The 144,179-nt window shown below is 47.5% G+C and overlaps 2 protein-coding genes and 1 pseudogene across 3 annotated transcripts; all 3 read right to left on the reverse strand.

The window, feature by feature from the left end:
* Positions 1–22,678: 22,678 nt before the first annotated feature.
* On the reverse strand, positions 22,679–28,280 carry LOC142074664 (alpha-ketoglutarate dehydrogenase component 4-like). The gene is made up of 4 exons (XM_075135436.1): positions 28,180–28,280; positions 27,311–27,374; positions 24,053–24,255; positions 22,679–22,772 (listed from the first exon to the last, which is right to left on the reverse strand). The coding sequence occupies exons 1-4, from the start codon at positions 28,216–28,218 to the stop codon at positions 22,755–22,757; spliced, it is 324 nt and encodes a 107-aa protein (XP_074991537.1). The 5' UTR covers positions 28,219–28,280; the 3' UTR covers positions 22,679–22,754.
* Positions 28,281–31,481: 3,201 nt separating this feature from the next.
* On the reverse strand, positions 31,482–64,390 carry LOC142074777 (centromere protein H-like). Of its 2 annotated transcripts, none has more exons than XM_075135643.1 (8): positions 64,141–64,390; positions 63,908–63,963; positions 63,147–63,195; positions 62,624–62,698; positions 59,286–59,349; positions 58,942–58,993; positions 57,692–57,762; positions 31,482–31,647 (listed from the first exon to the last, which is right to left on the reverse strand). In XM_075135643.1, exons 1-8 carry the CDS (start codon positions 64,329–64,331, stop codon positions 31,555–31,557), a joined length of 651 nt encoding a protein of 216 aa, XP_074991744.1. In that variant the 5' UTR covers positions 64,332–64,390; the 3' UTR covers positions 31,482–31,554. The 2 variants fall into 2 exon arrangements, with proteins under 2 accessions (XP_074991744.1, XP_074991746.1); XM_075135645.1 differs by having other exon boundaries at positions 31,559–31,647; positions 57,599–57,762.
* Positions 64,391–65,625: 1,235 nt separating this feature from the next.
* On the reverse strand, positions 65,626–69,597 carry LOC142075043 (G2/mitotic-specific cyclin-B1-like; annotated as a pseudogene).
* Positions 69,598–144,179: the final 74,582 nt, after the last annotated feature.

Consider the following 144,179-nt stretch of genomic DNA (forward strand, 5'->3'; position numbering starts at 1 on the left):
ATTCCCCTCGGGTCTGTGAAATACTCACATTAAATGCCTTGGCATTTCTCAACGGGCGAAGGGTTGAGCCCCGAGGAGTGTCTCGGCCGAGGAGTGTTTCAGCCCAGGTTCCGACGGTCCTCCGAATATCACAAACTTGAGAGTTTGTGAACTCTGAGAGGCGTCCCAATCAGAAGGAGACTCTAGGCGCAGCCCGCTGCAGTCCAGGAGAACTCAAAGGGTCTCCCTTGGGACCGCTGTTTATAGGTTTGCAAGATGATTGGCTTTAGTCATCAGTAAATTTCCATCTTGGCCACTATCTGAGATGGTCCGGGGTAGTAATTATGGTATTGTTCCACGGTAACCATGGTATCGTTCCACTTGAGCTATGATCCAGGTAGGGAATGCTTCAGGGCTGTCAGAGATGATGAATTATCCCCTGCTCTTGTTCCCTACCTTGATCAGGTAGCTGGTGTTCCTGGTACGATCAGTGTCGCTCCCCGCCTTAGCCATGCAAGAGTGCCTGGTACGGTCAAGGGACGCTCAACCGCCCAACTCGTTACACAATGGCTAAGGCCTAACAGGAGTTCCTGAGATTGTAGAGTGGCTCAGGGGAAGGGGGGAAATGCACCACCACAATGACTAATTGCATATGACTGCATATTAAGTTATATTCACCAGGAATCCCAAATATTCCTTCCAGAGTTGTGAACTAAGCCATAAAAGTTAAGTCAAACTATCCAAAAGCCTGATATTTAGAAAAAATATTGCTGATCCTTTTTCTAATCTTATCTTACTCTGTGGTGTACATACACTTTATCTATGCATACCACCACCATTAAGAGCAAGGCAATTTTAGTCCCTGACACAGAAGGCTTCATTCATGAACTCAGCTGAAACCAAGACTTACTCAGTGAGCCATTGTATACATTCACAGTATAGAACAGGCCCCAACCTTACATACAGTGCACAGTATGCCAAATGAACTGCAATGTGGGAGCTGGAAGGGAATGGCTCCTGAACTTCTGTTATATAGGAGCATTGCTTTTTTTGAGTGTCTGCTGTAGTAAACACATGACTGGAAGCATACATACTGGAAGCCTTGGTCACAAAATGCCCGATGTCCTCTCTCTTCAACCCCACTCTTACAGAGCACAACTGTACATACATTCAAACACTGACTGCCCATCTAACTCCGTACCTACTCTACAACTTTTGCCAATAGGAGCTTAGAGGATTGCTACTTGTTCTACTGGAAAAGATTTCCTTCAGTGAAGGGTATTGTCTAGGCACATGCAGTGTTTGACAAGAAGGGAATGGTGTTACTCTCAAAGCAGAGCTGGCAGAATACCTAAAATTGTCACTGCCATACAAACTCTATTTGTTGCATCCAAGAATGAGGATACTTACTGAAAAATGCAGTGCCTGTTTTAGGGGCTGAAGGTTTCCAGGCTTTGAAGTCCAGTCAGAATGCTGCCCTAGATAAGTTGAATGCAAAAAAAAAGTTTACAAGACTCCTAACCCTCTCTTCCCTATTCAGATTAACATTTTTGTACATATGCCTGTGAGAATTAGGACTGCAGTTCTCTTAATCCTCCAGCCTGCATTCAGGATGATGATGTTTGATTAGACAGACAGTAAAAACTGCTGTAACTAATGTTATTTGATAAACATTTTCTCTACACTGTCAATTAGATGTCAGTAGGAAATGTAAGTTTAATTTTCAATTGCCAACAACCAATACAGAACACAGTAGGGTATTGGGAGACTAGTAACTGTTCTCCCTTACAAGGCCAGCATATTTCACATTGACTCAAGGTAGGAATAAAATGAAGTATCACAGGAGCAAGAAGATGGTTACTCTTCCTCTACAAGCCTCAAAGTCTTCTGCTAATACACTTGCCACATACATCAGAAAACAGAATGCTGAAAGTGGTTCACAGGTGGGAAAACGACAATGGCTCACCAGGTATCCCTGAGATCTACTGCATAACAGGGGTGGGCATGCGGTCAAGCTGCATCAACAGCACCTACTGGCTTGTTCCTCTCCATTGTAGAAGTTTGGTTACCCAGCAGCCACTTTGCAACACAGCCATGCTGGAAATCAGGCAACAGAGCTGAGCCCAGTATGTGCACTATGAATTGTTCAACAGCCACAGGTTGACAGGAGGGCTGGTATAGCTTTTCCAGCTGGATCTCCCTCCATCTCTTATTGCAATCTTGAGGCTGTGAAGGAAACAGTATTTATATGCTCTCAGATAATTTCTCCTGGAAGACTGGAGTCTGCAAAAAAACCCCAACGCTTCACATTGAATCTATGCATCATATTGCTTTCAATATAGTGGATGTGTCCTTAGAAAGTCTTAAGGCATGTCTACTGAGAGAGCACATACAAACTCATTTGTTATTACATTGGCATATTAACTGGAACAAAAAAAGCATCCTGCCCTTCCCTTATAATGATACAGTTTTTCCAACATTTATTATAGGGCTGGCAGACAATCATATGAACATCTAAGCTCCAGGTGAGAAGGCTGTACAGGATAGCACGTGATTCAGCATAAAGGTTCTGCAAAATTAGCCTGTGTAAATCTGTAGCCAGCAAGCAGTTTTGACAGTTACTACCTCAAAGCACGAGTCAAAGTAATGAGACAGCAAACCACAGAAAGGAATCTTCTTGTTTTGTTTAAAAACACTTTTATTCAAAAAAGAAGTAGGGTTAATGAAACCTCAGTTTCAGTAATGAAATATTAAATTCACATTTTACATATGAAAAATATTAAAAAATAACCATCCAGTGACTATTACAGAATTTTTCAATGGTTGGGACTTGGGCCATTGGATCACTCATTTTCATCCACCATCCACAGCAATCAAAAAATCAATTTTTTTGGTAATCCTGAAAAGTGTAAATCACATTGTTACCAAAGTAAAGGGGTTCAGTCCGTCAAGGTTTTAGTACTTGTTTAATACTATTATTTAGATCCATCTACTCTGAGCTGGTTAATGCTGTTTGCTGCAGCAGCAGTACATGATGACCGTTTCCAATGAATCTATGAAAGAGTGCTAGAATCAAAGTCCACTTGCATCAGTATGTGTACTCCAAATGAGTCCCAAATTCTATAATTAAGTGTTAATTGCATTTGGGATACATATAAGTATTTCTCTTTGTTGGTATAAAAAGCTAGCCAGTTAATTCTACTTTTAAACCTAAGAAAGGCAAGCTATTCTAAGGCTTAACCCTGCCCCACCACACATACACTCTTAATGATCTTTGTTATGTGCTGTCACTACCCAGCAATAAGCTGGGTAGTGCAGGAAGTAATAGCCCTTTTAGTCTCTGCCTCATTCTTTAACCATGTTTTTGTTAGTATCAGCTGTAGAGATGATGAGGGCACCAGTACTTTTCTGATTCTATTCCAGCTCCTGTACTCTCATGTGCTACTTATTTATAATGTAGGTAGAATAAACCATAGCTGCCTTCTGGGATAGATATGAAGCTTACTATGAAAGGATCCAACTGTTATTGCCTGCCCTATCAGCAGAGGTCTCCTCTAAAATACACTGACATTGAATCATACCCAAGAACTTTAAACGAATGCCCAAATAATACAAGTTCTTAACCTCAGATATGAATAGATTTTTTTTTCCAAACCAATGTAGAATAGTTCTGAGATTAGATAGATCGCCTATACTGCGTTAACTCAGGAAAGAGTTAAGCGCTGTATCTTTTATATTCTCTGTTTTGCAAACTTACGGCTCCATAGAAACGCAGATTAATAGGACCAGAAATTGGTGTCCTAGGGAAGGAGTGCTGCTTTTGATTAAGTGTTTTCCAGACTGGAGAAGATGGACAATGATGTCATTGTAGCATCAGTGTCTCCACATACCTCACTGATCAGAAATAAGTGGTAGCAATAGCTAGAAATGATGTATGCTTAATACATTTCACAGGCAGTCATCCATCTAGTGATAGTTTTCCCCAGACAATAAAGGGGCGATTTTTTTGAGAAATACAGCTGCTACACATTTAAGTATTGGTGAACAAGCCCCACAGGCTACAGGGTTTTGCTCTTGTGGAAAAGCAGCACTTATGGGGATGGCATAAATTCTCCCTCCTGGCAGCTAGACCCTGGTGACAACATTTTCTAAGAGGGCACCCACCAGTAACCACTTCAGTCCATTCTGCTAAGTTCTAGAGTGCTACCTCAAAAGGGCAGAGGGAAAGAAAATGTACTGTGCAAGATTGTCCTGGTTTCAGCTGGGATAGAGTTAATTTTCTTCCTAGTAGCTGGTATAGTGCTGTGTTTTGGATTTAGTGTGAGAATAGTGTGATAACACACTGATGTTTTAGTTGTTGCTAAGCAGTGTTTATACTAAGTCAAGGACTTTTCAGCTTCCCATGCTCTGCCAGGTGCACAAGAAGCTGGGAGGGAGCATAGCCAGGACAGCTAACCCAAACTGGCCAAAGGGGTATTCCATACTATATGATGTCATGCTCAGTATATAAACTAGGAGGCGTGGTCCAGGAAGCAGCAACCGCTGCTCGGGGACTGGCTGGACATCGGTTGGTTGGTGGTGAGCAATTGCATTGTGCATCACTCATTTTGTATATTCTATCATCATCATTATTATTATTATTATTTTCCCTTCCTTTTCTGTTCTATTAAACTGTCTTTATCTCAATCCAAGATTTTTACTTTTTTTTTGATTCTCTCCCCCATCCCATGGGGGTGGGGAGTGAGCGAGCGGCTGTGTGGTACTTAGTTGCTGGCTGGGGTTGAACCACTAGTCCTTTTTGGTGCCCAACGTGAGGCTCAAAGGGTTGAGACAACAACACATCTGACCTGAGCAGGTTAAAACAAATAGTTATAAGCATTCATTATATCAGTTTAGTAGTCGCTGGTCACAATGTTGGTTTATTTGCTCTCAGAGTTGTTGGATCTGTTCTTGGAGTTGTGTTATGTAGCACCTTACTGGCTGTATATACTGTTTATCAGTATTTATGTGCTGTTTATCACATCTGTGAGATGGATTAAGGTTATCGTTTTGCTACAATCTGTAACACTGGCTTATGGTATGATAAACTTGTTGGTCACGAGATCCAGGAAGTAGAGATCGCTACTTGGTTATCAGTCAGCGCGGGTGGTGAGCAATTGCATTGTGCATCACTCATTTTGTATATTCTATCATTATTTATTATTATTATTTTCCCTTTTCTGTTCTATTAAACTGTCATTATCTCAACCCATGAGTTTTTCTCACTCTTACCCTTCCGATTCTCTCCCCGTCCCACTGTGGGGGTGGGGGAGTGAGCGAGCGGCTGCATGGGGTTTGGCTGCCTGCCAGGTTAAACCATGACAGTCCTTTTTGGTGCCCAATGTGGGGCTCGAAGGGTTAAGATAACGACAGATCTAACCAAAGAGTGTTAAGGCAAAATTGTTATAAGCATCCATTATATTGATTGGTCACAATGTTGATTTATTGGCTCTCAAAGTTGTGGGGCTGGATCTCAATGCTGGGTCATGTAATACCTTGCCTGTTGTGCTGTTTATCATTAATCGGAAGTGGGTCAAGGTTATCATTTTGCTGCTGTTTTATGAGGTGATAAAATCATTGGTTATAAGTCTAATCTGGTATCTATACTCAGCACTGCCGTCATCTTGTACCTTGGGAACCACCTCTTAGAAACTACTAGGAATTACACTTTTTTCTCCTCGGAGAATGAATTTAAGGGGGAGACAGGATGGGACACTTTCTCCCACTTGTTCATCTTCCCTTCCATATAACCAGAAAGTCCTTTTTCTTCTATCCGCTTCATGAAGACATCCACAATATTCCCTGAGAATTCTGAATATCCTTGGGATGTTCAAACAAGCATGTTCATATTGCTATGTCTCCTGAATGTGGTTCAGGTCTTGTTTAGGGTTAAACAACTATTCAGGAATACTATCCAGAGATCAATCTGGGCAACAGACACAATGGCTACTCAAAACGCCACGACAGGCACTGTGGCTTCTTCAAACCCCACGACAACCACTGTGGCTACTTAAACCCCCGCAACAGGCACTGTAGCTAATCCAACCCCTGCGACAGGCACTGTGGCTACTCAAAGCCCGGCGACAGACACCGCAGGTACTCCAAACCCCGTCACAGGCACTGCAGCCACTCAAACCCTGGCAACAGTCACTACAGTTACTCCAACCCCCACGACAGGCACTGCAGCTACCCAAACCCCAGCAACAGGTACTACAGCTGGACCAGAGGACCAGCCCTTGCTGGTATCCGTTGCCCCTGTACAGAAGAGGAAATCTTGGAAGCGAAAGTCAGGTCGTTTAGAAAGGGATGATGGAAAAGCAGGGCCATCATGAGGAGGGGAGGAGGAAGAGGAAGAACTCATAAACGAGACGGAAACCACCTGATTCCTATCCCTGAGTGCGTTGCAAGAAATGCAGAAAGAATTCAGCCGTCGTCCAGGCAAGCATATAGTTACCTGGCTGCTCCGATACTGGGATAATGGGGCCAGTAGCCTGGAATTAGAGGGGAAGGAGGCCAAACAGCTGGGATCCCTTGCTAGGGAAGGGGGCGTTGACAAAGCAATTGGAAAAGGGACACAGGTCCTCAGCCTCTGGAGGCGACTGCTGTCAGGCATGAAGGAAAGGTATCCCTTCAAGGAAGATGTTATATATCGCCCAGGCAAATGGACCACTATGGAGAGAGGTATCCAGTACCTGATAGAATTAGGCGTGCTGGAGGTGGTTTATAGTGACCTGGACAACGACCAAACGCCCAAAGATCCAGATGAAGTCCAGTGCACGCGACCCATGTGGCAGAAGTTGGTACGGAGCGCACGAGCGTCGTGTGCAATTCATTAGCAGTACTGTGCTGGAAAGAGGAAGAAGCACCAACGGTGGATGACGTGGTTGGCAGACTCCGGGATTTCGAAGAAACTCTCTCCGCCTCCATTGTCTCGACTGTGGAGAAACTGTCCCGGGAGGTCCAGCAACTCAAAGAGGAGAGGTCCTACTTTCCAACTGTATGGACCAGTATCTCAGCCATTAGGAGTCAGCGTTCTTCTGCTCAAGAGAGAGGATATAGAAGGTACACACCACAGGGCACACTGTGGTTTTACCCGCGTGACCACGGAGAGGACATGAGGCAGTGGGATGGAAAACCTACCTCGACCCTAGAGGCACGTGTATGTGAGTTGCAAGGAAAAACAATCACACAAGGGGGTTCTCCCAGGAAAAATGCTGCTCCAGTTGTCAGGAAAAACCTGTCTCATGACAGTCCAGTTTCCAGTGAACAGTTCCCCAGACAGAGTAGAAGGGCTGATCTTACTTTGGATTGTAATGGAGAAATTCTGGACTCGCCTTTGCAAGAAGTGAGAAACAGATATTATGACCAGAACTAGAGGGGCCCTGCCACCGGCCAGGTGGAGGAAAGGGACAACCGGGTTTACTGGACTGCGTGGATTCGATGGCCTGGCACATCAGACCCACAGGAGTATAAGGCTCTCGTAGACACCGGTGCACAGTGTACCCTGATGCCATCAAGCTATAAAGGGGCAGAACCCATTTGTATTTCTGGAGTGACAGGGGGATCCCAAGAGTTAACTGTATTGGAGGCTGAAGTGACCTTAACTGGGAAAGAGTGGCAAAAGCACCCCATTGTGACTGGCCCAGAGGCTCCGTGCATCCTTGGCATAGACTACCTCAGGAGAGGGTATTTCAAGGACCCAAAAGGGTACCGGTGGGCTTTTGGTATAGCTGCCCTGGAGACGGAGGAAATGAAACAGCTGTCCACCTTGCCTGGTCTCTTGGAGGACCCATCTATTGTGGGGTTGTTGAGGGCTGAAGAACAGCAGGTACCAATCGCTACCACAACGGTGTGCCGGCAGCAATATGGCACCAACCGAGATTCCCTCACGCCAATCCATGAGCTGATTCGTCAACTGGAGAGCCAAGGAGTGATCAGCAAGACTCGCTCACCCTTTAACAGTCCCATATGGCCAGTGCGAAAGTCTAATGGAGAGTGGAGAATAACAGTAGACTACCGTGGCCTGAACGAAGTCACGCCACCACTGAGTGCTGCCGTGTCAGACATGCTAGAATTCCAACACGAAGTGGAATCAAAGGCAGCCAAGTGGTATGCCACAACTGACATAGCCAATGCCTTCTTCTCAATCCCTTTGGCAGGAGAGTGCAGGCCACAGTTTGCTTTCACTTGGAGAGGCGTCCAGTACACCTGGAACCGACTGCCCCAGGGGTGGAAACACAGCCCTACCATTTGCCATGGACTGATCCACACCACACTGGAACAGGGTGAGGCTCCAGAACACCTGCAATACATTGATGACATCATCGTGGGGGCAACACATCAGAAGAGGTTTTCGAGAAAGGAGAGAGAATAGTCCAAATCCTTCTGAAGGCTGGCTTTGCCATAAAACAAAGTAAGGTCAAGGGACCTGCACAGGAGATCCAGTTTTTAGGATTAAAATGGCAAGATGGACGTCGTCAGATCCCAATGGATGTGATCAACAAAATGACAGCCATGTTCCCACCAACTAGCAAAAAGGAAACACAAGCTTTCGTAGGCGTTGTGGGCTTTTGGAGAATGCATATCCCAAATTACAGTCTGATTATAAGCCCCCTCTATCAAGTAACTCGGAAGAAGAACGATTTCAAATGGGGCCCTGAGCAACAACAAGCCTTTGAACAAATTAAACAGGAGATAGTTCAGGCAGTAGCCCTTGGGCCAGTCCGGGCAGGACAAGATGTAAAGAATGTGCTCTACACCACAGCCGGGGAGAATGGCCCCACCTGGAGCCTCTGGCAGAAAGCACCAGGGGAGACTCGAGGTCGACCCTTAGGGATCTGGAGTCGGCGATACAGAGGATCCGAGGCCCGCTACACTCCAACTGAGAAGGAGATATTGGCAGCATATGAAGGGATTCAAGCTTGGAGTCACCATCCCTGGAAGTATTTAAAAGACGTGTAGATGAGGCCCTTAGAGACATGGTTTAGTGGACATGGTGTGTTGGGTAGACGGTTGGACACGATGATCTTAGAGGTCTTTTCCAACCTGTATGATTCTATGATTCTAAGCTGCTTCGGAAGTGGTTGGTACTGGAGCACGGCTCCTCCTGGCACCCCGACTGCCGGTGCTGGGCTGGATGTTCCAAGGGAGGGTCCCCTCTACACATCATGCAACCGATGCTACGTGGAGTAAGTGGGTCGCAATGATCACACAACGGGCCCAAATAGGAAACCACAGTCGCCCAGGAATCTTGGAGGTGATCACGAACTGGCCAGAAGGCAAAGATTTTGGAGTCCTATACGCCAAGTTGCAGAAACTACTGAAGGAGAAGGTGAATCGAGCCAGTTTGCAGAGGTGAAAGCCATCCAGCTGGCCTTGGACATTGCTGAACGAGAAAAATGGCCAGTACTTTATCTCTATACTGACTCATGGATGGTGGCAAATGCCCTGTGGGGGTGGTTGCAGCAGTGGAAGCAGAACAACTGGCAGCGCAGAGGTAAACCCATCTGGGCTGCCGCGCTGTGGCAAGATATTGCTGCCCAGGTAGAGAACCTGGCTGTAAAAGTACGTCACGTAGATGCTCACGTACCCAAGAGTCGGGCCACTGAAGAACATCAAAACAACCAGCAGGTGGACCAGGCTGCTAAGATTGAAGTGGCTCAGGTGGATCTGGACTGGCAACATAAGGGTGAATTATTTATAGCTCGGTGGGCCCATGATGCCTCAGGCCATCAAGGAAGAGATGCAACATACAGATGGGCTCGTGATCGAGGGGTGGACTTAACCATGGACACTATTGCACAGGTTATCCATGAATGTGAAACATGCGCTGCAATCAAACAAGCCAAGCGAGTAAGGCCTCTCTGGTATGGAGGACGATGGTTGAAATACAAATATGGGGAGGCCTGGCAGATTGATTATATCACACTCCCACAAACCTGCCAAGGCAAGCGCTATGTGCTCACCATGGTGGAAGCAACCACCGGATGGTTGGAAACATACCCTGTGCCCCATGCCACTGTCCGGAACGCCATCCTGGGCCTTGAAAAGCAAGTCCTATGGCGACATGGCACCCCAGAAAGAATTGAGTCAGACAACGGGACTCATTTCCGAAACACCCTCATAGACACCTGGGCCAAAGAGCATGGCATTGAGTGGGTCTATCACATCCCCTACCATGCACCAGCCTCCGGGAAAATCGAAAGATACAACGGGCTGCTAAAGACTACGCTGAGGGCAATGGGTGGTGGGACATTCAAGCATTGGGATACACATTTAGCAAAGGCCACCTGGTTAGTCAACACTAGGGGATCTGTTAATCGAGTTGGCCCTGCCCAATCAAGACTTTTACGTACTGTAGATGGGGATAAAGTCCCTGTCGTGCACATAAGAGATATGCTGGGGAAGACAGTCTGGGTTACTCCTGCCTCTGGCAAGGGAAAACCCATCCATGGGATTGCTTTTGCTCAAGGACCTGGGTTCACTTGGTGGGTGATGAGAAAGGATGGGGAAGTTCGGTGTGTACCTCAAGGGGATTTGATTTTTGGTGAAAATAGCCAATGAACTGAATTTTATGATGTCAATTGTTATATGATATTGTATATCATTATTTCTATGGTTGCTATCAATGGTATAGCAGTGAAAATCACCCAGATTAATGAAGAATGAACTAACTCCGACGAAACCGAGCAAAGTGCAACGATGATAGAACTGAACGAGTGCAGCAGTACCGAAATGAGAACTGGCTTCAGGATGCAACAGCCCAACACCACACACCATCTCTTCGGCCCTGAAAGACTGTTATGACAGATGGAGCCCAAAGTCGTGGACTAAATGAACTCAGTGGACATTTTAGAGGGCCGAGTACAAAGGGACAATCACCTCCCTCCTCCTGCTGGCCACACTATTTCTGATACAGGCCAGGATGCTGTTGGCCTTCTTGGCCACCTGGGCACACTGCCAGCTCATGTTCGGCCGGCTGTCAACCAGCACCCCCAGGTCCTTTTCCTCTGGGCAGCTTTCCAGCCACTCTTCCCCAAGCCTGTAGCGTTGCATGGGGCTGTTGTGACCCAAGTGCAGAACCCGGCACTTGGCCTTGTTAAACCTCATACAGTTGGCCTCGGCCCATCGATCCAGCCTGTCCAGGTCCCTCTGCAGAGCCTTCCTACCCTTGAGCAGATCAACACTCCCGCCCAGCTTGGTGTCATCTGCAAACTTACTGAGGGAGCACTCAATCCCCTCATCCAGATCGTTGATAAAGATATTGAACAGGATCAGCCCCAAAACTGAGCCCTGGGGAACACCGCTCGTGACCGGCCGCCAACTGGATTGAACTCCATTCACCACAACTCTCTGGGCTCGGACGTCCAGACAGTTTTTTACCCAGCGAAGAGTACACCTGTCTAAGCCGTGAGCCGCCAGCTTCTCTAGGAGAATGCTGTGGGAGACAGCGTCAAAGGCTTTACTGAAGTCCAGGTAGACCACATCCACAGCCTTTCCCTCATCCACTAGGCAGGTCACCTGGTCATAGAAGGAGATCAGGTTGGTCAAGCAGGACCTGCCTTCCATGAACCCGTGCTGGCCGGGCCTCATCCCCTGGTTGTCCCGCACGTGGCTCGTGAGCGCCCTCAAGACGAACCGCTCCATAATCTTCCCTGGCACCGAGGTCAGGCTGACCGGCCTGTAGTTCCCCGGATCCTCCTTCTGGCCCTTCTTGTAGATGGGCGTCACATTGGCAAGCCTCCAGTCGTCCGGGACCTCCCCTGTTAACCAGGACTGCTGGTAAATGATGGAGAGTGGCTCGGCAAGCTCCTCCACCAGCTCCCTCAGTACCCTCGGGTGGATCCCATCCGGCCCCATAGACTTGTGAGCGTCCAGGTGGCGTAGCAGGTCGTTAACTGCTTCCTCTTGGATTATGGGGGGTTTATCCTGCTCGTCATCCCTGTCTTCCAGCTCAGGGGGCTGAGTACCCTGAGGATAACTGGTCTGACTATTAAAGACTGAGGTAAAGAAGGCATTAAGTACCTCAGCCTTTTCCTCGTCCTCGGTGGCAATGTTCCCCCCCGCATCCAATAAAGGATGGAGATTCTCCTTGGCTCTCTTTTTGTCGTTAATATATTTGTAAAAACATTTTTTGTTATCTCTTATGACAGTGGCCAGATTGAGTTCTAGCTGGGCTTTTGCCTTTCTAATTTTCTCTCTGCATGACCTAACAAGATCCCTGTACTCTTCTTGAGTTGCCTGCCCCTTCTTCCAAAAGTGGTAAACTCTCCTATTTTTCCTGAGTCCCAGCAAAAGCTTCCTTTTCAGCCAGGCCTGTCGTCTTCCCCGCCCATTCTTACGGCCCGTTCTTCTTTTGTTACAGCATAAAGGCTGTCAATTTAGTACATGCTTGCCCTGTGTAGAATCCAGTGCTGATGTAAGTATTCTAATCCTTGAAGTGTCATCAGCATATATGCCTTGATGTGAGACTGTGTCAACACAATATTAGTATCTTTTAGAATAACCTGTAAAGTGTTAGATTGATAGCAAAGCTTACCATGCAAGATTAACTTACTTCAGTTCTTTCAGCTCAAATGTTATTTCATCCTTGTCGTGGTTTAACCCCAGCCAGCAAAAATAAACGCCACGCAGCCGCTCGATCACCCCCCCCCGGTGGGATGGGGGAGAGAATCGGGAGGGCACAAGTAGGAAAGCTCCCGGGTTGAGATAAAAACAGTTTAATAATTGAAATAAAACTAAGTAGAACAGTAATAATAACAATGAGAACAACAACAATAACAGAATACACAAAACAGGCAATGCACAACACAACCGCTCACTGACCACCGAGCGCGTGTCACGAACGGGGGGCGAGCCCCCCCACACACCTGGTTTTTATACTGAGCATGATGTCACATGGTATAGAATACCCCATTGGCCAGCTGGGTCCACCACCCCGGCTGTGCTCCCCCCTCCCGGTGCAAGCATCACCCAGCAACAGCCAAAGCATCAATGGGCCATCAACGCTCCTTTCCCACCAAACCCAAAACACAGCACACCCCCCAAGCTACTGGGAAGAAAGTTAACCCTGTCCCAGCTGGAACCAGGACAATCCTTTAAGACAAAGTTTGAATTGGCTGCCACATATTCTCTACCATTCTCATCCTTTCTCCAGAAAAATGGGTTTGTTCTGGAGATCAGAAATTGAAATGGGGAGTCCAGATAGCCTACATGAACTTTGCATAACCAGCAAATGAGAAAATGGGTGGGAAACACAAGTTTATAATTTTATCTCGGTTCCAGGTTGATACCCAATCTTACAAGACAAAGCTGTACACATAAAAGTGATAAGTGTCAGTAACCTTGAAGAAATTATGTTCCCACTTATTCCTTCTTTCTCCATGCAACCTAAGCATCTAATCTTTGTAAATGCAATGGTTTCCTCTTCTATTTTCAAGACGACCAGGAGGTATAGCCACTTCACTATATTTTAACAAGTCTACTTAATTTTCAACATTCTCTGATTTTTAACATTAAAATTCTATGTAAGCATCCTGTTTGAAAATATTGTCTACACTACTCCCCAAAACTTGCTTGTTAATATTATTTTCCAGTTCAATAATAGCTTTTCCCAAGCTTTAAGTTGCTTGAGATTTACAAAATAGCTGTCTACAGCTACACAAAATTTCATGTATGCAGCACATGCCTAATCACAACAGGCTGCAGTCCCAAATAGTGGCTTGAGTGATACCACAATGCAGTTAAATGCTCTGCATACCATAGCATTATGTAGTACAAGAGTATTTCATTCCTCTCTGTACACTGTATCTTCTTTAGCTCTAAATGTTGCTTAGTTACTAGGTAAACAGAATGAATCCTCTAGAAAGTCTACTCATTCTATTAGGAAAAAACTGATCTAACCTTTTCAGTCTTGCATTCCTCTGGTTTTCAGCAAACTTGTCAATGTTTTCTTTTAATATTTTAAATGCTAGCCCCAGTGCTTAACAACATATGTATAATGAGTTAGCTTAACAACTACATTAGTTTCAGTTCAGAGTAGGGATAATGTATGCATATACAGCTCTGACATGAATTGCTGTCTAGGACAGTCTTCCAAAATGAAGAATCTTGCATCAAAATATCTGATACAAAGACTTCCGCAAAGACAAACTAACTTAAGGTCTTGGAGAATGAAACATCTGTAAGATGCAGATTTGCAAGCACCTAACATTGTTACATTTAAAAGAATGGTTCAGGTGTGTGTGATTTTAGTACCAGCTCATCACTTGGTATACTTTAATATCACGCTTACTTGAACGTTTGATGCTATTATGCTTAGCAATTGCACTCCGAGATGCTGATCTATGACTGAGGTTCTACGCTCTGACTGAAGTCCCAGAAAACTAACATAGTAAACATAATCTGTTTCTTGAAGATCGTGCTGACATCAAGTATTTAAAAGTAAAGGCATTATCAGCTGAGAACTCACAAAAATTATCAAACTATTCAAACTATTTTTAAGGCATGATCAATTTACATAATGAAAGTCACCTTTCTAACATGGGCAAATGTAAACCTATTAAAGTAGTATTTTCAAAAACCATTTAAAGATACTGAAATAACAGACATCTTAAAATCTTACCTCTAGATCTGTTTCCATAAAATCAAACACTAAACTAATATCGAACTTGTGTCCAAATGCATCTAGAAGCTGGAAAACAAAATACATTATGATGAAGCATACTCTCATATTTCCAGTTTTCTAAAATTCTGCACCATTTTAGTCTGCATGTGGATTTTCGGCTTGCAGGGGGGGAGGACAGGCACAGGGCTACCTATTGGAAAGACCTGATAATTAGAGGACAGTATGGGACTCTGACATCTCAGTTCTGTTTTGACTCCGATTTTCTTTTATGTAACCCTTGAGAAATTTTATTGTTTCAGTTTTTCGACTTGCAATACAAAAAATTCTTACTCAGTTGAGCTTCTTAACTCAGTCTCCCCAAAAATCCCCATTAAGTATGGTAATAACATTTTACACAATTGTAAACTCCCTCCTTCCTGGAGTCAGAAATTTTAAGAACAGTGTTAACTTTACCATATTAGCTACAACAGATATTCTAATGCACACCTTGTCCTCTCCCTAAGCTTAGCTGTTCTACAAAACTCCTACCCTCTTCTTGAAACCACACTAAGTTTTCCCATGGATTCAGCTTTGCGTATCTGTTTCCTGCAAGTATGCAGTATTTAGAAATTCTAAGTGTTAGGCTTATCAGCTTCCTTTAAAAAATATTCTTAGGTGTGTATTCATCTTTGTAGCAAGCTTTCCAGGATAAATAAAACTCTTTGTAGAATATCCAAACGGCCCTTTCTTAGGATGAAGCGGTATAACAATAGAATCAGGTTTTAATTTGAGATAACACAAGCCTGATGCCGAGTAAGAACAACAGAACAGCTAGCCTGGTATTCTACCCTCAAGATCAGGAAGGTATGCCCTCCATGGTGTGGCTCATTCCTTACAGTCTCAGTATGATGACCATGTGAATTACCCAATTTTAAGATAGTTGTTTGCATAGTTCATAACAGCAGTAACTGTATTCATGCTCTCCCTCTGCAGAAACCATGGTAACAGGAGATACCATGCACATGAACATACAGGCTTGGCTACTTTTTGTAATTCATGCCCCTTACACTTCCAACATCCACAACTGTTTTATCAGGACTGCTAAGAGGGGTTCATCCTTGTCTATTGCCTTTAGTACCTGCTTATGGACCTGCTGCTGATTAATTTTTTTAATTCCTTTTTCAACTGCTGATGCTACCTGCTTCTACAATGCCCATGGCAACAAATTCAAGAAATTCACTACATGCTGTGTAAAAAGTAGTACAGATTTTTCCCCCCTCCCAAAATATGTTTTAAACACATCTCCTATTTCTAGTACTGTGGGGTTTTGCAAATATCAGTTCTGCATGCACTTCACCTACCACCTCAGTTTTGTAGACCTCCCCATGCCCAGCCTTCTCCTCTCCAGAGTGAGGAATCCCAGACTTTTTCATAAAGAAGATGCTCCATCCCTTTACCATTTTAGTTGTCCTTCTCTGCACATTCTCTAATTTTGATAACTAAAGCAACCATTTTGAAAGTAAGTTCACAATCCAGAAGATAATCATATTTCCACTCTGAAAAGTTAAATAAAATATCTGGAAAATGCATATTTGGTCTAATATTTATGGCAGAGCTTCAAATTATTGGCATTAGCTAATTTTAAAATATCTTTAGCTCCAGCTAGGTATCTGTAGCTGGAAGTCAACTTAAACCCAACTGAAAAGATATAGGTTTTACTTCCGCCAACAGAGGTTTTAGATATCAGCACTAAAACCTAATAAGCCACATGAATTCCACTTTACCATTGCTTACGAAAGCCTGCATTTGGCTGTCACTAATTCCATGTGAAGCAAACAATCAGGTAAATTCAGCACTGCAATCATTTGCAAGTCTATCAGCAAGATGCAAAATCAGGTAATCTAAATTTCCACAATTCTCCCCACCATTAATATCCACATAGCCCCAGGCTAAAAAGTAAGAGGATTTAAAAAGAAATTACTTTGTTATTGAAATAGGTGTTCTGCTGTGACAATTGTTTTACTGCCCATTTTGGGCTGGAAAAAATAGCTCAAACAAAATTAAGTAGCATCTCCATGATCCACCTAATTCTAAATTTCAGTTTGAAACTGTACCAACAGTATTTGAGGACTGATTCTAGAAGTACCATTCATTTTATGTACACCAATAATATTTGGATGGCTTAGCTCCTGTAAAAATTTTGTTTCCCTGAGGACTGTTCTGTTGATTCCTACATTGAAGAAAAAATACAAGATGAGACAGAACAAAATTTAAAACTTTGGATTAAGCTCCAAAGAAACCTCTCATTCTGTTACTCACTAATGATTTACTACTACAAACTACTTCCCCACCACTCAACAATTTCTTAAATAACAAGTACATTGCCATAGATAAGTAGACTGCTGCAGAATAAAAGTGGACATATACTTTTTTCCAAAGCAAATAAATTCTACGCCACATGTATTGGGTTTGCGTAGCAAGGGTTTGGTAGAAGGGGGGCTGCAGGGGTAGCTTCTGTGAGAAGCTGCTAGAAACTTCCCCCATGGCCGATAGAGCCAGGGCCAGACAGCTCCAAGATGGACCCACTGCTGGCCAAGGCTGAGCCAATCAGCAACGGTGGTAGCGCCTCTGTGATAACATATTCAAGAAGGGGGAAAAAAAACTGTGGCAGAACGACAGCCAGAAGAGAGGAGTGAGAATATGTGAGAGAAACAACCCTGCAGACACCAAGGTCAGTGAAGAAGGAGGGGGAGGAGGTGCTCCAGGCGCCAGAGCAGAGATTCCCCTGCAGCCCGTGGTAAAGACCATGGTGAGGCAGGCTGTCCCCCTGCAGCCTGTGGAGGTCAACGGTGGAGCAGATATCCACCTGCAGCCCATGGAGGACCCCACGCCGGAGCAGGTGGATGTGCCCAAAGGAGGATGTGACCCCGTGGAGAGCCTGCGCTGGAGCAGGCTCCTGGCAGGACTTGTGGCCCCATGGAGAGAGGAGCCCACGCTGGAGCAGGTTTGCTGGCAGGACTTGTGACCCCGTGGGGGACCCACGCTGGATCAGTCTGTTCCTGAAGGACTGCACCCTGTGGAAAGGACCCATGCTGGAGCAGTTTGTGAAGAACTGCAGCCCGTGGGAAGGACTCACATTGGAAAAGTTTGTGGAGGACTGTCTCCCGTGGGTGGGACCCCACGCTGGAGCAGGGGAAGAGTGTGAGGAGGAAGGAGCAGCAGAGACAACGTGTGATAAACTGACCACAACCCCCCATTCCCCATTCCCCTGTGCTGCTCAGGGGGACGAGGTAGAGAAAATCGGGAGTGAAGTTGAGCCTGGGAAGAAGGGAGGGGTGGGGGGAAGGTGTTTTAAGATTTGGTTTTATTTCTCATTATCCTTTTGTCGTATTTTTTCCCCCTGTGCAGCTGAGTAGGGGGAGTGATAGAGCCGCTTGGTGGGCACCTGGCGTCCAGCCAGGGTCAACCCACCACACCATAGTAATTAGATGTAGATTATAAAGGAACATGCCCCCCTTTTGGCAAAACGGGGAAGTTCTAGCAAAAGTCTAAAAAAAAATAAAATAATAATTAAAAAAAAATCACCTTTTTCAGGGTATAGTAAGCTTGGGTTTTGTTTTAAAGAAAAGTTACATCTTGCAAATATCAGTTCTTCAACGTGTCTCACTTCCAGAGAGAGGCACACTGACAAACCTCATTAATATCTCTCTCTCATTTTTGAAATAGCATTATTTAATAAGGCAAGGCACACATCCTTTTATACCACAACGTGAGAATAGAAAAGCTACAGTGGCCAAAACCTGCTCACCCTTGCTTGAATCCTTTAATAGCCAGATTTTATAGAGGAAAAACCTGGGGGGGTACACTTTGGCAGTCACACCGACTGCACTGCATCAAACCACGATTCCTGCAGGGTAACAATTCCTCCTTCAAAAATGCTGGTATGTATGGCTTGTACAAAAACTGCCCGGCAAGCAAATGCTCCTGTGGTACGTTGTGCAGCAAGAGTTCCAGCTGTACATGAGGTGAAAAACAGTGTTCTCCCAAAACTTGGGATCTGATTCAATGTGTAAGACTCTAGCAAAGTTTTGGGTAAAGCTACATGGATTACTTTACACTCCTGCTTTGCCTATTTTAATTACTTATTTTAGAATCAAGTTGACAATGTCTGCTTTCAGGTGGGCAAAGCCTTAGATTCAGAAAAAAGTATGCCACATTACCAGACAACACAGGGAAAACAGACATGATCATTATTTTTAATAACTTTTTTGAACTATAGCTAGACATTGTATAAGCCAAAAGTAATGACTGAATGACTGTCCTTGAAGGACATTAGTCCATTGAAGGCCAGGTGGATCATGACTGTGTCAGCCCAACTGGGAGACTCCGAGATGAGTGCTCAGTTTCTCTTTTAAAATTTTTTCCTTAGAATGGAATTGGACAGTTGAGAGCAAAGATTCTTCACCGGAAAGTTGGTAACCTGATGCAGGATCCCTTAAGGATGGCAGCCTACACACATACAAAATTCTACTACACCACACAGGCTGTAAGAGAAGACCACGATTATTGGGTTTTTACTTGCAATATCCATGCCTAAAGGCACATGGCTAGTCAGAGCACATGATCAAAAGACACTGCTCTGTGGACCTGATTTCTCAACATAAAACAAACCCACAAAGAGACAAGAGTTATAAGATCTTGTTTTTATTAACTTTTGTCTCAGCATAAATCACAAAAATAGAACAAAAGAAACAGCTGAAAACCAAGATAAACACTCTCACGTGTCTTACATATTTAAGGCACAGAGATGCATCAATACAAAAAGATATTCTAAACTCAGTGCTGTAAAGATTATTATTCTGTGCTATATTCGTGTTTGTATTCCACTTAAATTGAGAAGCTAGCCAGTTATATACTCATATTTAGACATATACTATGCATGCAGGTATTTCTGCTGCTTTTTTCTGTCCCTGCAGTTTGGGAAGCTGGGTTGTCCACTTCTGTCCCTGCAGTTTGGGCTCTACTAAGCCTTACACTAAAAGAGTTGAGCTAATTTTTCTCAGCCAAGTTATGGTGTGGGAAATTAATGCACGAATTTACAAAAGCAAAGCAAACAAAGCACAGCTTCTGCAGCATGAATTTGTTTTAAAACTCACCATCTTTAGCATATGATCTATGTCCCAGTTTAATCTGAAAAGAAATTTTTCATATTATACAAGGTTAAGCCATCTGCCCCAACAGTAGGGGATACATTCTTTAGTGTTATTCTTCTAAGACAGGATGAGTTTTAGTACCATGAAGTGCTTTACCAGCTAGGTGGTGGTTTGTTTTTTTAAGAAGAAAGAAAAAAAAAAAAAAGAGAGAATTGTCTCCACAGCATTAGCTTTTACGAAAGCTTAAAAATAGTCATGATGGTTGAAAACAGACATAATGCAAACTGGCAGCATAAAATGCTTTGTAGCCACAAAGCTTTATTATATCACTAACGAGCTTCTCCCCAGGGAGAAATGAGGCCAAAGTAATTGACAGTTGTCTTAGAATGATTCTAGTAAAATTAGCATACTCTAAACTTGGGCTGACTTAAAGTCCTTCTATCTCAATCATCTACTGCCCTGAAATTTTCAAGTCCAGAATCCTGTCACTGATATTTCCAGATGATAAAAGTTAAGAAAATATTCTGATACAAACAAGAATGTTTTTCACAACAGCTGCTACTAGTAGCAACCATACAGGAACAGCATTATAATGCTAAAATGGATTAGTGTATCAAACAAAATTACTTACTATTTATATGGTTTAATTCACCTAGTAAAGTAGGCCCTTTAACTAACCAAAGTACTGTAACATACATTTTTCATCCCTCGCAAAGTACCTAAAATCACCTATTTTTAATACAAAAACTTTCTGTAATCTCTTCAGATTGTATGAAGCGAAACACTTTATGAAAACATAGACATTTTTAACATTTATATTCAAACAGTTAAGTTGCAGATCTAAGATCACTTTTGTCAAATTCTGTCAGAATTGGTGGTAATTTTTTGAGGAACTTCATCAGGAGTAACATTCCCGGACTGAAGGAAATAAGGTACGGCAGGAGGAAAGATTCAAAAAGCAAGCCACTAGCAAGGACTAATAAAGCCTGAATTTTGGAAATGTGTGTTTTGTTTTAAGGATACACCTGTTTAACAAATAACCAAAATTTCAAGTTAAAGACCAGGTAACCCTTGCAGAAACTCATAAATGTAGTAAGACTGAAGCTAGTCTGTCTTCTTGGAGGAAAAAAAAAGTATTAAAGATGACTTAACTGGATCATTTAAACAAAACACTCTAGAAACAAAATCTTCCCCCATTACCCATCAAGTCTGTCCAAAAAATCATTAGGCAGGTCAAGAGCAACCAGACACTTGATCACACAATGGGAAAATATTCTGACACTCACCTTTTTAATAGCAACAATTTGGTTGGTGTTCTTATCCCTTGCTTTATAGACAGTAGCAAACTAAGGAGAAAGAGAGAGGCTCGCGTGACTACAGGGGCATGCAAGTTGTATGCCAGCGCAGCCTCGTCGGAGGCTCGGACGTTGCCACAGCAGACACGGCCCCCGAGCCACCGAACCCAGCTCCTCGGGCTGGAGAGGTGCCCGCGCCAGGGCCTTCCCTCAGGAGGAGGCCATGAAATCCTGGTGTCAGCACGGTGGTGGGGGACAACCTGCCTCCCCCGCACGAGGCCGGCCCTCTCACCCTATAACCGCAGTATCACCCTGCCTCGCAGCAGGGTCCCACCGCTGCGTGCGGAAGGCGAGACGGGGCCAGGCCAGCCCACGGGCCGGGCAGAGGCCGCTAGAGCCAGCGCCGCTGCAGGCAGCCCCAGGGCCGCGGGGCTCCCCTCTGCCACGGCCACTCCAGTTACAAGAGGGCCGTCACCAGAGCCGCTTGACCGTCCCTCACAGAGCGGCCGGGCCCGGCCGACCCCTCAGAGGGGACCCCCGCACCTGGCGGGCCGGGGGGAAGCTGAGGAGCTCTGCATACACCAACCTGTCCCTCCTCCAAGAAGTCAAGTTTCTCATAGCGCTTGGCGCGCGCCCACGCATCCATCGCTGCCGGGGCGGGAGGATCGGGGACAGACACAGAGAGAGAGACGCGGGGGGGGGGAGGGGGGAGAGAGGGGGGGAGAGAGAGGGAGGAGTGGTGGGGGAGAGAGAGAGAGGAAGAGGGGGAGACGCACCCACCCCCCCACCCCGCCCCTGGCAACCGCCGCCGGCACTACACCCCTCGCCGCTTCCCGCCAGCGCCGGGCGGTGCCTCGCGAGAGCCGCCTGGCACTGTCCCCAGCTCCCGGTAACTCATAGGAGGCGCGAAGGGGAAGAGGGCTGATGAAGCAATCGGCGCCGTTATCTCCAGTACCGGAGGAGAGGAGGCTGGGGCACAGCCCGGGAGGGGAACGCGCAGCTGCTCTTCAATACCACAGGTTACAGCACTACACGGCCCCTTGGCTGAAAGCAGCGTGACTGACGCTAGGGCCGTTGGCTGTACCAGCCTGAGATGCACAGGCACAGCCTGGCTCACTTCTGTCTGCCACGTGCAAGGCTGTAGTTAAGGACTATGCAAATTAAGCCTAGAGTTCAGGTATATTGTGGACTTCTAACTGTAATTGGTCCCAAAGGGCTCTCTTCTGAAACAGTTAATAATTTAAATAATCCCAGAGCAACCTATTTTTATTTTTTCCCAACCTCACATCTGATATTCAGTTGTATAACTACTAAGAACAACCACGCAGTCTTAATAATCTTTGAGAATACTTCAGTGTCCCTTTCCTGCCCATAAAATCATTCCTGATGAGACATCTGAATCTTTTTAAATAGAAAAAGAAAACAACTCAGTTCTATTGGCAAGTTTGCAAATGGCTAATTAGAAAAATATTTTAATGGCGTGGACATCAAATGCTAGTTAGATTTTCTGTTGATGGCTTTCTCAATCACAAATTAATATATAGTGTGTTGTGTCAACCTTCTCACCCTTCATATGGGTTTTTATTAAAGCTATTAGTATACAATCATAATATTAAGGAAATGCCTTTATTGTGAATACAATACTTCATTCTTCAACAGTGGCAAACAAACTGTCTTCCATACTTATTCTGGACCTCCACGCTGTAAAATAAAAGCAGACAGTTAAATACATTCCACTAAAAGAACGGGAAATGGAGATCAAATCTTTTTTGCCTTTCTAGATTAACAGAGTTCTAGTTTTAATTTCCGATTTAGACATTGATTTTTAATCTATATAAGAACATGCACAGTGTGTCAAAGTATCAGCATCTACCCTTAACAGCTCCATTTTTTTCAGGGGAGAATACAAAAAGATCAACACCTGCAACTTATAATTATAGCTGCTTCCAATTCTCCCACTCTGAAGAAACCTGACTCTTATTCACTTTAGAAAGGTCTGATAAACACAGCAGTAGTAAACAGAAGTTTTAGAATTATTTTCAGTGCCCAAATTCCAAAGTGCAAAGTAAAAACAAAGCCAAGGTCAGCCATTACAATCTTTATGAGAAATCAGAAAGGTACTCAATTCATTATTTTGCCAACAAAATTATTTTACAACTTACCTCACCATTAGAAAATTTATGCTAGAGGTCAAGAAGTGTATTACTATGGAAAATAAATAATTTTATTTCTAATTATAATACCCTGATATACATGCAGGAAAACTGATTTCCTCTACTAACATGATCACACTGTAGGTGTCCTTATCATTTAACAAAGCTATGTAAGTGTCTTTTCATTTCAAACTCACACTCATCTCTCCAGTTCTTCAAATTTTGTGCATTCTCCCTTTTTAAGCATCAGTGTTTACAACTGAAAATTGTTACAGAACAAAAGCAGGTTTTTCTGGCCTTTCATGTACAATGTCATATTTGCAAATATTGCAGAAAATATTTATATCAAGTTTAATAAAATGTTTCCGCTACTAGAAATACAAGAGTTAACTTACTAATAAATAAGTTATAAAAACTAGTTTGAGAAATATTTTGGACTTCAGTCACCTGGTAATAGCCTTTGCTGGTCTAAGAACAGACTCTTGTGCTCCTGTCCAGCATATTCAAATTACACATTAAAGAGCTATTACAAAACAGGTAGTGACTGTGATTAATGTAGGCTACGACTATCGCTAGCTATCTGCATGTCTGTTTTAAGTCTGTATCTCTCTAATCAGTGATACCACAAGCTACTAATTAGTGAGAGTTGGGTACCTTGTGTATTAAGATTTTGTAGTTTGGGTATTGTGTATCAAAGCTGTGAAAACTCTGAGTATACACTTACCAAGAATTACAATGTAATACCATATTTTAAACTTTGAAGAAGGTGTAGAAATAAGATAAATGCTAAGTAAATACAGACAATACACACCAATAAATGAAACTTACTTGAATATATTCAATCTCTTCATCTGACATAAGTTTCCTTCTGTATTTCTGAGGTAAGTTTCTTGCTAATTCAGAAGTGTCTGGTATACCTTGTATTCTAATAACAGGTGAAATATTTTGAAATGCCGGTGATCTGCCTCCTACAGACTCCTGTGCTTTTGAAGCATTGAGAGATGGCACACTTGCTTGTAGAGATTCCTGTACTGAAACCCAGATTGCAAAACCATTTACAGAAATATAACAAGACTGTAAAATTAATTAATGAGCAGCCAATAAAAGTTATCAGTTATTGACAATTTTCTTCATTATAACAAATACTTAAAAGAATTAAAAGATACTCTACTTCTCACAAGCTGTTTTTATTGTTGTTAAATATACCAAGAACACAGTGAAGAAATTCTGAAAGTAAAAGAAAGCATATTTGAGTGGAAGAAATACTGATGTGGAAACAGAAGATAAATCAGCATATATCCTAACAAAGGCTTTTTCACTGGGAAGCTGTACTTGCAGAAAAAGCATAAAGTATCAAATGTGTGTGTGGAGGAGGTTATGTAGAAAGATAACCAAGATAAATAACTAACATCCACTAAGATGATGCTTTTTGTTTACTGCAACTGTAAAGACAGACAAGTGAAAAAGAGGTAGAGGCTTACAGAAAGATAAAGATCACAATTATGACATACCACAACATGCAATACAATGCTGTACCCATTTTTAATATTACAAAATGGCATCATATCAAATTATGTTAATGATGTGGAGAATTAACCTCACATATTGGGCATCAGCAATCAAACTTAATGAAATACAGAGACCAAGGAGTATGTGAAGTACTTTACAGGTGAGGGCCAGGAACTAGGCTTAAGAAATTCACATCAAAGAAGTTGCCTTGAGTTTAAGGATAGGAGAACCGATGACAAAAGGGCAGTGTTATCAAAGTCAGCACTGAAAGAATTTTGAACCTTAGGTCTGTCCCACCATGGCTGATCTTGCAGTGGAAACACACAATTACCCCACCAGGCAGGACTGAGTCTTATAGCAATATGTTTACTTCAGAAGCACTTAGGCCTCTGTATATAAGATTAAAACACCTGAAAAAGCAGAATGCTTCCACAGGAAGTCCCTCCCAGTGCTCCTGGAAAAATGATCAAGACAAATGCAACATCTAAACAGCTGGGAAAGAGGGACTACATAATTATAAAATAAGCAGCATCAAGACTGAGCAGACCTGGATGAGTCAAAGAATGCAAGGAGTTAAAATGCCACAGTGTTGCCTGCCTCTCTCCCCCCTGCCTCCAACATGATCAATGAGGACAAAGGAGAGGATCCAGTTTTAGCCATAGTGAGTCTGAGCCAATTGCAGGACAGGGACGTCAAACACCTGCAGCAATGTCTTTTTTGGTGGGGGAAAAAAAAAACACAAACCAAAACCAAAACAAACAAACAAACAAAAAAACCCCCACAACACAAACCAAACCACCATTGAGAGGCATATTCAGAGGTTCTCAGTCAGAAGACTGTATCTGAAAGTTGCAAGTTGATCAGGTGGTTCAGGAACAAAGGAAGGTCCCAAACAGAGCGAGGAGGAAGAAAACCCATCAGAAGGAACACAATCTGAACAGGGGGCATGCCATTAAGCTGAAATTTTAAAATTTAAGAGCAGGAGGCAAAGAGAACAGAAGATGAAAACAGAAGAAAACAACACACAGCACACAGATGATAACAGTTTTGGCTAGTAATGACTACAAAGTATTTTTGTTTCAAGAAGTAACACACCTTATATATGAAAAAAGAGAAAAAGTTTCTCCAAATTTGTTTTATATACCACATAAATGTTTAGAGATTTGCCTAAGATTTTCCTGTATTGTATGTTTTAAAGTCTGAAGTGTAGTTGGAATAGAAGCATTAGCCAATTAAAAACCTGAAGTCAAGACTCAAAAATACCCAACCTAATACTGCTGTTGCTTAAGCTCAGATACAGTCCCTACTACAGTTTTCCCTTCCCTGTTTGAGACCATCATGTTGCAGTAGTAATATGATAATAGAATTTGGCTGGCCTTTCAAGCACTCACACCCCTAAAAGTATAGTCTTGATCTGCAGAGCTCTGTTTAGCTATGTAGAAGCAACAGTCTGGTACAGTGAAACACAGTTATTGCTACAGCGTTCAAGCAAAGTGAGGTAGATTGCAATTTACTAGTGAGGCGACAGAAATCGATTAAGGTAGAAAAGTCTAACATACTTAAAATATATAGTCACAAAAATCTTCTGATGCAAAGATAAACATGAGCTAAGTAACATGTTTTTAAGCCTTTGAGAAAGCAATTCACTGGCATGAGAGGTGGTGCGATTGGCTAAACTGGGCACAAGATACGAAATTCTGACTGAAAGCTATTGCAGAAAATAGTTCCTGAAGAATTCACAGGTAAGTCAGAAGTGGCACTGATGTGCACTGTAGATATTTTGCAATGTTAATGGATAAACTAAACTTAAAGCTAAATCCCAAATGTGATAATGCTGTGGCAAATACGTGGTACGGTATCATTTCTAAACAAGTGAGAATAACAACAGAGCTTCTTAAAACATCTACTACTTTAGTTTCAAATGCTTTATTGACTCAAAAGGAATATTAAAACAACATACAGCTCATTAACTTTGATGTAACAGTATTGGGGTTCCTATAAATATAAACATAGCTATAGGTATAAAAATTAATTTCAAAGATTGCAATGAAGTTAATTTTTTCTCAGCATTAATTAATAGCACAAGGAAACACTTCTTAAAATGTACAGTGGGATGGCGCTCTCAGCTATAATCAGGGTTTTAAATACCACAGACATCGCACGCTCCAATTAGGAAAAGAAAGGATGAGGAAAATGCAATATCATTTCTGCAAAGATCACCAAATACCTAAGGCTGCTTCAAATTGACTTGGGCACTATCACTTCAGGCAAATATTAGTATTTGCAAAAATGGGACTTTGTATATAAGTAGGAAAACAACACTGGAAATCTTTGTGAATCTGCCTTGACCAAGAAATAGAGACATGCGTGCATTATGTATACTCCCACAGTTATATAGAATCTGAAAAGGAAGAGTCAAAGAGTTGCCTTCAAACTAAAACAACTATGGTTCAGAAGCCCTGCTCAAAATCAGTTGAGTCGCATAGTCGAAGCAGAAAAATTGTGTGCTGGTTCTTATATAAAACAGTTAACGCAAAGAAATGTGGCACAAGTTGTATCTATAGATGAAATACTTACTTTTAGGTCTGGGACTACTTTTTCTGTCCGGAAACTTAATTAATGGAGTATGTGGCTTGACTACCTAGAACAAGACAAGGTAGTAGGAGAAACAGGGAGAATAAAATATATTTCTAGATGAACATTAACTTTACAATAATAAAATGGAACGTACAACATATTAAACAACCACTTCTATACTGCTGCTTTGTGCACCGCCACTCTGATAAACTTAGAAAAGTTCTATTTTTACTCAAGGAGAAATTTCACCTTTAAAGGCATTCCTCCACCCTAGTGTCCAGAACAGGAATAAGCATTCTCTTCCTTTTCTCACAGCAATCAGTGTGTATGCAGAAATAGCTACCACAGTAGCATAAATGGAATGATAAAGTTTTAGCACATGGAATTGCTAGCTGTGCTCTGCCTGTACATAATTGTTCAGCGGTCTGGATGGAATTGACCAGTTCCATTAAGAAAAAAACTATAAATTATAAAGCCTGGTATTCAAAGTCACTCTGCTTATTTTTGAAACATGTCTTTTCAAGAAGACTCCATGTTTCACCTTCACATTGAAGGGAAGAGGGATGGCTTAGAAAGGAGATGCTGGCTAGCGCCCTCCCCTCTCGAACAGCGCACAAAAGGGGCAGGGCTGCCCGGTAGCATCCTTTAGTACCAGAAGGAGACCAGGCACCGGAATCAAATGACCAGCGCCACCGGGACGGCCCCGCCGCATGCTTCTTCCCCCGCGCCAAGGACACCGGCCTCTCCGGCAGCGACTCGGCCACCTCAGGCCCCAGTGGCCGCGCGCGAGGCGAGGCCCGCCACCGGCGCCGGGCTACCGGCCCCAGTCACCGCAGCCGCCCCCCAGGCCGCAAGCTGAGCGCCGTTACCTGAACGACCCTAATGGCGGCCGCCATCTTACTGCCCATGGTGACGCCACAGCGCCGCGCCCCACCGCCTGCGCCTGAGAGGCACCAGGCCACGCCCACTATGGGCGGGGCCCGGTGGAAGGGCTGTTGGAGGCAGTGCCAAAATACAAACACAACAAAATACAGAGGCAACGCATTAAAAGTAAAAAACCGCTTCAAGTAGCTCTGCGTTTTATTTTAATTCGATCAAGACACGGCCGATCCACCTTTTAAAAGCTGACATTCACTTATAAAGACAGCCAATGTTTTTATTTAACATATTACTGTGGTGGGTTGACCTTGGCTAGACACCAGGTGCCCACCAAGCTGCTCTATCACTCCCACTCCTCAGCTGCACAGGGGGGAGAAAATATAATGAAAGGCTCGTGGGTCGAGATAAGGACAGGGAGATCACTCAACAATTACCGTCACAGGCAAGACAGACTCAACTCGGGGAAATTAATTTAATTTATTGCCAATCAAATCAGAGTAGGATAATGAGAAATAAAACCGAATCTTAAAACACCTTCCCCCCACCCCTCCCTTCTTCCAGGGCTCAACTTCACTCCTGAATTCTCTACCTCCTCCCCCCCGAGCGGTGCAGGGGGACGGGGAATGGGGGTTGCGGTCCGTTCATCACACGTTGTCTCTGCCGCTCCTTCTTCCTCATGCTCTTCCCCTGCTCCAGCGTGGGGTCCCACCCACGGGAGAGAGTCCTCCGCGAACTTCTCCAACATGGGTCCTTCCCACAGTGTCCTGGTTTCAGCTGGGATAGAGTTAATTTTCTTCCTAGTAGCTGGTATAGCCCTGTGTTTTGGATTTAGGATGAAAATAATGTTGATAACAAACTGATGTTTTAGTTGTTGCTAAGCAGTGTTTATACTAAGTCAAGGACTTTTCAGCTTCCCATGCTCTGCCAGGTGCACAAGAAGCTGGGAGGGAGCATAGCCAGGACAGCTAACCCAACTGGCCAACGGGGTGTGGTGGTGCATTCCCCCCCACCCTTCCTGGGCCGCTCCACGATCTCAGAAAATCCCATTAAACCTTGGCCTTGGTGTAATGAGTCAGGCGGTGAAGCGTCCCTTTACCGTATCAGGAACTCTTGCGTAGCTGAGGTTGGGGAACGTACCGATTGTACCAGAAAATTCCGCTGCCTGGCCCAAGTGGAGGACGAGAGCGGGGATAATTGTCATCCCCTGATACCCTTATCCGAGTCTCAGCTCAAGTGGAACGATACCATTGTTACTGAAACCTTGAGAGTTTTGATGGATGACTAAAAAGTCAATCATCTTGTGACCCTATAAACAGTGGTCCCAAGTGAGACCCTTTAAGCTCTCCTGGACTGCAGCGAGCTGCACCCAGAATCTCCCTCTGAGCGGAACGCTTCTCAGAGTTCGCAAACTCTCGAGTTTGTGATATTCAGAGGACCGTCGCCGACTAGCACGGGACCTGGGCTGCAGCACTCCTCGGCCGAAACACTCCTCGAGGCTCAATCCTTCACCCATTGAGAAATGCCAAGACATTTGACGTGAGTATTTCACTGAAATAGAGGGGAATTTTTAACACGGGGTATTCCATACCATATGACGTCATGCTCAGTATATAAACTGGGGGGTTGGCCGGGGAGGGGGAATCACTGCTCAGGGACTAGCTGGGCATCGGTCGGCAGGTGGTGAGCAATTGCATTGTGCATCACTTATTTTGTATATTCTATCATCATCATCATTATTATCATCATTATTATTTTCCCTTCCTTTTCTGTCCTATTAAACTGTCTTTATCTCAATCTACAAATTTTACTTTTTTTTTTCCCCAACTCTCTTCCCCATCCCACTGGTGGGGGTGGGGAGCGAGCAAGCGGTTGTGTGGTGTTTGGCTGCCTGCTGGGTTAAACCACAACACGCAGGCTGCAGTTCTTCATGAACTGCTCCAGCATGGGTCCTTTCCACGGGATGCAGTCCTTCAGGAACAGACTGCTCCAGCGTGGGTCCCCCACAGAGTCACAAGTCCTGCCAGAAGACCTGCTCTCCAGCGTGGGCTCCTCTCCACGGAGTCACAGCTTCCTTCGGGTGCATCTACCTGCTCCGGCGTGGGGTCCTCCATGGGCTGCAGGGGGATATCTGCTCCACTGTGGACCTCCATGGGCTGCAGGGGGACAGCCTGCCTCACCATGGTCTTCACCACGGGCTGCAGGGGAATCTCTGCTCTGGCGCCTGGAGCACCTCCTCCCCCTCCTTCTTCACTGACCTTGGTGTCTGCAGGGTTGTTTCTCTCACACATTCTCACTCCTCTCTTCTGGCTGTTGTTCCGCCACAGTTTTTTTTTCCCCTTCTTGAATATGTTATCACAGAGGCGCTACCACCATCGCTGATTGGCTCAGCTTTGGCCAGCAGTGGGTCCATCTTGGAGCTGGCTGGAATTGGCTCTATCGGACATGGTGGAAGCTTCTGGCATCTTCTCACAGACGCCACCCCTGTAGCCCCCCTTCTACCAAAACCGTGCCGCACAAACCCAATACAATTACACGCTATGATTTAGTCAATTTTCTTCAAACATGAAGGCAAAATGCAACTGTTAATGTAAAAATACATTTAAAATACTGCTTAGCTGCACAGTTAACAGGATGAAGTCACCTCTTCCATTTTACCTACATTTTCTCTAGGGTTGTCATTTTGCCATGTGGGACAGCATCTAGAGGTTGCATCTACTCCTGGATGCTTTGCTTAACTAATCACAATATAGCACAGGCACAAGTGATAGTTACAATTAAGAGTATAAACTTTTTGGTGTTTAAAATTATACATAATGCTTTAATAAAAAAAAAAAAAGACAAAAACCAAACACTGACTTAACTAAGTTTTCCAGTTTGAGCTTTCTACAGGGGCAAAGCAGGGTCATGGATCCTGTCTGAGCTCTGCAGCCTTCTCCCCAGGGCTTGCTGGTGCCCAGAGGAAGAGCTGTACTGGCATACTTCTCCCTCCCAGAAGGGAGGACAGAAATTGTAGAGCCTTGGTTTAAGCCCACTTTTTACATAAAAGCTTGAAATATATAGATTATTATTCTTTCTTGTGTTATTGCTGCCTTTCAGAGGAAAATGAGCTCTTGGGACAGGACAGCTATGAAATGTCTCTTCAGTTAGTTTTATCAGCTACGCTACCTGTTTGAACATTTGTTGTGTACCAGGAATTAAATTTCACTTCAAAGAGTTGCATGGCCACATTCTGAGTCTCTAGAGAGAACAACTTCCAGAAAGGTTAAATTTTCAAATTCTTTAATATGCATCATGAAAGCACACTTTATCAAGTTTAGTATATTGATTACATACACTGTATAAAATGAAACACCATTTCTCCTGACTCACAAAAAAGAGACCTTTTTTTCAAGCTGCAGAACAATTGCCTTTAAAGATGGATCTTGTGCCCAGTTAACTCTGCTTCCGATTATGATATTCTATGAGAAAGAAAGTTTATTGGTTAAAAAAAGCCTTTAAAAAGGATTATTCCTATTAAAAATCTATCAAAACCTGTGTGTTTTAATTTTTAATTTGGAAGCCCTTTAAATTCACAGCAGTGTTTGAAATGGGTGGGATGGGGGAGAGAGGAGAAAGGGAAGTATTGGTTTAGATCCTATTGTCAATACAGAGGCAAAAAAAAAAAAGTGGTGCTTTGAATTTTCTAGAAGTGCTGACACACCATCCCTATTTTAAACATAGAATTTAGAGGATTTTTTTTTTTTTTTAAAACACATAAAATAAAGTTTGCCTCAAACACAAGATTACACAGTTTCTAACATTCTCACCTTGCCGTTCTGGGTTGAAAACGGGAATTATTAAATTTAACCAAAGAAGATTTGTTCTACTTACAGCTCAGAAGATTTCAGGAATACAAAACAGAAGATAATTCCAGGAATCTAATCCAAAACCCACTAAAATGTTTAATTTCTCATTCTCAATTTGAGATGTAACATTATTATGTTACATCTATGTCAATGACCAGCTGGAGTACATGGAGCTCTGCCTGGGGATGGATGAGGAGCAGACAGAGAGCTTATGGGTCAGGATTAAAGGGAGGGCAGGGACAGGTGACATTACGGTGGGGGTCTGCTACAGGCCACCTGACCCAGAAGACCGAGCAGATGAGGCCCTCTGTAGACAGATAGGAGCAGCCTCACATTCACAAGCCCTGGTCCTCATGGGGGACTTCAACCACCCCGATATCTGTTGGAGGGACAACACGGCAGGGCATAAGCAATCCGGGAGGTTCCTGGAATGCGTCGATGATAACTTCCTTCTCCAAGTGGTAGAGGAGACAACGAGGAGAGGTGCTATGCTGGACCTTGTTCTCACCAACAAGGAGGGGCTGGTGGGGAATGGGAAGCTCAAGGGCAGCCTTGGCTGCAGTGACCATGAAATGGTAGAGTTCAAGATCCTTAGGGCACCGAGGAGGGCGCGCAGCAAGCTCACTACCCTGGACTTCAGGAGAGCGGACTTTGGCCTCTTCAGGGATCTGCTTGGTAGAGTGCCATGGGACAAAGCCCTGGAGGGAAGAGGGGCCCCAAGAAAGCTGGTTAATATTCAAGGATCACCTCCTCCGAGCTCAGGAGCAATGCATCCCAACAAAGAGGAAATCGGGCATAAACGCCAGGAGGCCTGCATGGATGAACAAGGAGCTCCTGGACACACTCAAACACAAAAAGGAAGCCTACAGAGGGTGGAAGCAAGGACAGGTAGCCTGGGAGGAATACAGAGAAATTGTCCGAGCAGCCAGGGATCAGGTTAGGAAAGCTAAAGCCCTGATAGAATGAAATCTGGCCAGGGACGTCAAGGGCAACAAGAAAAGCTTCTATAGGTACGTCGGGGATAAAAGGAAGACTAGGGAAAATGTGGGCCCTCTCTGGAACGAAACAGGAGACCTGGTTACCCGGGATATGGAGAAGGCTGAGGTACTCAACGACTTTTTTGCCTCGGTCTTCACCGGCAAATGCTCAAGCCACACCGCCCAAGCCGCAGAAGGCAAAGGGAGGGACTGGGAGAATGAAGAACCGCCCACTGTAGGAGAAGATCAGGTTCAAGACCATCTAAGGAACCTGAAGGTGCACAGGTCCATGGGACCCGATGAGATCCATCCGCGGGTCCTGAGGGAACTGGCGGACGCAGTTGCTAAGCCACTATCCATCGTATTTGAGAAGTCGTGGCAGTCCAGTGAAGTTCCTGCTGACTGGAAAAGGGGAAACATTACCCCCATTTTCAAAAAGGGAAAAAAGGAAGACCCGGGGAACTACAGGCCAGCCAGTCTCACCTCTGTGCCTGGGAAGATCATGGAGCAGATCCTCCTCGAAACTATGCTAAGGCACATGGAAAATAAGGAGGTGATTGGTGACAGCCAGCATGGCTTCACTAAGGGCAAATCGTGCCTGACAAATTTGGTGGCCTTCTACGATGGGGTTACAGCATTGGTGGATAAGGGAAGAGCAACTAACGTCATCGACCTGGACTTGTGCAAAGCATTTGACACCGTCCCGCACAACATCCTTGTCTCTAAATTGGAGAGACATGGATTTGACGGATGGACCACTCGGTGGATAAGGAATTGGCTGGATGATCACACTCAAAGAGTTGCGGTCAACAGCTCGATGTCCAAGTGGAGACCAGTGACAAGTGGCATTCCTCAGGGGTCGGTATTGGGACCAGTATTATTTAACATCTTTGTCGGGGACATGGACAGTGGGATTGAGCGCACCCTCAGCAAGTTTGCCGACGACACCAAGCTGTGAGGTGCAGTCAACACGCTGGAGGGAAGGGTTGCCATCCAGAGGGACCTGGACAGGCTTGAGAGGTGGGCCCGTGTGAACCTCATGAAGTTCAACAAGGCCAAGTGCAAGGTCCTGCACCTGGGTCGGGGCAATCCCAAACGTGGATACAGGCTGGGCGGAGAATGGATTGAGAGCAGCCCTGAGGAGAAGGACTTGGGGGTGTTGGTTGATGAGAAGCTCAACATGACCTGGCAACGTGTGCTTGCAGCCCAGAAAGCCAACCGTATCCTGGGCTGCATCAAAAAAAGCGTGACCAACAGGTCACGGGAGGTGATTCTCCCCCTCTACTCCGCTCTCGTGAGACCCCACCTGGAGTACTGCGTTCAGCTCTGGGGCCCCCAACATAAGAAGAGCATAGACCTGTTGGAGTGATTCCAGAGGAGGGCCACGAAGATGATCGGGGGGATTGGAGCACCTCCCCTATGAAGACAGGCTGAGAGAGTTTGGGTTGTTCAGCCTGGAAAAGAGAAGGCTCCGGGGAGACCTTATAGCAGCCTTCCAGTACCTGAAGGGGGCCTACAAGAAAGCTGGAGAGGGACTTTTTACAAGGGCATGTAGTGATAGGACAAGGGGTAATGGCTTTAAACTGAAAGAGGGTAGATTTAGATCAGATATAAGGAAGAAATTCTTCACTATGAGGGTGGTGAGACACTGGAACAGGTTGCCCAGAGAAGTTGTGGATGCCCCATCTCTGGAAGTGTTCAAGGCCAGGTTGGATGGGGCTCTGAGCAACCTGGTCTAGTGGAAGGTGTCCCTGCCCATGGAAGGGGGGTTGGAACTAGATGATCTTTAAGGTCCCTTCCAACCCAAACCATTCTATGGTTCTATGATTATTATCAATGCAAACTAGTAGTAGACATAGTATGCAACACAAAATCACGTGGCTCTTTCTGTCCTTGAAATTCTTCTGATCATCCAAATTCAGAGAATGGTTATATCCTGTCTCCTACCTGAAGCCCTCCAATATGTTCTCTCTTTTCCCCAGTCTAATTTTTTTTTAATAAACTTTGTGTATGCTTAACTGGGATTTCATAAACCCATTCACAAGCACTGCAATTGCAATTCACTGTGCCTCCCATCTTTGTACTTATTGTCCTGGTTTCGGCTGGGATAGGGTTAAATTTCTTCCTAGTGCTGTGTTTTGGATTTAGTATGAGGAGAATGTTGATAACACACTGATGTTTTCAGTTGTTGCTAAGTGCCCTCCTAGTCCAAGGACAGCTCCCGTGCCTACTGACTGAGCTAGGTACACAAGATGGGAGGGAACATAATCAGGACAGCCAGCCCAGCTGGCTAATGGGGTATTCCATACCATGTGATGTCATGCTCAGTATATGAACGGTAGGCGTGATCCAGGAAGTACCGATCGCTACTTGGTTATCGGTCAGCGTGGGTGGTGAGCAATTGCATTGTGCATCACTCATTTTGTATATTCTATCATTATTTATTATTATTATTTTCCCTTTTCTGTTCTATTAAACTGTCTTTATCTCAACCCACGAGTTTTTCTCACTCTTACCCTTCTGATTCTCTCCCCGTCCCACTGGGGGGGTGGGGGGAGTGAATGAGCGGCTGTGTGGTATTTGGCTGCCTGCCATATTAAACCACGACAGTCCTTTTTTGGCGCCCAACGTGGGGCTCGAAGGGTTGAGATAACAATAGATCTGACCAAAGTGTGTTAAGGCAAAATTGTTATAAGCATTCGTTATATTGATTGGTTACAATGTTGATGTATTGGCTGCAAAGTTGTGGGGCTGGCTCTCAATGTTGGGTCATGTAATACCTTGCTTGCAGTATGTGTTCACTTTTGTGCTGTGTATCATTATTCAGAACTGGGCCAAGATTATCATTTTGCTGCTGTTTTATGAGGTGATAAGATCATTGGTCGTAAGTCTAATCTGGTATCTGTACTCACCACTGCCGTCATTTCTGTACCTCGGGAATCACCTCTTAGAAATTATTAGTAATTGCACTTGCTTCTCCTCGGAGAATGAATTTAAGGGGGAGACGGGATGGGACACTTTCTCCCACTTGTTCATCTTCCCTTCCATATTGTCAGAAACTCCTTTTTCTTCTATCCTCTTCACGAAGATGTCCACAATATTCCCTGAGAATTTTGAACATCCTTGGGATGTTCAAACAAGCATGTTCATATTGCTATGTCTCCTGAATGTGGTTCAGGTCTTGTTTAGGGTTAAACAACTATTCAGGAATACTGTCCAGAGATCAACCCTCAGCAACAAGAAAAGAGGGAGGGCAAACGGCGTTGCCTCGTCGGGGCAGGCGGAGCGGCGAGTCTCGGGGGCAGCGGGCAGCGGGAGATCAACCACGGCAACAGACACGGTAGCTACTCAAAACCCCACGACAGGCACTGTGGCTACTTCAAACCCCACGACAACCCCTGTGGCTACTCAAAACCCGGCAACAGTCACCGTAGCTTCTCCAACCCCTGCAACAGGCACTGCAGCCACTCAAGCTCCGGCAACAGGCACTACAGTTACTCCAACCCCCATGACAAGCACTGCAGCTACCCAAACCCCAGCAACAGGTACTACAGTTACTCCAACCCCCATGACAAGCACTGCAGCTACCCAAACCCCAGCAACAGGTACTACAGCTGAACCAGAGGACCAACCCTTGCTGGTATCCGTTGCCCCTGTACAGAAGAGGAAATCTTGGAAGCGGAGATCAGGTCGTTTAGAAAGGGATGATGGAAAAGCAGGACCATCACAAGGAGAGGAGGAGGAAGAGGAAGAACTCATAAACGAGACGGAAACCACCCAATCCCTATCCCTGAGTGAGCTGCGAGATATGCAGAAAGATTTCAGCCGTCGTCCAGGCGAGCATATTGTTACCTGGCTGCTCCGATGCTGGGATAATGGGGCCAGTAGCCTGGAATTAGAGGGGAAGGAAGCCAAACAGCTGGGATCCCTTGCTCGGGAAGAAGGCATTTGTGAAAGACTGAATTATAGAACTTTTGTCTCAAAGACTGCTTATCTGGGCAAGGGTTCCTTTGGCTGCTGAATATGATAAGATCAGCTGCAAGGTGTGAAAGATCTGGGCGAGGGTTCCTTTGGCTGCTGAATATGATAAGATCAGCTGCAAGGCGTGAAAGATCTGGGCGAGGATTCCTTTGGCTGCTGAATATGATAAGAATGGCTGCAAGGCCACAGAGATCTCCGGCTAGTAAGGTGTGAAAGATCTCCGGCTGGCACGTGCTTGGACAGTCAAGACTCAGGAATGCGGAGACATGTCGTTGCCATGGAAACTGCAGCCCTCCAACGAGAATAAAAGGGACTGCCAAGAGGACCCCAGTGCGATTGCCGACCCCGCCGAAACACCGCGGACTCCGGAGCGACCGCCCACCGCCGGACACCGAGAGACTTGGACCCCCGGGACGCCGCGGATCCATGGCGGTGACTATTGTTGCAACTCTATCCCGAATGCCTGCTTGACTTGTCTTTTTACTCTATTCTATCCTATCGCTACTAATTTTCTACTTTTGATATTAAAAGCTGCTGGTTTGGGTATACGGCATTTGACCTCGTTTTGTGTCTTAATCTCGCTCTTGGGATCATATCGAAACCTCCCCCGACATCGGATCGGGACATTCCCGACATCGGATCGGGACATTAAATTGGCGTCACGGACAGGATCCCTTGAGACGAGAGTGCCGTACTATTTCCCAAATACGTGAGACCTCTCAGGAAAGTGAAGGGGTGCGGGTCTGTGTTTGCTGTGTTAGAAATTTACGTGCTGCCTTCCTGAGACGACCGCTTCCCGCTTTGTCTGTGTTTAAAACTTACGTGCTGTTTTGTTTTCTAAATACGTGAGACCTCTCGGGAGAGTGAAGGGGTGCAGGGCTGTGTTTGTAACTTAGGTGCTGCCTTCCTGAGAAGACTGCTTCCCCGCTTTGTTTTGCAAATACGTGAAACCTCTCAGGAGAGTGAAGGGGGGCGGGTTTGTGTTTGAAACTTGCGCGCTGCCTTCCTGAGATGACCGCTTCCCCGCTTTGTATAAAGATGAGTGATACTAAAACTGTCCCTTCGGGGAGAGAAGTTTTGTTTGAGTTTTTGGAGAAACATAATGCACGACCCTCTGTACCCGGAATGGATTGGGCTCAGGGAAATTGGTATAATTTGCAGAGTGTGGTTGATCGGACGAGTGCTTTGCAAAAGGATGCGAGAGTGAGATCTGGAAGAGGAAAAGCGATTGTTTGTGCTGTTCTTGGTGCCAGTTTAGCCGCTGCTGTAGAGGCGAGAGAACGTTGTCACGTTGGGGAATCCCTAATTGTTGAATCCCTCCAAAACCTCGTTCGGTCCCTTCAGGGGCAAGTGGCAGAATTAAAGGAACAGCTTGAAGGAGAGAGAGACCAGGTGAAATATCTGCAGACTGCTCTTAAGGAGCAACTCCTTGCGGGCACTGCCCATGAGGAAATACCCCCAAGATCGGAAACTGGTTATCCTTTTAACGACTTGCAGGTAGCAAGAGAAAAAGTAGAGAAATTGGAACCGCCCTCGCTGCGACCCTTGGTTAAGACCGAGTATATTTATGATGATGAGGAGGATCAGTTCCCCCAGGTTACAACCAAGGAGGTCCCCTATACTGCCACTGAATTGGCGAAGCTAAAAAAGGATTTTGGCCGAACCCCTAGGGAGTCGGAGACGGAGTATGTGTGGAGAGTGTCGTTATCTGGGGGGGATCAGATTTTGTTAAGTGAAAAGGAGGCGGAGGGGTATTGGGGACCGGGAGTATTTTTAACTACCGGGAATTACCGCGCCCCCTGGTCTTTAACCCAGCGGGCAGCCTATTGGGCGGGGGGATTGAACCCCTTGGAGAGGGGGGATCCCCTTGCAATCACGGGGACTGTTGATCAGTTGGTGGAAAGTGTGCATAAGGCAGCTTGCTTGCAGATTATGTATGATCGGAAGTTGGAGCCTAGGCAGGAGTCCCCGATGATGATGCCTGTAGATCCTGAGCAAATGACTCCCCTTATAAGGGGACTTCCCGATTCCTTAAAGCCGATTGGTATACAGTTACAGGGGAAAATACAAGCAATACCTCAGGGCGAAAGAGTTGCAGCTGCTTTAGAAGGACTTACACCCGATCGGCACTGCCGGTCCCCGGATAGGAAGATGTGGACTTGGGGGGAGGTCGCCCAAGAATTGATCAATTATGGGCGCAAGTATGGCCCTGTAAACCTTCCGGCCACTAAAACAGACTCTAGAGGCCTGAGGCGAACTGAAGTAAAAATGGTTCCACGCCCTGAGGGCGATGGAAGAACACCCCTCGCTAAACCACCTGGAGGGAGGGACATCCCAAATAAGCGCAGCAGTCTGTGGGCAAAGGGGTGGCAAAAGGGGATCCCACGTGACTTAATGGATGGATTACCGACTAACAAGTTAGAAAAACTGGTGTCTGAATGGCCCGATAAATCGGCAGATAAAGACACGGGTTCTAAAAATACCACCCCGAGTGCACCCTCTTTAATTGACTTATCAGAAACAAATGTCCCCCGATATTCGGCGGGAAACTAGATGCTTCGTCCTCTGATGGTGAGCGGGGGGCGAAGGCTGGATGTACATCAGACAGCTCACCGAAAACGGCCAGGGTGATTTACTAATCACAGGTGTTGTGGGGCCAAAACAAGTCCCGGTCACATTTTTGGTAGATACTGGGGCTCAAATTTCAGCTATTAAAACAAAAGATGCTACTAGCTGTGGGGTTAAATTTTCTAAACAGAGACTGTTTGTAGCAGATGCATTTGGCAATGTTCAACCACAGGCGTTAGCAATGGTCAGCCTACGATTGCCGGGAGAAGATATTGCTACCACGGTAACAATGGTTGTGGGAGATTTTCCACTCAACCTCCTGGGACTTGATGTCCTGAAAGGGAGGACCTGGATTGATAATAAAGGGAGACAGTGGTCGTTTGGCTCTCCAACAATAGACATTCGACTGCTACAAGCTGCGCCGCCACTTCCCCCTTCGAAGCTTACGAATGTTAAGCCTTACCCGATACCCTCAGGGGCCAGAGAGGGAATAACACCTGTGTTAGAGGACTTAAAGGGACAGGGCATCGTGGTTCCGACCCACTCCCCTTTTAACTCCCCAGTGTGGCCAGTACGAAAACCCAATGGCAAGTGGAGACTAACTGTGGATTATCGTAGACTTAATGCAAACACCGGTCCATTGACAGCCGCAGTACCGAATATTGCTGAGCTTATAGCTACAATCCAGGAACGAGCCCACCCGATCATGGCGACGGTGGATGTTAAGGACATGTTTTTCATGGTCCCCCTAAAATCTGAGGACCAAGACCGTTTTGCTTTTACTTGGGAAGGTCAGCAATTCACTTTCACCCGACTCCCGCAGGGATACAAGCATTCCCCAACATTAGCCCACCATGCATTGGCGCGGGAGCTGGAAAGAATCCAGGTAGAGAAGGAGGTCAGTGTTTACCAATATATTGATGATATTCTTGTGGGAGCGGATGAGGTAGAAAGGGTTCAGACAACCCAAGATAATATAATTTCCCATCTGGAAAGTTTGGGGCTGAAGATTCCGCCTGAGAAAACACAAACACCCGCGAGTGAAGTAAAGTTTTTAGGGATCTGGTGGAAGGGAGGAATGACATGTATCCCACCTGACACCCTCTCCTCGCTAGATCAGATTAAGATGCCAGAGTCAAAAAAGGACTTACAGCATGTGCTGGGACTGCTTGTGTTTTGGAGAAAACACATTCCTGATTTTTCAATTATTGCAAGACCCCTGCATGACTTATTGCGAAAAGGGGCGCAGTGGGAATGGACTGAGCCTCATGAAGAGGCATTGCAGTTGTTGGTGTTTGAAGCAACTGCCCATCAAGCTCTGGGTCCTATTCACCCTACAGACCCAGTCCATATCGAATGGGGATTTGCCAAAACTGGGCTATCGATACATTTGTGGCAAAAGGGCCCCAAAGGACCCACTCGACCTATTGGATTCTATTCTCGCAGTTTTAAAGATGCTGAAAAAAGATATACAGCTTGGGAAAAGGGTTTGTTTGTGGTCAGTTTAGCCTTGAGAGAGGCTGAACGAACTATCAGACAACAACCAATAGTGCTCAGAGGCCCATTTAAAGTAATTAAAACAGTTTTGGCAGGGACTCCACCCCCTGACGGGGTGGCCCAGAGAGCTTCTGTTCGAAAATGGTATGCCCAGATAGAACATTACTGCGACATCTTCACGGTATCCGAGGGAGCCACAAAGATGTTAACCATTCAGGAGGAGATGGGCCCGGATAGGGAAACGAGTGAATTCCCTCCCGTAATACAAGTGGCCCCTCCATTTTCCGGGCAGTTACAGAATGTTTGGTTTACTGATGCTTCTTCCAAGCGGGAAGGAAAAACCTGGAAATATCGAGCCGTGGCACTCCGTGTAGACATTAATGAACAAATAATTACTGAAGGGGAAGGTAGTGCTCAAGTAGGGGAACTAATTGCAGTATGGAGTGTTTTTCAACATCAGGCCCAATCTGCTTCTCCTGCCTATATTTATACTGATTCCTACGCTGTATTTAAAGGCTGTACTGAATGGCTTCCGTTTTGGGAACAGAACGGGTGGGAGGTCAATAGGATATCTGTGTGGCAGAAGGAGAAATGGCAAGACATTCTAACTATTGCTAGGCAAGGAAAATTTGCAGTGGGCTGGGTGGCTTCCCACCAACAAGATGATACTCCTGCAAGCCAGTGGAATGGCAAAGCTGATGAACTAGCCCGATTGGCTCCCCTGCAGAACACCCAAATAACTGAAGATTGGGAACGGTTGCTAGAGTGGCTACATGTAAAAAGGAAACACTCAGGGGCTAAGGACCTCTATTGCGAGGCCCAAGCCCGAGGTTGGCCAGTTACCAGGGAAGAATGTAAGACTTGTGTGTCCGCTTGCGAACAATGTTATACCCGCTTAGAAAGTCATCCCCTGGAGGATGACCCCCTGCACTTGAGGGAGGGGAAAGGCCTGTGGGAAGCCTGGCAGGTGGACTACATCGGCCCTTTCCGGAAATCAGAAGGTAAGCATTATGTGTTGGTTGGAGTAGAGATAGTGTCGGGGCTAGTCCAGACCAAAGCATTTGCTAGAGCAACGGGGGAAAACACGGTAAAAGCTCTGAAGGAGTGGTTTGGTACCTTCCCCAAACCACAATCAATTCAATCGGATAATGGTTCCCACTTTATTGCCAGAGTAGTCCAAGACTGGGCAGCTCAGGAGGGAATTTCATGGGTATATCATACTCCGTATTACCCACAGGCAAATGGGATTGTGGAAAGAACAAATGGCTTGTTGAAGCGCTGCCTTAAACCACACAAGCCAGGCTGGGCCGAACGGCTGTGGGATGCAGTGACTAGTGTCAACAGTCGTTGGGGCATAAATGGGTGCCCGAAAATTACTGCATTTTGTCCGAAGGCCCCAACCATTATACCAGCCCCATACGGCCCTGATCATCTTAAAAATCCATCACATTTTCCCGGCCAACCAGTTTTGGTCGAACTCCCTACTGTGGGAGCCGTACCCCTGGTACTGGAAACCCCAGTAAATAAGCACACCTGGAAGGCAAAAGATGCTCGTGGGAAAGAACACAAGATTAACACGAGGTGGATTGTTCCATCTTTCTAATAACAATCTGTCCAGTTCCTTAAAACGAACCGAGTCTGCTTTCTTTTCTTTTTCAGGTGGAGACTCTGAAGCCAACCAGAAGAAATAACTGAAGCCGAGGATCATCTGAATGGTTTTGTTATATCATTGAAAATAATGTTTTGGTTAATTATTGTTACTGTGTTTGGTGTTTGGGGAGGCTTCTGTGCCCCCCTTTTCGACGTGTGTCCTGGTTCCAGCTGGGACAGGGTTAACTTTCTTCCCAGTAGCTTGGGGGGGTGTGCTGTGTTTTGGGTTCGGTGTGAAAGGAGCGTTGATGGCCCATTGATGCTTTGGCTGTTGCTGGGTGATGATTGCACCGGGAGGGGGGAGCACAGCCGGGGTGGTGGACCCAGCTGGCCAATGGGGTATTCTATACCATGTGACATCATGCTCAGTATAAAAACCAGGTGGGTGGGGGGGCTCGCCCCGTTCGTGACACGCGCTCGGTGGTCAGTGAGCGGTTGTGTTGTGCATTGCGTGTTTTGTGTATTCTGTTATTGTTGTTGTTCTCATTGTTATTATTATTGTTCTACTTAGTTTTATTTCAATTATTAAACTGTTTTTATCTCAACCCGGGAGCTTTCCTACTTGTGCCCTCCCGATTCTCTCCCCCATCCCACCGGGGGGGGGGTGATCGAGCGGCTGCGTGGCGTTTATTTTTGCTGGCTGGGGTTAAACCACGACAACGTGTCATGGCAAAATGAATTTATTGTTTTAGGTCAACAAGTAGCTGATACCTTTAACCTTACCAATTGTTAGGTATGTGGAGGACCCTTGGGTTGAGAAAGTTGGCCCTGGACTTCCATCCCCCTTTCTCCTAAATGGTTAGTGAGTAATTACAGTGAGATCAAAAATGATTCCTATTGGAGCGAGGATACGCGACCTTGGATGATACAATACCCGACCCGAGGTGAATATTGTCTAAATCGAACACAGGAGGGTGGTGTTTTTGTAGGAAATAGCAAATGTAATTGGACCTATACATATGGAAACCATTGCTTCATTGAGGGCTGTAAGACAACGCTTAACTACAATGATGAGCCTTTTGTACCTCGCGAGCTGGGATGGGCCTGGGTGAATGAGACCGGACACCGGAAAATATTTCCTTCCTATTGGTCTCCGATCAATCGCACAAAAAATATTACCGGTGTTGCTGAAAAATGTTCCTGGCGTAAAGATACCGGTGCTTGGTCCTGTTCCATTTACAAGATACCTGGCAACAACGTACCCATACTGTTAAACCATCCACTCGGAGCAGACAATACCACATATTTCCAATTACCACGAACCCCCACAGGTCTGTTTGAAAATGGTGCCTGGGCACTGAAAGGTCATTATTGGATCTGTGGACAACATGCATACAAGCAATTGCCCAAAAATTGGACTGGGGTGTGTTATGTGGGGCTAATTCGCCCCTTGTTCTTTTTGCTCCCAGAGGATGAAGGTGACGGTTTGGGTGTTAAGGTATATGATGATCTCAATCGATATCGGCGGTCCATTGATACCTCTATAACAGGTGGAAGTGGTCAAACCTGGGGTAAAGATGAGTGGACCCCTCAGCGTATAATCCAGCATTATGGACCTGCCACCTGGAACCCCAACGAGTGGATTAGCGGTGCTCGAGAACCTATCTATAATTTAAACCGCATCATCCGGCTACAAGCTGTCCTAGAAATTATTACTAACGAGACGGCCCGTGCCCTGGATCTATTAGCAGACCAGGCTACGCAAATGCGAACAGCAATATTCCAACACCGCATGGTTCTCAATTACCTGCTAGCCGAAGAAGGGGGTGTCTGTGGTAAACTGAATGATTCCAACTGTTGCTTAAAAATTGATGACAGCGGTAAAATTGTTAAACAAATTACCGCAGGAATACGAAAATTGGCCCATGTTCCTGTCCAGACATGGAAAGGCTGGGATGTTGACTTGTTTTCCTGGCTCCCAGGCGGCCCATGGGTTAAGCGAGTCTTATTTTATTTGTTATGTAGTTTTGCCAAGTTATTGTTCTTGCCATGTGTTATTCCATGTTTTATACAGTTAATTCAACGTGTTGTAACCAATATGCAATTTGTAACCACCATTTCACCTGATGGTGTTAAACAAATACGCGCTGTGCGTCGAACCATGCCGTCAGTAGTGCGGATTGAATGAATTGCTCTTTTCTAGCCTTTTCTACATAACTATCTTTCTCAAAACCGCCATGGGTCCTGAAGCAATCTTTGAGCCACGGGGTGGTGTGAAAGACTGAATTATAGAACTTTTGTCTCAAAGACTGCTTATCTGGGCGAGGGTTCCTTTGGCTGCTGAATATGATAAGAATAGCTGCAAGGCCACAGAGATCTCCGGCTAGTAAGGTGTGAAAGATCTCCGGCTGGCACGTGCTTGGACAGTCAAGACTCAGGAATGCGGAGACATGTCGTTGCCATGGAAACTGCAGCCCTCCAACGAGAATAAAAGGGACTGCCAAGAGGACCCCAGTGCGATTGCCGACCCCGCCGAAACACCGCGGACTCCGGAGCGACCGCCCACTGCCGGACACCGAGAGACTTGGACCCCCGGGACGCCGCGGATCCATGGCGGTGACTATTGTTGCAACTCTATCCCGAATGCCTGCTTGACTTCTGTCTTTTTACTCTATTCTATCCTATCGCTACTAATTTTCTACTTTTGATATTAAAAGCTGCTGGTTTGGGTATACGGCATTTGACCTCGTTTTGTGTCTTAATCTCGCACTTGGGATCATACCTAAACCTCCCCCGACATCGGATCGGGACATTCCCGACATCGGATTGGGACAGCATTGACAAAGCAATTGGAAAAGGGACACAGGCCCTCAGCCTCTGGAGGCAACTCCTGTCAGGCGTGAAGGAAAGGTATCCCTTCAAGGAAGATGTTATATATCGCCCAGGCAAATGGACCACTATGGAGAGAGGTATTCAGTACCTGAGAGAACTAGGCGTGCTGGAGGTGGTTTATAGTGACCTGGACAACAACCAAACGCCCAAAGATCCAGATGACGTCCAGTGCACGCAACCCATGTGGCAGAAATTAGTATGGAGCGCACCAGCGTCGTATGCCAGTTCATTGGCAGTACCATCCTGGAAAGAGGAAGAAGCACCAACGGTGGATGATGCGGTTAGCAATCTCCGGGAATACGAAGAAAGTATCTCCTCCTCCCTTGTCTCAGCTGCGGAGAAACTGTCCCGGAAGGTCCAGCAACTCGAAGACGATAGGTCCTATTCTCCACCTGTATGGACCAGTATCTCAGTCATTAGGAGTCAGCGTTCTTCCGCTCAAGAGAGAGGATATAGAAAGCACACACCACGGGGCACCCTGTGGTTTTACCTGCGTGACCACGGAGAGGACATGAGGCAGTGGGATGGAAAACCTACCTTGACCCTAGAGGCACGTGTATGTGAGTTGCAAGGAAAAACAGTCACACAAGGGGGTTCTCCCAGGAAAAATGCTGCTCCAGTTGTCAGGAAAAACCTGTCTCACGACGGTCCAGTTTCCAGTGAACAGTTCCCCAGACAGAGTAGAAGGGCTGATCTTACTTTGGATTGTAATGAAGGAATTCTTAACTCACGTTTGCAAGAAGTGAGAAACGGATACTATGACCAGAACTAGAGGGGCCCTGCCTCCGGCCAGGTGGAGGAAAGGGACAACCGGGTTTACTGGACTGTGTGGATTCAATGGCCTGGCACATCAGACCCACAGGAGTATAAGGCTCTCGTAGACACCGGGGCACAGCGTACCCTGATGCCATCAAGCTATAAAGGGGCAGAACCCATTTGTATTTCTGGAGTGACAGGGGGATCCCAAGAATTAACTGTATTGGAGGCCGAAGTGAGCCTGACCGGGAATGAGTGGCAGAAGCACCCCATTGTGACTGGCCCAGAGGCTCCGTGCATCCTTGGCATAGACTACCTCAGGAGAGGGTATTTCAAGGACCCAAAAGGGTACCGGTGGGCTTTTGGTATAGCTGCCCTGGAGACGGAGGAAATTAAACAGCTGTCCACCTTGCCCGGTCTCTCGGAGGATCCTTCTGCTGTGGGGTTGTTGAAGGTCCAAGAACAGCAGGTACCAATCGCTACCACAACAGTGCACCAGTGACAATACCGCACCAACCGAGACTCCCTGATCCCTGTCCATGAGCTGATTCGTCGACTGGAGAGCCAAGGAGTGATCAGCAAGACTCGCTCACCCTTTAACAGTCCCATATGGCCAGTGCGAAAGTCTAATGGAGAGTGGAGACTAACAGTAGACTACCGTGGCCTGAACAAAGTCACGCCACCACTGAGTGCTGCCGTGCCGGACATGCTAGAACTTCCATACGAACTGGAGTCGAAGGCAGCCAAGTGGTACGCCACAACTGATATCACTAATGCGTTCTTCTCAATCCCTTTGGCGGCAGAGTGCAGGCCACAGTTTGCTTTCACTTGGAGGGGCGTCCAGTACACCTGGAACCGACTGCCCCAGGGGTGGAAACACAGCCCTACCATTTGCCATGGACTGATCCACACCACACTGGAACAGGGTGAGGCTCAGGAACACCTGCAATACATTGATGACATCATTGTATGGGGCAGGACAGCAGAAGAAGTTTTTGAGAAAGGGGAGAGAATAATCCAAACCCTTCTGAAGGCTGGTTTTGCCATAAAACAAAGTAAGGTCAAGGGACCTGCACAGGAGATCCAGTTTTTAGGAATAAAATGGCAAGACGGACGTCGTCAGATCCCAATGGATGTGATCAACAAAATAACAGCCATGTCCCCACCAACTAGCAAAAAGGAAACACAAGCTTTCTTAGGTGTTGTGGGCTTTTGGAGAATGCATATTCCAGATTACAGTCAAATCGTAAGCCCTCTCCATCACGTGACCAGGAAGAAGAACGACTTCAAATGGGGCCCTGAGCAACGACAAGCCTTTGAACAAATTAAACAGGAGATAGTTCAGGCAGTAGCCCTTGGGCCTGTCCGGGCAGGACAAGATGTGAAGAATGTGCTCTACACCACAGCTGGGGAGAATGGTCCTACCTGGAGCCTCTGGCAGAAAGCACCAGGGGAGACTCGAGGTCGACCCTTAGGGTTCTGGAGTCGGGGATACAGAGGATCCGAGGCCCGCTACACTCCAACTGAGAAGGAGATATTGGCAGCATATGAAGGGATTCGAGCTGCTTCGGAAGTGGTTGGTACTGAAGCACAGCTCCTCCTGGCACCCCGACTGCCGGTGCTGGGCTGGATGTTCAAAGGGAGGGTCCCCTCTACACATCATGCAACCGATGCTACGTGGAGTAAGTGGGTCGCACTGATCACACAACGGGCCCAAATAGGAAACCCCAGTCGCCCAGGAATCTTGGAGGTGATCACGAACTGGCCAGAAGGCAAAGATTTTGGAATATCCCCAGAGGAGGAGGTGACACGTGCTGAAGAGGCCCCACTGCATAATAAACTACCAGAAAATGAGACGCAATATGCCCTGTTCACTGATGGGTCCTGTCGCCTTGTGGGAAAGCATCGGAGGTGGAAAGCTGCTGTATGGAGTCCTATATGACAAGTCACAGAAACTGCTGAAGGAGAAGGTGAGTCGAGCCAGTTTGCAGAGGTGAAAGCCATCCAGCTGGCCTTGGACATTGCTGAACGAGAAAAATGGCCAGTACTTTATCTCTATACTGACTCATGGATGGTGGCAAATGCCCTGTGGGGGTGGTTGCAGCAGTGGAAGCAGAACAACTGGCAGCGCAGAGGTAAAATCATCTGGGCCGCCGCATTGTGGCAAGATATTGCTGCCCGGATAGAGAACCTGGTTGTAAAAGTACGTTACGTAGATGCTCACGTACCCAAGAGTCGGGCCACTGAAGAACATCAAAACAACCAGCAGGTGGACCAGGCTGCTAAGATTGAAGTGGCTCAGGTGGATCTGGACTGGCAACATAAGGGTGAATTATTTATAGCTTGGTGTGCCCATGACGCCTCAGGCCATCAAGGAAGAGATGCAACATATAGATGGGCTCGTGATCGAGGGGTGGACTTAACCATGGACGCTATTGCACAGGTTATCCACGAATGTGAAACGTGTGCTGCAATCAAACAAGCCAAGCGAGTAAGGCCTCTCTGGTATGGAGGATGATGGTTGAAATACAAATATGGGGAGGCTTGGCAGATTGATTATATCACACTCCCACAAACCCGACAAGGCAAGCGCTATGTGCTCACCATGGTGGAAGCAACCACCGGATGGCTGGAAACATATCCTGTGCCCCATGCCACTGCCCAGAACACCATCCTGGGCCTTGAAAAGCAAGTCCTATGGCGACATGGCACCCCAGAAATGTGGCGAATAAGGACACGGACTCCGTCTGAGAGGGCACGAAGACGAAGACGAAAATCCCTCTATTATACAGGACAAGCGCCTTTTTATACCTCACATTATGCCACGTATGCACTTCAAAGAATTCCCTAGTACATCCCCTAAGCAAAGGTCATCTCGACACTCTTCCGCTAATTTCCTTATCTTTGTCACGCCCTCAGAACCGTTAACTGCCACCTCTTATCTCCCTTTTTCCCACGGCTTCTTTCACTTTCCATCTTCCCATGGCTTCTTGTTTACCAACGCTATGATACTGCTTGTACTCTCAGGCATTGATTCCTCCACATCTCCCCCTTTTTCTTTTACAACAAACACTAAGCTAACTGACTTTTCTATTATTCATCTCACACATTGCAATAAACATAGTACACACACAAGATTACATACGAATACAATCAAACGTATAATTCCCAGTTCAGTCAAACTCATTACCCATTTTGCCAAGCCCCAATAATTCTATCTCTTGTGGCTCTACGCTCAGGGCGGATGGTACACCAAACATCCGTCCCAATTATCAGTCACATTGCGGCCGCCACTACAAAGTGTTGCATGTGGCTCCGTGAGACCTAGGGTCCAATTGTTCCATGGGAGTCCCACTAAGCAGGTGGAAAAAAGGATCTCCAGGTGACAAGAGCAAAAGGCAAATGGTCTTCTGGCCTGTCTGATTCGCAAGGGTGATCCAGATGTTCTCTTTGGGCTGCGATGGGGCCCATAACGTGCTTACGCCTGCGACAACGGCGAAAAAGATGGCTTGACGGACCGCGCTGGTACCCATCTTGGTCCTCGATCTGTGGAGACACAAGCATACCCTTGACCCCAGGTTATCAATGAAAACGGGCCTTCCCACTCATGAGATTCCAGGTTTCTCACCTTTACCCACGCCTTGTCCCTTATGATTGCCTCATGACCTTCAACAGAATCAAAATGTCTGCAAATCGGGGGTCCACCTTCCTCAGCCCACCAATCGAGAAAATTAAGAACATAAACGGCTTTTGCCAATCTTTCCTGTGGGGTTAAATCCCCTACTCCCCCTTTTTGTTTTGTTAACATGTCTTTGAGCGAACGGTGCGCGCGCTCAACAACGGCTTGCCCTGTGGGACTGTGTGGAATTCCCGTGATATGAGTGATTCCCCACATTTGCAGGAACGTCCGTGTGGCTTGGGCAACGTACCCGGGGCCGTTATCTGTTTTTATTTTGCTCGGTACTCCGAGAATGGAAAAAGCAAGAAGAAAATGTTTTCGGACATCCCGGGACTTTTCCCCAGTGTGGGCTGTGGCTGCAATTGCTCCCGAAAACGTATCCACTGAGACGTGGACACATTTGAGTCGACCAAAGTCGGGAAGATGCGTAACATCAGTCTGCCAAAGTTCGAGTGCCTGCAAGCCACGAGGGTTGACTCCCCCCGGCTGTGGAGGGCCCGCACACTGGCACTCAGGGCATGCAGTGACAATTTGGCGTGCTTGTGTAAGTGGTAAATGAAACATTCTAGCCAAGGCCTTAGCGTTCTGATGATAAAAGTTATGTGAACACCTCGCTTGCTCAAATTTCCCCGGGACAACAACAGCCCCTGCAAGCGAACCAGCCAACCGGTTTCCCTCAACCAGGGGCCCCGGCAATGCAGTATGAGATCTGATATGTAATATAAAAAAAGAGTGGATCCTTCGATGAATGTGTTCTCTGAGGGTTTTAAACAGAGCAAAAAGCTGGGCATTATTTACATCTTTCAAATAAGCAAACTCCATGCGGGACACTACCCCTGCAACATATGCAGAATCAGTCACGATGTTGACGGGGCATTGCCATTTCTCAAACACTCGTACCACTGCCGCCAACTCCACGATTTGTGGTGAACCATCTTGTTTCCGGATATCAGATTGCCATTGATCGTGATCGTCCTTCCAGACAAGGACAGACTTACCCGTACGCCCGGACCCATCCGTGAAGACCGTTAGAGCGTCCAAAGGGGTCACGCTACATTTCGGCAATTGCTGCAGTGGTAGCGGGGACTGCAGCCATTTATGACTGGGTGGGTGAATAGAAATCGCTCCTGTAAAACCTTCCATAGCCATTTGAAAAGGTACAGACATTTGCATCAACCAAGTTTAACATAGGCATCACAACAGGGATGTAAATGGTATGCGGCTCTTTTCCGCACAGCGCTATCAACCGTTGCCTCCCTCTCATGACCAGGGATGCAAACATTTCTGCTCTAGTGGTGATGGTTTTTCCAAATTGATGGGGAAGAAACACCCATTCTATGACCAACAACTGTTCGCCGCTGGGTGTTGGCTTCCATTGAAACAACAAACCATATGGTTGGAAGTCAGTGTTCACTATTGCTAACTGAAAAGGAAGCTCTGGATCACAGCGCTGTGCTTGCCGAGCCGATATCATTGTAGCAATCCGCTGCAACGCTTGCTGAGCCTCGGGGGTTAACATTCGTCGAGACCCCAACACAGGGATCACCTTTTAGCAAATTAAACAGAGGTCTCAACAGCTCGTTGTTGATTCCCAACAGAGGCCTTACCCAATTGATGGTGCCCAATAATTTCTGCAAATCAGTCAGGGTGTGGACCTGACTACTGATCTTGAGCCCTTGCGGTATCACAGTTTGCTCAGTAATGCGCCACCCTAGATATTTCCAGGGAGCGATCTGCTGCACCTTTTCTGGGGCAACTATCAAGCCGTTACGCTGGAGGCTCGTTACGACAACCTCCATGGCCCCTCGTATCATGGCCTCAGAGGGGGTTGCTACAAGGATATCATCCATATAATGATAAATTACGACTTCAGGCAATTGGGCACGGGCTGGACTAAGGGCCCGAGCCACAAACCATTGACATATGGTGGGACTATTTTTCATGCCTTGCGGGAGCACCGTCCAATGGTACCGTTGACTCGGCTGGGCTACATTGGTCGCGGGTACAGTAAAAGCAAACCGCGGCGCGTCATCTGGGTGTAACGGAATGGTAAAAAAACAGTCCTTAAGGTCTATTATAGTGATGTGCCAGTTCATAGGTATCATGGTTGGTGAAGGGAGACCTGGCTGTAGAGCTCCCATGTCCTCTATAGCCTCATTTATACGTCTTAGATCGTGAAGGAGCCTCCACTTTCCTGATTTCTTCTGGATGACAAAAACTGGTGAGTTCCATGGGCTCGTGGATGGGACAATATGCCCAGCGCGCAGCTGCTCAGCAACTAGGTCCTGCAAGTGATGCAGCTTGTCCGTGGGGAGGGGCCACTGATCCACCCATATAGGCTTTTCACAGGACCATTGCAACTTCAGGGTGTGCTGCCGATCAGTAGCCCCTAGGATAAATTTGTTCCCAGCATGATTCCCCATTGTGACAAACAGTCTCGTCCCCACAGCGTGAGAGGGGCCGGAAGAACGAACGGTCGGACATTGGCCCGCCGACCCTCCGGTCCCTCGATTTGAATTAATTGAACACTCTGCAGTGGTGCTGTCTGCCCTCCGATACCTGTAAGGGCAATTGGGACCTGTTTCGTCGGCCATTGAGCTGGCCAGTGTGACTGCGCAATGACTGTCACGTCAGCTCCGGTATCAATAAGGCCGCTGATGCGCACAGACTGCTGAGGGCCACCGCCTGACAGGCAGCAAGTCAGCTGTGGTCGCCCCGCAGCGACAGGCTGCGCCCACCACAGCTGTGGCGTGCCAGTGGAACCAAAACCTCCACTCCCCCGTTCCTGAGGCTCCGCCGCAGGAGGGGCAGCTCGAAAGTAGACGAGCTGTGCTATTCGTGCTCCTGCCGGCACGTAACAGGGCGGAGTAGGCGTCCACAACATGATTTTAACTTCTCCCGTATAGTCTGCATCGATAACCCCAGGGAGAACGAATAAGCCCTGTAACGTGGCAGATGAACGTCCCAGTAAGAGTGCGCTGTAACCGCCGCCTAGCGGCCCCCACACTCCGGTGGGCACCGCTTGAACAGCCGTAGAAGTCAGGTTCACTGGGTGGGAGGGGGCCAAGTCCACGCCGGTACTTCCCCATGTTCGGGCGGATAATTCGGAGGCACGGATGCCGGCGGGGGGCTGGGGGCAGTTTCCATCATCGCATGGGGGGTTGCTTGTGTCATCGCGCGGCCCCTCCCCGCGCTCCTGCATCCGTTTCCCTGGATAGGCTGACCGTCTTTATCATACCGCGACCGGCATTGATTCGCAACGTGCCGGCCCTTCCTACATTTTGGACACGTTCCCAGTTGTGAGTCAGCCAGTTCCCGCCTCCGCCTGCCTGCCTGCGGGCACTGTCTCTTAAAGTGACCGGGACGGCCACAGATGAAGCACGTCTGTTGACTGAACTTAGAGTTTGCAAAAGCAGTAGCCATCGCCACAGCCTGGTGCTCTGTGGTCCCCACACGGTTGCATTCCTCTATCATTTCAACTACCGTAGGGTTTTTTAACGGACGGAGCACCTTCTGGCAATCTGCATTAGCATTTTCAATTGCCAATTTTTGTAATAATATTTTCCGCGCTTCCTCATTCTCTACTTGTTTGTCCAAAGCATCTTTTAATGTCTCGATAAATTTCATATACGGTTCCTGCGGTCCCTGCCTAATATTAGTAAAGGAGCGCTGGGGCTTCCCTACCTCGGGGACCTTCATAAATGCTAGGTAGGCAAGATTCTTTGAATCATTTAGGGCTTCCATTGGGAGTTGTGCCTGGACATGGGCAGTGGCATATCGACCCTCTCCTACCAATGCGTCAACTCCCAAGAATCTCACTGGATCTGCCGCGGGACGCTCCAAATATTCCAGGGCTTTTGCCTCACAGAGTCGCCGCCACTCCCCATTCCAGAGCATAAACTGAGCAGAGGAGAGCAACAATTGCGCCAGCGTTTTGCAATCGAGCGGACATAACGTATAATTCCTCATGACCGACCCTAGCATATTCGCAGAGTAAGGGGCACTGAGGCCAAATTCAATCACTCCCCTTCTCAACTCCTTCACTACTTGGAAATTCAGAGCCTCCCACCGGGGCCTTTGATGAGCTTCATAAATCACCGGGAACGCCCGGACCTCACGGAGCTTAGCCGCGAGGTCAGAGTCCCCTTCTTTCTCTGCCTCCCTTTGAATCCCCTTCCACACATCATGCGGATCCGGGGGATATAAATCCGGCTCTTTCTCTGGGTCGACCGGTCCCGGATCAAACGGATTGGGATCATCACTGCCGCTACCCTGCTCCCCGCAGGCAGCCACCGCTCCAGCCTCAGTGGCTGGGGGCGCAGAAGGCTCTTTGGCCACAGATGCACTCCCTCCTGAGTTTTCACCTCTCAGCTTGTCTTTAGCACTGACGTGCTTTTTTAGGGTCTCATTCAGAGTCCTCCAAGGCGCTAGCGGTCCTGCAGCCACCGAGTCCGAACGAGTGGCAGCATCCCAAAGCTGGGTGCCAGCTTCATCCCAAATTTTTGGATCATAAATGTTAGTAGAATCGACTCCCTTAACGGTGGTTGTCACCCACTTCAGGAGTCGTCTCAAGTCCCCATTATCCATGGTTACTTGATATTTTTTCAGGATCAATTCCATGGTCCTGCAAACAGTTTTTTCCTCCTTTGTCATGTTTAAACCCATGACTACCGCCCCCCGCTGCTCACCTCTGTTCTGCAGAGACGATTCGACATCACTATCCTGTTTCCTTTCAACAGCTCTTCTCCCATTTCCTTTCGACGGCTTTTTTTTTTTTCTGTTTCTCTTCAACAGCTTTTGTTCCTGTTTTTCAACAGCTTTTCTCCCGTTTCCTTTCGACGGCTTTTTTTCCTGTTTCTCTTCAACAGCTTTTGTTCCTGTTTCTTTTCAACAGCTTCTATCCCGTCTTCTTCCAACGACTTTTTTCCTGTTTCTTTTCAACAGCTTTGGCAGTTCAGCGGGGCTCGCCACCGGATCGACAATTGCGGACTTTATGGCCCTTCAGACAGAATGTCCCTGTCCCTGTTCGGGCACCATTTGTGGCGAATAAGGACACGGACTCCGTCTGAGAGGGCACGAAGACGAAGACGAAAATCCCTCTATTATACAGGACAAGCGCCTTTTTATACCTCACATTATGCCACGTATGCACTTCAAAGAATTCCCTAGTACATCCCCTAAGCAAAGGTCATCTCGACACTCTTCCTCTAATTTCCTTATCTTTGTCACGCCCTCAGAACCGTTAACTGCCACCTCTTATCTCCCTTTTTCCCACGGCTTCTTTCACTTTCCATCTTCCCATGGCTTCTTGTTTACCAACGCTATGATACTGCTTGTACTCTCAGGCATTGATTCCTCCACAAGAAAGAATTGAGTCAGACAACGGGACTCATTTCCGAAACACCCTCATAGACACCTGGGCCAAAGAGCATGGCATTGAGTGGGTCTATCACATCCCCTACCATGCACCAGCCTCTGGGAAAATCGAACAATACAACGGGCTGCTAAAGACAACACTGAGGGCAATGGGTGGTGGGACATTCAAGCATTGGGACACACATTTAGCAAAAGCCACCTGGTTAGTCAACACTAGGGGATCTGTTAATCGAGCTGGCCCTGCCCAATCAAGACCCTTATGTACTGTAGATGGAGATAAAGTCCCTGTCGTGCACACAAGAGATATGCTGGGGAAGACAGTCTGGGTTACTCCTGCCTCTGGCAAGGGAAAACCCATCCGTGGGATTGCTTTTGCTCAAGGACCTGGGTGCACTTGGTGGTAATGCGAAAGGATGGGGAAGTCCAATGTGTACCTCAAGGGGATTTGATTTTGGGTGAAAATAGCCAATTAACTGAATTTTATGATGTCAATTGTTATATGATATTGTATATCATTTTTTCTATGGTTGCTATCAATGGTATAGCAGTGAAAATCACCCTGATTAACGAAGAATGAACTAACTCCGATGAAACCGAGCAAAGTGCAACAATGATAGAACTGAACGAGTGCAGCAGTACCGAAATGAGAACTGGCTTCAGGATGCAACAGCCCAACACCACACACCATCTCTCTGGCCCTGAAAGACTGTTATGACAGATGGAGCCCAAAGTTGTAGACTAAATGAACTCAGTGGACATTTTAGAGGGATAATCCATAGACTAAGGGAATGATATCTGTGTGTGCATTTATATATATGTATATATAAAGATAGTGGTGATTAATTGAAATGTATCGAAAAATGTGAGACCTAAGCATAACGTAAATGGCATGGAATAAGGGGTGGATACTGTCCTTGTTTCGGCTGGGATAGGGTTAAATTTCTTCCTAGTGCTGTGTTTTGGATTTAGTATGAGGAGAATGTTGATAACACACCGATGTTTTCAGTTGTTGCTAAGTGCCCTCCTAGTCCAAGGACAGCTCCCATGCCTACTGACTGAGCTAGGTACACAAGATGGGAGGGAACATAATCAGGACAGCCAGCCCAGCTGGCTAATGGGGTATTCCATACCATGTGACGTCATGCTCAGTATATGAATGGTAAGCGTGATCCAGGAAGTACTGATTGCTACTTGGTTATCGGTCAGCACGGGTGGTGAGCAATTGCATTGTGCATCACTCATTTTGTATATTCTATCATTATTTATTATCATTATTTTCCCTTTTTCTGTTCTATTAAACTGTCTTTATCTCAACCCACGAGTTTTTCTCACTCTTACCCTTCTGATTCTCTCCCCATCCCACTGGGGGGGCGGGGGGAGTGAGTGAGCGGCTGTGTGGTATTTGGCTGCCTGCCAGATTAAACCACGACACTTATTAAGTCACTGATCTGTGGGGTCAGGTGAAGGAAGCCAGGACAAGTCACACAGTGAGAGGCAGAGTACCAGAGTGCAGCACAGCGTACGTGACCTTTAGTAGAGTCCCTCTGAGGACAGGATGCTGCAGGAGGCCCTTCCTCCCCGTTCCAAATCATGAGGTTTTCTTCCTCACTTTGTGCGACCCCAAACTCCAGATGACCTGCCAGCCAGCTGCATGGATACAGACTAGTCAACAGCATCTGATAAATGGGTAACCAAGAGGGTGAAGGCTACACTGCTGAACTTTTTTGGAGACTGGCCTTGGCTGCAGGCGAAGGCTTTCACAACGCTGCAGTAGGTGACACAGAGAAGTGCATGTGGTCAGAAGCAGCAGTCTGGCTCACTGGTATTTTAGATTTGAAATCACTCTTCACTACCTACTTATTTTTCCTAACCATGAGATTGGGAAACTGATTTGAGGGATGTAGGGGTGACTCTCAGTGTAAGGAAATATAGCCACTGCTGTGACAGACATTCTCCTAGAAGATGCATTATTTTTGTACCTTTAAGGCAACAAAGAAATAGAGATAGATTGATAGACTGTTTCTAAACTTATTAGTTTAATTATTCCAAAGAAGTCTGTGATGATTTCATACTTTTAGCCTTTAAAACAATAAAGTTTTTTTTTCATACAGCAGTTTTTCCGTTACCGTCATTACTTAAAGTTTTTAGAAAACACAATTTTGTTTGAAGTTACTTTTACTATACAGTATGTTATCTTGACGGTAATGCAAAACCACAAACTCGCTTCTGAAAGCTATGGACACATTACCTGGAATACATTTTGAATTCATGTAGTCATCTCTCTCTCTTTTTGTAATTTATTACATATCTTCTCTAGCATTTCATCCACTTCCATACTCACTAGTTCCTTCTTTTGTTTTTTCATCATGGTATGAATTTGCAGTAGTTTCTGTCGTCCAGCTTGTTTTAGTACTGTTCCATTATCAGGAAAATAAAACATTAAGAATTAGTTTGGTGAGCAGTAGAACCAAAGATATGCTTTTTCCTCACAGACATCTAAGGCACTTCCATTGCAATAACCCTAACTTCTCACTCCATCCCTTTCCTCCGATATACCTCAAGATATTCCTTTCACACAAGAGACAACATGTGCTGTGGCTACCTGGTATCAATGTACATCGACTAGATCCCTGGCTGCTAGCAAAACAGGAAGTACTTTGTATGCTGTCTGCATTTCCAACAGACATGGACAGTAATTTGAACATCTCTCCTACACCCCATCTTTGGTTGTCACAACTATTATAGTCAGAGATGTTTAAGGCCTTTTTCCCTTTTTAAAATTTGATTGAAACCAAGTTCCAAAGTCATAAAAGGGACATATGGACAACGCCAGTGAATATTACTAGTTTTTATAGGAAACCAGGCTAAAAACTAGACAGAATAAAACCATTTAGGGACAGTTCATACATTGAAAGAATGCTGACACAGCATTCCTTCCCTTATTTCTGAAGATATTAGGGTGCTCATTTTTCCTATGAAGACAAATATTTCATTGTGCTTGTTCATTACTCTCAACATATACACCACTTCCTATGCATGAAACAAACAATTAGCAGTTGTTAAAACTGTTGGCAAACCTGACCATATGACAGTAGGAGCATTCAAAAAACATATTTACCTTAAGTTCTGAAGAGTGACTTCAAATCTAAATTTGACCCACTCTAATAAGCATACTGAATACCAACATATATATTATTACACAAGTTCTTTGTAAGTAATTCCCCTCCTCTATTCTACAAACATTTCACAAAGGTGCAATCTGACAAAAAATCCTTTAGGTATTGTAGGACTGACTTAAATTACTAAATGAGGTGCAATTTGCTGGGGAGCTTACACTGAATAATAAAACGTCACCACATTCCTTTTAAGTATCTTCTTGCATCTCTCGTTCTAACGTGTCAGTCTCATGCTCATGTAGACAACACACCAGCTCATTTTTACAGTACTTCATACTCTTTTCAGAAGTTTTATAACTGTATTGAGAGTTTCGTAGTTACTTCAGATGCAAATTAACATTGCTACAAGAAGCACTTTAAAATAGGAACTGTACATTCAAATATAAAACAAAGTCAATATAACTAACACACTTACAGAGTCTTTTCCTTTTAATGTCGTTCAATTTCTGTTCCATCTCACGTGCTTGCTGAAAGAAGAAAAAAAAAAGTATTTCCTAGACTCTTGTCTCCATTAAATATTGATAGATGCTAATTCAATCCACAAAAGCAGTTAAGGGCCACTCTAGAAGCAAACTTTCTTACATACTCACTTTAAGTAATCACTTCAATAATTTTAACACGAGTAGAAAACACACCCTTTGGGCCACATATTTAGCTTCAAATGATTTGCGCATTCCTGTTACTTTCAAACTGCGCCCCTGCCCGTACTGAAGTTGGCAGACCTGCACAACTGCAACAGAAGCTACAACTGACATTTACCTGCTGAGATTCAAGTATTGCAGTGCTGAGCATTATTACGTGTTTCATAGTTTCCAAGATCAGTCTAAGGAAGGAAACACAGTTGCATACCTTAAGACCATTAATAAGTGTCAACAGCATAAATGTTTTAACCAAAGTTATTTGGATTAAACAAAAACAAACAAAAAAACACCACCATTTCCCCTAACACCAAAATAAAGAATACTTTATTTTTTTTATTTTTTTAAAAACTATACCCTTTCTTTTTTACAGTTATCATACTAAGTATTGTTGTAGGGGCCAAATAGTCTCCTTATTTCCCTCTCAGTTTCCCTAATGTTTCAGTTACATTTGTCTAACATTTCAAATCATAGAGCTTGGGAGGCATCAAGGAAGCCAAGACACCTGAGAATGGCTAGCAACTGGAGCTCCTGAATTCTGGCCTGTGGCAGGAACACCATGGAGATGCATTGTTTTCAGCTGTATTTATGTCAGAAATTAAATTTCTCATATTACACTTCAAATGCATGCATCCATTAATATCAGACAGGATGTTTAAAATGAATTTTTAATATGTTTGAAACCTTCAATTCTTTTTCAAAGACATTAAGCTCTTACATGATTAATTAATGAAGGCAGCAAAACAGAGGCAAGGCTCTGTTACAAGCCTGTAATACGTGCTCAGCTATTACAAATGCAGGTAATTCAAGCATTAAAGACAAAAAACTCTTAACTACAAACAGTTCTCACTAGTGAATCAAAAATTATGATCTCTGTAATCAAAGGTTGGTTAGTTCAGAGCCCAAATGTAAATCCACCCTGGGTATAAGTAGTCTGATCATGCTGATTCTAGCCAGAAGGTGGACTCTATATAACGCAGTCAAAACTAGAAGAAGAAAGCTTGCCCTTAAAAAAGGTACAATGAAGTAATATAGAAATGTGTCGCATTAAACTGTGTCAAGTCCTTTCCTTTCTAGCCATCCTTTCCCCAAAAACACCTTACCGTGAGTCATTATCATTTTGATTCACTTTGTTTCTCAGGGCATCCATAAGCTGGATCCAGCATAGGGTGGGGAAAAAAACATATAACCGATAAGAAACTGAGAAGTGAATTTAAATAAATATCGGAAGAGATATTTCCAAGGTTCCATTTATGTTCACTTTCACATTGGAATTATACATTTGAAATCCTCAGTACTTTTCAAATATCACACTTCTTAAATAATAGGGCTTAACTCTGAAGACAAGGAAGGCATTGTACTGGGGTTGCGTGGCAAGGTTTTGGTAGCAGGGGGGCTACAGGGGTGGCTTCTGTGAGAAGATGTCTGATAGAGCCAGTGCCAGCCGGCTCCAAGATGGACCCACTGCTGGCCAAAGCTGAACCAATCAGCGATGGTGGTAGCGCCTCTGTGGTAACATATTCAAGAAGGGGAAAAAAAACCTGTGGCGGAACAACAGCCAGAAGAGAGGAGTGAGAATGTGTGAGAGAAACAACCCCACAGACACCAAGGTCAGTGAAGAAGGAGGGGGAGGAGGTGCTCCAGGCGCCAGAGCAGAGATTCCCCTGCAGCCCGTGGTGAAGACCATGGTGAAGCAGGCTGTCCCCCTGCAGCCCATGGAGGTCAACGGTGGAGCAGATATCCACCTGCAGCCCGTGGAGGACCCCACGCCGGAGCAGGTGGATGCGCCCAAAAGAGGCTGTGACCCCATGGAGAGCCTGCACCAGAGCAGGCTCCTGGCAGGACCTGTGACCCCGTGGAGAGAGGAGCCCACGCTGGAGCAGGTTTCTGGCAGGACTTGTGACCCCGTGGGGGACCCACGCTGGATCAGTCTGTTCCTGAAGGACTGCACCCCGTGGAAAGGAACCACGCTGGAGCAGTTCGTGAAGAACTGCAGCCCGTGGGAAGGACCCATGTTGGAGAAGTTCACAGAGGACTGTCTCCCGTGGGTGGGACCCCACGCTGGAGCAGGGGAAGAGTGTGAGGAAGAAGGAGCGGCAGAGACAACACGTAATGAACTGACCGCAACCCCCATTCCCCATCCCCCTGCACCGCTCGGGGGGGAGGAGGTAGAGAATTCGGGAGTGAAGTTGAGCCCGGGAAGAAGGGAGGGGTGGGGGGAAGGTGTTTTAAGATTCGGTTTTATTTCTCATTATCCTACTTTGAATTGAATGGTAATAAATTAAATTAATTTCCCCAAGTCAAGTCTGTTTTGCCCCTGATCGTAATTGCTGAGTGATCTCCCTGTCCTTATCTCGACCCACGAGCCTTTTGTTATATTTTCTCTCCCCTGTCCAGTTGAGGAGGGGGAGTGATAGAGCGGCTTGGTGGGCACCTGGCAGGCAGCCAAGGTCAACCCACCACAGGCATATCAATGATTTTTTGTAAGAGTGACAATGCATTTTTCTCTTGCCAAACATACTCAGACACCATTAAATCCCAGAGTCTACGGAAGGGAAGGTGGGAATTCAAATGAACAGCCATATAACACAGTAGACATAACACCTACCAACTTCCACCTTTTCACAGGCATTTATAAAATACTGCCAAGAACTATGCTTACCAATTTATATAGTCAGACTTCCACAATTTTGCAGGACCTTTGGGGTTTACACATTTCAACTTGTGATTTTTTTGTTGCTCTCTATGGTATCTCCATCTTCATTCCTACTGGTTCGATGGTACTAAAGTCTCTCATATTTGTAACACACACTATATCATTTTGAAAACCTATTTTAATCAGAATTATGCATACGTACATGCGTGTGTGCACACATACACAAACAGAAAACCTCCAAATAAACAGGAAGAAAAATTTACCTGGCAGGCAGCTAAACACCACACAGCTGTTCGCTCACTCCCCCCCACAGCAGGATGGGGGAGAGAATCGGGGGGGGGGGGGGGGGAAGTAAAATTTGTGGGTTGAGATAAAGACAGTTTAATAGGACAGAAAAGGAAGAGAAAATAGCAATAATAATAATGATACAAGAATATAAAAAATGAGTGATGCACAATGCAATTGCTTACCACCCGCCGACCGATGCCCAGCCAGTTCCCGAGCAGCGGTCGTCACCCCCCGGCCAACTCCCCCCAGTTTATATACTGAGCATGACATCATATGGTATGGAATATCCCTTTGGCCAGTTTGGGTTAGCTGTCCTGGCTGCGCCCCCTCCCAGCTTCTCGCTGGCAGGGCAGTATGAGAAGCTGAGAAGTCCTTGACTAGTGTAAGCACTACTTAGCAACAATTAAAACATCAGTGTGTTATCAACATTATTCTCATCCTAAATCCAAAACATAGCACTATACCAGCTACTAGGAAGAAAATTAACTCTATCCCAGCCAAAACCAGGACGCTACCTTTGCAAGACTAATGTCTTGTTTTGGAAAGAGACTTTTGCTTTCTCCTCTTCTCTTTCCAAATCTTCTGTGGTACTAAAAAAAAAAACAACACAACAACAAAAAAAACCAATCAAAACAAAATAGTGTGAAAAGAACAAAAAGTGCAAGAGTAACGTCACATTTTTAACTTGCTCTCTGCATGCCTGAAGTAAGAATTTTTCCTGCAAATCACAGATTATTCAGGCCAGGAATATTTTAGCATATGGAACTATGTTAGTGAATTCTAGCCATCACTAGGTTTGCAAATTTAGAAACCACATCAGATACTGAACTACATTAGGAGACTGAGTAAAATATTTCTTCCCCATATTTTCTCTTAATTTCCTTTATTTTCACCAGACTCCTGCAAAGTACTGAACATTAATCCAGAGTTTTTACTAAAAAGGAGTAACTAGAAGAGAACACCTCCAAGCTCAGTTCCCAAACCTTCTCCTCTTTATTTTAAAATATGTCAAAAGTTTGAGATTATCAAATGACATACCTCTTGATAAGCTTTTCTTCAATGGCATGATCAGGGTAGCTTTCTTGACCTGCAAAGCAAGAACGTCACTAAAATAGCACAACAGAAAGACTTAAATACAATCTATAGAGCATAAAGGATAAGCAGTTTGATGGCTATACTAACAAGGTATTTCTTATTCCTACCTCCACACCTCATCATCTCTTCCACTGTTAGTGAGAATACACTATCAATCAACTGTATCAAAGAAATAATTAGGCTTTAAAATATTTCCATTTAGTACTTTTTAGACATGCCAGAGCTGGCTCACAACATTGCTCTATATATGCAACTGGCTGGTTCAGTAGAAGAGGACATAGATAACACAAACACAATGAAAACAAGAAGAAACACCTTAAATCAGTACTGCTGCCAAACACTTTGCATTGTAAGGCTTCAGCCCCAGTGATCAGATTCCTGAAAGCCATCATCACAATTTAAGCTTTGTCAGAGTGTTAGAGGGGTCTAAAGTGAAAATCCAAGAGGAGAAAGGGCAGTGGGCGATACTCATATGGCAGTTTTGTAAGCTCTTAAACATATCTACAAGAGCTGTCTAGAAAATGCAGTAAGATGCTCAGCCAAGAAAAACATTTAATTGTTATAACAACTACTTTTAGTAAATAAAAAAGTTATTTTAAATATATACATTAGTCACGCCACGTTCTTTATTATTGTAATATCACATCCCATTAAGAGAAAGCACAGGGGGTTGTTGGAGAGAGTTAGAGTAGGGAGAAGCTTACTAGCATGAACTGCGGCGCTGTGTTCCACGAGCTGCTGCTTCATCTGTTCCCTCAAGCTGGAGCAGAGGCAAAATGAAAAAGGTCCGACTCAGCGCCGCGGCCCAGGAAAGCAGGCGCTGAGTGGGCCCTGCCGTAGCCACCGCCCCTCACACCCACCCCAGCGGCTCCCCCCCACTCCGGTCTCCTCAGAGCCGCCGACACTCCAGCGGCTCCCCGCCCTCCTCAGAACTGACCGGAGCAGCATGAGGACATCTAGCTTCGCCTCTGGCTCGGCCGGCAGCTCAGCCACCGCGCCCGGCTCCCGCTGCAGCGGCTCCATGGCTGCGCCTTCAAACATCCCGCGCGCGCTCCTCGACAGCGCAGCCGGCGATTGCTTCCGCCTGGAAACATACCCTGTGCCCCGTGCCACCGCCCGGAACACCATCCTGGGCCTTGAAAAGCAAGTCCTATGGCGACATGGCACCCCAGAAAGAATTGAGTCAGACAACGGGACTCATTTCCGAAACACCCTCATAGACACCTGGGCCAAAGAGCATGGCATTGAGTGGGTATATCACATCCCCTACCATGCACCAGCCTCTGGGAAAATCGAACGATACAACGGGCTGCTAAAGACAACACTGAGGGCAATGGGTGGTGGGACATTCAAGCATTGGGATACACAATCGCGCAGCCGGCGATTGCTTCCGCCTGGAAGCCCACGCGCTTCTAGCCAATCCCGTGCCTCTTCCTCTGTATCGGCCTTTCGGTGCTCGGTGATGACAGTAATAACCGTTTCATTACGAAATGGCCCCCAAAATGGGGCCAGAAACGCACCGGGCAGTGAGGGGCGACAGGCCCAGGCCTACCTTGTGACAGTTAGGCCTAAATCAAAGCCCTGTGTTAGTCACCTTGTGTCATGGTCATCAAAAGGACATTTGTTAGTTGCTGAGCTTATTCCCCACCAAGCCCTCGCAGTAAAAAAAAAAAAAACAAAACACAACAACAACAAAAAACCCACACACAAACAAAAACAACAAAAAAACCCACAACCACCCCCCCCCCCCCCCAAAAAAAAAAAACCCAAAACCAAGCAAACAAACAAACAAACCCCAAAAAACCTTGACTTGTAATAGGCACAAGAAAGGAACAAGGCAGCCCCTTCTCTCAGGTATTTTTCAGATAAAGAACAGAAGGGAAGCTGGAGTACAGTTAAATATTTGTAACAAGGGCAAAAAATGGGGAGAGGGATAGACAAAGAACAATTATCACTTCTAAGTGAAGGCAAATACAGCTCTCTGACCAGTATTTTACTAGAGGTAGAGCTGATAGTTATTAGATAATATTTATTTATTGTAGTATATTTTTGTTAATAACTTAAGTTAATAGAGCTGCACTCTAACTGTGGAACTTAGAATTTGACTAATCTGGCGGCAGCAGCTAGATCTGCCAGCACATTTAGTGGAGCCTACGCCAACACTCCTGCCTGTACACCTACCTGGAGGCTCAGCAACTCTGAAGAGCTAACCCCAGAGCTCACATAACACCTCTCAACACTATTCACAGCCTCCATGGAGATGTCTCAGCTGTAGGGGAAAAGTCAACTGTACTATCACAAAGAACACAAATAAGACAGCACTGGAGCAAAAAGCAAAAAAGTGCTTTATTAAAAGCCTGAAACACACAAATAAGATACATTATGTACACAGTGGCATATAGTGCCAACATTATGCTTGAGTTCATGCAGAAGTTATAACACTTTGGCCAGGTTTTGCTAGATTCTGTATGACAGCAGAGTTCAGCTGTGCAAGGGTGCTTATCTTGGCATTTTTGCTGCTGGCATATTTGTTCTTGATTGTCTGCAAAGAGATAAGATCAATTAATTTCACCCTGTTCATAAACTTACACTACTCCAGCTCATCTGAGGCTTAGTGGGCAGGCCAAGCCAGTTCTAGCACCCAAGACCAGATCATGGCTGGCTCATGCCACTTTGGCAAGATAGAGGTCTTCAGCTGAAGTGAGCAGGTCTGATACAAATCTGATACCAGTGATTCAAGTCACAGCTAAGCTAACTTCAGAAAGCCACGCATTGACACTTTACCACATATACTCCCCCACCTGCACCATGAAATTCTTACCATGTGCTTGGTAAGGCCCCGATTCACAAGAATCATGTTCTTTGCCATGTGCTGCATAACTAGAAGGTCACTCTCAGTGTAAGACATGTAGCATAACAGAGTTGGTGTCTGAAAGGAAGGGAAGTTATTAGACAAGTCTACTAGAACAATCCAAGTTCATTGGATTATTTGTCTTCTATTGGGCTCAGGCAGTTGCAGTCTCCTTTCTAACAAGAGAGGGTTAACAGTTACTGCCCTACTTCTGTCCCCTTGTAATAGGCCAAGGGGAGACAAGAACATGCTGAGATACCACAAGGGAAGAGAAGGTATGCACTTGGCCCAGAGCAGCCTTTTAAGCTGGTACACAGGCACACCAAGTCCCAAACTAGGAGGTGGTCTGACAAGCATAACTTACCCCCTCTCCTCCATCAAGGACTTTCAGAGCCAAACAGGAAGCAGCAGCTGCAGTCTTGGATAGAGGGCAGTCTTGGATGGAGGGAAGTGAACCATTTCCTAGTCCACAATGGACAACTCCATCAGGTACTTGGCCAGAATGTGCTGTTCAAGTCCACCTGTAGTAAGTCAGAGTTGAGTATTGGCTATCTCCAAGGCAAAAGCATCCTGTCAAGCCTTTGTTTTGTCAAGCAGGAAGAAATACTTCCTTAGCAAACATTTTCAGAGCTATAGGCTTGAAATTCAAGTGGCTTAATCACAGAGCAGTTCTGAGCTACATTAGGCTGCTCATAGTGTAGGACTACTCCTTTCAATGGCAGTCTAGCAGTCACCTGCAGTACTAGGCAGGCATTGTAACTCTGGTTTTGGCTGGGTTAAGCTCATGTGACCGAAAACAGACAAACAAGACCTGTTTCTACATGGGAGACCGCTCAGTTGCTAGACGGTTGCAACACTTAAAAGTTTTGAACCATTTTAACAAGCTGCCACAGTCAAGTGTTGCATCTTCCAGATACTGCTTACAGTAACACCCATTTTCAGCATTACCTCTGCAATCTTTGAAGCCCTCCTTAGGGAGTATAGAGGGAGAAGGCAACCCTGATCAAAGTCCAGTGCTCACAGGATCTTCATCTCCATCTGACAGATCTGGGACTTTGTAAGTGTGATCAGTTACAAAGGCAAAGTCTCCAATTTCTGGGGGATACATCTCTTCATATTTGCTGGCAATGAACATAGCTGTGACACCAACCAGCTGCAACATCTTCTTGGAAGCAGCATTGTCCTGTAGTAAGCAGCAGTAGAGATTTGTTTATCTGAATGACTTGGCTCAGAACGCAGCTTTTCAAGGTAGCCAACGTAAGGTTTGTTCTATGGCAGGATGTTCATACTGGCATATACAGAATAACTGTACATCTGTTACCTCTATTAGCATCTGCAGGGGTATTACAAGGCTTTGAGATCAATTCAGGGAGAGAAGCAAGCAGTTTTGATATATCAAGTCACTGTTCATAGTTGAGAGGGTTATATGATGAACGCAATTCAACATCAAATGCCCTTTGTTGGTCAACTGTATTTTGTTAAGTCTAACCACATATGGTGTTATTGATCAGTACTCATTGTGCTTTAGCTTAGGGGGAAAAACATCACCTGACACTGGGCAAGAGACACTCACCTGCAGGAAGCAATCAATGATAGCAATCATCATATACATAGTCTCCTACAGGAGTCTGAATTTTATCTGTACTTGCACAAGCCAGTCTATCAGCATGGCACACATATTCCCCAGTGATTTCCTGGCCTGCCAGGTATTTAGGTCTGACAGCTTGTTTTTTCTGTGGAAGGAATAGGGTTAATAGATCTAGTCACTCAGCTCAAGCATTTGCAATGCCTAGCCTCTGTTGCACCTTAAGGCTTATCAAGGAGTTCAGTACAAGCATACCCCATAGATGTAGGCCACAGGGCGTAAGGTTTCTTCATTTACTAGAGGTGGGCTAAAGAGAGCATGATACTAGTACTACTAGTTGATTGGTCTAACAACCAACATCTGTTATGTTATCAGCTCAGTTTACTGTGGTATTTTAAGTTGAGGAATCACTAATTAGTGCATCCTGAAAATCCATAGGTGAAAGTGGATACCAGCTCCAAACCATCCCTATAACAAGTTCACTGTAATTGTCAGCAGAAGATCCCCCTGCAGTTCTGAACTACTCCTACCAACCTCAAGATCTCTCAGGTGGTTGTAGATGTCCTTCACATATTTGCTGCAGAGATTGGGGTCAGTACCAGCTTTCACATCTATGCCTTCCACATCAAGCAAGACATCAGAAAAAGCCTGACACAGCATGTCCTCTGACAGGGCACATCCAGACGTCTCCACGGGGGTTAGAGACAGAGACTCCAACTACGAGGAAGCTCAGGCAGCACCTCCGCAGGCCAAGCGAAGGCTCCCATGGTGCGAGCTGCACCAGCAGCCCCGCAGTGTGGGAGTGCTGTAGGGACTCATGAGCCCTGTTTCAGGGGCACCAAGTGAGGCTGTGCTCCCCACTCAGCCCAGCCTCAGTGCAGGGTTAGCGCAGACCAGGGTTGAGGAGGGGGCACCCAGCCCCAGGGAGGCTGCAGGCGGTACCTGGGCAAGCTCTGGGGCTGGCAGCAGCACCTCCTCCGCGGCGGCCCTCAGTGCCTTCCTGAGCGCCACCTTCTCCGGGGGGGGGTGGGTGGGCAGGGGCCCAGCGCGCAGCTCCCACCCGCAGCCCTCCGCCATCGCCTTCTTGATGGCTGCCCGCTGCTGCGGCTCAGCGACGCGGTTACCGATGTCCCCCAGGGCGGTGCGGGAGTGCAGCCCCACCTTGGCCGCCACTGCCGCCCTGTGCTTGGCAGCAGGCAAGCTACTCTTCGCTGCGGTACCGGCTGCTGTCTGGGTGTGCTGTGGAGAGAGATGAAGATGGTCAGCTGCACCATAACAGGTGATCAAGCGGGGGTGGTGTGGTGTGACGGACCAGGTGTGCACCCCACAAGCACCAAGATTAGAGGGTTGCACAGCTGCATCTCCCCTCAGAAACCGGAGAGTTAGAGGAGGGGAACCAGGGGCAGAGTTGCACGCCTACCACCCCACCCCCCCCCAAACCGGTGGGTTGAAGGGGAGGAGCTAGGGAAAGGGTTGCACGGCTGCGCCCCACGAAACCATAGGGTTAGAAATGCGGACCTGGGGGTTGTATAACTGCACCTCCTCCTCCCGGGTCCCCTCCAATCCTCAGATTTAGGGGGGACCAAGGAGGGGTGACCCAAAGGAAAAACGTGCGCGCGCACACTCCCCCCCCCCCCCCCCCAAAGAGAAATTGGTGGAAGAATTCAGGAGGGTTGCCCTGCTGCACCCCTCTCCCCCTGAAGCTAGACGGTTTCTAGGTGGGGGGGAAGGGAACAAGACACGGGAGGGCCGCACAGCCGCCTACTTCCCCGCCCCGCCGCCGCCACAGGTTTAGGCGAGAAGCGAGCCTTAGCCAGGCCACAGCGTGCCCCCCCCACCTGCAGCATAACACCCTCAGGACACCCCGCTCCCCAGCCACCCCCTCCCCTACTTGACATTAAGGCCCCACCAGGCCACTCTGCCCGGCCCACACCTACCCTGGTGACCCTGAAAGCCATAACGGATATGATTGATAGGAACGATGCAAAACCCAACCGAAACGCCGCGGGTTTAAACCTCGCACCCGCTGCCGCTCATTGGCCGCCCGCTGCCTCCCTATTGGCTGCCGACGGGCCCTCCCCAATGCGTTATCGTGGCGACCGGGTCGGGACTGCTCTGGGCATTCGAAAAGAAGGCGGGGCTCCGACCGCGACCGTCTGCCGGTCCCGCTCCGCGCGGCGGGGTGGTGACCCAGCTCGTGCGTGCCCCTGAAGCGATTTCGGGCTCTTCCCCTCACGGGGGTCTCGGCCTCCACGAGAGCGCGCGGCCCATCCGCGCAGTCTCTCCTGGGCCAGCAGCATTGCCTCAGGAGGGGGGCGGGGCGCGGCGCCCGCGGCGCGACAGAGAGAGCCGGGCCGGTGCGGGGGACTTACAGACACGACGGCTGACTTTTTTTTTCTGAAAAAATGAGGTGAAAAGCATGTTTCGTGGCGAAGTCCCATTTTACAATTCGCTCGGCTGACTTTGATCATCTGCATAATACAGGGCTGCCGTGAATAGATGAAGCCTAGGTCGAGGTCTTCAGATAAGAGAAATGCTCGGGAAATGCCCAGGAAACTTCTTTTTAAAGCATGTTCTCAAGCTGTCTATGTAAAATCGACTCCTGCGCAACCAGCTCGAGATGAAAGCTAGAACTCGGTATTTGTACTGGCTTTTTTTTTTTTAATATACTTTCCTATTTTCATCCCAAATAAATGTTAAATCAGAAAAGTCAAGATGGCTACATAAAATTAAAACATTATTGAAAAATAATTTTTTTTCCCCTCCTTATATATTGTCCTGGTTCCGGCTGGGACAGAGTTAACTTTCTTCCCAGTAGCTTGGGGGTGTGTGCTGTGTTTTGGGTTTGGTATGAGAGGAGCACTAAAGGCCCATTGATACTTTGGTTGTTGCTGGGTGGTGCTTGCACCGGGGAGACTTTTGGTTTCTCTTTTCGGCCTCCCATGCCCTGCCACGTGCAGGGCAAGCTGGGGCGGGGTGGGGGAGCACAGCCGGGGTGGTGGACCCAGCTGGCCAGTGGGGTATTCTATACCATGTGACATCGTGCTCAGTATAAAAACCAGGTGTGTGGGGGGGCTCGCCCCCCGTTCGTGACACGCAGTCAGCGAGCAGTTGCATTGTGCATTGCCTGCTTTGTATATTCTGTTATTGTTGTTGTTCTCATTGTTATTATTACTGTTCTACTTTGTTTTATTTCAATTATTAAACTGTTTTTATCTCAACCCGGGAGCTTTCCTACTTGTGCCCTCCCGATTCTCTCCCCCATCCCACTGGAGTTGGGGCGTGAGCGAGCGGCTGCGTGGGGTTTATTTGCTGGCTGGGGTTAGACCACAACAGTCCTTTTTGGTGCCCAACGTGGAGCTCGAAGGGTTGAGATAACAACAGATTAATTAGAGCATATTAAGGAATTTATATCTGTTAACATATTAATTTGTTCTGCACCATGCTCTTGTTTTTACTGTACCTGTTAAAAATTGGAGTTGGGTTTTGTAGTCTGTTGTGCTCTACAGTGATTAATGATGTTTTGCCTGGGAGATTTGTTACTAAAACGCTGGCATTGGGGGTTATTTGGGATTTGGGATTCGTAATGAAGCTGTTACTGTATTTCGGGTACCACCTCATGGAGACCATTAGCAATTATACCTCTTCCTCCGAGAGATTTTTTATGGAGGAAATAGAGAATGGCACCCTTGCTACCTTCCTCTATGATGTCATCTCCTTTGTTAAAATAACTTGCCAGTACCTTGAACATCCCTGGGTAGTTAAGATACATCTATTGGTGCTCCTTGGGAATATTGTTTTGGTTTTATCCAAGGTTAGTAAACAATTCAAGAATGTCATCCAGAGATCTGCCCCAAGGCTGGATAGTTATGAGTGGCAGGGCGAGTGGGATAGCATGGGCAAATGCCTAGGACGGTGGGCACCCCCAGTGTTCTGGAACTTCACCCCTGAGCAAGTGCAGAATCCTGAAAAATTAGTAGAATATTTGGAAGAAGTATGCTGTCACCCTGGCCATTCCAGAGAGACCCAGATGACTGCAATGTGCTGGGGCCTGGCCCACGCCTACCGAGCCCTGTTCAACACCACTCAGAACCCCCAAGGGGAAGAGAAGGTCTCTGCATCTGATGACAAAGCAACAGGCCCTGCGGCTCCCCCACCCCCCACAGCAGGCATGGCAGCTACTCCGCCCGCTGCGACAGAGAACCAACCCATGCCAGTATCACTTGCCCCTATACAGGGAACAGGAACAGGAGGAGGAAGAGGCAGAACCCGTAAATGAGATGGTAAACACCCGATCCCTATCCCTGGGTGAGCTGCGAGATATGCGAAAAGACTTCAGCCGTCGTCCAGGCGAGCACATTGTCACCTGGCTGCTCCGATGCTGGGATAACGGGGCCAGTAGCCTGGAATTAGAGGGTAGGGAAGCCAAGCAGCTGGGATCCCTTTCCAGGGAAGGGGGCATTGACAAAGCGATTGGACAAGGGGCACAAGCCCTCAGCCTCTGGAGGCGAATGCTGTCAGGCGTGAAGGAAAGGTATCCCTTCAAGGAAGAAGTTATATGCCACCCAGGCAAGTGGACCACCATGGAGAAAGGTATCCAGGACCTGAGGGAATTAGGCGTGCTGGAGGTGGTTTATGAGGACCTGAACAATGAGCAGTTATCCAAAGACCCAGATGAAGTCAAATGCACCCGACCCATGTGGCAGAAGTTTGTACGGAGTGCAACAGCGTCGCATGCAAACTCGTTGGCAGTAATGACTTGGAAAGATGGAGAGGAACAAACAGTGGATGAACTGGCTGGCCAACTCCGGCAATATGAAGAAAGTCTCTCTTCCTCCCTATGGGCCTGTGTCTCTGCTGTGGAGAAACTGTCTCGGGAGGGCCGGCAACTCAAAGAGGATATGTCCTGCTCCCCACCTGCACGGGCCAGTGTCTCAGCCATTAGGAGCAAGCGTCCCTCTGCTCAAGAGAGGAGACATCGTGGGTACACACCCCGGGGCACCCTGTGGTTTTACCTGTGTGACCACGGAGAGGACATGAGGAAGTGGGATGGAAAACCTACCTCAGCCCTAGAGGCACAGGTACATGAGTTGCAAGGAAAAACAACCACAAAAGGGGGTTCTTCCAGGAAAACTGCTGCTCCAGTCTCCAGTGACCAGTTCCCCAGACAGAGTAGAAGGGCTGATTCCACTTCCGATCTTAAAAAACGGACTTCTGATTCATACATACAAGAGGTGGGTAGCGAATACGATGACCAGGACCAAAGGGGCCCTGCCTCCAGCCAGGTGGAGGAAAGGGACAACCGGGTTTACTGGACTGTGTGGATTCAATGGCCTGGCACATCAGACCCACAGGAGTATAAGGCTCTCGTAGACACCGGTGCACAGTGTACCCTGATGCCATCAAGCTATAAAGGGGCAGAACCCATTTGTATTTCTGGAGTGACAGGGGGATCCCAAGAGTTAACTGTATTGGAGGCTGAAGTGAGCCTAACCGGGAATGAGTGGCAGAAGCACCCCATTGTGACTGGCCCAGAGGCTCCGTGCATCCTTGGCATAGACTACCTCAGGAGAGGGTATTTCAAGGACCCAAAAGGGTACCGGTGGGCTTTTGGTATAGCTGCCCTGGAGTTGGAGGAAATTAAACAGCTGTCTACCTTGCCCTTCTGTTGTGGGGTTGTTGAGGGTTGAAGAACAGCAGGTACCAATCGCTACCACAAGGGTGCACCAGCGGCAATATCGCACCAACCGAGACTCCCTGATCCCTATCCATGAGCTGATTCGTCGACTGGAGAGCCAAGGAGTGATCAGCAAGACTCGCTCACCCTTCAACAGTCCCATATGGCCAGTGCGAAAGTCTAATGGAGAGTGGAGACTAACAGTAGACTACCGTGGCCTGAACGAAGTCACACCACCACTGAGTGCTGCCGTGCCGGACATGCTAGAACTTCAATACGAACTGGAGTCGAAGGCAGCCAAGTGGTACGCCACAATTGACATTGCTAATGCCTTCTTCTCAATCCCTTTGGCGGCGGAGTGCAGGCCACAGTTTGCTTTCACTTGGAGGGGCGTCCAGTACACCTGGAACCGACTGCCCCAGGGCTGGAAACACAGCCCTAGCATTTGCCATGGACTGATCCACACCGCACTGGAACAGGGTGAGGCTCCAGAACACCTGCAATACATTGATGACATCATTGTATGGGGCAGGACAGCAGAAGGAGTTTTTGAGAAAGGGGAGAGAATTGTCCAAATCCTTCTGAAGGCCGGTTTTACCATAAAACAAAGTAAGGTCAAGGGACCTGCACAGGAGATTCAGTTTTTAGGAATAAAATGGCAAGATGGACGTCATCAGATCCCAACGGATGTGATCAACAAAATAACAGCCATGTCCCCACCAACTAGCAAAAAGGAAACACAAGCTTTCTTAGGCGTTGTGGGCTTTTGGAGAATGCATATTCCAGATTACAGCCTGATTGTAAGCTCTCTCTATCAAGTGACCCGGAAGAAGAATGATTTCAAATGGGGCCCTGAGCAACGACAAGCCTTTGAACAAGTTAAATGGGAGATATACTCCAACTGAGAAAGATATATTGGCAGCATATGAAGGGGTTCAAGCTGCTTCGGAGTGGTTGGTACTGAAGCACAGCTCCTCCTGGCACCCCGACTGCCGGTGCTGGGCTGGATGTTCTTTGAACACATCATGCAAACGATGGTACATGGAGTAAGTGGGTCGCACTGATCACACAATGGGCTCAAATAGTAAATCCCAGTCGCCCAGGAATCTTGGAAGTGATCACGAACTGGCCAGAAGGCAAAGATTTTGGAATATCCCCAGAGGAGTAGGTGACACGTGCTGAAGAGGCCCCACTGTATAACAAACTACCAGAAAAGGAGAAGCAATATGCCCTGTTCACTGATGGGTCCTGTCGCCTTGTGGGAAAGCATCGGAGGTGGAAAGCTGCTGTATGGAGTCCTATACGACAAGACGCAGAAACTGCTGAAGGAGAAGGTGAGTCGAGCCAGTTTGCAGAGGTGAAAGCCATCCACGTACTCAAGAGTCGGGCCACTGAGGAACATCAAAACAACCAGCAGGTGGACCAGGTTGCTAAGATTGAAGTGGCTCAGGTGAATTTGGACTGGCAACATAAGGGTGAATTATTTATAGCTCTGTGGGTCCATGACGCCTCAGGCCATCAAGGAAGAGATGCAACATATAGATGGGCTCGTGATCGAGGGGTGGACTTAATCATGGACGCTATTGCACAAGTTATCCATGAATGTGAAACATGCGCTGCAATCAAGCAAGCCAAGCGAGTAAGGCCTCTTTGGTATGGAGGACGATGGCTGAAATATAAATATGGGGAGGCCTGGCAGATTGATTATATCACACTCCCACAAACCCGCCAAGGCAAGCACTATGTGCTCACCATGGTGGAAGCAACCACCGGATTGCTAGAAACATACCCTGTGCCCCATGCCTCTGCCCGGAACACCATCCTGGGCCTTGAAAAGCAAGTCCTATGGTGACATGGCACTCCAGAAAGAATTGAGTCAGACAACGGGACTCATTTCCGAAACACCCTCATAGACACCTGGGCCAAAGAGCACAGCATTGAGTGGGTCTATCACATCCCCTACCATGCACCAGCCTCTGGGAAAATCGAACGATACAATGGACTGCTAAAGACAACACTGAGGGCAATGGGTGGTGGGACATTCAAGCATTGGGATACACATTTAGCAAAAGCCACCTGGTTAGTCAACACCAGGGGATCTGCCAATCGAACTGGCCCTGCCCAATCAAGACTCTTACGTACTGTAGATGGAGATAAAGTCCCTGTCGTGCACATAAGAGATATGCTGGGGAAGACAGTCTGGGTTACTCCTGCCTCTGGCAAGGGAAATCCCATCCGTGGGATTGCTTTTGCTCAAGGACCTAGGTACACTTGGTGGGTGATGCGAAAGGATGGGCAGGTCCGATGTGTACCTCAAGGGGATTTGATTTTGGGTGAAAATAGCCAATGAACTGAATTTTATGATGTCAATTGTTATATGATATTGTATATCATTATTTCTATGGTTGCTATCAATGGTATAGCAGTGAAAATCACCCAGATTAATGAAGAATGAACTAACTACGATGAAACCGAGCAAAGGGCAACGATGATAGAATTGGACGAGCGCAGCAGTACTGTCGTGGTTTAACCTGGCAGGCAGCCAAATACCACGCAGCTGCTCACTCACTCCCCCCGCCCCCTAATGGGACGGGGAGAGAATCGGAAGGGTAAGAGTGAGAAAAACTCGTGGGTTGAGATAAAGACAGTTTAATAGAACAGAAAAGGGAGAATAATGATAATAAATAATGATAGAATATACAAAATGAGTGATGCACAATGCAATTGCTCACCACCCGCGCTGACCCATAACCAAGTAGCGATCGGCACTTCCTGGATCACGCCTACCGTTCATATACTGAGCATGACGTCACATGGTATGGAATACCCCATTAGCCAGCTGGGCTGGCTGTCCTGATTATGTTCCCTCCCACCTTGTGTACCTAGCTCAGTCAGTAGGCACGGGAGCTGTCCTTGGACTAGGAGGGCACTTAGCAACAACTGAAAACATCGGTGTGTTATCAACATTCTCCTCATACTAAATCCAAAACACAGCACTAGGAAGAAATTTAACCCTATCCCAGCCGAAACTAGGACAGTATCCACCCCTTATTCCATACCATTTACGTTATGCTTAGGTCTCACATTTTTCGATACCTTTCAATTAATCACCACTATCTTTTATATATATATACATATATAATACATATACATACATATATACATATAATACATATACATACATATATATACATAAATATATACAAATGTCCATTGAGTTCTTTTAGTCCACAACTTTGGGCTCCATCTGTCATAACAGTCTTTCAGGGCCAGAAGGATGGTGTGTGGTGTTGGGCCGTTGCATCCTGAAGCCAGTTCTCATTTCGGTACTGCTGCACTCGTTCAGTTCTATCATCGTTGCACTTTGCTCGGTTTCATCGGAGTTAGTTCATTCTTCATTAATCTGGGTGATTTTCACTGCTACACCATTGATAGCAACCATAGAAATAATGATATACAATATCATATAACAATTGACATCATAAAATTCAGTTCATTGGCTATTTTCTCCCAAAATCAAATCCCCTTGAGGTACACACCGGACTTGCCCATCCTTTCGCATCACCCACCAAGTGCACCCAGGTCCTTGAGCAAAAGCAATCCCATGGATGGGTTTTCCCTTGCCAGAGGCAGGAGTAACCCAGACTGTCTTCCCCAGCATATTTCTTATGTGCACGACAGGGACTTTATCTCCATCTACAGTACGTAAAAGTCTTGATTGGGCAGGGCCAGCTCGATTAACAGACCCCCTAGTGTTGACTAACCAGGTGGCTTTTGCTAAATGTGTATCCCAATGCTTGAATGTCCCACCACCCATTGCCCTCAGTGTTGTCTTTAGTAGCCCGTTGTATCGTTCGATTTTCCCGGAGGCTGGTGCGTGGTAGGGGATGTGATAGACCCACTCAATGCCGTGCTCTTTGGCCCAGGTGTCTATGAGAGTGTTTCGGAAATGAGTCCCGTTGTCTGACTCAATTCTTTCTGGGGTGCCATGTCGCCACAGGACTTGCTTTTCAAGGCCCAGGATGGTGTTCCGGGCAGTGGCATGGGGCACAGGGTATGTTTCTAGCAATCCGGTGGTTGCTTCCACCATGGTGAGCACATAGTGCTTGCCTTGGCGGGTTTGTGGGAGTGTGATATAATCAATCTGCCAGGCCTCCCCATATTTATATTTCAACCATCGTCCCCCGTACCACAGAGGCTTTACTCGCTTGGCTTGTTTGATTGCAGCGCACGTTTCACATTCATGGATAACCTGTGCAATAGCGTCCATGGTTAAGTCCACCCCTCGATCACGAGCCCATCTATATGTTGCATCTCTTCCTTGATGGCCTGAGGCATCATGGGCCCACCGAGCTATAAATAATTCACCCTTATGTTGCCAGTCCAAATCCACCTGAGCCAGTTCAATCTTAGCAGCCTGGTCCACCTGCTGGTTGTTTTGATGTTCTTCAGTGGCCCGACTCTTGGGCACGTGAGCATCTACATGACGTACTTTTACAGCCAGGTTCTCTACCCGGGCAGCAATATCTTGCCACAATGCGGCAGCCCAGATGGGTTTGCCTCTGCGCTGCCAGTTGTTCTGCTTCCACTGCTGCAACCACCCCCACAGGGCATTTGCCACCATCCATGAGTCAGTATAGAGATAAAGTACTGGCCATTTTTCTCGTTCAGCAATGTCCAAGGCCAGCTGGATGGCTTTCACCTCTGCAAACTGACTCGATTCACCTTCTCCTTCAGCAGTTTCTGCAACTTGGCATATAGGACTCCATACAGCAGCTTTCCACCTCTGATGCTTCCCCACAAGGCGACAGGACCCATCAGTGAACAGGGCATATTGCTTCTCGTTTTCTGGTAGTTTATTAAACAGTGGGGCTTTTTCAGCACGTGTCACCTCTTCCTCTGGGGATATTCCAAAATCTTTGCCTTCTGGCCAGTTCGTGATCACCTCCAAGATTCCTGGGCGACTGGGGTTTCCTATTCGGGCCCGTTGTGTGATCAGTGCGACCCACTTACTCCACGTAGCATCGGTTGCATGATGTGTAGAGGGGACCCTCCCTTTGAACATCCAGCCCAGCACCGGCAGTCGGGGTGCCAGGAGGAGCTGTGCTTCAGTACCAACCACTTCCGAAGCAGCTCGAACCCCTTCATATGCTGCCAATATCTCCTTCTCAGTTGGAGTGTAGCGGGCCTCCGATCCTCTGTATCCCCGACTCCAGAACCCTAAGGGTCGACCTCGAGTCTCCCCTGGTGCTTTCTGCCAGAGGCTCCAGGTAGGACCATTCTCCCCGGCTGCAGTGTAGAGCACATTCTTCACATCTTGTCCTGCCCGGACTGGCCCAAGGGCTACTGCATGAACTATCTCCTGTTTAATTTGTTCAAAGGCTTGTTGTTGCTCAGGGCCCCATCTGAAGTCGTTCTTCTTCCTGGTCACGTGATAGAGAGGGCTTACAATCAGGCTGTAATCTGGAATATGCATTCTCCAAAAGCCCACAACGCCTAAGAAAGCTTGTGTTTCCCTTTTGCTAGTTGGTGGGGACATGGCTGTTATTTTGTTGATCACATCCATTGGAATCTGACGACGTCCGTCTTGCCATTTTATTCCTAAAAACTGGATCTCCTGTGCAGGTCCCTTGACCTTACTTTGTTTTATGGCAAAACCGGCCTCCAGAAGGATTTGAATTATTCTCTCCCCTTTCTCAAAAACTTCTTCTGCTGTGTTGCCCCACACAATGATGTCATCAATGTATTGCAGGTGTTCTGGAGCCTCACCCTGTTCCAGTGCGGTGTGAATTAGTCCATGGCAAATGGTAGGGCTGTGTTTCCACCCCTGGGGCAGTCGGTTCCAGGTGTACTGGACGCCCCTCCAAGTGAAAGCAAACTGTGGCCTGCACTCCGCCGCCAAAGGGATTGAGAAGAAGGCATTAGCAATGTCAATTGTGGCGTACCACTTGGCTGCCTTCGACTCCAGTTCGTATTGAAGTTCTAGCATGTCCGGCACGGCAGCACTCAGTGGTGGTGTGACTTCGTTCAGGCCACGGTAGTCTACTGTTAGTCTCCACTCTCCATTAGACTTTCGCACTGGCCATATGGGACTGTTGAAGGGTGAGCGAGTCTTGCTGATCACTCCTTGGCTCTCCAGTCGACGAATCAGCTCATGGATAGGGATCAGGGAATCTCCGTTGGTGCGGTATTGTCGCCGATGCACTGTTGTGGTAGCAATTGGTACTTGTTGTTCTTCAACCCTCAACAACCCCACAACAGAAGGGTCCTCTGAGAGACCGGGCAAGGTGGACAGCTGTTTAATTTCCTCCGTCTCCAGGGCAGCTATACCAAAAGCCCACCGATACCCTTTTGGGTCCTTGAAATACCCTCTCCTGAGGTAGTCTATGCCAAGGATGCACGGAGCCTCTGGGCCAGTCACAATGGGGTGCTTCTGCCACTCCTTCCCGGTTAGGCTCACTTCGGCCTCCAATACAGTTAACTCTTGGGATCCCCCTGTCACTCCAGAAATACAAATGGGTTCTGCCCCTTTATAGCTTGATGGCATTAGGGTGCACTGTGTACCAGTGTCTATGAGAGCCTTATACTCCTGTGGATCTGATGTGCCAGGCCATCGAATCCACACAGTCCAGTAAACCCGGTTGTCCCTTTCCTCCACCTGGCCGGAGGCAGGGCCCCTCTAGTTCTGGTCATAGTATCCGCTTCTCACTTCTTGCAAACGTGAGTCAAGAATTCCTTCATTACAGTCCAAAGTAAGATCAGCCCTTCTACTCTGTGTGGGGAACTGTTCACTGGAAACTGGATCATCGTGAGACAGGGTTTTCCTGAAAACTGGAGCAGCATTTTTCCTGAGAGAACCCCCTTGTGTGATTGTTTTTCCTTGCAACTCACGTACACGTACCTCTAGGGTCAAGGTAGGTTTTCCATCCCACTGCCTCATGTCCTCTCCGTGGTCACGCAGGTAAAACCACAGGGTGCCCCGTGGTGTGTACTTTCGATATCCTCTCTCTTGAGGAGAAAAACGCTGACTCCTAATGGCTGAGATACTGGTCCGTACAGGTGGAGAATAGGACCTATCGTCTTTGAGTTGCTGGACCTCCCGGGACAGTTTCTCTACAGCCGAGACAAGGGAGGAGGAGATAGTTTCTTCGAAATCTCGAAGTCTGTTAACCACCTCATCCACTGTTGGTGCTTCTTCCTCTTTCCAGCACAGTACTGCCAACGAACTGGCATATGACGCTGGTGCGCTCCGTAGTAATTTCCGCCACATGGGTCGGGTGCACTGGACGTCATCTGGATCTTTGGGTGTTTGGGCGTCGTCCAGGTCACTATAAACCACCTCCAGCACGCCTAGTTCTCTCAGGTACTGGATACCTCTCTCCATAGTGGTCCATTTGCCTAGGCGATATATAACATCTTCCTTGAAGGGATACCTTTCCTTTACGCCTGACAGCAGTCGCCTCCAGAGGCTGAGGACCTGTATCCCTTTTCCGATTGCTTTGTCAATACCCGCTTCCCTAGCAAGGGATCCCAGCTGTTTGGCCTCCTTCCCCTCTAATTCCAGGCTACTGGCCCCATTATCCCAGCATCGGAGCAGCCAGGTAACAATATGCTCGCCTGGACGACGGCCGAAATCTTTCCGCATATGTCGCAACTCATTCAGGGATAAGGATCGGGTGGTTTCTGTCTCGTTTATGAGTTCTTCCTCTTCCTCCTCCTCTCCTCGTGATGTCCCTGCTCTTTCATCATCCCTTTCTAAACGACCTGATCTCCGCTTCCAAGATTTCCTCTTTTGTACAGGGGCAACGGATACCAGCAAGGGTTGGTCCTCTGGTTCAGCTGTAGTGCCTGTTGCTGGGGTTTGGGTAGCTGCAGTGCTTGTCATGGGGGTTAGAGTAACTGTAGTGCCTGTTGCCGGAGCTTGAGTGGCTGCAGTGCTTGTCGCAGGGGTTGGAGAAGCTACGGTGACTGTTGCCGGGGTTTGAGTAGCCACAGGGGTTGTCGTGGGGGTTGGAGTAGCCACAGTGCCTGTCGTGGGGTTTTGAGTAGCCACCGTGTCTGTAGCTGCCCCCGAGACGTGCCGCTCCGCCCGCCCTGATGAGGCACTGCTGCTTGCCCTCCCTCTTTTCTTGTTCCTGAGGGTTGATCTCTGGACAGTATTCCTGAATAGTTGTTTAACCCTAAACAAGGCCTGAACCACATTCAGGAGACATAGCAATATGAACATGCTTGTTTGAACATCCCAAGGATATTCAAAATTCTCAGGGAATATTGTGGACATCTTTGTGAAGAGGATAGAAGAAAAAGGAGTTTCTGACGATATGGAAGGGAAGATGAACAAGTGGGAGAGAGTGTCCCATCCTGTCTCCCCCTTAAATTCATTCTCCGAGGAGGAACAAGTGCAATTACCAATAATTTCTAAGAGGTGGTTCCCGAGGTACAGAAATGACGGCAGTGCCGAGGACAGATACCAGATTAGACTTACGACCAATGATTTTATCACCTCATAAAACAGCAACAAAATGATAATCTTGGCCCAGTTCCGACTGATGATAAACAGCACAAAAGGGAACACATACTGCAAGCAAGGTATTACATGACCCAACATTGAGAGCCAGCCCCACAACTTTGACAGCCAATACATCAACATTGTGACCAATCAATATAATGGATGCTTATAACAATTTTGCCTTAGCACACTTTGGTCAGATCTATCGTTATCTCAACCCTTCGAGCCCCATGTTGGGCGCCAAAAAAGGACTGTCGTGGTTTAATATGGCAGGCAGCCAAATACCACGCAGCCGCTCACTCACTCCCCCCGCCCCCCCAGTGGGACGGGGAGAGAATCGGAAGGGTAAGAGTGAGAAAAACTCGTGGGTTGAGATAAAGACAGTTTAATAGAACAGAAAAGGGAGAATAATGACAATAAATAATGATAGAATATACAAAAGGAGTGATGCACAATGCAATTGCTCACCACCCGCGCTGACCGATAACCAAGTAGCGATCGGCACTTCCTGGATCACGCCTACCGTTCATATACTGAGCATGACGTCACATGGTATGGAATACCCCATTGGCCAGCTGGGCTGGCTGTCCTGATTATGTTCCCTCCCACCTTGTGTACCTAGCTCAGTCAGTAGGCACGGGAGCTGTCCTTGGACTAGGAGGGCACTTAGCAACAACTGAAAACATCAGTGTGTTATCAACATTCTCCTCATACTAAATCCAAAACACAGCACTAGGAAGAAATTTAACCCTATCCCTGCCGAAACTAGGACAAGTACCGAAATGAGAACTGGCTTCAGGATGCAACAGCCCAACACCACACACCATCTCTCCTCCCCTGAAGGACTGTTATGACAGATGGAGCCCAAAGTCGTGGACTAAATGAACTCAATGGACATTTTAAAGGGATAGTCCATAGACTAAGGGAATGATATCTGTGTGTGCATTTATATATATATGTATATATAAAGATAGTGGTGATTAATTGAAATGTATCGAAAAATGTGAGACCTAAGCATAACGTAAATGGCATGGAATAAGGGGTGGATACTGTCCTTGTTTCGGCTGGGATAGGGTTAAATTTCTTCCTAGTGCTGTGTTTTGGATTTAGTACAAGGAGGATGTTGATAACACACTGATGTTTTCAGTTGTTGCTAAGTGCCCTCCTAGTCCAAGGACAGCTCCCGTGCCTACTGACTGAGCTAGGTACACAAGATGGGAGGGAACGTAATCAGGACAGCCAGCCCAGCTGGCTAATGGGGTATTCCATACCATGTGACATCATGCTCAATATATGAATGGTAGGCGTGATCCAGGATGTACCGATTGCTACTTGGTTATCGGTCAGCACGGGTGGTGAGCAATTGCATTGTGCATCACTCATTTTGTATATTCTATCATTATCATTATTATTTTCCCTTTTTTTTTCTGTTCTGTTAAACTGTCTTTATCTCAACCCACGAGTTTTTCTCACTCTTACCCTTCCGGTTGTCTCCCCGTCCAACTGGGGGTGTTGGGGGGAGTGAGTGAGCGGCTGCGTGGTATTTGGCTGCCTGCCAGATTAAACCACGACTCTGTTTGTGTATATCAAAAGACAAGAGAAGTGGTGGTGATTAATTTGAATGTATTGGAAAATGTGAGACCTGGGCGTGACGTAGATGGTATAGAATAAGGTGTGGATACTGTCCTGGTTTCAGCTGGGATAGAGTTAATTTTCTTCCTAGTGCTGTGTTTTGGTTTTAGTATGAGAAGAATGTTGATTACACACTGATGTTTTCAGTTGTTGCTAAGTACCCTGCTAGTCAAGGACTTTTCAGCTTCCAATGCTCTGCCAGGTGCACGAGAAGATGGGAGGGAGCATAGCCATGACAGGAAGCCTAACTGGGCAACGGGGTATTCCATACCATATGACGTCATGCTCAGTATATAAATAGGAGGCGTGGTCCAGGAAGTACCGATTGCTGCTTGATTGTCGGTCAGCGCGGGTGGTGCACAATTGCATTGTGCATCACTCATTTTGTATATTCTATCATTATTGTTGTTGTTATCATTTTTATTATTTTTCCTTCCTTTTCTGTTCTATTAAACTGTATTTATCTCAACCCACAAGTTTGTCTCACTCTTACCCTTCCGATTCTCTCCCCATCCCACTCTGGGGTGGCAGGAGTGAGCGAGCGGCTGTGTGGTGTTTGGCTGCCTGACGGGTTAAACCACAACATTAGCACATACACTGATAACATTGTCCATGGATCAAGTTTTTGCACACACAGTTACATGAAAACAATATGAATATGGAACAGGTGAAGAAAATGTATTTTTTACAAAGCAGCAGTTTTCAGCCTGAGCCCTACTCTGACTTCTCGGGAGACTGGGACTCAACACAGGTCTGAAGAGCAGTTAGACTAGCCCCTCATCGCAACACACCAGTCGTGGGGGGCATGACTGGAGCACTTTGACTTTCTGGCAGTCAAGAAATTGCCCTTTGAAAATGACAAAGTCAGCTAAGTAGACTAAGCTCTTTTTGAAAATCCAATCCTCACAACAGATGCTTGCATGTAGCCAAAGACCAATCTTTTCATGATACTCTCAAAAAGATTTGACAAAAGCTAAAAATGCTGATCATTTTTTACAGCGCACTAGATAAAAAGTTAGTTACACGCTTCTGGAAGTTGCAACCACATCCTCCAAGTGGAGTAACCTTTGTTCTGCTTTCATTTTTTTTGCAAGAGCCATGTTGTCAAGAATATCTACAAAGATGCGAATCAGTATTATATATGTCAACTCACCTGACACTTGGTTATCACTTTTCCAGAAGAAAATGGTTTTTGAAACAAAACCATGAAAAATGCAGACCTGTTAAAAGTAGAAAGTTTTCTCTATTAGTGTATTAGCAGTCAGCTTTTTATTCAAACCAGCTCTAAATAACTAGGTCTCTCCTCATATCAGGCTCAGATAAGAAAACTGCTTCCTTGTCCTGGTTCCGGCTGGGACAGAGTTAACTTTCTTTCCAGTAGATGGGGGGTGCTGTGTTTTGGGTTTGGTATGAGAGGAACGTTGATGGCCCATTGATGTTTTGGTTGTTGCCGAGTGGCGCTTGCACCGGGCACTTTTTGGACTTTTCAGCTTCCCATGCTCTGCCAGGTGCATGGGAAGCTTGGTGGGGGGAGCATAGCCAGGGCAGCTGGCCCAGCTGGCCAATGGGGTGTTCCATACCATGTGGCGTCATGCTCAGTATATAATTAGGAGGCGTGGTCCGGGAAAGTGGGGGTCCTCGCATCTTGGGACAGGCGGGGTGTCGGTCGGTGGGTGGTGAGCAGTTGCATTGTGCATCGCCTGTTTTGTATATTCTGTTATTGTTGTTGTTATCATTGTTATTACTGTTCTACTTTGTTTTATTTCCATTATTAAACTGTTTTTATCTCAACCCACGAGTTTTCCTACTTGTGCCCTCCCGATTCTCTCCCCTATCCTACCAGAGGCGGGGGGTGAGCGAGTGGCTGCGTGGTGTTTAGTTGCTGGCTAGGGTTAAACCACGACATTCCTCTACATTTTTCACTAAAAGGCCACACTGACCGCACTCACTGGTTGTATTTTCCCTGCTGCATTATGTATGTCAGATACCAGTACAGAGTTGATGACAAGTGAACTTCAGTTCTGGTCAATTTTACATACAAGGTTTTCAAGAATAGCTAATGAGAAGTCTATCCGTGATTTACAAAAATCAAAATAACTGATCTCAGTTTTGAGAAGAAATAATACTATGTTTTTTATTAGCGAGATGATACATACACCCAAAGGCTTCTTCACATATGGAATGCTGAATACACAATCTTGTTAGAAATGGTAAGAAACAGCACGCATCTTTCTAAACTGTGATCAAGAGTAAGTGATGGGGAAAAAGACTATGGTGCTTGGGAACATGCAAGTGAGAAGCCCAGAAATGTAAACAAATTTGAACTAAAAGGGAAAAATGAGGTTCCAAATGTTCCATCTCTGCCAAGTTTCTTATAGAAATGCTCTTCCACATCATATCAGCTAAACATCAAGCAGGATTGTGTCTTCAAAGGTTGTTTCTGTATACTCGCTATCAGTTTCTGCACTTTAGTTCTCAATCAGGGAAAAATAGCAGTTGAAGCTCACAAGAACTACAGGAATACAAGTTATAAGGAAGAAAGCTTGTCTTCTACACTTTTCCTAAGAAAATTTGGACACTCCTGAGTTTCCTATGATCAGTACTGTCATCGTATGATCTATTTTAAAGTAGCAAATACACTGAAGTTTCTGAAATTATAGTGAGCATAGATATGAAGGAAAAACACTGCTAAGATCAGAATATTTCCTGGATCCACCGTTACGCCGCCTTCTCCTCCTCGATTAATTTATAATAACACAATGCAATGTATAAGCTTGATGCTGACAAAGAACACTGTAGACAAAGCGTGCTGTAACGGCGGCGGACAAGGCTTCACCCTCAGCGCACTCACCCCAGCTGTACTATAAAGAAAAACTGCACAAGGTGGACCGCTTTCAGAAGATCATAGGATTCAAGCAGCTCCACAGCTTTCAAAAACTCGGCGAAGCACATCAGGACGATATACTGAGTCAGACTGCAAAAGGGGAGAGGGCAGTTTGCATCTGCGACCATGCACATGCCATTGCTCTCCGGGCCCAGGACCCGCCGGCGGCCCCCCTCCTCCTCCCCGGCAACCCTGCGCCTTACGCGGAGGAGGCCGCCGTCTCCTGCCACCCCCAGAAGGCTCAAGGGCGATGCTCACTGCTACCCAGCAGGAGGGACAATGACGGGCAGTCCCCCGAGGCCGGGGCTTGCCCGAGGCACCTCTCACCCAGAAGAGCGGCTGCTGGTGATTCAGTGGATGAGCCAGAAACATTTGCACATATGCCTTGCGAGTTGCCTGAGCACTTCCATTCCTTTGAATAACCAATTCTTTGTGCTCCCACCTGTGGCAGTGTTTACAGTCAATCTCCCTCCCTTGATGCCCCCACTTTTTGGAGAAGGCATCAACATAACCATGCTTCTACCCAATCCTGATTTTGCTTGTGAAGCCATTATATGGCTGTTTCTTCATGCGTGTAGTAAGTTGCTCAGGATTTTCCGGTAACAGCCAAGAAGCTGGGAAGTTCTCCACAGTGGTGAGCTTTGATATTTATCCTCAGTGAAGTGTCTGACACCCAGCTGGTTTCACTCAACCTCCAGTGTAACAGTAGGGTCTCTGCACAGGGATCGCTTCACTCACAGGTAAAATGGAGCAACATCCTGGCTGACGCACAAAGTATGTAACAGTTTATGGAGATGCTACAGACTAGCCCACTTGAAACTAATGGGAAATTAGAGGCACATGGTTGGAAATGTCCATATTGTGAGCTAGCAGCTTTTTTCCAGCCATGTATCAAACTCCCTTGTCTTGGGACAACCCGACACGTGATTTTGGTCCTTAGTTCAGCACTGAAGGCAGGGAAAAGAAATTATAGAAAACAACTCGCTCACAAGTCTATGGGACCGGATGGGATCCACCCAAGGGTACTGAGGGAGCTGGCGGAGGAGCTTGCCAAGCCACTCTCCATCATTTACCAGCAGTCCTGGTTAACTGGGGAGGTCCCGGACGACTGGAGGCTTGCCAATGTGATGCCCATCTACAAGAAGGGCCGGAAGGAGGATCCGGGGAACTACAGGCCGGTCAGCCTGACCTCGGTGCCGGGGAAGATTATGGAGCGGTTCGTCTTGAGGGCGCTCACGAGCCACGTGTGGGACAACCAGGGGATCAGGCCCAGCCAGCACGGGTTCATGGAAGGCAGGTCCTGCTTGACCAACCTGATCTCCTTCTATGACCAGGTGACCCGCCTGGTGGATGAGGGAAAGGCTGTGGATGTGGTCTACCTGGACTTCAGTAAAGCCTTTGACACTGTCTCCCACAGCATTCTCCTAGAGAAGCTGGCGGCTCACGGCTTAGACAGGTGTACTCTTCGCTGTCTGGACGTCCGAGTCCAGAGAGTTGTGGTGAATGGAGTTAAATCCATTTGGCGGCCGGTCACGAGCGGTGTTCCCCAGGGCTCAGTTTTGGGGCCAGTCCTGTTCAATATCTTTATCAATGATCTGGATGAGGGGATTGAGTGCTCCCTCAGTAAGTTTGCAGATGACACCAAGTTGGGCGGGAGTGTTGATCTGCTGGAGGGTAGGAAGGCTCTGCAGAGGGACCTGGACAGGCTGGATTGATGAGCCGAGGCTAACTGTATGAGATTCAACAAGGCCAAGTGCCGGGTCCTGCACTTGGGCCACAACAACCCCATGCAACGCTACAGGCTTGGGGAAGAGTGGCTGGAAAGCTTCCCGGAGGAAAAGGACCTGGGGGTGCTGGCTGACAGCTGGCTGAACATGAGCCGGCAGTGTGCTCAGGTGGCCAAGAAGGCCAACGGCATCCTGGCCTGTATCAGAAATAGTGTGGCCAGCAGGAGTAGGGAGGTGATCGTGCCCCTGTACTCGGCACTGGTGAGGCCGCACCTCGAATACTGTGTTCCGTTTTGGGCCCCTCACTACAAGAAGGACATTGAGGTGCTGGAGCATGTCCAGAGAAGGGCAACGAAGCTGGTGAAGGGTCTGGAGAACAAGTCTTATGAGGAGCGGCTGAGGGAACTGGGACTGTTTAGCCTGGAGAAGAGGAGGCTGAGGGGAGACCTCATCGCGCTCTACAACTACCTGGAAGGAGGTTGTAGCGAGGTGGGTGTTGGTCTCTTCTGCCAAGTAACAAGTGATAGGACGAGAGGAAATGGCCTCAAGTTGTGCCAAGGGAGGTTTAGATTGGACATTAGGAAAAATTTCTTTACTGAAAGAGTGGTCAGGCCTTGGAACAGGCTGCCCAGGGAAGTGGCTGAGTCACCATCCCTGGAAGTATTTAAAAGATGTGTAGATGAGGCCCTTAGGGACATGGTGTAGTGGGCATGGTGGTGTTGGGTTGATGGTTGGACTCAATGATCTTAGCGGTCTTTTCCAACCTTAATGATTCTATGATTCTATGAACTGATATATGAAGGGAGGTGGAGTGGGGAAGGAATGGGACAGGGAAAGGGATACACATCAAGTATCTCAGAGAGAAGAGACTGGAGAGGTGAGAAGAAGGGGGACTGTAACTATTTGCCTTGCCTAGTTTAAGTCTTCTCCTGCTTGCATCATTTGCTGAATGAGTCTCAGCAATGGCCAGCTGCATCTTTGATTTCTTTGAAGTAATGACCTAGGGTAGCCTTTAACTGGGAAGAGATGGAGGGATGGGAGCACAGAGGAATATGGCTGCTGGCAAATGAAAGCTTCAGAATTTCACTGTTCAGAAATCAAAGATTTTTTGAAATTATTTGCAGGTTTGTAAATTGTTCCGAATGCAGGTGGGGACCTCTGCATAGTAAGCGTAAGCCTATTAAAAGAAATGCTGGCTCTGCTATTTCAGCCACCTTTTGAAGACCCCTTAAAAGGGTCCACAGGTCCTGCCTCCTGTCCAAAAGCCCACAATTCACAGCCTGAAGTTCCCTGAAGCCCATGGATCAACCAGAAGATGTCGATAATATTTAGTTTAGTTACGTGTCATGTGCGCTGTGTCCGGGAGATGGAGATGTTGGCAAACAGCACAAGGGAGAGGACTGCAAACCAGAGGCAGGGGTGCGTGGGTAGCCCGGGAACTGAGCAGGGAGACCAAGTGCTGTGGGAGCGGGCTGAGGGTGAGAGTCAACCCGCTGGGTCAGAGCCATCTAGATGGGGAAAGAAAAAGAAAAAGGATAGAGAGACACGGGGAGAGCTTTCTGGGACCAAAATTGGGAGAAACACAAAAATAGAGGGGTGATTTAAATGACAGCATTGCAAAGACCAGAGATGCAGGCATGGATCCTCGACACATTTTAAGGGTGGGAATATGTGGCATGCTGGTGTCTCAAGCACCTGTACCTGGTGGCATCCTCTTGGCTGCTGGTGGTGCCGGGTGTCCTGGGCTAGAGTGCTGGCAGGGCACCCCTGCCCAGGCTGTGCACCTCAGCAGGACCCCTGGCTCAAAGGAGCCCTCCGAGAGGACAAGTATCCTGCTACATCAGTGGCTCCTGCCTCACCTGTACATGCAGAAGCATATCTAGGACATGACCTTACATGTGTGTGGATCTGCCTGTGGTCTTGACATATTGGAAATCCATCCCTGGCTTGTCAGTCTTGTGCAGTGGTATTTGGTTTGGCCAAGAGGTGTCTTGATGTCAGTATGTGAACTGTATTATGTGTGAAAATGTATCGTGTCTCCATTAGTTGTGAAAATACACATTACTATATCCCATCAGGGTCAGCATGAGGGCTGTTAAACTTGTATGTTCATATATTCAAGTGGAGCACCACTGCACAAAGAGACGGCTACCGCCCTGCTGTAAAGACAGGATGTGGTTAACTAAAAAACAAAATTGGAGAAGAAAAAGCACCTGGTGAAACTGGTTAGGATTGTTCAAGGGAATGGTGAAAATAAATGACTGTTAACCAGAGCAGAGTTGGAGTCTGGCTTGTCTGCAGGTGCAGCTGAAGGAGAGAGAAACTAAAGTCTCAGAAAGGATAGACCCAAACCCAGAGACTCTGATTGAAAAGAGAAGCCATACGGAGGAGGATATGGGGTTCTTGGATAGGGTTTGAAAGGGCTCTTATTTAAACCCCCCAAAACATGCAGAAATGGTGAGAAAATCAAGACATAAACCCATATATAAACATTTATTGTTTCTTTTAGTTCTAAATGTGTATTAAGCTAGTTAATTTTTTTTTTTTGAGGAGCCTTGCAAAGCCTGTGTTTCTGTTTGCTTAAATATTGCATGCTCTTGAAGACCTGAGTTGTAAAATCAGAGTATCTAAAAGAGTAGAGCTCTGGGAAAAAAATGTAATTGGCGTGTTAGCAGTGGTCCTGGGGTATCTGCATTACCCCTCAATGAAAATGTGATGTGGTAAGAAGAACACATGCCTAAGAAATGTCCTGTGAAACAATAAACCTGATAATTTTTTTTTCATTTTTTCCACTAAATGAGATTTTGGTGCAATTGAACCAAAAAGGGACCTGTGCCAGTTTCTAAGCCACATACTTCTTTTTGCTGTTTCAAGATTATACTTAACTATGGTTGTTTAAGAAAAAAAATAATCCCCTCCCCCCGAAAGCAAAAGTACTTAATTTTGTGCTCAATGAAGAGCTGCAGAGTCATTTCAAGTTTTGGCTTTTGGTCTGTCAGGAAAGATCAAGCTTTTTCCTTCTGGGTGGAATGAAATGATGTGCGTGGGTGCCACCAAACACAGAAGTGGTTATTTGGAGCCGGCTCTGGACTCGGGTCTGCGGGGAAGCACATTCGGGACTGTGGCGAATGTCCGGGTGGGGGACCTCTGGCAGAGCTGTGCTGCAGATGGGCATTTATTCCAAGTTGTGCTTTCATTAAGAGTTTTGTTTAGAAAATATCTTAATAGCTTTGTATTTATTGAGTAATAGCGACACAGATATCTGTTCCAGGAAAAGCTCACCGGGATTAACTAAATAATTGGAATGGCAGAAAATGTCTTTTTCTGATTCAGCATGAGAGAACAGTGACTTTGCTAAGACTTGGCTTCTGCATTTCTTCCTTCTGATTCTAATGCAAGCCGTGCTCAAGGAGGGAGGTGCATGGAGTTGCTGGGGGCTAAATGAGGTAGCTTGTTCTGGTGTTGTGGAAGGAAGGGAACCTAAGTGATAAGTCCTTGTTGGAGAAGCAATGGAAATGGAAACCAAAGGAGGAAATGCACCGGGGGATTGCAAGGAAAGGAGCAGTTGAATTAAAATGGAGGTGCTCTGACAAATTTCTTTCATAATCTGGTTCTGCCTACAGCTCTGAGCTCATGTTTTTGTACTCCCCAGCTTGCTCCATCTGCTCCCACTTGCTCTTTGGCAAGGCTGAATGTTTTCATGGCTGGGCTACAGAGTACCAGGATCTTTGGCACAGCCGGTGGCTGGGATCAAGGCTTGCATTGCATTCTGGCTTGGAAGGCTGTGCTTCCCCTCACTGCAAATCCTTTTGGCTTTTGCCACCCAGGCTTGTTCTTTCCTGACTGAGCATAGCCTGTGGATTTAATTGTCCCAATTAAAGCAGCACTGCTTCCCTCTCAAATGGACCAAGAGGAGCCTGTGGTGCAGAGGCTACAAACATGTCCTTTCTTACCTGACAAGTGAAAACCCTCTTATAGCAGAGCTTCCTTGCCTTTTGGGGGGGGTCTAAAGCACTGCAGCTGTATTTCACACAACCATCTAAGGCTCTCTGTTTGTTGCAGGCTGTAAAAAATAGCAAGAAAGGACATGGTCAGCAAGACAATTCCCCAGATAATTGCGGAAACATGTTTAATCTTATGTTGCTGTGAGCCTGTTGTTTGTTTCTTGATGCCAGTAGTCAGAACATTTATCATAACTGCTCTGAATTATTTCAACATGCCATGATGTCAGGCAGGGCGAGAGTCTCCCTTTGAAGTGACCTTTCTTTCAGTAGGTAGATTTAGCAAAGAAAAGGAGAAAGGATTTAGTCAAGGTTATTGGAACAGCCTGAGATCACTGAGCTCACTTGGAGTGGATGCTCCTGCATGAACGGTTGCTTTGTGTGCACTCAGACAGCAGCAGCCGATGGGTAGCCCTGTAGGAGCACGGATGATGAAGGGCAAGATTTGACACTGGCATCCACAAGTGCAGGTCCACTGAAACCAACGGAGTGGCCTATTGTGCCAGGTCTGGATTTGGTAGTGAGTATAAAGACAGATGGAATGTGGAAGAAGGAGATTACCAGAACTCAGCAAAAAGCACTGGGCTAAGTAGTTAGTCCATACTAGAGATGATCAAACTGCTCCCTGTCTCCTGATAAACAATTATTGGGATTATGGGCTGAGGGAGATGTCATGTCTTATTCCTTCTAGTGAAGCCTATTACCGAGGCTCATTTTTCTCATGTCCGGAGCAGCTGGAAGCACTTGAAATGTGCTATGACATGGAGAGCTTGAGTCTTACAGCCATTAAAACACAGCCACGGGGCAGGCTGGAGGGATCAGCACTAGCTCTGCCTGTGCTCAGAGTTGGTTGGACACCAAGCAGCTCAGCCTGAGCATGCGGTGGCAAGAGGCTCAGCCAGAGCGAATGCATGCTGCATACGTGTAGGATTATTAGCTTAGCTCAGCACCAGGCTAATGTGGCCATGAGCTTCCCAAGACGGCATGGCTCACGTCCTGCCAGGGAGGCAAAGCAGTCCTGTTCCTCCTTTTGATCTACCTCATAGACATGTCTAATGTGTCTGGGACAATGCTGGTGCAAAACTGGCTTCAGCCTGGCAGCTGCCGCAGATTCCCCTGTGCAGATGAGGACATCAGAGGAGTGATCCACCCTCACTGAAGAGATACACTGACCCTATAGACTCCAGAGGTGCTGGCGCTGGAGAAACCCAAAGCTGCAGAGGGGACGGAGGGAGGAGGGTGGCAGGGCTCAGAGCCGCATTGCATACGAGGATCTGGGGGAAAGCCTGTGGATTTAATTGGGACAACTAATGCGTCTTACAGCTTGTTATCCTCTGCAGCACCAAGAGAGCAACATGCCTTTGCCTTTATGTGTTCCTGTGAGGAAGTTTGGCATCGGTACCATAATGGCTAAGACCCATCGTTTTTGCCCCTTTTTCCCACAAAAAGAGGGCTGTTGTAGAAGCATTGATTTCAAATAATTTTCATGAAAATGGTAGCCTGGATAGAGAGAAGAGATGCCACGGAAGGCTCCTTTGAGGGACACTGTTAGTTATTATCAGATTTTATTGATGCTCTTCGAGGTTTTGTTGGTTTGCAGAGACCAAGCCTTCAGGGCATATGACAAGGGATATGAGCTAGAAAAACAAGCAGCCTTGTACTGCAAGAAGTCATGTTTCTTTACTGTAAACACGTGGAAATTCTTTGCTAAAAACACAATATGGGAAAAGCAAGCTTTGATGAAAACTAGATCAAGGAATGACTGAGCCCATACAGTTCATATGAAAATCAAAAATAATACTCAAAATAAAGCAAGTCAGGAGCTTTCTTGGCTGTCTTGCAATGTAATTAGTTTGTGTTTTTCTTGAGGTTTGCAAAATTCTAGCTAGCCTTTTTGTTCTCCTTTTTACATCTCTTTACACTTCTTGTTTTTAGACATTACCACAGAAGAACCCAAGTGTTATGAGAAAGATTGGTGGTGTTATATTTCTGGCCAGACTGAAATGAGGAATTTTCAGAATCTTTTCTGGAAGAAAAGGCATGTGATGTTGTCATTTTTCTAAATCAGGTAGTTTTGGACACTTCAAAACTATTCCTCAAGCTACTGGTTGCTCTGCAAATAATGCAGGACTCCATATGCTGGAATACTGAGTTACCTGTTTTGCTGAACCCTACATTGCACATGTAACTATTTAACAGGGACTGAATTCCCAGAGACAACTTCCCATTTACATTACAGTCTCTTCACCACCTTGATAGTGCAAATGGATACTTACGCTGACATATGTATGTACACACAGCTGCACTTGCAGCTACACACATATGTATGCATGCATTTATCCCTAAAACGCATACATATTATATCTATATCTAGATATATTTTTTACAAGTGAATCCAGACAGCAAGCACGAAATTTTTGCTTTACACATGATGATTGTGGTGATCTCCTCTTGACACCAATGGAAGATTGGTCATGCAAAGAGTTAAGGGTCAGCCCCTTTTGTGATATCATAGAATCATAGAATCATTTAGGTTGGAAAAGACACTTAAAATCATCGAGTCCAACCGTTAACCTAATGCTACCAAGTCCACCACTAAACCATGTCCCTAAGCGCCACATCTACACGTCTTTTAAATACCTCCAGGGATGGCGACTCAACCACTTCCCTGGGCAGCCTGTTCCAAGGCTTGACAACCCTTTCGGTGAAGAAAGTTTTCCTAATGTCCAATCTAAACCTCCCTTGGCGCAACTTGAGGCCATTTCCTCTCGTCCTATCACTTGGTACTTGGGAGAAGAGACCGACACCCACCACGCTACAACCTCCTTCCAGGTAGTTGTAGAGCGCGATGAGGTCTCCCCTCAGCCTCCTCTTCTCCAGACTAAACAGTCCCAGTTCCCTCAGCCTCTCATAAGACTTGTGCTCCAGATCCTTCACCAGCTTCATTGCCCTTCTCTGGACATGCTCCAGCACCTCAATGTCCTTCTTGTAGTGAGGGGCCCAAAACGGAACACAGTATTCGAGGTGCGGTCTCAACAGTGCCGAGTACAAAGGGACAATTGCTTCCCTACTCCTGCTGGCCACACTATTTCTGATACAAGCCAGGATGCCGTTGGCCTTCTTGGCCACCTGGGCACACTGCTGGCTCATGTTCAGCCGGCTGTCAACCAGCACCCCCAGGTCCTTTTCCTCCGGGCAGCTTTCCAGCCACTCTTCCCCAAGCCTGTAGCGTTGCATGGGGTTGTTGTGGCCAAAGTGCAGGACCCGGCACTTGGCCTAGTTGAATCTCATACAGTTGGCCTCGGCCCATCGATGCAGCCTGTCCAGGTCCCTCTGCAGAGCCTTCCTACCCTCGAGCAGATCAACACTCCCGCCCAACTTGGTGTCGTCTGCAAACTTACTGAGGGAGCACTCAATCCCCTCATCCAGATCATTGATAAAGATATTGAACAAGACTGGCCCCAGTACTGAGCCCTGGGGAACACCACTCGTGACCGGCCGCCAACTGGATTTAACTCTGTTCACCACAACTCTCTGGGCTCGGCCGTCCAGCCAGTTTTTTACCCAGCGAAGAGTACACCTGTCTAAGCCGTGAGCCGCCAGCTTCTCTAGGAGAATGCCGTGGGAGACGGTGTCAAAGGCTTTACTGAAGTCCAGGTAGACCACATCCACAGCCTTTCCCTCATCCACTAAGCGGGTCACCTTGTCAGAGAAGGAGATCAGGTTAGTGAAGCAGGACCTGCCTTTCATAAACCCATGCTGACTGGGCCTAATCACCTGGTTGTCCTGTACGTGCCACGTGATGGCACTCAAGATGATCTGCTCCATAACCTTCCCCGGCACCGAGGTCAGGCTGAGAGGCCTGTAGTTCCCCGGATCCTCCTTCCGGCCCTTCTTGTAGATGGACATCACATTTGCTAACCTCCAGTCCACTGGGACCTCCCCAGTTAGACAGGACTGCTGATAAAGGATTGAAAGTGGCTTGGTGAGCACTTCCACCAGCTCCCTCAGTACCCCTTGGGTGGATCCCATCCGGCCCCATAGACTTGTGTGTGTCTAAGTGGTGTAGCGGGTCGCTAACCATTTCCCCTTGGATTATGGGGGCTTCATTCTGCTCCCCGTCCCTGTCTTCCAGCTCAGGGGGCTGGGTACCTTCCTTCTTGAAGAATGTCCAGCCTTCCTGGACTCCTTTGCCCGTCAGGACTGCCTCCCAAGGGACTCTGTCAACCAGGCCCCTAAACAGGCCAAAGTCTGCCCTCCGGAAGTCCAAGGTAGCAGTTCTGCTAACCTCCCTCCTTACTTCTCCGAGAATCGAAAACTCTGTCATTTCATGTTTGCTGTGCCCACGATGGCCTTCAACCATCACATCACCCACAAGTCCTTCTCTGTTCACAAACAACAGGTCCAGTGGGACGCCTTCCCTAGTTGACTCGCTCACCAACTGTGTCAGGAAGTTATCATCTTCCACACACTCCAGGAACCTCCTAGACTGTTTCCTCTCCGCTGTATTGTATTTCCAGCAGACATCTGGTAAGTTGAAGTCCCCCACGAGAACAAGGGCTAGCGATCGTGAGACTTCTCCCAGCTGCTTATAGAATATTTCATCTGCCTCTTCATCCTGATTGGGTGGTCTATAACAGACTCCCACCATGATATCTGCCTTGTTGGCCTTTCCCCTGATTCTTACCCATAAACACTCGACCCTATCATCACCATCATCAAGCTCTAGACAGTCAAAACACTCCCTAACATACAGGGCTACTGCACTGCCTCTCCTTCCTTGCCTATCCCTTCTGAAGAGCTAGCTTATAGCCATCCATTGCAGCACTCCAGTTGTGCGAGTCATCCCACCATGTTTCCGTGATTGCAGCTATATCATAGTTTTCCTGCTGCACAATGGCCTCCAGCTCCTCCTGTTTGTTGCCCATGCTGCGTGCAATGGTGTAGATGCACTTCAGTTGGGCCATTGACCCTGCCACCTTTATTGGGGTAGAAGCCCCAATTCCTATGTGACCGTTCTCAGGTGCTTCCGTGGTTTCTAACACAATAACCCTTGTGTCTTTGCTGCTGCGTGGATCTCCATCCCTACCCCAACTGAGATGGCTAAGGTGCTGCACGCATTAGTACAGAGACATTTCAAGTGTGCTCCAGTGCACTCAGCACATCGTGGAGCAGACTGAAGGACCTTACTAGCACACCGTCCCTCAAACATTGGCGCGCTGCCCCATGGCTTATCACTAGCGAGCCTGGTTTTATCCCTTTCCCCCTTCAAATCTAGTTTAAAGCTCTTTCTATGAGCCCTGCTAACTCTTGCGCAAAGATCCTTTTCCCCCTTTGAGACAGGTGTACCCCATCTGTCACTAGCAGGCCTGGTGTCGTGTAGACCGACCTGTGATCAACAAACCCAAAATTCTGCCGGTGACACCAGGCTCGGAGCCAGGTATTGATCTGCTGGGTCTTCCTGTTTCTTCCCTCATCATTCCCTGCAACTGGAAGGATAGAGGAAAAAACCACTTGTGCTCCTGAACCCTTAACCAGTCGTCCCAAGGCCCTGAAGTGTCTCTTGATTGCCCTTGGTCTTCTTATTGCAACTTCATCTCTGCCTACCTGAAAAAGCAATAATGGATAATAATCCGAGGGCCGTACCAGGGTAGGAAGTTTTCTCGTCACATCTTTAACCCGGGCCCCAGGGAGGCAGCAGACTTCCCTAAGAAGTGGGTCCGGTCTGCATATTGGGCCTTCTGTTCCCCTCAGAAGAGAGTCTCCTATGACAATGACCCGTCTTTTTTTCTTTATGGAAGCAGTTTTGATGCAGGGCGTAGGCCGACTTAATCTTGGCGACACCTCCAACCTAGATGGACCATCATCCTTGTCATTGTTTGGTTCCACTTGCAGAGCCTCATACCTGTTATGCAAGGGCACCTGGGAAGGTGGGGTAGTCATGGAGGAGATGCGCCTGTTGCACAGGGCAGGAACTTGTCGCCATTCCCCCCTATCCCTTAAGTCACTGCGTTCTGCCAGGTGGAGAGAGGATAGGGGATCCTCCATATCATGTGTCCTGCCTGACAGGTCTGTCCCAGGGAAGATAGGGTGCGGTTCCAGTAGTCTATCTCCTCTCAGACTCCCTGATACTCCTCAACCTACTCACCTCCTCCTGGAGCTCTGCCACTAAGTTGAGGAGTTCCTCTACCTGGGCACACCTCCCACAGGTGTGCTCACTACTGCCATCCAGTACTGGCATAAGAGTAGGGCACACCCTGCAGCCTGACACCTGGGTGGCAGCATGTTCCCATCGGAGCTCTGTCTGCAAAGCTGTGTCAGTCACGGCGGGTGCAGAGTTTAGAGAGGACACGGCCTTCTGCCGGGTAGATACCATTGCTCCCTGATCGAGCCAGCAGAGCTACAGTGCTCTTCCTGCGCACCCTTCCGTGCAAACTGCCACACTACGCCCCGCCCTTGCTGACGCACCACTCTCTGTTTGCCTGCCCTGTTTGCGGCACTCCTGGTCACTAGCACTCCCTAGGGGTTTCTTTTATAGGTGTGGGGGGGCTTGGCCGCCGTTGCTCCTGGCCTCGCCCAGGTCTCGTCAGCTGCTCTCGCACGAGCTGAGGCCTCCTAGTGGGTCTCTCCGCTCCCCTGAGGTTTCCCTCCATTCAGGAAAATCACCTGTACACAGTGCTAGAGAGCTCCGGAGCTCCGTTGTGGATCGTGCTGGCACCAGAACTGCTCGCCTCACTGACTGAGTGCTAGTTTTAGTTACATCGCGTTTAAATCTCCCGCCGTTGCTCCTGGCCCTGCCCAGGTCTCGTCAGCTGCTCTTGCGCGAGCTGCAGGCTCCTGGCGGGTCTCTGAGGTTTCCCCAGTTCAGGAACCCCCCCTGTACACCGTGCTAGAGTGCTCCGCTGCGGATCATGCCGGCACCGGAGCTGCTCACTGTACTGTTAATACAAAAACCCTAGTCAAAATCCCAATCATATGGAAATCAATGGCAGTTCTGTCATTGATTTCAGAGCAATGAGGAGTTGGCCCAAAATTTCAATTTGCACTACCTCCTTAATAGTTTTGTCTGTTAAATTTAAATTGCCGGAGACTATAAGATAAACACTGGGGGTAAAAAAATGTAATAAAATGGTTTAATTTGTTTCTGGGTCTATCAAACATTTGTGCTGATAGTATTTTTATGCTCTTAGTTTTTATTTTAAAATAAACAATAACACTGTGATGGGAGATCTAATTTCCTGTTAATAGAGTTTAAATTGAAAAGCATTTTTCAATGGGAGAGCTGCCCATTTAAATTATGGATGGCAATTTTGTTCCATTTTTAAGCTCTTCTATTCTGGCTGGAGATCCTTGAGTCATAAGACATTTATAGCTTCTTTAACAATACATAACAACAACAGAATTGACACTTCCATATACATCTATAAAGATGTTGAAAGTGTATTAATTATGGCTATAACAGAGAAAGGCAAAATCAACAAGTTATGAGAGAGAGTCCCATTCACCTGCAGTCCCTCCCCAGCCCTGAAACCCTCATCTCTCTCTTCCCCGTGATGGTGACGCACCCGTGTCAGCCCATGACCAGGCAAGTGTAGGACTACATGAAACGAGCCCCAGGAGAGCCGTGACCCTCAATGAAGGGAGGTCAGGGCTGTCCCCATGGACCTGACTGCATATCATACCAGCAGGAACCGCAGTCCAAGTCCCACCTAATTTAGAGCAGAGGGGAGGAGAAGCTTGGGGACTGGGAGATGACACCTCTCCAGTGTCCTGTTGCTTTGAGGTGGCCTGGGCTGTGCAGCTGGATCCCTGGGCAGTGCAACAGCGCTGGGGCCAGCACCTTGTCCTAATACACCTAGGATAACTGCATGAGCTAATACAGCAGTGGGACCCATATATATTCGAAATCTCTAGTTTGGGTGTATATACTTTATCTTTCCCTCCTTGGAATCAGAGATATACATGCATACATACATATCCGTATCCATATCTGTATCTCTATCCATACACATATATGTATATGAGCCATGTGCTCAGTAAGGGGTAGGAATTTCTTGCTACTGATGGAGCTGTGGGGATATCTGGTAGGCAGAGGGTTGGGAAGGGCAGGTAGTGGGCAGTGGTGCAGGGCATCGCAGGTCTATGCCAAGCCACAGGCACAGTAAACTCCGAGTGTGAGGTCCTGGCCCTGCTGAAGTAAATGGAAAATCTCACACTGGCTCTAGAGCCAATATTTCACCCAGTATGAGCAAGATATTAAAAAGGAACTGATTAGAAAGGAGAAACCCTGGTAACCAGTGACCATGGAAAGGAAAACAGGAAGAGTACATGACATCTTAATGAGGCTTTAGTTTAGCAACACATTTTATTCTCTTAGGTACTGATGTAGTGTAAGAGTGATTCCTTGACTCCAAATTTATCTGCTTTATTGGTTTTGTGTCACTGCCATAATTTTATCAATTTTTTTTTAAACAGTGATACCATAAGAGGCCTCTAAAGCTCAAAACATATAGCGAGTAAACTCTTCTACATTCATTTTACTTTGCAACTCAGGCTCCTATGTTTAAATTTGGTGTTTCAAGGTGCACTTTGAGGCTTGTTGTAGCTTTATAAATGGCCATTATGAGATAATAGGAATGGGAGAATTCTGTCCTCGAGGCTCATTTTTGATGTTACTCTGATTTGAGATTATTACCACAGTATGTTGCATCAGTCATGTTGAATATGCAGTAAATGACCTTGACTGTTAGGAAGCCATTAATCAGCAAATCATCAACAAGATAAAACTTAGTGTCTCCTCTTGTGCATTTGGACATAAAGGACAGTGCCTGATTGTTCCCTGGTGAGTTAGTGCAGTTTTGCTTCCATGGTACCACGTTTTCCTGGTGAGGACGTGAAATCCTGTGCGCTGATATAAGAGAATGTTTTGCTGGCTGCTCGCCGGTTGCCAAGGAAATTCAGAGGCTGGAATTTCTTGATTTTATGGATATGAACAAATTGTTTGGAAGACCTTGCCTGGGGCCTCAAACTGAAAGCAAATGCAAGAACAGCTTTGCTTGGAATAGTGATTTTTAAGCATGAAGAAACATCAAAAACCAGTGTAGTATGTGCTTCTGCTAAAGCAGTTGAGGGTTATTGTATCTCCCATTCTCAAGAGGTGCAGGTGGACAAGGGAAGCATGTTTTATCATCTTGGAGTGGGAGAAGATTAATATTTACAATCTATTGGTTTTTGGTGTTGCTGGTCCAGAGCACTGGCTGCTTCAGTGATTCCCTTCATTATAGCTCCAAGCTCAGTTCAATTTTCCTGTCATATATATTTGTCTTTTACGTTTAGTAGAGTTAGATCTTAAAATAAGTATTGGCTTTTGAAATATTTCTGCTGCTTACGAGAATGCCTTAGTTAAACTAGCAGATATGTCTGATAGAAGTGGGAGAGTATCAGGAAAACTTGACATGAACAGCCTTGAAATGTGGTACTCAAGCCTGTAACATGACCCAGTGAGATGCACTCACCCCTGATATATTTTTAAAATACCTGAGCGTCAAACTCTCAGCCAATGCAGGTTTGTACACCTCTTTCTTACATTTGCAGTTCACATTGTCCGTAAACATCTACTCATCCATGCCAAACTCTCAAGAGGTCCCCTCCGTTCCTCCTGATATCTTTGGATTTCTTTCAATACTGTACACTGTAGAAGTGAGACTCAGACCCTGTCTTGCCTGTGCTCACAGCACAATTCTTGGAGAAGCCAGATTCACCAGGTAACTGAAAATCTCTATAACGGAAGGAGCTCAGGGAATTTGTCCTTTGTTTCCAGCAGGTATACACCAAGGAACACATCACATTTTATTTTCTAAGTACCTATGTCTCACTTTCTTTATGTAGTTAAGTGATTTGCAATGAATGATATGTATAATCCACTTTATCTGCTACTGTATGATGCATTGCAAATGAGTTAGCAATTTTTAGGACAGGGACTGTTGAATTGTTATGTGTGTGCATACACTGTGTAATAGGACGGGGTGTGGTTTCTAAGGGTTACCACAATAGGTATACATCCTCTATGCCTCGTAAAGCTGGGTCTCAAATCATAATATTTACTAAAGAGATACAATACTGTGGAGGAATCAATGCCTGAGAGTACAAGCAGTATCATAGCGTTGGTAAACAAGAAGCCATGGGAAGATGGAAAGTGAAAGAAGCCGTGGGAAAAAGGGAGATAAGAGGTGGCAGTTAACGGTTCTGAGGGCGTGACAAAGATAAGGAAATTAGAGGAAGAGTGTCGAGATGACCTTTGCTTAGGGGATGTACTAGGGAATTCTTTGAAGTGTATACGTGGCATAATGTGAGGTATAAAAAGGCCCTTGTGCTGTATAATAAAGGATTTTCGTCTTCATCTTCGTGCCCACTCAGACGGAGTCCGTGTCCTTATTCGCCACACAATACTACATCCGTACTGCTGTGCAGGAGACTTCTGAAACAAAACCCACAGCACCCCTAGAACAAACACACCGTATTTAAGGGCACTACTAAACATACTGTTTTGCATTACATGCTTTAAAAACATGACATATAGTACTCCTATTAGATATAAACCCACCCATGTTTATGTTTGGTGATGATGAGGAGAGGGACAATTAAGGTTTCTGGTAGTAATGGTAGAAATCAGCTGGTAATTCAGCTAAGTTACAGTTTTGCTAATGTGCTCTGTAACTGGTGAGATTCTGCTGTAAATCAGTGGATTGTATATGTCTATGAGTACATGCATTAAACCAATAAAAGCTTGAGACAGTATTATTAGGTTGCCCTATGGGATGGTAAACCTACCTACTCCACTGACTTTGGAGCTCAAGGAGATCAGTAGTAGGCAGGAAAGCTAAATCTTGGCCTTGCAAACACTTCTGCGAGTGCTCAACTTTAAAGCTGTGTCTAGCTCTATTGGTGTTAATGGCACTCCTCAAGGGCTTAGAGATAAGTTGATTTTTAAAAGCTTGCAGGTGTGTAGGCTAATAGCATCCTAGTATTGGACCATAGGAGAAGGAGGAAAAAAAAGTGTCACAAAATGTGCTGTATTAATTCAACAAATGTATTTAAGCTTTAATTATTTATATCTTTTCAGAGTATATTAGTAAATGTTCTGTAATGTATTGATAATAGTAATGAAGTCTGAGTAATTCAAGATCTAATTGCATCATATTGCTATTAAGTCTTGCTTAGAAGTAGAAGAGAAAGCAGCAATATGAATTCAAACAACAAAATATGATTCAGCAAAAAAGTGCTGGTTAGACTAGATTTCTAAAAGTTTCAGGAATATTGAGTAGTAAGTATCTCTGCTTGTTTTAATAGATGGGATTATTTAGGTTAGTTGGATAACTTGGAGTATTGGTTTAATTACAGTATATGTGGTAAGAGAAGCAGACTCTCCTATAATTTGTATTTAAAAGGTATTTAGAATCCACCAGAAACCTCCCAAACCTGCTCCCCATCACTTTATTCATGGGAGAGGCGTCACTGCCTTGCACAGACTGGGCTGGCACAGCAGGAATGAGACCCAGCATACACACGGCATCGTGGGACTGACCGCCACAGCCATAAAGGCTAGTGCTGGCACCAGCTGTGGTTTGGCAGGGGACACTGCCAGAGGGTCTGAAGGGCTTCTCCTGGCTGGCCTGGGCGATGAGCACCATGAGGAAAAGGTCTCTGCCACAGCAGGCCAAGGCTGGCTCCCCGAGGAGGCATCCTGGCTTCCCACCGAATTACCAGGGTGGTGAAAATGGCTGTCGTGGCTTACAGGCAGCTGTGCCCAAGACGGCTTCCCATGCTCGTCTTGCATCACCTACTTTGTGGTGCTCTCCTTTACTTCCTCCCTAATGCTCTCATGGAGAGATCACCAACACGTACTGGTTATAAACAGATCGATAGACCATAAAGAATGATCATTAGGAAGATAAGACCTCCCTAGCTCATTGGCAATTATTTTATGATATTTCTGATTAATGATTCCATTTTAGCCATTTCGGTGCTCAGCAGTCTTCATTTGTTAGTGTTGATTATGGGAGTCCATGCCTTGCCTGAAACTGAGTAATTTTGACCAACAAATGTGAATTAAAATCAATAGAAACATCATTAGCATCCCAGTGCCATGAAAGATAATACAAACATTTCTCATTGTCCTGGTTTCGGCTGGGATAGAGTTGATTTTCTTCCTATTAACTGGTATAGTGCTGTGTTTTGGATTTAGGATGAGAAGAATGTTGATAACACACTAATGTTTTAGTTGTTGCTAAGTAGTGCTTACTCTAGTCAAAGACTTTTCAGCTTCCCATGCTCTGCCAGCAAGGAGGTGCACAAGAAGCTGGGAGGGAGCATAGCCAGGACAGCTGACCCAAACTGGCCAACAGGGTATTCCATACCATATGACATCATGCTTAGTATATAAGCTGGGGGGAGTTGGCTGGGGAGCAGTGACCGCTGCTCGGGGACTGGCTGGGCATCGGTCGGCGGGCGGGTGGTGAGCAATTGCATTGTGCATCACTTGCTTTGTATATTCTATTATTATTATTATTATTATTATTATTATTATTATTATTATACTTTATTTTATTTCAATTATTAAACTGTCTTTATCTCAACCCACGAGTTTTCTCACTTTTACTCTTCCGATTCTCTCCCCCATTCCACTGGAGGTGGGGGGAGTGAGCAAGCAGCTGTGTGGTGTTTAGTTGCTGGCTAGGGTTAAACCATGACACTCATGCATTCAGTCTATTAAAATTTGCTAAAGTGTGAAATATGTATGACAAGTAATGATGTTTTAATCTTTTGCCAAGGTAACAATTGAAAGCTGATTGATTCCATTCAGTAATTACAAAATCAAAATGATGGAAGATTGTAATCAAGAAGAATTCTGTCTCATACTTTGTCATGCCTCCATGCAAGATAAAACTCTAATTTGTAACATCTCTTTTATCTTGTATTGTGTTTACGTGGCAAGGGTTTGGTAGCGGGAGGGTTACAGGGGTGGCTTCTGTGAGAAGATGCCAGAAGCTTCCCCTATGTCCGATAGAGCCAATGCCAGCCGGCTCCAAGACAGACCCGCCGCTGGCCAAGGCTGAGCCAATCAGTGATAGTGGTAGCGCCTCTGTGATAACATATTTAAGAAGGGGAAAAAACTGCTGTGCAAGAGCAGCCGGGAGAGAGGAGTGAGAATATGTGAGAGAAACAACCCCACAGACACCAAGGTCAGTGAAGAAGGAGGAGGAGGAGGTGCTCCAGGAGCTGGAGCAGAGACTCCCCTGCAGCCCATGGTGAAGACCATGGTGAGGCAGGCTGTCTCCCTGCAGCCCATGGAGGTCCACAGTGAAGCAGATATCCACCTGCAGCCCGTGGAGGACCCCACGCCAGAGCAGGTGGATGTGCCCTGAAGGAGGCTGTGACCCCATGGAGAGCCTGCGCTCGAGCAGGCTCCTGGCAGGACCTGTGACCCCGTCGAGAGGAGCCTATGCTGGAGCAGGTCTTCTGGCAGGACTTGTGACCCAGTGGGGGACCCATGCTGGATCAGTCTGTTCCTGAAGGACTGCACCCCGTGGAAAGGAACCACGCTGGAGCAGTTCGAGAACTGCAGCCTGTGGGAAGGACCCACAGTGGAGAAGTTCGTGGAGGACTGTCTGCTCTGGGTGGGACCCCACGCTGGAGCAGGGGAAGAGTGTGAGGAGGAAGGAGCGGCAGAGACAACGCGTGATGAACTTCCCGCAACCCCCATTCCCCGTCCCCCTGCACCGCTCAGGGGGAGGAGGTAGAGAAGTCATGAGTGAAGTTGAGCCCAGGAAGAAGGGAGAGGTGAGGGGAAGGTGTTTTAAGATTTGGTTTTATTTCTCATTATCCTACTCTGATTTGATTCACAATAAATTAAATTAATTTCCCTAAGTCGAGTCTGTTTTGCCTGTGACGGTAATTGGTAAGTGATCTCCCTGTCCTTATCTTGACCCACGAGCCTTTCGTCATATTTTCTTCCCCCCTGTCCAGTTGAGTAGGGGGAGTGATAGAGCAGCTTGGTGGGCACCTGCTGGCCAGCCAAGGTCAACCCTATTTGCCCCAGTTTAAGTCTCATGGCTAGTTAGAAAAGAACCTTTTTTTTTTTTTGGACTCACATGAGAAGATAAAAGCAGCCTGCACCCACTGAGGGGTTATATCCTCATGTGTGCCACAGTTCCTTAAAAGCTCTTTCTCCATTTTCACATATCCTTACACAGGATAAGGCTGAGAGGACATCTGCTTTGCGTTGCTGGAGTGCTGGCAGTTATTTTGGTCTTTATGAGACAGCTGAGCCCTCTCCTTCCTCCTTCCCCTCCAAAAAGAAGCAATGGCAGCTTCTAAGTCAAACCTGGTGGGCTCTGTGAGTGATGCCTGGAGCCAGGCAGTGCATGCTGCCCTGCCAGAAACGTGCCATCCCAACAGCCGCTCAGCATCTCACCTGCTGCTGAGGCACCCTGGAGATGCAAGCCCTGAATGAGTCAGTCAAGAGGCTGACAACCCTCTCCCAGGAGAGGGATCCAGGAAGCCAGTGCTCAGTGCATGGCTTGAGGTCCCCCTCACCTGCACCTGCACCTACGCTGAGCGCGGGGAGCTGTCACCATCGCTGCCACTGCCGTCCGCCCAGGCAAAGGGCTGTGAGTGACTGGGGTGGGCGCACCAGCCTGCAGGCAGAGGGACAGTAACCAACCAGCCTTTGGCCATTGCTCAGCAATCAAAGCTTTGAATAATCTTAATGAGTTAATTCACCACCTAGGAAACGTTTCCCTGCTGGTGTAACAGATGAAGGAACAGTAATGGTTACAGGGAAAGAATTTTATATGGGGATGCATAACAGTGTCATTTCAGATTTGTTTCTTTTTACTTCTTGACAGCTGTTTAGCATTACACAGACATATGTATCATTAATTTTCCCCATCATTTCTACAGCATGAAGCTGCACTTATTTCCCAGATCTTCTATTTAATTCAGCCAAGCAATATTCAATTACCTATTTAAGCAAAAGGTTGAGGACAAACAAGGCTGGGCTGGAAGGAGAATTGACTGGTAAAATCACAGCTGGTTCCCAAACTCTCTGTGGAAAGGTGCCTCCAGCAGGCTCTGCTCCCTGCCTCTCTTCCCCCCAATTTTGTGGAGCTGTCCTCTGGGGACAGGGGAAAGCAGAAGGGAGGCAAATCCTTCATCTCCTACCCTGGCCTCAGCCCAGGCTCCGTGTTCTCACTAGGCTGATACTGTTTGGCAGGACTCTTCTGGCAGGAGAAATATTAAAGTGAATAGGTATTGTTGTCAATTGGTAGGCTGAAGATTGCAACCAGTGCACAATGTCAGGTCCGTGCAAAATATTCAAAGAATTTCTGCTGCCTAAGGTCATTCCTACCTTGTTTCTTCCCCATGCTGGTTATTCACGGCAACCCTTACTGAAGCTATTGGCCTATTCCTGATTTCTCTTCCGTTGTGTTTTGTTTGCTTTGAGCTGGTGATGTTCAGCTAACACATGCCAAGTTATTCCTGATTTATTGCAGATGAGGTCAGAATCAGAACCATTATTTGAAAACAATAAGCTCGGGATATACAGTTCGGGTATTTTTTCCCTTTGTTCTCTGCTATTTGATGGTTTGCTTCCAATGTTCCTTCCCACTGACTTCCAACAGAGGTTTCTTGCTTTATAAACAACTGAATTGATTTCCAATATGGGCTTTTACTTCCTTGAAAAAAGATCTCCTCAGGGAAAATTGGCAGTTCTGACTTGCGGAAACCGGACTCCACAATCTATGAGATTGTAAAGTAGGTATGTTTATTCAGCGCTGGGCAGCACGGGGGGTAGTCCCACCAAAGTCGTGCGCGCCTCAATGCAGCACTTACCATAAATATATACAGTAAAACATTACATATTCATAGAGTTTCGTAATACGCCTATACATATGCATGACCTGTCCCCGCTTTGTATTAAAATGAGTTCCAAGAAGTCATTTCCATAGACCCCTCCCATCTGCGCTTGCGCATTGCCTCCTAGTGGTGGTCGTCGGGGGTCATGGGGATGAAGGCTGATAGTTCCTCTTCGTCACCGCTAGTAACCTTTTGTTCTTGCGCAGGCTCAGTTGTCCTCTTACTTTTGTCCGAACCGCAGGGTCAGTTTTAGCTGGTTTCTTAAGGCAAGTTCTTAGTTCTTATCAGGAACTGTCCTTGTGAGGTGCCTCAGTTAATTTACACAACAAAGTATCAGACTAATCCTTTAACTACTATCAATCGCTCTACTACCTTAACCCCTTCTCTCAGTTCTCTCTGTATATATTTTCTTATTTGCATTTACTTGGAGGGGTTTGGAAACCAGAGACAAGATTTATGTCAACAAATCCCTCTCCCTCTTATCCAATTTAGTTGTTTTAACATAATACAATCATTTTCTAATCAAATTGATGGAGCGGTTCCTAAAGGCATTACACCAACTGTATATCTGGAATCATATTCGCCTTCTTTTCTGAGGGGAACCTCAATCCATCCCACTCCTACCAGTTTGATGCCAGGGCCAGCAATAGATGCCCAGAGCCTGGAGAAGGATCACAGGTCAGCAGGAGAGCACCTGAAGAGCAGCACAAGGGAACTCCAGCCAGTAAGACAGTTTCATCGGGGGCCCAACTTAAATGCCTCTATGCAAACGCACGTAGCATGGGTGTCCTGGTTTCGGCTGGGATAGGGTTAAATTTCTTCCTAGTGCTGTGTTTTGGATTTAGTATGAGGAGAATGTTGATAACACACTGATGTTTTCAGTTGTTGCTAAGTGTCCTCCTAGTCCAAGGACAGCTCCCGTGCCTACTGACTGAGCTAGGTACACAAGATGGGAGGGAACATAATCAGGACAGCCAGCCCAGCTGGCTAATGGGGTATTCCATACCAGGTGACGTCATGCTCAGTATATGAAGGGTAGGCGTGATCCAGGAAGTACTGATCGCTACTTGGTTATCGGTCAGCGCGGGTGGTGAGCAATTGCATTGTGCATCACTCATTTTGTATATTTTATCATTATCATTATTATTTTCCCTTATTTTTCCCTGTTCTATTAAACTGTCTTTATCTCAACCCACGAGTTTTTCTCACTCTTACCCTTCCAATTCTCTCCCCGTCCCGCTGGGGGTGGGGGGAGTGAGCGAGCGGCTGTGTGGTATTTGGCTGCCTGCCAGATTAAACCACGACAGTCCTTTTTGGCGCCCAACGTGGGGCTCGAAGGGTTGAGATAACGACACATCTGACCCGAACGGGTTAAAACAAATTTGTTATAAGCATTCATTATATCAGTTTAGTACTCGATGTTCACAATATTGATTTATTTGCTCTCAGAGTTTTTGGATCTGTTCTTGCAGTTTTGGTATGTAGCACCTTACTGGCTGTCTATACTGCTGATTATCAGTTTGTATGTGGGGTTGGTCATCTCTGGGAAATGGATTAAGGTCATTGCTTTGCTATACTGTGCGACCTGGCTTTATGTTATGATAAAATTATTGGTCACGAGCCTGTACTCAGCACTGCCATCATTCCTGTTCTTCGGGAGCTATCTTTTGGAAACTATTAATAATTACACTTCTTACGTCTTCACCTCAGAGGATGAATTTAGTGGGGAGACAGGATGGGACACTTTCTCCCACTTGTTCACCTTCCCCTCCATATCTTCAGAAACTCCTTTTTCTTCTATCCTCTTCATGAAGACGTCCACAATATTCCCTGAGAATTTTGAATATCCTTGGGATGTTCAAACAAGCATGATCATATTGCTATGTCTCCTGAATGTGGTTCAGGCCTTGTTTAGAGTTAAACAACTATTCAGGAATACTGTCCAGAGATCAACCCCGGCAACAGACATGGTGACTACTCAAACCCCCACGACAGGCACTGTAGCTACTTCAACCCGCACGACAACCACTGTGGCTACTCAAACCCCTGCGACAGGCACCGTGGCTACTTCAACCCCCACAACAACCACTATGGCTACTCAGACCCCGGCAACAGTCACTACAGTTACTCCAACCCCCGCAACAGGCACTGCAGCTACTCAAACCCCGGCAACAGTCACTACAAGTACTCCAACCCCCGCAACAGGCACTGCAGCTACCCAAACCCTCGCGACGAGTACTACAGCTGAACCAGAGGACCAACCGTCGCTGGTATCCGTTGCCCCTGTACAGAAGAAGAAATCTTTGAAGCGAAAGTCAGGTCGTGTAGAAAAGGATGATGGAAAAGCAGGGCCATAACGAGGAGGGGAGGAGGAAGAGGAAGAACTCATAAACGAGACGGAAACCACCCGATCCTTATCCCTGAATGAGTTGCGAGATATGCGGAAAGATTTCGGCCGTCGTCCAGGCGAGCATATTGTTACCTGGCTGCTCCAATGCTGGGATAATGGGGCCAGTAGCCTGGAATTAGAGGGGAAGGAGGCCAAACAGCTGGGATCCCTTGCTAGGGAAGCGGGTATTGACAAAGCAATTGGAAAAGGGACACAGGTCCTCAGCCTCTGGAGGCGACTGCTGTCAGGCGTAAAGGAAAGGTATCCCTTCAAGGAAGATGTTATATATCGCCCAGGCAAGTGGACCACCATGGAGAGAGGTATCCAGTACCTGAGAGAACTAGGCGTGCTGGAGATGGTTTATAGTGACCTGGACGACGTCCGAACACCCAAAGATCCAGATGACGGCCAGTGCACCCGACCCATGTGGCGGAAGTTGGTACGAAGCGCACCAGCATCAAATGCCAGTTCGTTGGCAGTACTGTGCTGGAAAGAGGAAGAAGCACCAACAGTGGATGAGGTGGTTAGCAGAATTCGGGATTTTGAAGAAACTATCTCCTCCTCCCTTGTCTCGGCTGTGGAGAAGCTGTCCCGGGAGGTCCAGCAACTCAAATAGGGTATGTCCTATTCTCCACCTGTACGGACCAGTATCTCAGCCATTAGGAGTCAGCGTTTTTCTCCTCAGGAGAGAGGATATAGAAAGTACACACCACGGGGCACCCTGTGGTTTTACCTGCGTGACCACGGAGAGGACATGAGGCAGTGGGATGGAAAACCTACCTTCATCCTAGAGGCACGTGTACGTGAGTTGCAAGGAAAAACAATCACACAAGGGGGTTCCCCCAGGAAAAATGCTGCTCCAGTTATCAGGAAAAACCTGTCTCACGACGGTCCAGTTTCCAGTGAACGGTTCCCCAGACAGAGTAGAAGGGCTGATCTTACTTTGGACTGTAATTGCAATGAAGAAATTCTTGACTCACGTTTGCAAGAAGTGAGAGATGGATTCTATGACCAGAACTAGAGGGGCCCTGCCTCCAGCCAGGTGGAGGAAAGGGACAACCGGGTTTACTGGACTGTGTGGATTCGATGGCCTGGCACATCAGACCCACAGGAGTATAAGGCTCTCGTAGACACCGGTGCACAGTGCACCCTAATGCCATCAGGCTATAAAGGGGCAGAACCCATTTGTATTTCTGGAGTGACAGGGGGATCCCAAGAGTTAACTGTATTGGAGGCCGAAGTGAGTCTAACCAGGAAGGAGTGGCAGAAGCACCCCATTGTGACTGGCCCAGAGGCTCCGTGCATCCTTGGCATAGATTATCTCAGGAGAGGGTATTTCAAGGACCCAAAAGGGTACTGGTGGGCTTTTGGTATAGCTGCCCTGGAGACAGAGGAAATTAAACAGCTGTCCACCTGGCCTGGTCTCTCGGAGGACCCTTCTGTTGTGGGGTTGCTGAGGGTCAAAGAACAACAAGTACCAATCGCTACCACAACAGTGCACCGGCGGCAATACCGCACCAACCGAGACTCTCTGATCCCCATCCATGAGCTGATTCGTCGATTGGAGAGCCAAGGAGTGATCAGCAAGACTCGCTCACCCTTTAACAGTCCCATATGGCCAGTGCGAAAGTCCAATGGAGAGTGGAGGCTAACAGTAGACTATTGTGGCCTGAACGAAGTCACGCCGCCACTGAGTGCTGCCGTGCCGGACATGCTAGAACTTCAATACGAACTGGAGTTAAAGGCAGCCAAGTGGTACGCCACAATTGACATCGCTAATGCCTTCTTCTCAATCCCTTTGGCGGCGGAGTGCAGGCCACAGTTTGCTTTCACTTGGAGGGGCGTCCAGTACACCTGGAACCGACTGCCCCAGGGGTGGAAACACAGCCCTACCATTTGCCATGGACTGATCCACACCGCACTGGAAGAGGGTGAGGCTCCAGAACACCTGCAGTACATTGATGACATCATCGTATGGGGCAGCACAGCAGAAGAAGTTTTTGAGAAAGGGAAGAAAATAATTCAAATCCTTCTGAAGGCCGGTTTTGCCATAAAACAAAGTAAGGTCAAGGGACCTGCACAGGAGATCCAGTTTTTAGGAATAAAATGGCAAGATGGACGTCGTCAGATCCCAACAGATGTGATCAACAAAATAACAGCCATGTCCCCACCAACTAGCAAAAAGGAAACACAAGCTTTCTTAGGCGTTGTGGGTTTTTGGAGAATGCATATTCCAAATTACAGTCAGATCGTAAGCCCTCTCCATCACGTGACCAGGAAGAAGAACGACTTCAAATGGGGCCCTGAGCAACGACAAGCCTTTGAACAAATTAAATAGGAGATAGTTCATGCAGTAGCCCTTGGGCCAGTCCGGGCAGGACAAGATGTGAAGAATGTGCTCTACACCGCAGCCGGGGAGAATGGTCCTACCTGGAGCCTCTGGCAGAAAGCACCAGGGGAGACTCGAGGTCGACCCTTAGGGTTCTGGAGTCGGGGATACAGAGGATCCGAGGCCCGCTACACTCCAACTGAGAAGGAGATATTGGCAGCATATGAAGGGGTTCGAGCTGCTTCGGAAGTGGTTGGTACTGAAGCACATCTCCTCCTGGCACCCCGACTGCCGGTGCTGGGCTGGATGTTCCAAGGGAGGGTCCCCTCTACACATCATGCAACCGATGCTACGTGGAGTAAGTGGGTCGCACTGATCACACAACGGGCCCGAATAGGAAACCCCAGTCGCCCAGGACTCTTGGAAGTGATCACGAACTGGCCAGAAGGCAAAGATTTTGGCATATCCCCAGAGGAGGAGGTGACACGTGCTGAAGAGGCCCCACTGTATAATAAACTACCAGAAAACGAGAACCAATATGCCCTGTTCACTGATGGGTCCTGTCGCCTTGTGGGAAAGCATCGGAGATGGAAAGCTGCGGTATGGAGTCCTATACGCCAAGTTGCAGAAACTGCTGAAGGAGAAGGTGAATCGAGTCAGTTTGCAGAGGTGAAAGCCATCCAGCTGGCCTTGGACATTGCTGAACGAGAAAAATGGCCAGTACTTTATCTCTATACTGACTCATGGATGGTGGCAAATGCCCTGTGGGGGTGGTTGCAGCAGTGGAAGCAGAACAACTGGCAGCGCAGAGGTAAACCCATCTGGGCTGCCGCATTGTGGCAAGATATTGCTGCCCGGGTAGAGAACCTGGCTGTAAAAGTACGTCATGTAGATGCTCACGTGCCCAAGAGTCGGGCCACTGAAGAACATCAAAATAACCAGCAGGTGGACCAGGCTGCTAAGATTGAAGTGGCTCAGGTGGATTTGGACTGGCAACATAAGGGTGAATTATTTATAGCTCGGTGGGCCCATGACGCGTCAGGCCATCAAGGAAGAGATGCAACATATGGATGGGCTCGTGATCGAGGGGTGGACTTAACCATGGACGCTATTGCACAGGTTATCCACGAATGTGAAACGTGCGCTGCAATCAAACAAGCCAAGCGAGTAAAGCCTCTCTGGTATGGAGGACGATGGCTGAAATATAAATATGGGGAGGCCTGGCAGATTGATTATATCACACTCCCACAAAAGCGACAAGGCAAGCGCTATGTGCTCACCATGGTGGAAGCAACCACCGGATGGCTGGAAACATACCCTGTGCCCCATGCCACCGCCCGAAACACCATCCTGGGCCTTGAAAAGCAAGTCCTGTGGCGACATGGCACCCCAGAAAGAATTGAGTCAGACAACGGGACTCACTTCCGAAACACCCTCATAGACACCTGGGCCAAAGAGCATGGCATTGAGTGGGTATATCACATCCCCTACCATGCACCAGGCTCCAGAAAAATCGAATGATACAATGGACTGTTAAAGACTACGCTGAGAGCAATGGGTGGTGGGACATTCAAGCTTTGGGACACACATTTAGCAAAGGCCACTTGGTTAGTCAATACCAGGGGATCTTTCAATCGAGCTGGCCCTGCCCAATCAAGACTCTTACGTACTGTAGATGGAGATAAAGTCCCTGTCGTGCATATGAGAAATATGCTGGGGAAGACAGTCTGGGTTACTCCTGCCTCTGGCAAGGGAAAACCCATCCGTGGGATAGCTTTTGCTCAAGGACCTGGGTACACTTGGTGGGTGATGCGAAAGGATGGGGAGGTCCGGTGTGTACCTCAAGGAGATTTGATTTTGGGTGAAAATAGCCAATGAACTGAATTTTTATGTCAACTGTTACATGATATTGTATATCATTATTTCTATGATATAGCAGTGGTATAGCAGTGAAAGTCACCCAGATTAGTGAAGAATGAACTAACTCCGATGAAACCGAGCGAAGTGCAACGATGATAGAACTGGACGAGTGCAGCAGTACTGAAATGAGAACTGGCTTCAGGATGCAACGGCCCAGCACCGCACACCATCTCTTCGGCCCTGAAAGACTGTTATAACAGATGGAGCCCAAAGTCATGGACTAAATGAACTCAGTGGACATTTTAGAGGGATAGTCCATAGACCAAGGGAATGATATCTGTGCGTGCATATATATATATGTGTGTATATATAAAGAAAGATAGTGGTGGTTAATTGAAATGTATTAAAAAAGATGTGAGACCTAAGCACGACGTAAATGGTATGGAATAAGGGGTGGATACTGTCCTGGTTTCGGCTGGGATAGGGTTAAATTTCTTCCTAGTGCTGTGTTTTGGATTTAGTATGAGGAGAATGTTGATAACACACTGATGTTTTCAGTTGTTGCTAAGTGCCCTCCTAGTCCAAGGACTGCTCCCGTGCCTACTGACTGAGCTAGGTACACAAGGTGGGAGGGAACATAATCAGGACAGCCAGCCCAGCTGGCTAATGGGGTATTCCATACCATGTGACGTCATGCTCAGTATATGAAGGGTAGGCGTGATCCAGGAAGTACCGATCGCTACTTGGTTATCAGTCAGCGCGGGTGGTGAGCAATTGCATTGTGCATCACTCATTTTGTATATTTTATCATTATCATTATTATTTTCCCTTATTTTTCCCTGTTCTATTAAACTGTCTTTATCTCAACCCACGAGTTTTTCTCACTCTTACCCTTCCGATTCTCTCCCCGTCCCGCTGGGGGTGGGGGGAGTGAGTGAGTGGCTGCGTGGTATTTGGCTGCCTGCCAGGTTAAACTACGACAATGGGGAATAAACAAGAGGAGTTAGAGACGTGTGCACGCCTGCAGGGCTACAACCTTATTGGCATCACAGAGACATGGTGGGATGGCTCCTATGATTGGAGTGTTGGGATGGAAGGATACAGGCTCTTTAGGAAGGACAGGCAGGGGAGACAAGGAGGGGGTGTTGCCCTCTATGTCAATGACCAGCTGGAGTGCATAGAGCTCCACCTGGGGATGGATGAGGAGCAGACAGAGAGCTTATGGGTCAGGATTAAATAGAGGGCAGGGACAGGTGACATTATGGTGGGGGTCTGCTACAGGCCACCCGACCAGGAAGACCGAGCAGGTGAGGCCCTCTATAGACAGATAGGAGCAGCCTCACGTTCACAAGCCCTGGTCCTCATGGGGGACTTCAACCACCCCGATATCTGTTGGAGGGACAACACGGCAGGGCATAAGCAATCCGGGAGGTTCCTGGAATGCGTCGATGATAACTTCCTTCTCCAAGTGGTAGAGGAGCCAACGAGGAGAGGTGCTATGCTGGACCTTGTTCTCACCAACAAGGAGGGGCTGGTGGGGAATGGGAAGCTCAAGGGCAGCCTTGGCTGCAGTGACCATGAAATGGTAGAGTTCAAGATCCTTAGGGCACCGAGGAGGGCGCGCAGCAAGCTCACTACCCTGGACTTCAGGAGAGCGGACTTTGGCCTCTTCAGGGATCTGCTTGGTAGAGTGCCATGGGACAAAGCCCTGGAGGGAAGAGGGGCCCTAAGAAAGCTGGTTAATATTCAAGGATCACCTCCTCCGAGCTCAGGAGCAATGCATCCCAACAAAGAGGAAATTGGGCAAAAACGCCAGGAGGCCTGCATGGATGAACAAGGAGCTCCTGGACACACTCAAACACAAAAAGGAAGCCTACAGAGGGTGGAAGCAAGGACAGGTAGCCTGGGAGGAATACAGAGAAATTGTCCGAGCAGCCAGGGATCAAGTTAGGAAAGCTAAAGCCCTGACAGAATGAAATCTGGCCAGGGACGTCAAGGGCAACAAGAAAAGCTTCTACAGGTACGTCGGGGATAAAAGGAAGACTAGGGAAAATGTGGGCCCTCTCTGGAACGAAACAGGAGACCTGGTTACCTGGGATATGGAGAAGGCTGAGGTACTCAACGACTTTTTTGCCTCGGTCTTCACCGGCAAATGCTCGAGCCACACCGCCCAAGCCGCAGAAGGCAAAGGGAGGGACTGGGAGAATGAAGAACCGCCCACTGTAGGAGAAGATCAGGTTCAAGACCATCTAAGGAACCTGAAGGTGCACAGGTCCATGGGACCCGATGAGATCCATCCGCGGGTCCTGAGGGAACTGGCGGACGCAGTTGCTAAGCCACTATCCATCGTATTTGAGAAGTCGTGGCAGTCCAGTGAAGTTCCTGCTGACTGGAAAAGGGGAAACATTACCCCCATTTTCAAAAAGGGAAAAAAGGAAGACCCGGGGAACTACAGGCCAGCCAGTCTCACCTCTGTGCCTGGGAAGATCATGGAGCAGATCCTCCTGGAAGCTATGCTAAGGCACATGGAAAATAAGGAGGTGATTGGTGACAGCCAGCATGGCTTCACCAAGGGCAAGTCCTGCCTGACCAACCTAATGGCCTTCTATGATGGAGTGACTACATCAGTGGACATGGGAAGGGCTATGGATGTCGTCTATCTGGACCTCTGTAAGGCCTTTGACACGGTCCCCCACAACATCCTTCTCTCTAAACTGGAGAGGTATGGATTTGATGGGTGGACTGTCCGGTGGGTGAGGAATTGGTTGGATGGTCGCATCCAGAGAGTAGTGGTCAACGGCTCAATGTCCAGATGGAGATCAGTGACGAGTGGTATCCCTCAGGGGTCCGTATTGGGACCGGTACTGTTTAATATCTTCATCAATGACATAGACAGTGGGATCGAGTGCACCCTCAGCAAGTTTGCAGGTGACACCAAGCTGAGTGGTGCGGTTGACACGCCTGAGGGATGGGATGCCATCCAGAGGGACCTGGACAAGCTCGAGAAATGGGCCCATGTGAACCTCATGAGGTTCAACAAGGCCAAGTGCAAGGTCCTGCACCTGGGTCAGGGCAACCCCCAGTATCAATACAGGCTGGGGGATGAAGGGAGTGAGAGCAGCCCTGCTGAGAAGGACTTGGGGGTACTGGTGGATGAAAAGCTGGACATGAGCCAGCAATGTGTGCTCGCAGCCCAGAAGGCCAACCATATCCTGGGCTGCATCCAAAGAATCATGGCCAGCAGGTCAAGGGAGGTGATTCTGCCCCTCTACTCTGCTCTGGTGAGACCCCACGTGGAGTACCGCGTCCAGCTCTGGAGTCCTCAGCACAGGACAGACATGGACCTGTTGGAGTGGGTCCAGAGGAGGGCCACAAAAAATGATCAGGGGGATGGAAAGCCTCTCCTATGAAGAAAGGCTGAGAGAGTTGGGATTATTCTGCCTGGAGAAGAGAAGGCTTCGGGGAGACCTTATTGCAGCCTTTCAGTACTTAAAGGGGGCTTATAAGAAAGATGGGGACAGACTTTTTAGCAGGGCCTGTTGCGACAGGACAAGGGGGAATGGTTTTAAACTAAAAGAGGGCAGATTCAGACTAGATAGAAGGAAGAAATTCTTTACTGTGAGGGTGGTGAAACACTGGAACAGGTTGCCCAGAGAGGTGGTAGATGCCCCGTCCCTGGAAACATTCAAGGTCAGGTTGGACGGGGCTCTGAGCAACCTGATCTAGTTGAAGATGTCCCTGCTCATTGCAGGGGGGTTGGACTAGATGACCTTTAAAGGTACCTTCCAACCCAAACTATTCTATGATTCTATGATTCTTTTATTGCATTAGCACCAGGCTTGAACTTTTGAAACTTGCATTGTGCTTTGCAGAAGTTCTCAGGATATTTGAAGCAGTTTTTATCTGGAATCATGTGTGTTTTAAACAGAGACCAGAGAGTGATTTATAGACCAAAGCTTGTGTAGAGACAAGCTTTTAGTTTCATGGAACAAGTAGAAATCGGAATAAGAAAGCAAGAGGAATATTGCATTTGCTGTGTGGTTTTGTGTGGCGAATAAGGACATGGACTCCGTCTGAGAGGGCACGAAGATGAAGACGAAAATTCCCTTATTATACAGCACAAGCGCCTTTTTATACCTCACATTATGCCACATATGCACTTCAAAGAATTCCCTAGTACATCCCCTAAGCAAAGGTCATCTCGACACTCTTCCGCTAATTTCCTTATCTTTGTCACGCCCTCAGAACCGTTAACTGCCACCTCTTATCTCCCTTTTTCCCACGGCTTCTTTCACTTTCCATCTTCCCATGGCTTCTTGTTTACCAACGCTATGATACTGCTTGTACTCTCAGGCATTGATTCCTCCACATCTCCCCCTTTTTCTTTTACAACAAACACTGAGCTAATTGACTTTTCTATTATTCATTTCACACATTGCAATAAACATAGTACACACACAAGATTACATACGAATACAATCAAACGTATAATTCCCAGTTCAATCAAACTCATTACCCATTTTGCCAAGCCCCAATAATTCTATCTCTTGTGGCTCTACGCTCAGGGCGGACGGTACACCAAACATCCGTCCCAACTGTCAGTCACATTGTGGCCGCCACTACAAAGTGTTGCATGTGGCTCCGTGAGACCTAGGGTCCAATTGTTCCATGGGAGTCCCACTAAGCAGGTGGAAAAAGGATCTCCAGGTGACGAGAGCGAAAGGCAAATGGTCTCCTGGCCTGTCTGATTCACAAGGGCGATCCAGACGTTCTCTTTGGGCTGCGGTGGGGCCCAAAACGTGCTTACGCCTGCGACAACGGCGAAAAAGATGGCTTGACGGACCGCGCTGGTACCCATCTTGGTCCTCGATCTGTGGAGACACAAGCATACCCTCGACCCCAGGTTATCAATGAAAACGGGCCTTCCCACTCATGAGATTCCAGGTTTCTCACCTTTACCTACGCCTTGTCCCTTATGATTGCCTCATGACCTTCAACAGAATCAAAATGTCTGCAAATCGGGGGTCCACCTTCCTCAGCCCACCAATCGAGAAAATTAAGAACATAAACGGCTTTTGCCAATCTTTCCTGTGGGGTTAAATCCCCTACTCCCCCTTTTTGTTTTGTTAACATGTCTTTGAGCGAACGGTGCGCGCGCTCAACAACGGCTTGCCCTGTGGGACTGTGTGGAATTCCCGTGATATGAGTGATTCCCCACGTTTGCAGGAACGTCCGTGTGGCTTGGGCAACGTACCCGGGGCCGTTATCTGTTTTTATTTTGCTCGGTACTCCGAGAATGGAAAAAGCAAGAAGAAAATGTTTTCGGACATCCCGGGACTTTTCCCCAGTGTGGGCTGTGGCTGCAATTGCTCCCGAAAATGTATCCACTGAGACGTGGATGTATTTGAGTCGACCAAAGTCGGGAAGATGTGTAACATCAGTCTGCCAAAGTTCGAGTGCCTGCAAGCCACGAGGGTTGACTCCCCCCGGGTGTGGAGGGCCCGCACACTGGCACTCAGGGCATGCAGTGACAATTTGGCGTGCTTGTGTAAGTGGTAAATGAAACATTCTAGCCAAGGCCTTAGCGTTCTGATGATAAAAGTTATGTGAACGCGTCGCTTGCTCAAATTTCCCCGGGACAACAACAGCCCCTGCAAGCGAACCAGCCAACCGGTTTCCCTCAACCAGGGGCCCCGGCAATGCAGTATGAGATCTGATATGTAATATAAAAAAAGAGTGGATCCTTCGATGAATGCGTTTTCTGAGGGTTTTAAACAGAGCAAAAAGCTGGGCATTATTTACATCTTTCAAATAAGCAAACACCATGCGGGACACTACCCCTGCAACATATGCAGAATCAGTCACGATGTTAACGGGGCATTGCCATTTTTCAAACACTCGTACCACTGCCGCCAATTCCACGATTTGTGGTGAACCGTCTTGTTTCCGGATATCAGATTGCCATTGATCGTGGTCGTCTTTCCAGACAAGGACAGACTTACCCGTGCGCCCGGACCCATCCGTGAAGACCGTTAGAGCGTCCAAAGGGGTCATGCTACATTTCGGCAATTGCTGCAGTGGTAGCGGGGACTGCAGCCATTTATGACTGGGTGGGTGAATAGAAATCGCTCCTGTAAAACCTTCCATAGCCATTTGAAAAGGTACAGACATTTGCATCAACCAAGTTAACATAGGCATCACGACAGCAATGTAAATGGTATGCGGCTCTTTTCCGCACAGCGCTATCAACCGTTGCCTCCCTCTCATGACCAGGGATGCAAACATTTCTGCTCTAGTGGTGATGGTTTTTCCAAATTGATGGGGAAGAAACACCCATTCTATGACCAACAACTGTTCGCCGCTGGGTGTTGGCTTCCATTGAAACAACAAACCATATGGTTGGAAGTCAGTGTTCAATATTGCTAACTGAAAAGGAAGCTCTGGATCACAGCGCTGTGCTTGCCGAGCCGATATCATTGTAGCAATCCGCTGCAACGCTTGCTGAGCCTCGGGGGTTAACGTTCGTCGAGACCCCAACGCAGGATCACCTTTTAGCAAATTAAACAGAGGTCTCAACAGCTCGTTGTTGATTCCCAACAGAGGCCTTACCCAACTGATGATGCCCAATAATTTCTGCAAATCAGTCAGGGTGTGGACCTGACTACTGATCTTGAGCCCTTGCAGTATCACAGTTTGCTCAGTAATGCGCCACCCTAGATATTTCCAGGGAGCGGTCTGCTGCACCTTTTCTGGGGCAACTATCAAGCCGTTACGCTGGAGGCTCGTTACGACAACCTCCATGGCCCCTGGTATCATGGCCTCAGAGGGGGTTGCTACAAGGATATCATCCATATAATGATAAATTACGACTTCAGGCAATTGGGCACGGGCTGGACTAAGGGCCCGAGCCACGAACCATTGACATATGGTGGGACTATTTTTCATGCCTTGCGGGAGCACCGTCCAATGGTACCGTTGACTTGGCTGGGCTACATTGGTCGCGGGTACAGTAAAAGCAAACTGCGACGCGTCATCTGGGTGTAACGGAACGGTAAAAAAACAGTCCTTAAGGTCTATTATAGTGATGTGCCAGTTCATAGGTATCATGGTTGGTGAAGGGAGACCTGGCTGTAGAGCTCCCATGTCCTCTATAGCCTCATTTATACGTCTTAGATCGTGAAGGAGCCTCCACTTTCCTGATTTCTTCTGGATGACAAAAACTGGTGAGTTCCATGGGCTCGTGGATGGGACAATGTGCCCAGTGCGCAGCTGCTCAGCAACTAGGTCCTGCAAGTGATGCAGCTTGTCCGTGGGGAGGGGCCACTGATCCACCCATATAGGCTTTTCACAGGACCATTGCAACTTCAGGGTGTGCTGCCGATCAGTAGCCCCTAGGATAAATTTGTTCCCAGCATGATTCCCCATTGTGACAAACAGTCTCGTCCCCACAGCGTGAGAGGGGCCGGAAGAACGAACGGTCGGACATTGGCCCGCCGACCCTCCGGTCCCTCGATTTGAATTAATTGAACACTCTGCAGTGGTGCTGTCTGCCCTCCGATACCTGTAAGGGCAATTGGGACCTGTTTCGTCGGCCATTGAGCTGGCCAGTGTGACTGCGCAATGACTGTCACGTCAGCTCCGGTATCAATAAGGCCGCTGATGCGCACAGACTGCTGAGGGCCACCGCCTGACAGGCAGCAAGTCAGCTGTGGTCGCCCCGCAGCGACAGGCTGCGCCCACCACAGCTGTGGCGTGCCAGTGGAACCAAAACCTCCACTCCCCCGTTCCTGAGGCTCCGCCGCAGGAGGGGCAGCTCGAAAGTAGACGAGCTGTGCTATTCGTGCTCCTGCCGGCACGTAACAGGGCGGAGTAGGCGTCCACAACATGATTTTAATTTCTCCCGTATAGCCTGCATCGATAACCCCAGGGAGAACGAACAAGCCCTGTAACGTGGCAGATGAACGTCCCAGTAAGAGTGCGCTGTAACCGCCGCCTAGCGGCCCCCACACTCCGGTGGGCACCGCTTGAACAGCCGTAGAAGTCAGGTTCACTGGGTGGGAGGGGGCCAAGTCCACGCCGGCACTTCCCCATGTCTGGGCGGATAATTCGGAGGCACGGATGCCGGCGGGGGGCTGGGGGCAGTTTCCATCATCGCATGGGGGGCTGCTTGTGTCATCGCGCGGCCCCTCCCCGCGCTCCTGCATCCGTTTCCCTGGATAGGCTGACCGTCTTTATCATACCGCGACCGGCATTGATTCGCAACGTGCCGGCCCTTCCTACATTTTGGACACGTTCCCAGTTGTGAGTCAGCCAGTTCCCGCCTCCGCCTGCCTGCCTGCGGGCACTGTCTCTTAAAGTGACCGGGACGGCCACAGATGAAGCACGTCTGTTGACTGAACTTAGAGTTTGCAAAAGCAGTAGCCATCGCCACAGCCTGGTGCTCTGTGGTCCCCACACGGTTGCATTCCTCTATCATTTCAACTACCGTAGGGTTTTTTAACGGACGGAGCACCTTCTGGCAATCTGCATTAGCATTTTCAATTGCCAATTTTTGTAATAATATTTGCCTCGCTTCCTCATTCTCTACTTGTTTGTCCAAAGCATCTTTTAATGTCTCGATAAATTTCATATACGGTTCCTGCGGTCCCTGCCTAATATTAGTAAAGGAGCGCTGGGGCTTCCCTACCTCGGGGACCTTCATAAATGCTAGGTAGGCAAGATTCTTTGAATCATTTAGGGCTTCCATTGGGAGTTGTGCCTGGACATGGGCAGTGGCATATCGACCCTCTCCTACCAATGCGTCAACTCCCAAGAATCTCACTGGATCTGCCGCGGGACGCTCCAAATATTCCAGGGCTTTTGCCTCACAGAGTCGCCGCCACTCCCCATTCCAGAGCATAAACTGAGCAGAGGAGAGCAACAATTGCGCCAGCGTTTTGCAATCGAGCGGACATAACGTATAATTCCTCATGACCGACCCTAGCATGTTCGCAGAGTAGGGGGCATTAAGGCCAAATTCAATCACTCCCCTTCTCAACTCCTTCACTACTTGGAAATTCAGAGCCTCCCACCGGGGCCTTTGATGAGCTTCATAAATCACCGGGAACGCCCGGACCTCACGGAGCTTAGCCGCGAGGTCAGAGTCCCCTTCTTTCTCTGCCTCCCTTTGAATCCCCTTCCACACATCATGCGGATCCGGGGGATATAAATCCGGCTCTTTCTCTGGGTCGACCGGTCCCGGATCGAATGGATTGGGATCATCACTGCCGCTACCCTGCTCCCCGCAGGCAGCCACCGCTCCAGCCTCAGTGGCTGGGGGCGCAGAAGGCTCTTTGGCCACAGATGCACTCCCTCCTGAGTTTTCACCTCTCAGCTTGTCTTTAGCACTGACGTGCTTTTTTAGGGTCTCATTCAGAGTCCTCCAAGGCGCTAGCAGTGCTGCAGCCACCGAGTCCGAATGAGTGGCAGCATCCCAAAGCTGGGTGCCTGCTTCATCCCAAATTTTTGGATCATAAATGTTAGTAGAATCGACTCCCTTAACGGTGGTTGTCACCCACTTCAGGAGTCGTCTCAAGTCCCCATTATCCATGGTTACTTGATATTTTTTCAGGATCAATTCCATGGTCCTGCAAACAGCTTTTTCCTCCTTTGTCATGTTTAAACCCATGACTACTGCCCCCCGCTGCTCACCTCTGTTCTGCAGAGACGATTCGATGTCACTATCCTGTTTCCTTTCAACAGCTCTTCTCCCGTTTCCTTTCGACGGCTTTTTTTCCTGTTTCTCTTCAACAGCTTTTGTTCCTGTTTCTTTTCAACAGCTTCTATCCCGTCTTCTTCCAACGACTTTTTTCCTGTTTCTTTTCAACAGCTTTGGCAGTTCAGCGGGGCTCGCCACCGGATCGACAATTGCGGACTTTATGGCCCTTCAGACAGAATGTCCCTGTCCCTGTTCGGGCGCCATTTGTGGCGAATAAGGACACGGACTCCGTCTGAGAGGGCACGAAGATGAAGACGAAAATTCCCTTATTATACAGCACAAGCGCCTTTTTATACCTCACATTATGCCACGTATGCACTTCAAAGAATTCCCTAGTACATCCCCTAAGCAAAGGTCATCTCGACACTCTTCCGCTAATTTCCTTATCTTTGTCACGCCCTCAGAACCGTTAACTGCCACCTCTTATCTCCCTTTTTCCCACGGCTTCTTTCACTTTCCATCTTCCCATGGCTTCTTGTTTACCAACGCTATGATACTGTTTGTACTCTCAGGCATTGATTCCTCCACAGTTTTGGAAACATCACAAAGTGGATGCTGTGTTACAACACTGATTCTGGGTGTCTCACCAGACTCTCTAAAAGGTTTTATTTCTTCTATTTGAAGAAGGTGCTGAGTAAGGGTCTGACATAAAGCAAAGGTGTACGAGAAGAGAGTGCCCAGGGGAACACACCTAACACCTGGGACGTAATCTGACGACACTCCTGCACTGGCTTTTGGCAAATAGGTCTCCTGTTATTGGAACGTTGTCTTTCTTTTTGCCATATGGGCTGTCACAGGCATTCTTCTTAATATACGCTTGTAATACTAATGAGGGGAATTTTCAAAGACACAAATGAGACTCTTGCTCTCATCTGTGCTTTTGAATATCTCCTCCCTTTTTCTTGTGTGGTTATTTCAGTGATAATTCTTGGTCACCCGAGCAGTGGGGAGTTTGGAACAAGCTGGCTAAAGCAAGCCATAAAGAAAATAAGCCCAAGAACATACAGTGAAGGTGCAAGGATAAAAAGAAAGCTCAGATGACATCGGTTTGGGTAAAGCACTGAGTTCCCCAAGCTACAGGATGGAGAGGTACATCAGTGCAGTGACCCTATGCGTGAACAGGACCGCAGTGCTTCTGGTCCCAAGAGAGTTTGCGTGAAACCCTCCCAGTTTCTCGGTGCTTGGGACATAATTAAACTGCAGTCCAGCTGACTCCACACACATTACTGAGATCTGACTGTCAATTACATCATAAAAATCCCAACTTGCTCATAACTGGATTCCTCAGGGCACTGTTAAAGGGTTGTGGAAGTACCTGATTCCAGTCTGGTACCATTTGGTAGCTCTTCCCTTCTTCCACAGCAGAGACCAACTAATCCTTTTGTAACTCGTGTCCCCTTTGCATGTGCTGGCAGACAAATGGGTGCAAAGGAGGTTGTTAGAGCGCATTACTGGGTCCAAGAAATCACCTTGCAGAAGAGGAGTAAGTCAGCAGTGGGGCAGTGAGGGGTACTGCCTGTGCTGTTCATGTCCTTTGGGCAATTCCGGTACAGCGAGTCTGGCCCACTTCAAAAGCATTCATTTCCAACCCCTCCACCCTCTGAAATGTCACAACCGGCTATTGAACAATAGCTTAACATCTAAAAAATTAACATCAGCATTATGAATAATGAATTGGCATAAAATAGCTGACAGCTGGAGAGCATTCTCTGTTTTAAGTGCAAATCTTAAATTTTTAATAAATAAATAAAATAATAATAATAAAATCAATTTTGAGGTCTGTACTCCAATTCTTGGGACAAGATTACGTAAAAAAAAAAAGTCCACTACCTGCAAATGGTACTTAGATGAACTTCTGGGCTCCCAGTATAGACCTATAAAAAAAGGCTCTTGGTATTTTTCGTGCTGGGCAGATCCTGCCAGGTGTGGCAGGCATTCCCAGGAGATATGAAATAGCCTCATGTCCACTTGAAGGGTCAAATAAACCTGTGTGGTGGCCCGTGGCCAGGATTTTTGGCAGTCAGGGGATAATTTGTGATGGTTTGGTGACCCCCTTGCAAATCCACCAAAGGGGAGGGTGTGTTCAGCGGAGGATGATCAGGAAAGGTAACCAGCCTGGGTCCTGTTGGCAATAAATGTTCATAACACAGGTGGTTTGGGGTCCACTGATACTTTTGCCCCTTTTGCCCTGCCCTCTCTACAGTGGGGCTCAACTCTTTGGAGTAAGGACTGGGCATCCTGTACTCTTCCTGCAAAAAGAAGTTAACTGCTGCTAAATGCATACCCAGTGCACTACATTTTTTTAAAAAAATAGAAGTTTGTGGCGTTGCAGAGGTGTGTGGTCTGACGGAAGCGGTTCCTTCTGACAGTGCACTAACTCCGTCCCTGCTGATGGCTGCAACACGCCGCTCAGAGATGTTAATTGTTATTAAGAGTGCTTAAAACATCCTTTCAGTGCTTGCCATTGACTGCCCACATGAGCAATTTTACTTACAACCCAAACTTTCCTTTACTATGGATTATATTGGGTAAGAGATGAAAAATATGAAACCAGAGCTGCAGAGAATAGATCAGTTTATTAAGTCTCCCTCTTCAAATTGGCTGTTTTAAAATTCAATAGATGAACATAAAAAGCTGATCTTAGTGAGAAAAAAGCCTTCACGCAGTTCGTTCCCTCTGCTTTTTATTGTTGGGCTTTTCAGGGGAACCACAAAGCTGAAGTACCCTAGACCGTTTGCCAAATGATTAGTAGCATATTTTTACCTCAGATAATCACATTTTGTTGCGATTTTAAACTGCAACAAGTTGTCGTTATCTCCTACATGTATTTCCCCTTGCCATATATCATCCATGTAGTATTTCTCTGTGTGTTATCAAGCGGCTTTTAGATCAATACCCTAACACATGGTTCTCAGGGTTAATGCAACTTGTAAATATTGAAGACGCTCACAGAGCCATGGTCTTGAGGAATCCCTCCCTCCTCAGGGGCAGTCCCATACGGATGTGCAGCTCTCTCCCACGTGTGGCCAGCAACTGAAAACATGGGGACATCCACCATGGCGTGGTGCTCGTGGCCATTGAGAGTGGCAGAGGGAAAGACTGCTGAGCGCACTTTTAAATTTAAATGGTCTTGATGGAGAAAGATAATAGAAATACCTGAGGGAGACCAACCTGCAACATAGTATCCCTCACCTCCTGTGCTTTTTCATGCTTTTCCCTCATACCTCATGGATAACTGAATGGTCAAGACTGATGGCAAAATCCCAGGGAGGGTTATGATAAAACTGTATAGGGAAAGAAGGATTGCCTTCCTGCCCTGGGATATGATACCTCCTTGCTTGCAGAGGGAAACCTCACTGATTGCTTTCCAGCCACACACCACCGCCAACCTACACCTAACTGGCTATCTGCTCACCCCGGGTTTATTTCAACCCTAAATGCATTTTTAAAGGTAATAATATTGTCCTAACAGAATTGGTACATCAGTACATCTACTGTAGTAGGATTGAAATGCAGAGATCGGGGACAGCAACATTCATACATAACACTTGGATGACAGCCCGTGTGGTGCAAATGGCAGTCCAGATTCGTGCTTTGGATGAGAACTTGATATTCACTGCATATGCAATACACCCAGATAATCAACACGGATGGAGGAGCACGTCCTCTCCTTCTCTGCTCCTGTCATGGTTTAAAACGGCAGGCAGCCAAATACCACGCAGCCGCTCGCTCACTCCCCACACACAGTGGGACGGCGAGAGAATCGGAAGGGTAAGAGTGAGAAAAACTCATGGGTTGAGATAAAGACAGTTTAATAGAACAGAAAAGGGAAAATAATAATGATAATGATAGAATATACAAAAGGAGTGATGCACAATGCAATTGCTCACCACTCGTGCCGATCGATAACCAAGTAGCGATCGGTATTTCCTGGATCACGCATACCGTTCATATACTGAGCATGACGTCACATGGTATGGAATACCCCATTGGCCAGCTGGGCCAGCTGTCCTGGCTATGCTCCCTCCCAACCTCTGCTTGGTAGCATGGAAGCGGTCCTTGACTAGCAGGGTACTTCGCAACAACTGAAAACATCAGTGTGTTGTTAACATTCTTCTCATACTAAATCCAAAACACAGCACTAGGAAGAAATTTAACTCTGTCCCAGCCGAAACCAGGACAGTATCCACCCCTTATTCTATACCATCTACATCATGCCCAGGTCTCACATTTTCCCATACATTCCAATTAATCACCACCACCTTTCTTGTCTTTTGATATACACATACACAGAGATATCATTCCCTTAGTCTATGGGCCATCCCTCTAAAATGTCCACTGAGTTCATCTAGTCCATGACTTTGGGCTCCATCTGTCATAACAGACCTTCAGGGCAGGAGAGATGGTGTGTGGTGTTGGATTGTTGCATCCTGAAGCCGGTTCTGGTTCCATTATCACTGAGCTCGTCCAGTTCTATCATCGTTGCACTTTGCTCGGTTTCATCGGAGTTCATTCTTCATTAATCTGGGTGATTTTTACTGCAATAAAATTGATAGCAACCATAGAAATAATGATGATATTGTATATCATACAGCAATTAACATCATACAATTCAGTTCATTGGCTATTTTCACCCAAAATCAAATCCCCTTGAGGTACACACCGGACTTCCCCATCCTTTTGCATTACCCACCAAGTGTACCCAGGTCCTTGAGCAAAAGCAATCCCAGGAATGGGTTTTCCCTTGCCAGAGGCAGGAGTAACCCAGACTGTCTTCCCCAGCATATTTCTTATGTGCACGACAGGGACTTTATCTCCATCTACAGTACGTAAGAGTTCTGATTGGGCAGGGCCAGCACGATTAACAGATCCCCTGGTGTTGACTAACCAGGTGGCTTTTGCTAAATGTGTATCCCAATGCTTGAATGTCCCACCACCCATTGCTCTCAGCGTAGTCTTTAACAGTCCATTGTATCATTCGATTTTTCTGGAGCCTGGTGCATGGTAGGGGATGTGATAGACCCACTCAATGCCATGCTCTTTGGCCCAGGTGTCTATGAGGGTGCTTCGGATATGAGTCCCGTTGTCTGACTCAATTCTTTCTGGGGTGCCATGTCGCCATAGGACTTGCTTTTCAAGGCCCGGGATGGTGTTCCGGGCAGTGGCATGGGGCACAGGGTATGTTTCCAGCCATCCTGTGGTTACTTCCACCATGGTGAGCACATAGCACTTGCCTTGGCGGGTTTGTGGGAGTGTGATATAATCAATCTGCCAAGCCTCCCCATATTTATATTTCAACCATCGTCCTCCATACCAAAGAGGCTTTACTCACTTGGCTTGCTTGATTGCAGCGCATGTTTCACATTCATGGATAACCTGTGCAATAGCGTCCATGGTCAAGTCCACTCCTCGATCACGAGCCCATCTATGTGTTGCATCTCTTCCTTGATGGCCTGAGGTGTCATGGGCCCACCTGAGCCACTTCAATCTTAGCAGCCTGGTCCACCTGCTGGTTGTTTTGATGTTCTTCAGTGGGTAAACCCAGATGGGTTTACCTCTGCGCTGCCAGTTGTTCTGCTTCCACTGCTGCAACCACCCCCACAGGGCATTTGCCACCATCCATGAGTCAGTATAGAGATAAATACTGGCCATTTTTCTCGTTCAGCAATGTCCAAGGCCAGATGGATGGCTTTCACCTCTGCAAACTGGCTCGACTCACCTTCTCCTTCAGCAGTTTCTGTGACTTGTCATATAGGACTCCATACAGCAGCTTTCCACCTCCGATGCTTTCCCACAAGGCGACAGGACCCATCAGTGAACAGGGCATATTGCTTCTCCTTTTCTGGTAGTTTATTATACAGTGGGGCCTTTTCAGCACAAGTCACCTCCTCCTCTGGGGATATTCCAAAATCTTTGCCTTCTGGCCAGTTCGTGATCACCTCCAAGATTCCTGGGCGACTGGGGTTTCCTATTCGGGCCCGTTGTGTGATCAGTGCGACCCACTTACTCCACGTAGCATCGGTTGCATGGTGTGTAGAGGGGACCCTCCCTTTGAACATCCAGCCCAGCACCGGCAGTCAGGGTGCCAGGAGGAGCTGTGCTTCAGTACCAACCACTTCCGAAGCAGCTCGAACCCCTTCATATGCTGCCAATATCTCCTTCTCAGTTGGAGTGTAGCGGGCCTCGGATCCTCTGTATCCCCGACTCCAGAACCCTAAGGGTCGACCTCGAGTCTCCCCTGGTGCTTTCTGCCAGAGGCTCCAAGTAGGGCCATTCTCCCCGGCTGTGGTGTAGAGCACATTCTTTACATCTTGTCCTGCCCGGACTGGCCCAAGGGCTACTGCCTGAACTATCTCCCGTTTTATTTGTTTAAAGGCTTGTTGTTGCTCAGGGTCCCATTTGAAATCCTTCTTTTTCATGGTCACTTGATAGAGAGGGCTTACAATCAGGCTGTAATTTGGAATATGCATTCTCCAAAAGCCCACAACGCCTAAGAAAGTTTGTGTTTCCTTTTTGCTAGTTGGTGGGGACATGGCTGTTATTTTGTTGATCACATCCATTGGGATCTGACGACGTCCATCTTGCCATTTTATTCCTAAAAACTGGATCTCCTGTGCAGGTCCCTTGACCTTACTTTGTTTTATGGCAAAACCGGCCTTCAGAACGTTTTGGACTACTTTCTTCCCTTTCTCAAAAACCTCTTCTGCTGTGTTGCCCCACACGGTGATGTCATCAATGTATTGCAGGTGTTCTGGAGCCTCACCCTGTTCCAGTGTGGTGTGGATCAGTCCATGTGTCCTGGTTTCGGCTGGGATAGGGTTAAATTTCTTCCTAGTACTGTGTTTTGGATTTAGTATGAGGAGAATGTTGATAACACACTGATGTTTTCAGTTGTTGCTAAGTGCCCTCCTAGTCCAAGGACAGCTCCCGTGCCTACTGACTGAGCTAGGTACACAAGATGGGAGGGAACATAATCAGGACAGCCAGCCCAGCTGGCTAATGGGGTATTTCATACCATGTGACGTCATGCTCAGTATATGAATGGTAGGCGTGATCCAGGAAGTACCGATCGCTACTTGGTTATTGGTCAGCGTGGGTGGTGAGCAATTGCATTGTGCATCACTCATTTTGTATATTCTATCATTATCATTATTATTATTATTATTATTATTATTGTTGTTATTATTATTATTATTTTACCTTTTCCGTTCTCTTAAACTGTCTTTACCTCAACCCATGAGTTTTTCTCACTTCTACCCTTCCGATTTTCTCCCTGTCCCACTGGGGGGGCGGGGGGCGTGAGTGAGCGGCTGCGTGGTACTGTTTGCCTGTCAAGTTAAACCACAACACCATCGCAAATGGTAGGGCTGTGTTTCCACCTCTGGGGCAGTCGGTTCCAGGTGCACTCGATTCCCCTCCAAGTGAAAGCAAACTGTGGCCTGCACTCTGCCGCCAAAGGGATGGAGAAGAACGCATTAGCGATATCATTTGTGGCATACCACTTGGCTGCCTTTGACACCAGTTCGTATAGGAGTTCTAGCATGTTCATAGAATCACAGGATCATAGAATCATTAAGGTTGGAAAAGACCTCTAAGGTCATTGAGTCCAACCATCAACCCAACACCACCATGCCCACCAAACTATGTCCCTAAGCGCCTCATCTACATGTCTTTTAAATACTTCCAGGGATGGTGACTCAACCACTTCCCTGGGCAGCCTGTTCCATGGCCTGACCACTCTTTCAGTAAAGAAATTTCTCCTAATGTCCAGTCTAAACCTCCCCTGGTGCAACTTGAGGCCATTTCCTCTCGTCCTATCGCTAGTTACTTGGGAGAAGAGACCAACACCCACCTCGCTACAACCTCCTTCCAGGTAGTTGTAGAGTGCGATGAGGTCTCCCCTCAGCCTCCTCTTCTCCAGACTAAACAGTCCCAGTTCCCTCAGCCGCTCCTCATAAGACTTGTTCTCCAGACCCTTCACCAGCTTCGTTGCCCTCCTCTGGACACGCTCCAGCACCTCCATGTCCTTCTTGTAGTGAGGGGCCCAAAACGGAACACAGTATTCGAGGTGCGGCCTCACCAGGGCCGAGTACAGGGGCACAATCACTTCCCTAGTCCTGCTGGCCACACTATTTCTGATACAGGCCAGGATGCCACCTGGCCACCTGGGCACACTGCCAGCTCATGTTCGGCCGGCTGTCAACCAGCACCCCCAGGTCCTTTTCCTCTGGGCAGCTTTCCAGCCACTCTTCCCCAAGCCTGTAGCGTTGCATGGGGTTGTGGTGGCCGAAGTGCAGGACCTGGCACTTGGTCTTGTTGAATCTCATAGAGTTGGCCTCGGCCCATCGATCCAGCCTGTCCAGGTCCCTCTGCAGAGCCTTCCTACCCTCGAGCAGATCAACACTCCCGCCCAACTTGGTGTCACCTACAATGATACCGAGGGTGCACTCAATCCCCTCATCCAGATCATTGATAAACAAAACCGGCCCCAGTACTGAGCCCTGGGGAACACCGCTCGTGACCGGCCGCCAACTGGATTTAACTCCGTTGACCACAACTCTCTGGGCTCGGCCGTCCAGCCAGTTTTTTACCCAACGAAGTGTGTACCTGTCTAGGCCGTGAGCCGCCAGCTTCTCTAGGAGAATGCTGTGGGAGACAGCGTCAAAGGCTTTACTGAAGTCCAGGTAGACCACATCCACAGCCTTTCCCTCATCCACTAGGCGGGTCACCTGGTCATAGAAGGAGATCAGGTTGGTCAAGCAGGACCTGCCTTCCATGAACCCGTGCTGGCTGGGCCTGATCCCCTGGTTGTCCCGGACATGGTTCATGAGCGCCCTCAAAACGAACCGCTCCATAATCTTCCCTGGCACCGAGGTCAGGTTGACCGGCCTGTAGTTCCCCGGATCCTCCTTCCGGCCCTTCTTGTAGATGGGCGTCACATTGGCGAGCCTCCAGTCATCCGGGACCTCCCCTGTTAACCAGGACTGCTGGTAAATGATGGAGAGTGGCTCGGCAAGCTCCTCCGCCAGCTCCCTCAGTACCCTTGGGTGGATCCCATCCGGCCCCATAGACTTGTGAGCGTCTAGGTGGCGTAGCAGGTCGTTAACTTCTTCCTCTTGGATTATGGAGATGGATGTTGTCCTGTTTCTGGCTGGGACAGAGTTAATGTTGTTTCCAGTAGCTTGGGGGGTGTGCTGTGTTTTGGGTTTAGTGTCAAAGGAGCGTTGATAGGCCGTTGATGCTTTGGCTGTTGCTGGGTGGTGCTTGCACCGGGGGCGGGGTGGGGGGAGCACCGCCGGGGTGGTGGACCCAGCTGGCCATTGGGGTATTCTATACAATGTGACATCAGTATAAAAACCAGGGGTGTGGGGGCGCTCGGCCCCCTGTTCATGACACACGCTCGGCGGTCGGTGACCAGTTGCGTTGTGCATCGCCTGCTTTGTATATTCTGCTATTTTTGTTGTTATCATTGTTATCATTACTGTTCTACTTTGTTTTATTTCAATTATTAAACTGTTTTTATCTCAACCCGGGAGTTTTCCTACCTGTGCCCTCACGATTCTCTCCCCCATCCCACCGGAGGAGGGGGGTGAGCGAGCGGCTGTGTGGGGTTTATTTGCTGGCTGGGGTTAAGCCACGACAGTCCTTTTTGGCACCCAACGTGTGGCAGCAAAGGGTTGAGATAACAACAGATTAATCAGAGCATATTAAGGAATTTATATCTGTTAACATATTAATTTGTTCTGCACCACGCTCTTGTTTTTACTGTTAAAGGTTGGAGTTCGGTTTTGTAGTCTGCTGTGCTCTGCAGTGATTAATGATGTTTTGCCTGGGAGATTTGTTACTAAAACGCTGGCATTGGGGGTTATTTGGTATTTGGGATTCATAATGAAGCCGTTACTGTATTTCGGGTACCACCTCATGGAGACCATTAGCAATTATACCTCCTCCTCTGAGAGATTTTTCATGGAGGAAATAGAGAATGGCACCCTCGCTACCTTCCTCTATGATGTCGTCTAATTTGTTAAAATAACTTTCAGTACCTTGAACATCCCTGGGTAGTTAAGATACATCTATTGGTATTCCTTGGGAATATTGTTGTGGTTTTATCCAAGGTTAGTAAGCAATTTAAGAATGTCATCCAGTGATCTGCCCCAAGGCTGGACAGTTATGAGTGGCAGGGTGAGTGGGATAGCATGGGCAAATGCCTAGGACAGTAGGCACCCCCAGTGTTCTGGAACTTCACCCCTGAGCAAGTGCAGAATCCTGAAAAATTAGTAGAATATTTGGAAAAAGTATGCTGTCACCCTGGCCACTCTAGGGAGACACAAATCACTACAATGTGCTGGGGCCTGGCCCATGCCTACGGAGCCCTGTTTAACACCACTCAGAACCCCCAAGGGGAAGGAAACGTCTCTGCAGCTGATGACAAAGCAACAGGCCCTGTGGCTACCCCACCCCCCATGACAGGCCCTGTGGCTACCCCACCCCCGCCACGGCAGGCACGGCAGCTACTCCGCCCCCTGCGACAGAGAACCAACCCATGCCGGTATCAGTCGCCCCTATACAAAAAAGAAAATGCACAAGAAAATCAGCTCGTTTAGTAAGGGATGAAAATGAACCAGGGCCATCAGGAGAACAGGAGGAGGAGGAGGCAGAACCCGTAAATGAGATGGTGACCACCCGATCCCTATCCCTGGGTGAGCTGAGAGATATGCGAAAAGACTTCAGCCGTCGTCCAGGCGAGCACATTGTCACCTGGCTGCTCCGATGCTGGGATAACGGGGCCAGTAGCCTGGAATTAGAGGGTAGGGAAGCCAAGCAGCTGGGATCCCTTTCTAGGGAAGGGGGCATTGACAAAGCGATTGGACAAGGGGCACAAGCCCTCAGCCTCTGGAGGCGACTCCTGTCAGGTGTGAAGGAAAGGTATCCCTTCAAGGAAGATGTTATATGCCACCCAGGCAAGTGGACCACCATGGAGAAAGGTATCCAGTACATGAGGGAATTAGCCGTGCTGGAGGTGATTTATGATGACCTGAACAACGAGCAGTTACCCAAAGACCCAGATGAAGTCAAATGCACCCGACCCATGTGGCAGAAGTTTGTACGGAGCGCACCAGCGTCACATGCAAACTCATTGGCAGTAATGACCTGGAAAGATGGAGAGGAACAAACAGTGGATGAATTGGCTGGCCAACTCCGGCAATATGAAGAAAGTCTCTCTTCCTCCCTACGGGCCTGTGTCTCTGCTGTGGAGAAACTGTCTCGGGAGGTCCAGCAACTCAAAGAGGATATGTCCTGCTCCCCACCTGCACGGGCCAGTGTCTCAGCCATAAGGAGCAAGCGTCCCTCTTCTCAAGAGAGGACATATCGTGGGTAAACACCCCGGGGCACCCTGTGGTTTTACCTGCGTGACCACGGAGAGGACATGAGGAAGTGGGATGGAAAACCTCGACCCTAGAGGCACGGGTATGTGAGTTGCAAGGAAAAACAACCACAAAAGGGGGTTCTTACAGGAAAACTGCTGCTCCAGTCTCCAGTGACCAGTTCCCCAGACAGAGTAGAAGGGCTGATTCCACTTCTGACCTTAATAAAGGGACTTCTGATTCATACTTACAAGAAGTGGATAGCGAATATGATGACCAGGACTAGAGGGGCCCTGCCTCCAGCCAGGTGGAGGAAAGGGACAACCCGGTTTACTGGACTGTGTGGATTCGATGGCCTGGCACATCAGACCCACAGGAGTATAAGGCTCTCGTAGACACCGGTGCACAGTGTACCCTGATGCCATCAAGCTATAAAGGGGCAGAACCCATTTGTATTTCTGGAGTGACAGGGGGATCCCAAGAGTTAACTGTATTGGAGGCCGAAGTGAGCCTAACCGGGAATGAGTGGCAGAAGCACCCCATTGTGACTGGCCCAGAGGCTCCGTGCATCCTTGGCATAGACTACCTCAGGAGAGGGTATTTCAAGGACCCAAAAGGGTACCGGTGGGCGTTTGGTATAGCTGCCTTGGAGACAGAGGAAAATAAACAGCTGTCCACCTTCCTTGGTCTCTCGGAGGACCCTTCTGTTGTGGGGTTGGGAAGGTCAAAGAACAGGTACCAATCGCTACTACAACAGTGCATGGGAAACAATATCGCACCAACCGAGACTCCCTGCTTCCCATCCATAAGCTGATTCGTCGACTGGAGAGCCAAGGAGTGATCAGCAAGACTCGCTCACCCTTTAACAGTCCCATATGGCCAGTGCAAAAGTCCGAAGGAGAGTGGAGACTAACAGTAGACTATCGTGGCTTGAACAAAGTCACGCCACCACTGAGTGCTGCCGTGCCGGACATGCTAGAACTCCCATAGGAACGTGAATCAAAGGCAGCCAAGTGGTACGCCACAAATGATATGGCTAATGCGTTCTTCTCAATCCCTTTGGCGGCAGAGTGCAGGCCACAGTTTGCTTTCACTTGGAGGGGCGTCCAGTACACCTGGAACCGACTGCCCCAGGGGTGGAAACACAGCCCTACCATTTGCCATGGACTGATCCACACCGCACTGGAACAGGGTGAGGCTCCAGAACACCTGCAATACATTGATGACATCATCGTATGGGGCAACACAGCAGAAGAAGTTTTTGAGAAAGGGGAGAGAATAATTCAAATCCTTCTGAAGGCCGGTTTTGCCATAAAACAAAGTAAGGTCAAGGGACCTGCACAGGAGATCCAGTTTTTAGGAATAAAATGGCAAGATGGACGTCGTCAGATCCGAACAGATGTGATCAATAAAATAACAGCCATGTCTCCACCAACTAGCAAAAAGGAAACGCAAGCTTTCTTAGTCGTTGTGGGCTTTTGGAGAATGCATATTCCAAATTACAGCCTGATTGTAAGCCCTCTCTATCAAGTGACCATGAAAAAGAAGGATTTCAAATGGGACCCTGAGCAACAACAAGCCTTTAAACAAATAAAACGGGAGATAGTTCAGGCAGTAGCCCTTGGGCCAGTCCGGGCAGGACAAGATGTAAGGAATGTGCTCTACACCGCAGCCGGGGAGAATGGTCCTACCTGGAGCCTCTGGCAGAAAGCACCAGGGGAGACTCGAGGTCGACCCTTAGGGTTCTAGAGTCGGGGATACAGAGGATCCGAGGCCTGCTACACTCCAAGTGAGAAGGAGATATTGGCAGCACATGAAGGGATTCGAGCTGCTTCGGAAGTGGTTGGTACTGAAGCACAGCTCCTCCTGGCACCCTGACTTCCGGTGCTGGGCTGGATCATGCAACCGATGCTACGTGGAGTAAGTGGGTCGCGCTGATCACACAACGGGCCCGAATAGGAAACCCCAGTCGCCCAGGAATCTTGGAGGTGATCACGAACTGGCCAGAAGGCAAAGATTTTGGAATATCCCCAGAGGAGGAGGTGACGCGTGCTGAAGAGGCCCCACCGTATAACAAACTACCAGAAAAGGAGAAGCAATATGCCCTGTTCACTGATGGGTCCTGTCGCCTTGTGGGAAAGCATCGGAGGTGGAAAGCTGCTGTATGGAGTCTTATACGCCAAGTTGCAGAAACTGCTGAAGGAGAAGGTGAATCGAGCCAGTTTGCAGAGGTGAAAGCCATCCAGCTGGCCTTGGACATTGCTGAACAAGAAAAATGGCCAGTACTTTATCTCTATACTGAGTCATGGATGGTGGCAAATGCCCTGTGGGGGTGGTTGCAGCAGTGGAAGCAGAACAACTGGCAGCGCAGAGGCAAACCCATCTGGGCTGCCGCGTTGTGGCAACATATTGCTGCCCAGGTAGAGAACGTGGTTGTAAAAGTACGTCACGTAGATGCTCACGTACCCAAGAGTCGGACCACTGAAGAACATCAAAACAACCAGCAGGTGGACCAGGCTGCTAAGATTGAAGTGGCTCAGGTGGGCCCATGACACCTCAGGCCATCAAGGAAGAGATGCAACACATAGATGGGCTCGTGATCGAGGAGTGGACTTGACCATGGACGCTATTGCACAGGTTATCCATGAATGTGAAACATGCGCTGCAATCAAGCAAGCCAAGTGAGTAAAGCCTCTTTGGTATGGAGGACGATGGTTGAAATATAAATATGGGGAGGCTTGGCAGATTGATTATATCACACTCCCACAAACCCGCCAAGGCAAGTGCTATGTGCTCACCATGGTGGAAGTAACCACAGGATGGCTGGAAACATACCCTGTGCCCCATGCCACTGCCCGGAACACCATCCCGGGCCTTGAAAAGCAAGTCCTATGGCGACATGGCACCCCAGAAAGAATTGAGTCAGACAACGGGACTCACTTCCGAAACGCCCTCATAGACACCTGGGCCAAAGAGCATGGCATTGAGTGGGTCTATCACATCCCCTACCATGCACCAGCCTCCGGAAAAATTGAACGATACAACGGGCTGTTAAAGACAACACTGAGGGCAATGGGTGGTGGGACATTCAAGCATTGGGACACACATTTAGCAAAGGCCACCTGGTTAATCAACACTAGGGGATCTGTCACTTGAGATGGCCCTGCCCAATCCAAACCCTTACGTACTGTAGAGGGGGATCAAGTCCCTGTCGTGCACATAAGAAATATGCTGGGGAAGACAGTCTGGGTTACTCCTGCCTCTGGCAAGGGAAAACCCATCCATGGGATTGCTTTTGCTCAGGGACCTGGGTGCACTTGGTGGGTAATGCAAAAGGATGCAGAAGTCCGGTGTGTACCTCAAGGGGATTTGATTTTCGGTGAAAATAGCCAATGAACTGGGTTGTATGATGTTAGTTATTATATAGTACTGTATGTCATCACTTCTATGGTTACCATATGCCATATTAACAGTATTATAGTAAGAATCACCCAGATTAATGTAGAATGAACTCCGATGAAACTGAGCAAGGTGCAACGATGATAGAACTGGACGAGCACCCAGAACTGGCCTCCGCATGCAAGAGCCCAACACCACACACCATCTCTCCTGCCCTGAAAGGCTGTTATGACAGATGGAACCTGAAGTCATGGACTAAATGAACTCAGCGGACATTTTAGAGGGATGGCCCATGGACTAAGGGAATGATATATCTGTGTGTGTATATATCAAAAGGCCGAAAAAGTAGCGGTGACTAGTTGGAATGTATGGGAAAATGTGAGACCTGGGCATGATGTAGATGGTATAGAATAAGGGGTGGATATTGTCCTGGTTCCGGCAGGGACAGAGTTAACTTTCTTCCCAGTAGCGTGGGGGGTGTGCTGTGTTTTGGGTTTGGTGTGAAAGGAGCGTTGATGGCCCATTGATGCTTTGGCTGTTGCTGGGTGATGCTTGCACCCGGGAGGGGGAGCACAGCCAGGGTGGTGGACCCAGCTGGCCAATGGGGTATTCTATACCATGTGACATCATGCTCAGTATAAAAACCAGGGGTGTGTGGGGGCTCGGCCCCCGTTGGTGAATCGCGGTCGGTGGTTGGTGAGCAGTTGCATTGTGCATCGCCTGCTTTGTGTATTCTGTTATTGTTGTTGTTCTCATTGTTATTATTACTTTTCTACTTCGTTTTATTTCAATTATTAAAGTGTTTTTATCTCAACCCGGGAGCTTACTACTTGTGCCCTCCCTATTCTCGCCCCCATCCCACCGGAGTCGTGGGGAGTGAGCGGCTGCGTGGGGTTTATTTGCTGGCCGGGGTTAAACCACGACACATGTCCGGCACGGCAGCACTCAGTGGCGGCGTGACTTCGTTCAGGCCACGGTAGTCTACTGTTAGTCTCCACTCTCCATTGGACTTTCGCACTGCCATATGGGACTGTTGAAGGGTGAGCGAGTCTTGCTGATTACTCCTTGGCTCTCCAGTCGACGAATCAGCTCATGGATGGGAATCAGGGAGTCTCGGTTGGTGCGATATTGCCGCCGGTGCACTGTTGTGGTAGCGATTGGTACTTGTTGTTCTTCAACCCTCAGCAACCCCACAACAGAAGGGTCCTCCGAGAGACCAGGCAAGGTGGACAGCTGTTTAATTTCCTCCGTCTCCAGGGCAGCTATACCAAAAGCCCACCGATACCCTTTTGGGTCCTTGAAATACCCTCTCCTGAGGTAGTCTATGCCAAGGATGCACGGAGCCTCTGGGCCAGTCACAATGGGGTGCTTCTGCCACTCATTCCGGGTTAGGCTCACTTCGGCCTCCAATACAGTTAACTCTTGGGATCCCCCTGTCACTCCAGAAATTCAGATGGGTTCTGCCCCTTTATAGCTTGATGGCATCAGGGTACACTGTGCACCGGTGTCTAATAGAGCCTTATACTCCTGTGGGTCTGATGTGCCAGGCCATCGAATCCACACAGTCCAATAAACCCGATTGTCCCTTTCCTCCACCTGGCTGGAGGCAGGGCCCCTCTAGTTCTGGTCCGTGCATGTGGAGAATAGGACATATCTTCTTCGAGTTGCTGGACCTCCCGGGACAGTTTCTCCACAACCGAGACAAGGGAGGAGGAGACAGTTTCTTCGAAATCCCGGAGTCCGCCAACCACGTCATCCACCGTTGGTGCTTCTTCCTCTTTCCAGGACAGTACTGCCAATGAACTGGCATACAACGCTGGTGCGCTCCATACCAACTTCTGCCACGTGGGTCGCGTGCACTGGACTTCATCTGGATCTTTGGGTACTTGCTCGTTGTCCAGGTCACTTTAAACCACTTCTAGCATGGCTAATTCCCTCAGGTACTGGATACCTCTCTCCATAGTGGTCCATTTGCCTGGGCGATATATAACATCTTCCTTGAAGGGATACCTTTCCTTCACGCCTGACAGCAGTCGCCTCCAGAGGCTGAGGGCCTGTGTCCCTTTTGCAATTGCTTTGTCAATGCCTCCTTCCCTAGCGAGGGATCCCAGCTGTTTGGCTTGCTTCCCCTCTAATTCCAGGCTACTGGCCCCATTATCCCAGCATCGGAGCAGCCAGGTAACAATGTGCTCGCCTGGACGTCGGCTGAAATCTTTCTGCATATCTCGCAGCTCACTCACGGATAGGGATCATAGAATCATAGAATCATTAAGGTTGGAAAAGACCTCTAAGATCATCGTGTCCAACCATCAACCCAACACACCATGCCCACTACACCATGTCCCTAAGGGCCTCATCTACACGTCTTTTAAATACTTCCAGGGTCGGTGACTCAACCACTTCCCTGGGCAGCCTGTTCCAAGGCCTGACCACTCTCTCAGTAAAGAAATTTCTCCTAATGTCCAGCCTAAACCTCCCTTGGCGCAACTTGAGGCCATTTCCTCTCATCCTATCGCTAGTTACTTGGCAGAAGAGACCAACACCCACCTCGCTACAACCTCCTTCCAGGTAGTTGTAGAGCGCGATGAGGTCTCCCCTCAGCCTCCTCTTCTCCAGACTAAACAGTCCCAGTTCCCTCAGCCGCTCCTCATAAGACTTGTTCTCCAGACCCTTCACCAGCTTCGTTGCCCTCCTCTGGACACGCTCCAGCACCTCCATGTCCTTCTTGTAGTGAGGGGCCCAAAACGGAACACAGTATTCGAGGTGCGGCCTCACCAGGGCCGAGTACAGGGGCACGATCACCTCCTTACTCCTGCTGGCCACACTATTTCTGATACAGGCCAGGATGCCACCTGGCCACCTGGGCACACTGCCGGCTCATGTTCAGCCGGCTGTCAATCAGCACCCCCAGGTCCTTTTCCTCTGGGCAGCTTTCCAGCCACTCTTCCCCAAGCCTGTAGCGTTGCCTGGGGTTGTTGTGGCCCAAGTCCAGGACCCGGCACTTGGTCCTGTTGAATCTCATACAATTGGCCTCAGCCCATCGATCCAGCCTGTCCAGGTCCCTCTGCAGAGCCTTCCTACCCTCGAGCAGATCAACACTCCTGCCCAGCTTGGTGTCGTCTGCAAACTTACTGAGGGAGCACTCGATCCCCTCGTCCAGATCATTGATAAAGATATTGAACAGGACCGGCCCCAGTACTGAGCCCTGGGGAACACCGCTTGTGACCGGCCGCCAACTGGATTTAACTCCGTTGACCACAACTCTCTGGGCTCGGCCGTCCAGCCAGTTTTTTACCCAGAGAAGAGTGTACCTGTCTAGGCCGTGAGCCGCCAGCTTCTCTAGGAGAATGCCGTGGGAGACAGTGTCAAAGGCTTTACTGAAGTCCAGGTAGACCACATCCACAGCCTTTCCCTCATCCACTAGGCGGGTCACCTGGTCATAGAAGGAGATCAGGTTGGTCAAGCAGGACCTGCCTTCCATGAACCCGTGCTGGCCGGGCCTCATCCCCTGGTTGTCCCGGACATGGCTCGTGAGCGCCCTCAAAACGAACCGCTCCATAATCTTCCCTGGCACCGAGGTCAGGCTGACCGGCCTGTAGTTCCCTGGATCCTCCTTCCGGCCCTTCTTGTAGATGGGCGTCACATTGGCAAGCCTCCAGTCGTCCGGAACCTCCCCTGTTAACCAGGACTGCTGGTAAATGATGGAGAGTGGCTCGGCAAGCTCCTCCGCCAGCTCCCTCAGTACCCTTGGGTGGATCCCATCCGGCCCCATAGACTTGTGAGCATCCAGGTGGCGTAGCAGGTCGTTAACTGCTTCCTCTTGGATTATGGGGGGTTTATCCTGCTCGTCGTCCTTGTCTTCCAGCTCAGGGGGCTGAGTACCCTGAGGATAACTGCTCTGACTATTAAAGACTGAGGCAAAGAAGGTGTTGAGTACCTCAGCCTTCTCCTCATCCTTGGTGGCAATGTTCCCCCCCGCATCCAATAGAGGATGGAGATTCTCCTTGGCTCTCTTTTTGTCATTAATATACTTGTAAAAGCATTTTTTGTTGTCTCTCACGACAGTGGCCAGGTTGAGTTCTAGCCGGGCTTTTACCTTTCTAATTTCCACTCTGCACGACCGAATGAGATCCCTGTACTCTTCTTGAGTTGCCTGCCCCTTCTTCCAAAGGTGATAAACTCTTTTTTCCCTGAGTCCCAGCCAGAGCTCCCTGTTCAGCCAGGCCAGTCATCTTCCCCGCCCGTTCTTCTTGTGGCACATGGGGACAGCCCGCTCCTGCGCCTTTAAGACTTCCTTCTTGAAGAACGTCCAGCCTTCCTGGACCCCTTTGCCCTTCAGGACTGTCTCCCAAGGGACCCTCTCGACCAGTGTCCTGAGCAGGCCAAAGTCCGCCCTCCGGAAGTCCATGGGAGCGATTTTGCTGGCCCCCCTCCTTACTTCACTAAGTATTGAGTATTCTACCATTTCATGGTCGCTAAGCCGAAGCCGGCCTCCGACCACCACATCTCCCACCAGTCCTTCTCTGTTCGTGAACAGCAGGTCAAGCGAGGCACCTCCCCTAGTGTTTGCCAATGTACACTCTCAAAGATCAGGAAAAATGACCGAAAAATGGAACTCTAAGATATAACACTATACTACAATTGATGTTGTTTTGCAGGCAGGAGGGTAAATGGGATGAAGTATCATATGTGGATTTATTTTTCACAGTAAGAAATCACCCGGAATGGCAGGAGGAATGCAGAATAATCCCACAGGACCCTATGATCTTAGCCCTAGAAAAAGAAGGGAGGGGAAAGGAAAGATCATGTCCTTTTGTGCAACCCCATCTTGGGAAAGACCAGTGTGCAATCTGCAAAGAAAGAGGGCATTGGAAAAGGGAATGTCCTCAGGCTGGGAACTTGGACCCAGCCCTACAAGCCATTAAGCTGATGACATTAGACGATGAATCCTGAAGGGGACCGGGGGAATCATCCCCAGCTGAACCCCTGGTTACACTAAAGCTGGGGAACGATGAGGTAGAATTTTTAGTTGATGTGGGAGCCACTTATTCTGTACTTAATACTTGTAAAGGAAGCCTTAGCCATGAAACTG

This window comes from Calonectris borealis, chromosome W (genome assembly GCF_964195595.1).
Source record: "Calonectris borealis chromosome W, bCalBor7.hap1.2, whole genome shotgun sequence".
Classification (NCBI taxonomy): Eukaryota; Metazoa; Chordata; class Aves; order Procellariiformes; family Procellariidae; genus Calonectris; species Calonectris borealis.

Bases quoted from the DNA above. Each gene is read 5' to 3' on its own strand.
- LOC142074664 (XM_075135436.1), bottom strand. From the start codon at position 28,218: ATGGGCAGTAAGATGGCGGCCGCCATTAGGGTCGTTCAG. The intron at 27,375-28,179 runs GTAACGGCGCTC...GTCTTGTTCTAG, and splicing joins CCGCCATTAGGGTCGTTCAG to GTAGTCAAGCCACATACTCC. The intron at 24,256-27,310 runs GTAAGTATTTCA...TCTGGGTTTCAG, and splicing joins AAGTAGTCCCAGACCTAAAA to TACAGGAATCTCTACAAGCA.
- LOC142074777 (XM_075135643.1), bottom strand. From the start codon at position 64,331: ATGGTGTTCCGGGCGGTGGCACGGGGCACAGGGTATGTTTCCAGGCGG. The intron at 59,350-62,623 runs GTAGCGTCCTGG...TTCCTTCCTTAG, and splicing joins AAGACATTAGTCTTGCAAAG to ACTGATCTTGGAAACTATGA. The intron at 57,763-58,941 runs GTAAGTGTGTTA...ATAATGGAACAG, and splicing joins CATTAAAAGGAAAAGACTCT to TACTAAAACAAGCTGGACGA.